We start from the raw sequence: 138,247 nt of genomic DNA, 5'->3' as shown, positions 1-138,247 counted from the left end.
GAGGTCTCGCCCTCTAAAAGGGGTTTGGTACATCACGTGTTACAGGCCATCTGATTGGCTCTTCTGGGGAGTCAAGACCAGTGTCTATTGTATTGGCTGGTTGATTAGTTAATTGTTTGGCTCTACTTGGGAGAGAGACCAGTGTCTATTGTATTGGCTGGTTGATTAGTTAATTGTTTGGCTCTACTTGGGAGAGAGACCAGTGTCTATTGTATTGGCTGGTTGATTAGTTAATTGATTGGTATATCTCCCCCAGGTGTGTAACAACCAGGGCCACTGCCACTGTAATGACGGCTGGGGACCTCCTAACTGTGCCAAGTCAGGGAGAGGGGGCAGTGTGGACAGCGGGCCTGCACAGATAGGTAATCTTCACTGCACACCTTTCCTCTGTCTACCTGCCTGTCATTATAGACAGGTACTGTTCACTGCACACCTTTCCTCTGTCTACCTGCCTGTCATTTATAGACAGGTACTGTTCACTGCACACCTTTCCTCTGTCTACCTGCCTGTCATTATAGACAGGTACTGTTCACTGCACACCTTTCCTGTCTCTACCTGCCTGTCATTATAGACAGGTACTGTTCACTGCACACCTTTCCTGTCTCTACCTGCCTGTCATTATAGACAGGTACTGTTCACTGCACACCTTTCCTGTCTCTACCTGCCTGTCATTATAGACAGGTACTGTTCACTGCACACCTTTCCTGTCTCTACCTGCCTGTCATTATAGACAGGTACTGTTCACTGCACACCTTTCCTGTCTCTACCTGCCTGTCATTATAGACAGGTACTGTTCACTGCACACCTTTCCTGTCTCTACCTGCCTGTCATTATAGACAGGTACTGTTCACTGCACACCTTTCCTGTCTCTACCTGCCTGTCATTATAGGCAGGTACTGTTCACTGCACACCTTTCCTGTCTCTACCTGCCTGTCATTATAGACAGGTACTGTTCACTGCACACCTTTCCTGTCTCTACCTGCCTGTCATTATAGACAGGTACTGTTCACTGCACACCTTTCCTCTGTCTACCTGCCTGTCATTATAGACAGGTACTGTTCACTGCACACCTTTCCTCTGTCTACCTGCCTGTCATTATAGACAGGTACTGTTCACTGCACACCTTTCCTGTCTCTACCTGCCTGTCATTATAGACAGGTACTGTTCACTGCACACCTTTCCTGTCTCTACCTGCCTGTCATTATAGACAGGTACTGTTCACTGCACACCTTTCCTGTCTCTACCTGCCTGTCATTATAGACAGGTACTGTTCACTGCACACCTTTCCTGTCTCTACCTGCCTGTCATTATAGACAGGTACTGTTCACTGCACACCTTTCCTGTCTCTACCTGCCTGTCATTATAGGCAGGTACTGTTCACTGCACACCTTTCCTGTCTCTACCTGCCTGTCATTATAGACAGGTACTGTTCACTGCACACCTTTCCTGTCTCTACCTGCCTGTCATTATAGACAGGTACTGTTCACTGCACACCTTTCCTGTCTCTACCTGCCTGTCATTATAGACAGGTACTGTTCACTGCACACCTTTCCTGTCATTATAGACAGGTACTGTTCACTGCACACCTTTCCTGTCTCTACCTGCCTGTCATTATAGACAGGTACTGTTCACTGCACACCTTTCCTGTCTCTACCTGCCTGTCATTATAGACAGGTACTGTTCACTGCACACCTTTCCTGTCTCTACCTGCCTGTCATTATAGACAGGTACTGTTCACTGCACACCTTTCCTGTCTCTACCTGCCTGTCATTATAGACAGGTACTGTTCACTGCACACCTTTCCTGTCTCTACCTGCCTGTCATTATAGGCAGGTACTGTTCACTGCACACCTTTCCTGTCTCTACCTGCCTGTCATTATAGACAGGTACTGTTCACTGCACACCTTTCCTGTCTCTACCTGCCTGTCATTATAGACAGGTACTGTTCACTGCACACCTTTCCTGTCTCTACCTGCCTGTCATTATAGACAGGTACTGTTCACTGCACACCTTTCCTGTCTCTACCTGCCTGTCATTATAGACAGGTACTGTTCACTGCACACCTTTCCTGTCTCTACCTGCCTGTCATTATAGACGGGTACTATTCACTGCACACCTTTCCTGTCTCTACCTGCCTGTCATTATAGACAGGTACTGTTCACTGCACACCTTTCCTGTCATTATAGACAGGTACTGTTCACTGCACACCTTTCCTGTCTCTACCTGCCTGTCATTATAGACAGGTACTGTTCACTGCACACCTTTCCTGTCTCTACCTGCCTGTCATTATAGACAGGTACTGTTCACTGCACACCTTTCCTGTCTCTACCTGCCTGTCATTATAGACGGGTACTATTCACTGCACACCTTTCCTGTCTCTACCTGCCTGTCATTATAGACAGGTACTGTTCACTGCACACCTTTCCTGTCATTATAGACAGGTACTGTTCACTGCACACCTTTCCTGTCTCTACCTGCCTGTCATTATAGACAGGTACTGTTCACTGCACACCTTTCCTGTCTCTACCTGCCTGTCATTATAGACAGGTACTGTTCACTGCACACCTTTCCTGTCTCTACCTGCCTGTCATTATAGACAGGTACTGTTCACTGCACACCTTTCCTCCCTCTACCTGCCTGTCATTATAGACGGGTACTATTCACTGCACACCTTTCCTGTCTCTACCTGCCTGTCATTATAGACAGGTACTGTTCACTGCACACCTTTCCTGTCTCTACCTGCCTGTCATTATAGACAGGTACTGTTCACTGCACACCTTTCCTGTCATTATAGACAGGTACTGTTCACTGCACACCTTTCCTGTCTCTACCTGCCTGTCATTATAGACGGGTACTGTTCACTGCACACCTTTCCTGTCTCTACCTGCCTGTCATTATAGACAGGTACTGTTCACTGCACACCTTTCCTCTGTCTACCTGCCTGTCATTATAGACAGGTACTGTTCACTGCACACCTTTCCTGTTTCTACCTGCCTGTCATTATAGACAGGTACTGTTCACTGCACATCTTTCCTGTCTCTACCTGCCTGTCATTATAGACAGGTACTGTTCACTGCACACCTTTCCTGTCTCTACCTGCCTGTCATTATAGACAGGTACTGTTCACTGCACACCTTTCCTGTCTCTACCTGCCTGTCATTATAGACAGGTACTGTTCACTGCACACCTTTCCTCTGTCTACCTGCCTGTCATTATAGACAGGTACTGTTCACTGCACACCTTTCCTGTCTCTACCTGCCTGTCATTATAGACAGGTACTGTTCACTGCACACCTTTCCTGTCTCTACCTGCCTGTCATTATAGACAGGTACTGTTCACTGCACACCTTTCCTGTCTCTACCTGCCTGTCATTATAGACAGGTACTGTTCACTGCGCACCTTTCCTGTCTCTACCTGCCTGTCATTATAGACAGGTACTGTTCACTGCACACCTTTCCTGTCATTATAGACAGGTACTGTTCACTGCACACCTTTCCTCTGTCTACCTGCCTGTCATTATAGACAGGTACTGTTCACTGCACACCTTTCCTCCCTCTACCTGCCTATCATTATAGACAGGTGCTGTTCACTGCACACCTGTCCTCCCTCTACCTGCCTGTCATTATAGACAGGTGCTGTGCACTGCACACCTTTCCTGTCTCTACCTGCCTGTCATTATAGACAGGTGCTGTTCACTCCCTGAGGGACGGCCTGCTGACCTTCACTAATAACTATCACTCTGCTGCTCCCAGATTATTCCCTGAGGGACGGCCTGCTGACCTTCACTAATAACTATCACTCTGCTGCTCCCAGATTATTCCCTGAGGGACGGCCTGCTGATCTTCTTCCTGCTGGTGGTTCCCATCCTGGTGCTGCTGGTGTTAGTACTGCTCTATGTGTTCAGAAGGGATACCCTGGAAAGATGCCTCAAAGGACCACGCTCCAGACGCTCTAGGTAAACACTGTCTATCACCACGCTCTAGGTAAACACTGTCTATCACCACGCTCTAGGTAAACACTGTCTATCACCACACTCCAGACGCTCTAGGTAAACACTGTCTATCACCACGCTCCAGACGCTCTAGGTAAACACTGTCTATCACCACGCTCCAGACGCTCTAGGTAAACACTGTCTATCACCACGCTCCAGACACTCTAGGTAAGCACTGTCTATCACCATGCTCCAGACGCTCTAGGTAAACACTATCACCACGCTCCAGACGCTCTAGGTAAACACTGTCTATCACCACGCTCCAGGCGCTCTAGGTAAACACTGTCTATCACCACGCTCCAGACGCTCTAGGTAAACACTGTCTATCACCACGCTCCAGACGCTCTAGGTAAACACTGTCCATCACCACGCTCCAGACGCTCTAGGTAAACACTGTCTATCACCACGCTCCAGACGCTCTAGGTAAACACTGTCTATCACCACGCTCCAGACGCTCTAGGTAAACACTGTCTATCACCACGCTCCAGACGCTCTAGGTAAACACTGTCTATCACCACACTCCAGACGCTCCAGGTAAACCCAGTCGTGGATATCAACAGTCTTTCACCACGGTTCCATCCACAGTTTGTAAGTCATAAACATGTTTTTTAAATGATCCTGACGGCTGTGATGGAAACAAAACGTGGAAACATTGAAGTTGACATTTTTATTCGGTACACGAATACTTGAGCGAAGCAGTACATTTTGTGTGCTCTGTCATCACGCACTGGTTTCTATCAGCAAAAAGTATATTATATATATATATATATATATATATATCTGGAAACACCACTGTTGGGGAAAATGCATATTTTCGTAATGCGGATTCTAGAGTATTCCTCTGAAATTCTATGGCTAATTGGATGGACACCTAGCTATGGACACTTACAGTTGAAGTTGGAAGTTTATATACACCTTAGCCAAATGACATTTAAACTCAGTTTTTCACAATTCCTGACATTTAATCCTAGTAAAAATTCCCTGTCTTAGGTCAATTAGGATCACCACTTTATTTTAAGAATGTGAAATGTCAGAATAATAGTAGAGAGAATTATATATTTCAGCTTCTATTTCTTTCATCACAATCCCAGTGGGTCAGAAGTTTACATTCACTCAATTAGTATTTGGTAGCATTGCCTTTAAATTGTTTAACTCCGGTCAAATGTTTCGGGTAGCCTTCCACAAGCTTCCCACAATAAGTTGGGTGAATTTTGGCCCATTCCCCCTGACAGAGCTCGTGTAACTGAGTCAGGTTTGTAGGCCTCCTTACTCGCACACGCTTTTTCAGTTCTGCCCACAATTTTTCTATGGGATTGAGGTCAGGGCTTTGTGATGGCCACTCCAATACCTTGACTTTTTTGTCCTTAAGCCGTTTTGTGACAACTTTGGAAGTATGCTTGGGGTCATTGTCCATTTGGAAGACCCATTTGCGACCAAGCTTTAACTTCCTGACTGATGTCTTGAAATGTTGCTTCAATATATCCACATAATTTCCCTCCCTCACGAAGCCATCTATTTTGTGAAGTGCACCAGTCCCTCCTGCAGCAAAGCACCCCCACAACATGATGCTGCTACCCCCGTGCTTCACGGTTGGGATGGTGTTCTTCGGCTTGCAAGACTCCCCCTTTTTCCTCCAAACATAACGATGGTCATTATGGCCAAACAGTTATATTTTCGTTTCATCAGACCAGAGTACATTTCTCCAAAAAGTACGATCTTTGTCCCCATGTGCAGTACGATCTTTGTTCCCATGTGTAGTTGCAAACCGTAGTCTGGCTTTATGGCGGTTTTGGAGCAGCGGCTTCTTCCTTGCTGAGCGGCCTTTCAGGTTATGTTGATATAGGACTCATCAGAAGCTTCTAAAGCCGTGACATCATTTTCTGGAATTTCCCAAGCTGTTTCCCAAACTAAGAAATTAGTGGAGTGGTTGATAAATGAGTTTTAATGACTCCAACCCAAGTGTATGTAAACTTCACACTTCAACTGTAGCTTATGGACACCTAGATTATGAGTAAACCAACAAAATGTCAATAAAGATTCTTGTCTCTGTAAATTGGGTTCATCTCATCACAAAACTGTACAAACCTAGATGGTGGCACTTCTTTGATTAGTTTAACAGGTTGTGTGACAGAAATAGAAATTGTATGAGATTAAAAGCATATAGTATGTAAAACTGGGTGACTTTCTCTGGGTCACAGGTGTTGCATTTCACATGATGATTTCTAATGTCCGCAGGTCAGGAAACACAGCGAATGGCAATGCCCCGAAACAACCAACTACACAACCTCCAGCAACACAGGCCCCACCCCCTCAGGTAAACTGTTTTTTCCCCCAGCAACACAGGCCCCGCCGCCTCGGGTCAAACTGTTCCCCCAGCAACACAGGCCCCAACCCCTCGGGTATACTGTTCCCCCAGCAACACAGGCCCCACCCCCTTGGGTCAAACTGTTCCCCCAGCAACACAGGCCCCACCCCCTCGGGTCAAACTGTTCCCCCAGCAACACAGGCCCCACCCCCTCGGGTCAAACTGTTCCCCCAGCAACACAGGCCCCACCCCCTCGGGTCAAACTGTTCCCCCAGCAACACAGGCCCCACCCCCTCGGGTCAAACTGTTCCCCCAGCAACACAGGCCCCACCCCCTCGGGTCAAACTGTTACCCCAGCAACACAGGCCCCACCCCCTCGGGTATACTGTTCCCCCAGCAACACAGGCCCCACCCCCTCAGGTAAACAGTTCCACTACATGTACAGTGGGATCTGATATTGACACCCTTGATAAAAAATGAGTAAAAATGATTCAAATACTCATCTATTAAAAAAATTGAAATTATAATATTTCATACATCATTCTCAAAGGTACGTCTTAGACCATTCCTCCATACAGATCCTTCATATCCTTTGTCTGTGCTTGTGGACTGCCCTCCTCAATTCAAACCACAGGATTTCAATGGATTTCAAGTCCGGAGACTGAGATGGCCATTAATAAATGTAGATTATGAATGTTGCATTGGAACCGGTGCTTTGGTCAGATGAGAATACAGGCCACGTCCACTCAGTGGTGGATTGGGTGTGTCTGAGTTTACAGGCCACGTCCACCCAGTGGTGTCTGAGAATACAGGCCACGTCCACCCAGTGGTGTGGTTCAGTGTGTCTGAGAATACAGGCCACGTCCACCCAGTGGTGTGGTTCAGTGTGTCTGAGAATACAGGCCACGTCCACCCAGTGTTGGCTTCAGTGTGTCTGAGAATACAGGCCACGTCCACCCAGTGTTGGCTTCAGTGTGTCTGAGAATACAGGCCACGTCCACCCAGTGTTGGCTTCAGTGTGTCTGAGAATACAGGCCACGTCCACCCAGTGGTGTGGTTCAGTGTGTCTGAGAATACAGGCCACGTCCACCCAGTGGTGGGGTCTGAGAATACAGGCCACGTCCACCCAGTGGTGGGGTCTGAGAATACAGGCCACGTACACCCAGTGGTGGATTCAGTGTGTCTGAGAATACAGGCCACGTCCACCCAGTGGTGGGTTCAGTGTGTCTGAGAATACAGGCCACGTCCACCCAGTGGTGGGGTCTGAGAATACAGGCCACGTACACCCAGTGGTGGATTCAGTGTGTCTGAGAATACAGGCCACGTCCACCCAGTGGTGGCTTCAGTGTGTCTGAGAATACATGAGCAGAAAAGAACCCCCAACCTACTGTATAATATGGTGGTGAATCTTTAATGTTGTGGGGCTGTTCTACTTCTGCTGGTCCTGGAGGCCTTGTTAAGGTCAACGGCATCATGGACCTTACCCAGTTCCAGGACATTTTAGCCAACAACCTGGTTGACTGTGAGGAGGCTGAAACTTGACCACAAGTGGCTCTTCCAGCAATACAATATCCCCAAGCACACATCAAAATCCACTAAGAAATTGTTATTTTGCTACATAATTCACATTTTGCATCGCCATCTGTCTCTGGACTTGAAATCCATTGAAAACCTGTGGTTTGAATTGAGGAGGGTAGTATACAAGAGCAGACAGAGGATATCAAGGATCTGTGGTTTGAATTGAGGAGGGTAGTATACAAGAGCAGACAGAGGATATCAAGGATCTGTGGTTTGAATTGAGGAGGGTAGTATACAAGAGCAGACAGAGGATATCAAGGATCTGTATGGAGGCCTGGGTTTAAGATCCCTCCTAAAGCATTTTTGGTTAAGGGCTTGTCAGTCAGCATTTCACTGTAAGGTCCTGTTGTATTTTTTTGGTGCATGTGACAAATGTGTTCTCAAACTCATAAAACATTCTAGAAAAAGGCTGTGCTGTTATCCTCGCAAAGTGAGGTATTGGAAACAGGGGTGTCCATTTTTACCCTACCTTTTTGAGAAAAAAATGTTTTTTTTGCGTACAATATAGCTCAATATTTTAATGGTTTATTTTATAGTAATTGTTTGCTCATTTTTGTTAAGGGGGTAAATCATTTCAGACCCTGCTATGTCTTTATTGAGGGGTTAAATCATTTCAGACCCTACTATGTCTAAAATGGGACAGGATCCAGAACTGACCAGGTTTTTCCATCAACTGCCATCATGGTCAAAGTTAGCAGGGAAATCATATTTTTTGAAGGGATGAAACCTAAAACACGTCTGGTTGGACCTCTAGCCTGGTCATGGGAGTGGGCTATACAACCAGATCTAGCCTGGTCATGGGAGTGGGCTATACAACCAGATCTAGCCTGGTCATGGGAGTGGGCTATACAACCAGATCTAGCCTGGTCATGGGAGTGGGCTATACAACCAGATCTAGCCTGGTCATGGGAGTAGGCTATACAACACAAACAGATCTAGCCTGGTCATGGGAGTGGGCTATACAACACAAACAGACCTAGCCTGGTCATGGGAGTGGGCTATACAACACAAACAGATCTAGCCTGGTCATGGGAGTGGGCTATACAACCAGATCTAGCCTGGTCATGGGAGTGGGCTATACAACCAGATCTAGCCTGGTCATGGGAGTGGGCTATACAACCAGATCTAGCCTGGTCATGGGAGTGGGCTATACAACCAGATCTAGCCTGGTCATGGGAGTGGGCTATACAACACAAACAGATCTAGCCTGGTCATGGGAGTGGGCTATACAACACAACACAGATCTAGCCTGGTCATGGGAGTAGGCTATACAACACAAACAGATCTAGCCTGGTCATGGGAGTAGGCTATACAACACAAACAGATCTAGCCTGGTCATGGGAGTGGGCTATACAACCAGATCTAGCCTGGTCATGGGAGTGGGCTATACAACCAGATCTAGCCTGGTCATGGGAGTGGGCTATACAACCAGATCTAGCCTGGTCATGGGAGTGGGCTATACAACCAGATCTAGCCTGGTCATGGGAGTGGGCTATACAACCAGATCTAGCCTGGTCATGGGAGTGGGCTATACAACCAGATCTAGCCTGGTCATGGGAGTGGGCTATACAACCAGATCTAGCCTGGTCATGGGAGTAGGCTATACAACCAGATCTAGCCTGGTCATGGGAGTGGGCTATACAACACATATCTAGCCTGGTCATGGGAGTGGGCTATACAACACAAACAGACCTAGCCTGGTCATGGGAGTGGGCTATACAACGAGATCTAGCCTGGTCATGGGAGTGGGCTATACAACACAAACAGTCCTAGCCTGGTCATGGGAATGGGCTATACAACACATATCTAGCCTGGTCATGGGAGTAGGCTATACAACCAGATCTAGCCTGGTCATGGGAGTAGGCTATACAACCAGATCTAGCCTGGTCATGGGAGTGGGCTATACAACCAGATCTAGCCTGGTCATGGGAGTGGGCTATACAACCAGATCTAGCCTGGTCATGGGAGTGGGCTATACAACACATATCTAGCCTGGTCATGGGAGTGGGCTATACAACACAAACAGACCTAGCCTGGTCATGGGAGTGGGCTATACAACGAGATCTAGCCTGGTCATGGGAGTGGGCTATACAACACAAACAGATCTAGGACCTTTTCCAGTATGTGACTTATTAATCAGTTTACATGTTGTAGTAATTCTGCTCTCTTCATCTGTTTCCAGCCAATGCCTACATATCCACCATCCTCTACCTCAGGACCCAGGTATTAATGCTTTATCGTAGCATATTGGGGGGGGGAAGAGTGTCCATATTACAAACGCCTTAGTTGTATGTTTTATTTTTTAATGTTGATTTTAGTTTTAATATGCCACTTAGGTATGGAGAAAACAACAATTGGAACCAACCTCCTGCCTCCCAGCCACCTCTCCCCCAGCAAGGCCCAGGTGTTCCCAAACCCATCCCTCCCAAGCATTAACCCTGACAGAAACACCCCTTCGAACATAATGGGGGGCTCTTCCCTCATTCGTCATTGTAAATTTCATATTTGTATTTTACTCACATTTGTATGATCGTTTGTGGATATCTAAATAATAATAATAATTTAAAAAACGTTTTATTGCAGGAACATGATTTGGTGACAGGGACTTTTTAAGATATTACTTTTTACATTATTACTACGGAAATGAAGGTAACACATTTTGTAATAAAAAATATACATATTGTTGATATTGTTAAGTTCCAGAAAGGCTCCATTTATTTTATGAGCGGTTTACAAGATTTTTTTTAATATTTAAAAGTTACTCATAATAAAAATGTGATAAAATATTTTCCTGCCTTATTTTCCATTGTTTTATTAGGCCAATCTTTCATTCCGAGGTACAGTAGAATATTACCAGAGGTACAGTAGAATATTACCAGAGTTTCTAAACCCAGAGGTACAGTAGAATATTACCAGAGTTTCTAAACCCAGAGGTGCAGTAGAATATTACCAGAGGTACAGTAGAATATTACCAGAGGTACAGTAGAATATTACCAGAGGTACAGTAGAATATTACCAGAGGTACAGTAGAATATTACCAGAGGTACAGTAGAATATTACCAGAGTTTCTAAACCCAGAGGTACAGTAGAATATTACCAGAGTTTCTAAACCCAGAGGTACAGTAGAATATTACCAGAGTTTCTAAACCCAGAGGTACAGTAGAATATTACCAGAGTTTCTAAACCCAGAGGTACAGTAGAATATTACCAGAGTTTCTAAACCCAGAGGTACAGTAGAATATTACCAGAGTTTCTAAACCCAGAGGTACAGTAGAATATTACCAGAGTTTCTAAACCCAGAGGTACAGTAGAATATTACCAGAGTTTCTAAACACTGAGGTACAGTAGAATATTACCAGAGGTACAGTAGAATATTACCAGAGGTACAGTAGAATATTACCAGAGGTACAGTAGAATATTACCAGAGGTACAGTAGAATATTACCAGAGGTACAGTAGAATATTACCAGAGGTACAGTAGAATATTACCAGAGGTACAGTAGAATATTACCAGAGTTTCTAAACCCAGAGGTACAGTAGAATATTACCAGAGGTACAGTAGAATATTACCAGAGGTGCAGTAGAATATTACCAGAGGTGCAGTAGAATATTACCAGAGGTACAGTAGAATATTACCAGAGTTTCTAAACCCAGAGGTACAGTAGAATATTACCAGAGTTTCTAAACCCAGAGGTACAGTAGAATATTACCAGAGTTTCTAAACCCAGAGGTACAGTAGAATATTACCATGGTTTCTAAACCCAGAGGTACAGTAGAATATTACCAGAGTTTCTAAACCCAGAGGTACAGTAGAATATTACCAGAGTTTCTAAACCCAGAGGTACAGTAGAATATTACCAGAGTTTCTAAACCCAGAGGTACAGTAGAATATTACCAGAGTTTCTAAACCCAGAGGTACAGTAGAATATTACCAGAGTTTCTAAACCCAGAGGTACAGTAGAATATTACCAGAGGTACAGTAGAATATTACCAGAGTTTCTAAACCCAGAGGTACAGTAGAATATTACCAGAGTTTCTAAACCCAGAGGTGCAGTAGAATATTACCAGAGGTACAGTAGAATATTACCAGAGGTACAGTAGAATATTACCAGAGGTACAGTAGAATATTACCAGAGGTACAGTAGAATATTACCAGAGTTTCTAAACCCAGAGGTACAGTAGAATATTACCAGAGTTTCTAAACCCAGAGGTACAGTAGAATATTACCAGAGTTTCTAAACCCAGAGGTACAGTAGAATATTACCAGAGGTACAGTAGAATATTACCAGAGTTTCTAAACCCAGAGGTACAGTAGAATATTACCAGAGTTTCTAAACCCAGAGGTGCAGTAGAATATTACCAGAGGTACAGTAGAATATTACCAGAGGTACAGTAGAATATTACCAGAGGTACAGTAGAATATTACCAGAGGTACAGTAGAATATTACCAGAGTTTCTAAACCCAGAGGTACAGTAGAATATTACCAGAGTTTCTAAACCCAGAGGTACAGTAGAATATTACCAGAGTTTCTAAACCCAGAGGTACAGTAGAATATTACCAGAGTTTCTAAACACTGAGGTACAGTAGAATATTACCAGAGGTACAGTAGAATATTACCAGAGGTACAGTAGAATATTACCAGAGGTACAGTAGAATATTACCAGAGGTACAGTAGAATATTACCAGAGGTACAGTAGAATATTACCAGAGTTTCTAAACCCAGAGGTACAGTAGAATATTACCAGAGGTACAGTAGAATATTACCAGAGGTGCAGTAGAATATTACCAGAGGTGCAGTAGAATATTACCAGAGGTACAGTAGAATATTACCAGAGTTTCTAAACCCAGAGGTACAGTAGAATATTACCAGAGTTTCTAAACCCAGAGGTACAGTAGAATATTACCAGAGTTTCTAAACCCAGAGGTACAGTAGAATATTACCATGGTTTCTAAACCCAGAGGTACAGTAGAATATTACCAGAGTTTCTAAACCCAGAGGTACAGTAGAATATTACCAGAGTTTCTAAACCCAGAGGTACAGTAGAATATTACCAGAGTTTCTAAACCCAGAGGTACAGTAGAATATTACCAGAGTTTCTAAACCCAGAGGTACAGTAGAATATTACCAGAGGTACAGTAGAATATTACCAGAGTTTCTAAACCCAGAGGTACAGTAGAATATTACCAGAGTTTCTAAACCCAGAGGTGCAGTAGAATATTACCAGAGGTACAGTAGAATATTACCAGAGTTTCTAAACCCAGAGGTACAGTAGAATATTACCAGAGTTTCTAAACCCAGAGGTACAGTAGAATATTACCAGAGTTTCTAAACCCAGAGGTACAGTAGAATATTACCAGAGTTTCTAAACCCAGAGGTACAGTAGAATATTACCAGAGTTTCTAAACCCAGAGGTACAGTAGAATATTACCAGAGTTTCTAAACCCAGAGGTACAGTAGAATATTACCAGAGTTTCTAAACCCAGAGGTACAGTAGAATATTACCAGAGTTTCTAAACCCAGAGGTACAGTAGAATATTACCAGAGTTTCTAAACCCAGAGGTACAGTAGAATATTACCAGAGTTTCTAAACCCAGAGGTACAGTAGAATATTACCAGAGTTTCTAAACCCAGAGGTACAGTAGAATATTACCAGAGTTTCTAAACCCAGAGGCGCAACATCGTGAGATTTCTAGTAATGCTTGTGAAACAGACCATGCCGGAGTTTAAAAAGTCAAATCAAATTATTTCTGACTTACTTTGTAGACAGCAGGTGTAGACTAACAGTGGAAATCAGTAGAAAATATAACATGGCTGTATGTATGTATTTATGTATGTATGTATATATATATATATATAACACAAACAGACCTATACACACACACTGCATTTGGAAAGTATTCAGACCCCTTGACTTTCTCCACTTTTCTTTTACATTACAGCCTCATTCTAAAATAACTACTATAAAATCCTCAATCTACACACAACATCCCATAATGACAAAGCGAAAACAGGTTTAGAAGTTTTTGCTCATTTCTAAAAGATAAAAAAAGATACTGTTTTCAGACCCTTTGCTATGAGACTACTATTGAGCTCAGGTGCATCCTGTTTCCATTGATCGTCTTTGAAATGTTTCTACAGCTTGACTGGAGTCCACCTGTGGTAAATTCAATTGATTGGAAAATATTTGGGAAGGCACACACCTGTCTATATAAAGGTCCCACAGTTGACATGTCAGAGCAAAAACCAAGACATGAGGTTGAAGGAATTGTCAGCAGAGCTCCGAGACAGGATTGTGTCGAGGCACAGATCTGGGGAAGGGTACCCAACAATTTACCCAACCCACTTGTAGTTTGCCAAAAGTCATCTAAAGACTCTCAGACCATGAGAAACAAGATTCTCTAGTAGGATGAAACCAAGATTAAACTCGTTGGCCTGAATGCCAAGCATCACGTCTGGAGGAAACCTGGCACCATCCCTACGGTGAAGCATGGTGGTAGCAGCATGCTGTGGGGATTTTTTTCAGTGGCAGGGACTGGGTGATGTGCCAAGCTTGTAGCGTCCTACCCAAGAAGACTCGAGGCTGTAATCACTGCCAAAGGTGTAGTAAAGGGTCTGAATACTTCTGTGGTATTCTAACCAGGGGTCAAAGTTCAATTCATTTCTTCCAGGTACAGGACATTCTATATGTTCACACTTACACCAACCTGTGTTATGGGCTGAGTCATAGCATTTCATATAGAACACAGAGATCCTATTAATTCAATAGGATCTCTGTGGGCAGGGCGATTTTAAAGATTTGTCATTTAACTTAAAAAAAAAATGTATGACCTTTTTTTTATTGTGGCATAAACACAACCAGTCATGTTGTTCTTTTCATCTGATTGTCAAACATTCTCTACTAGACGACCCACTGACGTTCGTTCTCTCACAAACACATTTCAAGCCTCCAAACAGTGGTGAATGGAAAGAGATATGGGTTACACAATCACCCAAAGAAGTGTAATGCCATTTGGCTGGGCTATTGTCATTAGGCCAGAATGTATGTGTCCACTGCTGTCCTCGCGCATCTCTGTATCTGCCACTCATCTCTGCCTTGGAAAATGTTTGTGTTCTCATTGAACCACATGGCATTTTGGAGCGTAGTCTACACCACCCGGTTTTCATTTCTCAGGCCTCTTACATGCGGTAATGATTGTTTTTTAAATGGAGTAATAGCCAACAACAACTGCCTGCCCTCCAGGACACCTACAGCACCCGATGTCACAGGAAGGCCAAAAAGATCATCAAGGACAACAACCACCCGAGCCACTGCTTGTTCACCCCGCTGTCATGCAGAAGGCGAGGTCAGTACAGGTGCATCAAAGATGGTCACTTTAATAATGGAACACTGGTCACTTTAATAATGGAACACTGGTCACTTTAATAATGGAACACTGGTCCCTTTAATAATGGAACACTGGTCCCTTTAATAATGGAACACTGGTCACTTTAATAATGGAACACTGGTCACTTTAATAATGGAACACTGGTCCCTTTAATAATGGAACACTAGTCACTTTAATAATGGAACACTGGTCACTTTAATAATGGAACACTGGTCACTTTAATAATGGAACACTGGTCACTTTAATAATGGAACACTGGTCACTTTAATAATGGAACACTGGTCACTTTAATAATGGAACACTGGTCACTTTAATAATGGAACACTGGTCACTTTAATAATGGAACACTGGTCACTTTAATAATGGAACACTGGTCCCTTTAATAATGGAACACTGGTCAGTTTAATAATGGAACACTGGCCCCTTTAATAATGGAACACTGGTCACTTTAATAATGGAACACTGGCCCCTTTAATAATGGAACACTGGTCACTTTAATAATGGAACACTGGTCACTTTAATAATGGAACACTGGTCACTTTAATAATGGAACACTGGTCACTTTAATAATGGAACACTGGTCACTTTAATAATGGAACACTGGTCACTTTAATAATGGAACACTGGTCACTTTAATAATGGAACACTGGTCACTTTAATAATGGAACACTGGTCACTTTAATAATGGAACACTGGTCACTTTAATAATGGAACACTGGTCACTTTAATAATGGAACACTGGTCACTTTAATAATGGAACACTGGTCACTTTAATAATGTAACACTGGTCACTTTAATAATGGAACACTGGTCACTTTAATAATGGAACACTGGTCACTTTAATAATGGAACACTGGTCACTTTAATAATGTTTACATACTGCTTTACTCATCTCATATGTATATACTGTATTCTATTCTACTGTATCTTAGTCAATGCCACTCCAACATTGCTCGTCTTAATATTGATATATTTCTTAATTACATACATCTTACTTTTAGATGTGTGTTTTGTTGTGAATTGTTAGAGACTACTGCACTGTTGGAGTTAGAAACACAAGCATTTCGCTACACCCGCAATAACATCTGCTGAATATGTGTCTGTGACCAATAACATCTGGTGAATATGTGACCAATAACATCTGCTGAATATGTATATGTGACCAATAACATCTGCTGAATATGTGACCAATAACATCTGCTGAATATGTGACCAATAACATCTGCTGAATATGTGTATGTGACCAATAACATCTGCTGAATATGTATATGTGACCAATAACATCTGCTGAATATGTGACCAATAGCATTTGATTTGATTTTTTAAACTTTTGTCGAAAGAGTGGCTTTGAGACGGCGTGCACATGCGCAGTTCGACACGAGAGGACCCTTAGACCCGATGACGTGTTTGTACGCGTTAGTTTACCTAGTATGAACGGGGACTTCTGTTGGAGAATCAGTTTGAGCCGGTCTTTGATACTGTCCTGTCTTTGGTATTACTCTGAACATGCCATTGGTTTTGGTAGAACCTCCAGCACCACAGGTGGCAGCACTGGGCCAGAAACTAGTACACTTACCAAAACAAAACCACCATCGAAGTACTGGATTATGACGTGGACTTGTTATGGGTCAGGAAGAGGACATTCCTCAACAAATAATAGTTTAATAACGTTACAAAGGTGACAAATCGTTCCGTCGATGGATCTAAATGAAGATAGTGTTAATTTGCGATGTGCACCCGGATATGCTTGTGTGTTCTCTGCGGTTTACCTGCAGCAGGAAAGTCGACGCTTGCACAGGCGGTCAACTCTCACTCTGTCCAACGAGGCTGGAGGTCCGCTGTCATTTCTTACGACGACCTGATACCCGGTGACGCTTTCAATGTGAAGGAAGTCGAGGATGAGGAGGATATTCCGCGATCGCAGACGGTACATTACAAGTCTAAGTCCTGTTTATATCAATGTAGACTACTGAGAACTGTAAATTCTCAACTACCCACCTGGGATTTTTTTGTGCCGAAATTCAATCAAATCTGCATTATTGAATTACACTGCCTGTAAAGCAACTGCAATTAGACAACATTTTACCAGAGGAATCAAAAGGGAGTTCATTTCCATATAAATGCGTCATAGGTTTGATTGATACTGTAATGAAACGGCAAGGAGCAGGTCTCGAACCCTCGGGTCCGGCGCCCTATCGACTGTGCCGCAAAAGCATGCTCGATTTCCAGCGCTAATAAACCCAGGGTCATTACAATATGATATACTATTTGAAATAGGCAACAGAGTTTGTCATGAATGTATTCCTCGTGTCACTGTGCCACAACCCCCATGTCTTTCAGCAGACTAAATGGAAATTAAAGAACAGGGTTTGTCATGAATGTATTCCTCATGTCATTGTGCCACAACCCCCATGTCTTTCAGCAGAGTAAATGGAAATTAAAGAACAGGGTTTGTCACATGTATTCCTCATGTCACTGTGCCACAACCCCCATGTCTCAGCAGACTGAATGGAAATGTCACAGACAAGCGGTGCTGCGGTGTGTTGAACAGTTCCTACAGAGTCCCACAGAGCAGCTACCACCAATCATCTACCAGATCAACAGGGATGCCCGGAGTCGTCTCCTTCACGCCGCTCAGGTCTGCGGGACACCGGCGGGCTCTTCTCAGGTCTGCGGGACACCGGTGGGCTCTTCTCAGGTCTGCGGGACACCGGCGGGCTCTTCTCAGGTCTGCGGGACACCGGCGGGCTCTTCTCAGGTCTGCGGGACACCGGTGGGCTCTTCTCCGTTCTGCGGGACACCGGCGGGCTCTTCTCAGGTCTGCGGGACACCGGTGGGCTCTTCTCAGGTCTGCGGGACACCGGAGGGCTCTTCTCAGGCTTACCCATCACCTTCAGATCGACCACCGCCGCCACTCTTCATTCTGCTGGACGACAACTTCTACTATCCAAGCATGAGATACGAGGTGTACCAACTGGCCAGAAAACGTATGTTAAATCTGAAACCCCGTCGTACTGCACCGTCAGAAACATTGTGAAATGTCTTGATAATATTTTATTTAAAGCTGTTTGAAGCCCGGTGTACAAAACTGAAAGTACAATATGCAAAAATAAGTATGGGAAGCATAGAAATTGCACACCTAGAACAGACCTACCGCGTTCTAAGACTCGCTTTCAATGAAAATGACAGATCTATAAGTCACATTTCTATGTGCATTTGGTCTGGTCGCCCAAAAAGTTACAAATTACCAAACAAATGTACCAAACGAAACAAGGACGACTTTTAAATATGTCCACAGAAAACAAAAACACATTTACAGGAACAACTGTGCAGATAAAGTTTGTTAACAGAATAAAACTGAGGGAGATTTGACCATAATTCTGTTACCAAACTTTTGCATCTGCACAGTTTTTCCAGTAAATGTTTTTTTTTAAATTTATTTTTATTTATTTACTATGTAAATTGTTCAAACAAGTTGTTGTGCATAGAATTGTATGTATGGTTTGTTAAACTTTGAAATCAATGTTTTTTTTTTGTTTAGCATAAGTCTTCGTGTTAAATCAGAGTCTCGGCGTAATTCCGTTTCCGTGGAAACAGTTAGTAAATCATAGATATCGTTTGCCTACGATGACATTTTTCTCTTTGAAAACAGACTCTGTGGGATTCTGTCAGGTGTACGTCCACTGTCCCGTGGAGTCGTGTGTCAGGAGAAACCAGCTGAGGCCCCAGCCGTTACCCAGTGATGTTATAGTAGAGATGGCCAAGCGCATGGAGCCTCCAAACCCTCAGAGAAACCCATGGGAGCAGAACAGTGTCACTCTGGACAGCGAACACCACTTCACCATAGAATACATGTGAGTGAGTCTAGGGAAGTGTCCCCTTACACCAGCAATCAAATCAAATGTATTTATAAAGCCCTTCGCACATCGGCTGATATCTCAAAGTGCTGTACAGAAACCCAGCCTAAAACCCCAAACAGCAAGCAATGCAGGTGTAGAAGCACGGTGGCTAGGAAAAACTCCCTAGAAAGGCCAGAACCTAGGAAGAAAACTAGAGAGGAACCAGGCTATGAGGGGTGGCCAGTCCTCTTCTGGCTGTGCCGGGTGGAGATTATAACAGAACATGGCCAAGATGTTCAAATGTTCATAAATGACCAGCATGGTCCAATAATAATAAGGCAGAACAGTTGAAACTGGAGCAGCAGCACGGCCAGGTGGACTGGGGACAGCAAGGAGTCATCATGTCAGGTAGTCCTGAGGCATGGTCCTAGGGCTCAGGTCCTCCGAGAGAGAGAAAGAAAGAGAGAAAGAGAGAGAATTAGAGAGAGCACACTTAAATTCACACAGGACACCGGAAAGGACAGGAGAAATACTCCAGATATAACAGACTGACCCTAGCCCCCCGACACATAAACTACTGCAGCATAAATACTGGAGGCTGAGACAGGAGGGGTCGGGAGACACGGTGGCCCCGTCCGATCCAAGCAATCAGACAGGAAATGGGACGTTAATCAAATGTTACTGTTTATGTATATTAACCTTGTGTTTCACCGTCTCCTTCAGCCAAAGGTTGGTGAAGGTGATCTCTACTGCGTTGGAGAACCCACTGAGTCCAGTCCAGGACAACGCTGAGCAGAAGGTATGTTCTGTTAGTTCATGGAACCCACTGAGTCCAGTCCAGGACAACGCTGAGCAGAAGGTATGTTCTGTTAGTTCATGGAACCCACTGAGTCCAGTCCAGGACAACGCTGAGCAGAAGGTATGTTCTGTTAGTTCATGGAACCCACTGAGTCCAGTCCAGGACAACGCTGAGCAGAAGGCATGTTCTGTTAGTTCATGGAACCCACTGAGTCCAGTCCAGGACAACGCTGAGCAGAAGGCATGTTCTGTCAGTTCATGGAACCCACTGAGTCCAGTCCAGGACAACGCTGAGCAGAAGGCATGTTCTGTTAGTTCATGGAACCCACTGAGTCCAGTCCAGGACAACGCTGAGCAGAAGGTATGTTCTGTTAGTTCATGGAACCCACTGAGTCCAGTCCAGGACAACGCTGAGCAGAAGGTATGTTCTGTTAGTTCATGGGACCCACTGAGTCTAGTAGGAGCCAGAGCAGCTTACAGTATGGTGATGAGCATTTTGACCATGTTAACGTGACCTCTGCTGTATTCTATATTCTGTAGGAGGCTGACCCTCAGAGCTGTGGTGTATTCTATATTCTGTAGGAGGCAGACCCTCAGAGCTGTGGTGTATTCTGTAGGAGGCTGACCCTCAGAGCTGTGGTGTATTCTATATTCTGTAGGAGGCTGACCGTCAGAGCTGTGGTGTATTCTATATTCTGTAGGAGGCTGACCGTCAGAGCTGTGGTGTATTCTATATTCTGTAGGAGGCAGACCCTCAGAGCTGTGGTGTATTCTATATTCTGTAGGAGGCAGACCCTCAGAGCTGTGGTGTATTCTATATTCTGTAGGAGGCAGACCCTCAGAGCTGTGGTGTATTCTATATTCTGTAGGAGGCAGACCGTCAGAGCTGTGTGTCCAGTGTGGTCCACCAGGCTGACCAGGCCTGCAGACGCCTGGTCTCACAGGCCATGCAGGAGGCCAGAGGTCAGTAATTCATCCTTACTGTGATCCTTAAAGCCCACACACACACTGATAGAGTTTGCCGGCTGAGAGTACTTAGCAACTCTGAACGGAATGCCAGGCGTAATTTGCAAGCGGAAAATGTTGTCAGCCGTACGACCCACCGGCAGTCGGTCCCTAAAACCCGCCGTGCCGAACGAACGCCAAACAAAGGGAATATGAACATGGAGCACGTGGACATTCTGAGGTGTTTACTCTCCCCTTTGAAAGGTAGACTCAGTGAGATGACGTTGCACGAAATAAACACAAAATCCGCTCATCTCAAAATCTTGTTTCAACGTCATCTGGCTGAGTCTACCTTTTAAAGAAAAAAAACATAATCAAGAGTTAATAGTGGCAAGGCATGTAGTAGCCTAGTGGTTAGAGTGTAGAGGCGGCAGGGTAGCCTAGTGGTTAGAGTGTAGAGGCGGCAGGGTAGCCTAGTGGTTAGAGTGTAGAGGCGGCAGGGTAGCCTAGTGGTTAGAGTGTAGAGGCGGCAGGGTAGCCTAGTGGTTAGAGTGTAGAGGCGGCAGGGTAGCCTAGTGGTTAGAGCGTAGAGGTGGCAGGGTAGCCTATTGGTTAGAGTGTAGAGGTGGCAGAGTAGCCTAGTGGTTAGAGTGTAGAGGTGGCAGGGTAGCCTAGTGGTTAGAGCGTAGAGGCGGCAGGGTAGCCTATTGGTTAGAGCGTTGGACTAGCAACCGGAAGGTTGCGAGTTCAAACCCCCGAGCTGACAAGGTACAAATCTGTCGTTCTGCCCCTGAACAGGCAGTTAACCCACTGTTCCAAGGCCGTCATTGTAAATAAGAATTTGTTCTTAACTGACTTGCCTAGTTAAATAAAGGTAAAATAAAAATAAACAGAGAGAATGAATGATTGTGTGTTTATATTGTAGGTTTCTAAGTAGAACGTTTCTTGACTCACTACCTCCACCTTCCTTCTATATACGCTCACCAGTAAATCACAACTCTTCATCCTCCTATGTTCAGAACATCAACTTCCCCCCGAGAGGATGAGGTCTCTGGCAGCCGACTTCAATGAATCCAAAACCAGATTTCTCCAGGACCTGCGGAGACAAGTTCTCCACGGCCTTCCCTCAACCCTGGGAGAGGGCGTGGAGGTGGAGCGGGTTGTGAACAGAGCTGTGGACGTCTTCAACAGAGAGAAACAGGAAATCATCGCAAGATACCTTCCTCCTTATGACAGAATAAAATGACACAGAAAATGAGGGATAGATGATCGCCGTTATGTAACTTTCATTGATTCTATGTAAATAGTCATACATATTGACGTTAGTAATTACATTTATATATTTTTCTGACAAAACGTCCAACCTGTTAGGTGCATATACAGGGTGGAACCTAGCAAGGTGGAAATGTGGAGGCTAACTTAGCCGTAGCACTGGGTGGAACCTAGCAAGGTGGAAATGTGGAGGCTAACTTAGCCGTAGCACTGGGTGGAACATAGCAAGGTAGAAATGTGGAAGCTAACTTAGCCGTAGCACTGGGTGGAACCTAGCAAGGTGGAAATGTGGAGGCTAACTTAGCCGTAGCACTGGGTGGAACATAGCAAGGTGGAAATGTGGAGGCTAACTTAGCCGTAGCACTGGGTGGAACATAGCAAGGTAGAAATGTGGAGGCTAACTTAGCCGTAGCACTGGGTGGAACATAGCAAGGTGGAACCTAGCAAGGTGGAGGCTAACTTAGCCGTAGCACTGGGTGGAACATAGCAAGGTGGAAATGTGGAGGCTAACTTAGCCGTAGCACTGGGTGGAACCTAGCAAGGTGGAAATGTGGAGGCTAACTTAGCCGTAGCACTGGGTGGAACATAGCAAGGTGGAAATGTGGAGGCTAACTTAGCCGTAGCACTGGGTGGAACCTAGCAAGGTGGAAATGTGGAGGCTAACTTAGCCGTAGCACTGGGTGGAACATAGCAAGGTGGAACCTAGCAAGGTGGAAATGTGGAGCTTAACTTAGCCGTAGCACTGGGTGGAACCTAGCAAGATAGAAATGTGGAGGCTAACTTAGCCGTAGCACTGGGTGGAACATAGCAAGGTGGAACCTAGCAAGGTAGAAATGTGGAGGCTAACTTGGCCGTAGCACTGGGTGGAACATAGCAAGGTGGAACCTAGCAAGGTGGAAATGTGGAGGCTAACTTGGCCGTAGCACTGGGTGGAACATAGCAAGGTGGAACCTAGCAAGGTGGAAATGTGGAGGCTAACTTAGCCGTAGCACTGTGAGTGATCAAGATCCAGCTAGCATAATGGTGAACACTTGAAGATCATTTTTTTTTACTGTTCCGTCAAACACAATTTGAAAGGATCAAATGTTCATCTACTTTAGCCGAACAGCCGGGGGACATTTTAAGAGCGAGACCGTACTGACTGACATCACGAAACATTAAAATGTAGATGTGTTTAAACCGAGTGTTGATACTTCATGTGGCGTTGCGCTGTCATGGGACACTTCCTGATTGTGATGTCATCGTCCAATGAAAAACAAAATGGTCCAAAAAATGCAAATACAATTCCCATTGAGATGATATCTCCTGTGTTTTCATGGGAAAGGACACCTACCTTTCTATTTAAAGCTCTTTGGAAACCACATTCTACAGTGAATAAGAGGTGTTATTTCCTGGGGACAGAAAAGGCATAACAGGAATGAATGACCCGGTCTGTGAGAGCCAGAAATCTTGCTTGTTTGTAGGTGACCAAATACTTATTTTCCACTATAATTTGCAAATAAATTCATTAAAAATCCTACAATGTGATTTTCTGGATTTTTTTTCTCATTTTTGTCTGTCATAGTTGAAGTGTACCTACGATGAAAATTACAGGCCTCTCTCATCTTTTTGTGGGAGAACTTACTTTTTTTGCCCCACTGTATATGGTTTTATAGAGGGCTGTTTGACAACATGTAGTAAGTACAATGTCCATGTATATGGTTTTTGCATGATGGTCTCAAGTTAGGCGAAGGGAGGGAGGCCTCCTTAACGCTCAACAAGATAAATCCTCTTCAGCACCACGGACAGCTCCAGCAAATATTCACCTATTTCATGATTTCTTATTTTGTTGAAATATAAACTATAGAAGAGTCCCTGTCAATTTGAATATTTTACTTCCTGGAAAGGCAACCTTCCCTTCAGGAAACATATCACACAACTATACCATGTCATCAAATAGTCTCTACGTGACCTCTATACCCCTCTCTACGTGACCTCTATAACCCTCTCTACGTGACCTCTATACCCCTCTCTACGTGACCTCTATAACCCTCTCTACGTGACCTCTATACCCCTCTCTACGTGACCTCTATACCCCTCTCTACGTGACCTCTATAACCCTCTCTACGTGACCTCTATACCCCTCTCTACGTGACCTCTATACCCCTCTCTACGTGAACTCTATACCCCTCTCTACGTGACCTCTATACCCCTCTCTACGTGACCTCTATACCCCTCTCTACGTGACCTCTATAACCCTCTCTACGTGACCTCTATAACCCTCTCTACGTGACCTCTATACCCCTCTCTACGTGACCTCTATACCCCTCTCTACGTGACCTCTATACCCCTCTCTACGTGACCTCTATACCCCTCTCTACGTGACCTCTATACCCCTCTGAAATCAGAAAGTCCGTTGTTCTAACTTCTTAATAACCAAATAATAAAAAGTCCTGTATTTACAACAATATGATATAAATAATAAACTCAGTTTTCTTAGTAATGGTAATAATGTAATATATTACAGGCCTATATGATATAAATAATAAACTCAGTCCTCTTAGTAATGGTAATAATGTAATATATTACAGGCCTATATGATATAAATAATAAACTCAGTCCTCTTAGTAATGGTAATAATGTAATATATTACAGGCCTATATGATATAAATAATAAACTCAGTCGTCTTAGTAATGGTAATAATGTAATATATTACAGTTACTGTAACAAATTACAATAACACAAAAGGCCTTTTCAAGGTGTTAACATTTGACTAAAATTATACACTGAACAAAAATATAAACACAATATGTAAAGTGAAGGTCCCATGTTTCATGAGCTGAAATAAAGGAACCCCCCCCCCCCTCCCAAAGAAGTCATTAAAAAACCAAAATCCCAGAAATGTTCCATACACACAAAAAACATATTTCTCTCAAATGTTGTGCCCAAATTTGTTTACATCGCTGTTAGTGAGCTTTTCCCCTTTGCCAAGATAATCCATCCACCTGACACAGATGTGGCATTTGAGAATTTGACAGTTCGTCCAACCAGCCTCACAACCCCAGTGTGTAACCACGCCAACCCAGGACCTCCACATCCAGCTTCTTCCCCTGTGGGATTTGAGACCAGCCACCCAGACTGTTGATTAAACTGTGGGTTTGCACAACCATAGATATTTTACACAGGCTGTTAGAAACCGTCTCAGGGAAGCTCATCTGCTCGTCGTCCTCACCAGGGTCTTGACCTGACTGCAGTTCTGCATCGTAATCGACTCCAGTGGGCAAATGCTCACATTCAATGGCCACTGGCACTACGGAGAAGTGTTCTCTTCACGGATGAATCCCTGGTTTCAACTGTACCGGGCAGATGGCAGATCGTGTGTTTGGCATCGTGTGGGCAAGCGGTTTGCTGATGTCAATGTCGTGAACAGAGTGCCCCATGGTGACGGTGGTGGGGTTATAGTATGGGCAGGCATAAACTACAGACAACGAACACAATTACATTTTATCGATGGCAATTTGAATACACAGAGATACTGTGATGAGATCCTGAGGCCCGTTGTCGTACCATTCGTCCACCGCCATCACCTCATGTTTCAGCATGATAATGCACGGCCCCATGTCGCAAGGATCTGCACACAATTCCTGGAAGCTGAAAATGTCCCAGTTCTTCCATGGCCTGCATTCTCCCCAGACATGTCACTCAATGAGCATGTTTGGGATGCTCTGGATCGACGTGTACGACAGCGTGGTTCCAGGTCCCGCCCAATATCCAGCAACTTCACACAGCCATTTGAAGAGGAGTGGGACAACAACATTCCACAGGCCACAATCAACAGCCTGATCAACTCTATGTGAAGGAGATGTGTCGCGCTGCATGAGGCAAATGGTTTGTCACACCAGATACTGACTGGTTTTCTAATCCACTCCCCTGTTCTGTTTGTTTGTTTGTATGTCTGTATTCCCAGTCATGTAGTATATCTGTGACCAACAGACTGTATTATCAGTCATGTAGTATATCTGTGACCAACATACACATATCTGTATTCCCAGTCATGTAGTATATCTGTGACCAACATACACATATCTGTATTCCCAGTCATGTAGTGTATCTGTGACCAACATACACATATCTGTATTCCCAGTCATGTAGTATATCTGTGACCAACATACACATATCTGTATTCCCAGTCATGTAGTGTATCTGTGACCAACATACACATATCTGTATTCCCAGTCATGTAGTATATCTGTGACCAACATACACATATCTGTATTCCCAGTCATGTAGTATATCTGTGACCAACATACACATATCTGTATTCCCAGTCATGTAGTGTATCTGTGACCAACAGACACATATCTGTATTCCCAGTCATGTATAAATCCATAGATTAGGGCCTAATGAATGTATTTACATTGACTGATTTCCTTTATATGAACTGGAACTCTTTGAATCTTTTACATTTTTGCATTTGAAATTCATATTTTTCTTCAGTGTAAATCAGAATCTACATATTTCCACCCTGTGGTGTTTCATATCATAACATGACTTTCTCCATAGTCCAATATAGATCATTGATTGGGAGCCAATCCTACACATCCTAGATCACTGCATAGAAAACACCACTCCAATACGGGGACCATTAGACACTGCTACATCAATCTATGTTTCCAGAAAACAAACAGGAAATCCTTTTTAACATACAATATGAAAAACAAACTCCAGGCTCTGATCTGTGCAAATCATTTCAATACTCAGGGAGGGGTGGTGTTACGTTACTGTCTGTAAGGACCACAGTCATTTCAATACTCAGGAAGGGGTGGTGTTACGTTACTGTCTGTAAGGACCACAGTCATTTCAACACTCAGGAAGGGGTGGTGTTACGTTACTGTCTGTAAGGACCACAGTCATTTCAACACTCAGGAAGGGGTGGTGTTACGTTACTGTCTGTAAGGACCACAGTCATTTCAACACTCAGGAAGGGGTGGTGTTACGTTACTGTCTGTAAGGACCACAGTCATTTCCATACTCAGGAAGGGGTGGTGTTACGTTACTGTCTGTAAGGACCACAGTCATTTCAATACTCAGGAAGGGGTGGTGTTACGTTACTGTCTGTAAGGACCACAGTCATTTCCATACTCAGGAAGGGGTGGTGTTACGTTACTGTCTGTAAGGACCACAGTCATTTCAATACTCAGGGAGGGGTGGTGTTACGTTACTGTCTGTAAGGACCACAGTCATTTCCATACTCAGGAAGGGGTGGTGTTACGTTACTGTCTGTAAGGACCACAGTCATTTCAATACTCAGGAAGGGGTGGTGTTACGTTACTGTCTGTAAGGACCACAGTCATTTCCATACTCAGGAAGGGGTGGTGTTACGTTACTGTCTGTAAGGACCACAGTAATTTCCATACTCAGGAAGGGGTGGTGTTACGTTACTGTCTGTAAGGACCACAGTCATTTCAACACTCAGGAAGGGGTGGTGTTACGTTACTGTCTGTAAGGACCACAGTCATTTCAACACTCAGGAAGGGGTGGTGTTACGTTACTGTCTGTAAGGACCACAGTCATTTCAACACTCAGGAAGGGGTGGTGTTACGTTACTGTCTGTAAGGACCACAGTCATTTCAATACTCAGGGAGGGGTGGTGTTACGTTACTGTCTGTAAGGACCACAGTCATTTCAATACTCAGGGAGGGGTGGTGTTACGTTACTGTCTGTAAGGACCACAGCCATTTCAATACTCAGGGAGGGGTGGTGTTACGTTACTGTCTGTAAGGACCACAGTCATTTCAATACTCAGGAAGGGGTGGTGTTACGTTACTGTCTGTAAGGACCACAGCCATTTCAATACTCAGGGAGGGGTGGTGTTACGTTACTGTCTGTAAGGACCACAGTCATTTCAATACTCAGGGAGGGGTGGTGTTACGTTACTGTCTGTAAGGACCACAGTCATTTCAATACTCAGGGAGGGGTGGTGTTACGTTACTGTCTGTAAGGACCACAGTCATTTCCATACTCAGGAAGGGGTGGTGTTACGTTACTGTCTGTAAGGACCACAGTCATTTCCATACTCAGGAAGGGGTGGTGTTACGTTACTGTCTGTAAGGACCACAGTCATTTCCATACTCAGGAAGGGGTGGTGTTACGTTACTGTCTGTAAGGACCACAGTCATTTCCATACTCAGGAAGGGGTGGTGTTACGTTACTGTCTGTAAGGACCACAGTCATTTCCATACTCAGGAAGGGGTGGTGTTACGTTACTGTCTGTAAGGACCACAGTCATTTCCATACTCAGGAAGGGGTGGTGTTACGTTACTGTCTGTAAGGACCACAGTCATTTCCATACTCAGGAAGGGGTGGTGTTACGTTACTGTCTGTAAGGACCACAGTCATTTCCATACTCAGGAAGGGGTGGTGTTACGTTACTGTCTGTAAGGACCACAGTCATTTCAATACTCAGGGAGGGGTGGTGTTACGTTACTGTCTGTAAGGACCACAGTCATTTCAATACTCAGGAAGGGGTGGTGTTACGTTACTGTCTGTAAGGACCACAGTCATTTCAATACTCAGGAAGGGGTGGTGTTACGTTACTGTCTGTAAGGACCACAGTCATTTCAATACTCAGGGAGGGGTGGTGTTACGTTACTGTCTGTAAGGACCACAGTCATTTCAATACTCAGGAAGGGGTGGTGTTACGTTACTGTCTGTAAGGACCACAGTCATTTCAATACTCAGGAAGGGGTGGTGTTACGTTACTGTCTGTAAGGACCACAGTCATTTCAATACTCAGGGAGGGGTGGTGTTACGTTACTGTCTGTAAGGACCACAGTCATTTCAATACTCAGGGAGGGGTGGTGTTACGTTACTGTCTGTAAGGACCACAGTCATTTCAATACTCAGGGAGGGGTGGTGTTACGTTACTGTCTGTAAGGACCACAGTCATTTCCATACTCAGGAAGGGGTGGTGTTACGTTACTGTCTGTAAGGACCACAGTCATTTCAATACTCAGGAAGGGGTGGTGTTACGTTACTGTCTGTAAGGACCACAGTCATTTCCATACTCAGGAAGGGGTGGTGTTACGTTACTGTCTGTAAGGACCACAGTCATTTCAATACTCAGGAAGGGGTGGTGTTACGTTACTGTCTGTAAGGACCACAGTCATTTCAATACTCAGGAAGGGGTGGTGTTACGTTACTGTCTGTAAGGACCACAGTCATTTCAATACTCAGGGAGGGGTGGTGTTACGTTACTGTCTGTAAGGACCACAGTCATTTCAATACTCAGGGAGGGGTGGTGTTACGTTACTGTCTGTAAGGACCACAGTCATTTCAATACTCAGGAAGGGGTGGTGTTACGTTACTGTCTGTAAGGACCACAGTCATTTCAATACTCAGGGAGGGGTGGTGTTACGTTACTGTCTGTAAGGACCACAGTCATTTCCATACTCAGGAAGGGGTGGTGTTACGTTACTGTCTGTAAGGACCACAGTCATTTCAATACTCAGGAAGGGGTGGTGTTACGTTACTGTCTGTAAGGACCACAGTCATTTCCATACTCAGGAAGGGGTGGTGTTACGTTACTGTCTGTAAGGACCACAGTCATTTCAATACTCAGGAAGGGGTGGTGTTACGTTACTGTCTGTAAGGACCACAGTCATTTCAATACTCAGGAAGGGGTGGTGTTACGTTACTGTCTGTAAGGACCACAGTCATTTCAATACTCAGGGAGGGGTGGTGTTACGTTACTGTCTGTAAGGACCACAGTCATTTCCATACTCAGGAAGGGGTGGTGTTACGTTACTGTCTGTAAGGACCACAGTCATTTCAATACTCAGGAAGGGGTGGTGTTACGTTACTGTCTGTAAAGACCACAGTCATTTCCATACTCAGGAAGGGGTGGTGTTACGTTACTGTCTGTAAGGACCACAGTCATTTCCATACTCAGGGAGGGGTGGTGTTACGTTACTGTCTGTAAGGACCACAGTCATTTCAATACTCAGGGAGGGGTGGTGTTACATTACTGTCTGTAAGGACCACAGTCATTTCAATACTCAGGAAGGGGTGGTGTTACGTTACTGTCTGTAAGGACCACAGTCATTTCCATACTCAGGAAGGGGTGGTGTTACGTTACTGTCTGTAAGGACCACAGTCATTTCAATACTCAGGAAGGGGTGGTGTTACGTTACTGTCTGTAAGGACCACAGTCATTTCCATACTCAGGAAGGGGTGGTGTTACGTTACTGTCTGTAAGGACCACAGTCATTTCCATACTCAGGGAGGGGTGGTGTTACGTTACTGTCTGTAAGGACCACAGTCATTTCAATACTCAGGGAGGGGTGGTGTTACGTTACTGTCTGTAAGGACCACAGTCATTTCAATACTCAGGAAGGGGTGGTGTTACGTTACTGTCTGTAAGGACCACAGTCATTTCCATACTCAGGAAGGGGTGGTGTTACGTTACTGTCTGTAAGGACCACAGTCATTTCAATACTCAGGAAGGGGTGGTGTTACGTTACTGTCTGTAAGGACCACAGTCATTTCCATACTCAGGAAGGGGTGGTGTTACGTTACTGTCTGTAAGGACCACAGTCATTTCCAACACTGCTACAACTGTTATGTGAAATACTTTGAAATACTTTTTAAAAACAGGTTCAGAGGAATACTTTGGCCTTCTGATGAAGTACGATTTATCCAAGTCCGAATGATTTGTCTCCAACGCAAATTGCATTTAAGCTACAGATCATTGTTAATTTAGGAGGTGTTAGCTAAAGAGCACCAGTTAATATGAATCAGTAAGGCTAGCTGAAGGTAAGAAATTATGTGATTGGCAGCAACAGAGGATGTCTGAATGTGGAACAGAGAACACATGGAATCAACCGGAATGTGGAACAGAGAACACATGGAATCAATCTGAATGTGGAACAGAGAACACATGGAATCAATCGGAATGTGGACCAGAGAACACATGGAATCAATCTGAATGTGGAACAGAGAACACATGGAATCAATCTGAATGAGGAACAGAGAACACATGGAATCAACCGGAATGTGGAACAGAGAACACATGGAATCAATCTGAATGTGGAACAGAGAACACATGGAATCAACCGGAATGTGGAACCGAGCAGAGTAAATTACAGAGTGAAATGATGTCTAAGCTGAAAGCATCAATATGCACAGATGTCATTCACTTCAAGCCGTTGATATAATGTTACGTTTTTACACTCACCACAAAGTGAGACACTACTATACACAATGTATAATAAAGCCTGTCTGTTTGTCATTGTTGAGCACCTATTTGGACCAATGGGCTTGTACTTGCTTCATGCCTTACCTCCTCACACCAGTTACACAACACTGTATATAGACTTTTTCTACTGTGTTATTGACTGTACGTTTGTTTATTCCGTGTGTAACTCTGTGTTGTTGTTTGTGTCGCACTGCTTTGCTTTATCTTGGCCAGGTCGCCAGTTGTAAATGAGAACTTGTTCTCAACTGGTCTACCTGGTTAAATAAAGGTGAAATAAAAGATAAGGCCAAAACTGTTTAAACTCTAGTCACAGCAACCAGATACCTTGCTAATCGCTATTTAAACTATAAGTTTAGTAACATCCCCAATATTTATGTAACTAATTCAGAGTCGGGCTCTCGTGTGGCGCAGCGGTCTAAGGCACTGCATCTCAGTGCAAGAGACGTCAACAGTCCCTGGTTCAAATCCAGGCTTTATAACATCTGGCCATGATTGGGGAGTCCCATAGGGAGGCACACAATTGGCTCTGCGTCGTCAAGGTTTGGCCCTGGGGGTAGGCTGTCATTGTAAATAATAATTTGTTCTTAACTGACTTGCCTCGTTAAATAAAAGGATACATTTAAATAATAAGAAGTTGACTTTCTTTAAATTCTCAGACGGCACCGAGGAGGACACGTGATAAATGTCTCCAACCTCCAGATTGCTTTCTTTAAATTCTCAGACGGCACCGAGGAGGACACGTGATAAATGTCTCCATTTATAGAAACACCAATTCCTAATTTCAAAGTAACACTCACTCTCTAAGTTATATCATAAAAATAAAAAAAACTATACAATAAAATCTAGATCAGAATCGCTGTGATCCCTGATTATCATAAACACGGGAATAAGTTAATGTTCTCTGTGAGGCGCCAAACATCGTTCAAATTCATCTCTCGGGTTACTGTGGAAGTCAGTCACAGCGTGTGCTGCCCGCGAGCGAAGTGGCAGGCAAAGTCATACTTGTTCCTGCACTTACAGCCGCAGATATTACACTGCAAGGGGTTCTCGTAGCCGTGGCAACCCATGTGAATGGTATACATGATGTTGTCAGAGAAGTAGGTGTCGCAGTGCTGGCAGCTGTGCAGCATCTGTGGGTCTGGGTGCTGTGTGCTACCGAGCAGGGCAGGGGTACTGGGCTGGCTGTTACTAATGCTAGCTGAGCTGGTGCGTGTGTGTGCACTGTGCTCACTGCTGGGTTCTGGGTCCACAGGGCTGGGGCTGTAGTTCCTGCTATGGCCTGCAGGCGGTTGGAGGTCCTCGGGGCTGGTTGGGGAGGAGGTTTGGTGGTGGTGGTGGTGGTAGTGGTGGTGGTGGGCACCACTTTGACTGGTGGACAAAGATACTGACACTGCAATCGGTGCACCAGAGGCCTGCTGGATGAGGAACGGCTTGACGTCGTTACAGGACAGTCTGTCAGGAGACACAGGGGTCTGGTCCACTGGGGGGAGGTTGGACAACTGGCCTGCCAGCGTAGACAGCTGGTTCAGAGGATTATTGTCCACCATCATGTCACTGTTGACATCCCTGCTGGCTCCTCCTCCTCCAGTCCCATGGTCCTTCACGTCGCTCTCGTACACCTCGTGGTTCAGGTAGTCTGGTTTCCCCACCACCATGGAGGGAGGGCTGAAGTTGATGAGGAGGTGTCTGCTGTAGCCTCCCAGGCCCAGGGAGCTGCCACTCTTCTTCTGTAGGACGTTCAGCATCTTCTTGTTGGACAGGAAGGCGGGCAGCCCCGCCCCCTTCATGGGTAAAAGCTTGTGGCGGCGCCGGCGGTGGTGGGACAGGTTACTGCGGTCGCTGCAACGGAAGGAGCAGAGGTCACACTTGTAGGGCTTCTCTCCCGTGTGGGAGCGCATGTGGGCCTCAAGGTGGCGCTCGTAGGCAGAGGCGAAGGGGCACAGCTGGCAGCGGTGAGGCTTCTCTCCTGTTAAATCAACAAAGAGGGAATGTTTAGGTTTATTTGAACATCTTGGCACAACTCCAACATCCATTAAAATGTAACGTCACACAATATAAATACAAGTTTAAAAAAAAAAATAAATAAAATAAAGATCCTAACTATATGGGCGGACTGACCATCTGGCATGTTGGGCAAATGCCAGATGGGCTGGTCCATTTTTACCTGTGTGAATTCTGATGTGCTCTATCAGGCGAGCGGTGCCTTTACTGGCGTAGCTGCAGTAGCTACACTTGAGCTTGCCGTCGAAGGTTCTCTGGAAGCCGTCAACCAGCAGCCCAGAGCTGTCGTCCAGAGAGACTTCCACCGACCCATTGTGATGATCACTGTCTGGGATAGCTGCTACTACCGGGAGAGGAGACGACAACACACAGAATTAAATAGATACTTTACAGTCAAATTTTTTCACCCGGAAATTGATACCTCTAAACAATAGCTAAGCCTCACTGACACACAAAAAAGTCTAGGTCTGTAGCTCAAATCACATCTAGAATTTATCCGGAAGCAGGATTTGTAAAATCACATTTTTACATTGATCTATTTTTCCGGTGACAAAATATATATTCTGGCAAGTTAATCTAGTCAGAAACCATTTGTGGCGCAGTCCTGTTTATGTCTGGTGCTCGAAAGATATGAGAGGATCACTTGATCTTTGTTACGTTAATATCTCCACAATATGGTATGTAAATGTAACAGTATAACTTCAGACAAACCCCTCGCCCCATACCCGGGCGCGAACCAGGGACCCTCTGCACACATCAACAACAGTCACCCACGAAGCATCGTTACCCATCACTCCACAAAAGCCGCGGCCCTTGCAGAGCAAAGGGGAACCACTACTTCAAGGTCTCAGAGCAAGTGACGTCACCGATCGAACCACTATTTAGCGCGAACCACCACCGCTAACGAAGCTAGCCGTTTCACATCCGTTACATAAACAGAATAACCACTCATTGTTCCTCCAGAGGACCCCTTTCAGATGACGGACCATCGCCACTAAATAAACACGTTCAAATCCACCTTTTAGGTTTTCCTCCGTAGCGCTGTGCCCTGTTCCACTGGTTTCACTTCCCAAAGAAAAATTAGGGATATGGCTTATTTTTTGGGCCGATATATATATATATTATATTATATATATATTATATATATTATATATATATTATATATATAATATATATATATATATATATACATATACATACATCATAAGTTAAAAGTAAATTACTCTGATAGTGTTCATAACAGTCTCACCAGCTTGGAGGTGGTCGGGCTCTATCTCCCCACCGACAGAGCCTGAGATCATGTTGACATGGTGCGTTTGCTGTGTCAGGTACTCTTGAAAGTCCTTTATGAAATCCAGAGGTTTTAGATCATCATCCATTTGGCAAGATGGGGTGTTTTATGATGACTTCTGATCACTCCCCCCGAAACCTGTAAAATAAGGCAATAATATGTTTTAAAAACCTTTATTTAACTAAGCAAGCCAGTTAAAGAACAAATTCTTATTTACAATGATGGCCTACCGGGGAACAGTGGGGTTAACAAGTGCCTTGTTCTGGGGCAGAACGACAGATTTGTACCTTGTCAGCTCGGGGATTCGATCTTGCAACCTTTCGGTTACTGGCACAACGCTCCAACCACTAGGCTACCTGCTTGAAGATTTAACATAATGAACCACATGATCATCACATTGTTACAATACCACTGCATGTATGCCATAACCTATAGCCCGATATTGGACTAAATGAGCCTAACGTTACTCCATAGTCCAAAGAATTTAGATGTTCTGTTTAAGGGGCGGCTGGGTAGCCTAGTGCGTTGGGCTTATAACCGGAAGGTTGCAAGTTCAAATCCCCTAACTGACTGTCGTTCTGCCCCTGAACAGACAGTTAACCGACTGTTCCTAGGCTGTCATTGAAAATACGATTTTTTTTCTTAAAGGTTTAATTAAAATAAGGGCGAAATGGCTCTGGATGCCAAAACAGCCAAAGACTCCCATCTAAACGTGAATCGATTGCGGTACGGTTCTTCAAATATAAATTGCTCGACTTTTGATAACACAACAAAATGATTTCACAAATGCTAAATAAACATTGTATGTTGTATGTACAGTGTTTTAACCGCTGCAGCCGACAGTATTTTTCAGTGAAAACAGTTTGTGGCATCGGTCTTCCGTTTAGACACAGGTTAGATGCAGTAACGTGTAAATATGGCCGTGTGGGAATCTAACCCAATAAAGGCGTGTCAGTTTAACAACTAATTTAATTTTTCGCCCGATATTAAAGATACGGTTATTATGATTCCAGCAAGCTATGCGTTTAATGTTCAGACCGGCCGTCGCGGCTCTTATTAATAAAACGCCCCCCCTTTACAGAAAACGCCTTCATCCAATGACTCTTTCAATGTAATGGAACTGAGAGTCATGATCAAAGACGAGCCATAACCATGAACCATTATGTGGGCAGTCAGTCACGATGATAAGTATGTTGTCACCCCCAAACATCTCATAACAGTGGCAACATGACACGCAGCATGTTGACACACCGCCCATAACTCCACTACTGCCGGCGTTGCTCGTTAACGTTAGTTAATATCACGTTAGTAATGTGAGCTAGACATTTTACTTACCAGCTGGTCGTCAATCACAGCACCGTTTAAAAAAAAAATATACACGACAACTTACGCTTTCCCATCCGTTCTTATGTTAATTCTAAGACCGATGTCAAGATGGACATTTCAAACACGATCTAGACAATCAAAATATATGTGATGACAAGTTAATGTTATCTGGTTGTGCTAAAACAAAGAGAGAGAGAGAGAGAGAGAGCAGGGAGCTCTATGTGTTATAGTAGCTATGCAACAGTAAAATGACTCCCATTTCAGAAGCACAGAGCCGACTGTCAGTGAAAAGCTCCTAGTTGGAAATACAACAGCAGAAAGAGAAAGGGTTTGCCTAGAGAAACATGTTTATTTGATTAAAGATACCCTGCGTATATAAAATTGAAGACATGAGTAAAAGCTGATCACGTTCTACCAAAGTGAAAGATGCGAAAACCGTTCCACGGTCGCTGTTTCACCCGGTCAATAGGAAAGTGAACACACTCAGATGTAAACAAGAGAAAAACATGGCTTCGCCCTTGATCAGGTGCTTCTCAAAGGTGAGACGAATAAGTAATGCAAAAGCGGTTTCTTCGTTCACATTGTTGTTTTTAGGATAGGTTGTCTTTGTGTAGTCATACTTCATTAGAAATACGAACTTAGCTAGTGAGTGTTTTTTTTGTAACTTTAAATTACCCCATTTCGAAACCTGCTATCACACAACGCGTTGGCTAGTTAGCTGCATGATAATAAAAATGACATAACGTTAGCTAGTTAGTTACCGCCTGCGTCAGTTACACCACAAGTTACTCATGAAGAAATGTCCTGCCTGTGTCACTGCTTTTTATCTTGCCGTATATAGCCACCACTCTCTCATATTCACTCATGCTGGAGAATGGATATATGTTTGTTGCCTGACGACTCAAACTGAATTGTTCCACTGCTCTATTGTCGCTTGCTACGGTCACTATTTAACATTTTAGAAGTGCTCAGAAAGTGATTTTTTTGTTTTAACCTGAGTGCCAAAACATTCCAAGAGCTGAAGATGCTCAAAGTTGACCTATTCTGCATACCCCACTTTACCATGACACATCCGTGTCTTCACTACTGGAAACAAATAAACGGTTGAGTTTGATATCATAAAAGCTTACAAACAGGGTTGTCAAACGTTCTCTGATGTCTGGACCTCCAACTATATTCGTATATGTTGTAGCCCTACTTGTGCCCACCATTGGTTGAGACAACATGATCTTGAATACAGGGTGGGTATAATGTTTTGGCGGATAAATGTACTACAATGGGAATCAAATTGGAAAAATACTACTTAAAAATGAATGAATGCTTTTGTAGATTATTTATATTTAAGGTAAATAAAAAATATACATTTTTTTTAAAAATGTCAATTTTTATTTTATTTTTTATTGACAACCCTGTTTTTAAGCTTTTATGAAATCAAACTCAACTGTTTTTATTTTTTCTGGTGATGAAGACATGGATGTCTCATGGTATGGTGGGGTATGCAAAATAGGTCACATTTCTCTTGAATGTTTTTTGCATTCATGTGCAAAAAGTCACTTTCTGAGCACTTCTACGACGGGCAAATATGTGTGAAAGGTTTGGTACAAATCAAAGGGGGTGCTGTCAAAAAGGGATTGAATTCAAATGGATTTAATCAAATGGATGGCTGACCGAACAAGGAGTTTGGATAGCCGGGCAAATCTTTTTTGGGGGGATTGAGTAGAGTGGCAACTTTTTGCCTAGACACTCAAAGTTGTATCGTGTCATCCATCAGCGAAAATGTAACTGTGTTATTTCAGGTTGGTAGGCAGGTGTCCCGACCATGGAGTGTGTGCCAACATGGGCTGCGGAACAGATCCACCCAACCAGACATGTCTGCAGAGCAGGCTGCTGCTCTGGGGGTCTCCTACCCTCCACTACAGACATATTCTGAGGAGGAGGGGATGATGAGGGATGCTGGTGAGTTGGAGCATGCCGGATATACAGGCAGAGCAACAAAGTATATATATATATCACACACAGTACCAGTCAAAAGTTGACACCTACTCATTCAAGTTTTTTAAAAACATTTTTACTATTTTCTATATTGCAGAATAATAGTGAAGACATCAAAACTATTAAATAACACATATGGAATCATGTAGTAAGCAAAAAAGTGTTAAACAAATCAAATAATGTTATTATTTTACATTCTTAAGACAAAAAGGACAGATTTCCACCAGTCTAATATCCATTGCTCGTGTTTCTTGCCCCAAGCAAGTCTCTTTTTACTGGTGTCCTTTAGTGGATTTTTTTGCAGCAATTCGACCATGAAGGCCTGATTCACGCAGTCTCCTCTGAACAGTTGATGTTGAGATGTGTCTGTTACTTGAATTCTGAAGCATTTATTTGGGCTGCAATCTGAGGCTGGTAACTCTAATGAACTTATCCTCCACAGCAGAGGTAACTCTGGGTCTTCATTTCCTGTGGCTGCCCTCATGAGAGTCAGTTTTCATCACAGCACTTGATGGTTTTTGCGACTGCACTTGAAGAAACTTTAAAAGTTCTTGAAATTTTCCAGATTGACTGGTCTTCATGTCTTAAAGTAATGATGGACTGTCATTTATCTTTGCTTATTTGAGTTGTTCTTGACATAATATGGACTTGGTCTTTTACCAAATAGGGTTATCTTCTGAATACCACCTACCATGTCACAATACAACTGATTGGCCCAAACGTATTAAGAAGGAAAGAAATTCCACAAATAAACTTTTAACAAGGCACACCTGTTAATTGAAATGCATTCCAGGTGACTACCTCATCAAGCTGGTTGAGAGAATGCCAAGAGTGTGCAAAGCTGTCATCAAGGTAAAGGTTGGCTACTAAAATCTAAAATATATTTATCATTATTTCATAGTTGTGATGTCTTCACTATTATTCTATAATGTAGAAAATAGTTAAAATAAAGAAAAACCCTGGAATGAGTAAGTGTGTCCAAACTTTTGACTGGTATTGTGTGTGTGATTATATAGCACTAAAACCAACCAATAAGATTTAATAAACAGACTGGACCATGCTATGGATTGGTCTAATTTGTCATGAATTTGGTTTTATGTAAGTTCAATTAATCAAGTCACATTGCATTTCATTTTAATGTCCCACATTTGAACAGTGAACAAGTTTGCACAGGAGCGTCTTGCCCCGTTCGTGTCGAAGATGGACGAAAACTCTCTCATGGACCCGGAAGTGATAAAGTCACTCTTTGAACAGGGGGTATGTGTTTCTCTGCTTTACATCCTATGGTCATTAGGCTCAGGGCATTTCCATGTAAAAGGACCCATTTAGAACCAATGTGAAGCTCATAGGGGCATTTCCATGTAAAAGGACCCATTTAGAACCAAATTGAAGCTCATAGGGGCATTTCCATGTAAAAGGACCCATTTAGAACCAACGTGAAGCTCATAGGGGCATTTCCATGTAAAAGGACCCATTTAGAACCAAATTGAAGCTCATAGGGGCATTTCCATGTAAAAGGACCCATTTAGAACCAACGTGAAGCTCATAGGGGCATTTCCATGTAAAAGGACCCATTTAGAACCAACGTGAAGCTCATAGGGGCATTTCCATGTAAAAGGACCCATTTAGAACCAACGTGAAGCTCATAGGGGCATTTCCATGTAAAAGGACCCATTTGAACCAACTTGAAGTGGGGGTAAAATTTCAAGCTAAGTGCAGTTATCCTCTCAAGGTGAGGTCATTTTGACCCCTTCCTTTAAAAAAAATAAAAAATAATAATCAACTATTGCTAGTTAAACAAAATTGCATTTTCAATTAGTATAAACAAATATAATTGACGCTTATTTATTTTTTAGCATACAGCTCAGTGTTTGAATGATTTATTTTATACAGTCATTTAAGCTCCTCTTTATCAAGGGTTTCAATCATTTCGGACCCTACTGTGTGTTTTAAGATATTTTCAATTCTCTCTTCATGAGGATAATGAATGTTTACACAAATAACAAGTAAAGGTAGTTGGTGTTTATACTAATATACACTTTGTTCATTAATGATTAATTGATTTAAAACGTGTTAATTCTGTTACCAAATCGGTAATGGAATTACAAAAAAAACAAGTAACAGAATTACTGCAATTGAATTGGCTACAATGGCAAATCATAGTAGTCACAAACCACGGTTGAGTCACCTGCTACTGTCCTCCCTTCCACTGACATACTGTTATGTTCAGCTCATAGGCCAATCTGGACAGCCCCCCCCCCCAGTGTGTCACCTCTCCCAGCTCGTACTGACACCTACTCTCTTTCCATTTACTGTTACAAGCCACCTCACCCACTGAAATGTTGTCAGTCCGCCCTGTCCTTGATTTCAACGTCCACAGATGTAGATTTTTTTTGGGGTCCGGAGCGGCTTTGATTTGGCCCAGACATAGACGTCTCTGATTGGTTCCGATCACAGTAGAGTAGAGCACAGTATAATGTACTGCACTGAACATATCTACTGTACTGAACTACACTGTGCTGTACTGTGATGTGAAACATAGACATCTCTGATTTGGTTCAGATTTGGTCTGGTCCGGACCAACCACATTTGGTCTTGTTTGGGGGCGGAGCTCATTAGAATACTAGCCAGTGTGTAGAATAATACTCAGATATGTAAAGCAGGATATTACCCAGGATACATCACCATGAAGATAATTATATTCATATCCATAATTATGCATTTCTGTAGAATACTGATCAGGGACCCATGATGTAGTTCCGTCACCGTAATTCTGTTACCTGATGGAAATCAACTTCGTGTAGTTCAATAACCATAATATATATTTTTGAAGTCGAGGTGTCATGTCTGCAGAAAGACTGGGATATCAGCAGACATCTTGGAATCTTCATTCTCAAGACACTGAGTGTACAATATGTGCAATGACAGACTAATCAGGTGAAAGCTATGATCACTTATTGATGTCACTTGTTAAATCCACTTCAATCAGTGTAGATGAAGGGGAGGAGACGGGTTAAAGAAGGATTGTTAGACCTTGAGACATGGATTGTGTATGTGTGACCATTCAGAGGGTGAATGTGCAAGACTAAAGATTGAAGTGCCTTTGAACAGGGTATGGTAGTAGGTGCCAGGCGCACCGGTTGGTGTCAAGAACTGCAACGCTGCTGGGTTTTCCACACTCAACAGTTTCCTGTGTGTATCAAGATTGGTCCACCACACCAAAGGACATCCAGCCAACTTGACACAACTGTGGGAAGCATTGGAGTCAACATGGGCCAGCATCCCTGTGGAACGCTTTCAATACCTTAGAGTCCCTGCCCTGATGAATTGAGGCTGTTCTGAGGGGCAAAAGGGGGTGCAACTCAATATTAGGAAGGTGTTCCTAATGTTTTGTACACTCAGTGTATATTTAGAGTTTTTGTAAAGCTTTCTCACATAAGAAACTGAGGGAGATTTTACCGAAATTCTGTTACCAAACTTTGCATCGGCGCAGTTCTTCTAGGGAATTTATTTTTGTCAAATGTTCAAAGGGAAATTATTAAAATTAGTCCTTGTGCATGGAGTTGGTTTGTTTAAACTTTTTAAATAAATGTTTTTTTTGTTTAGTAATATTTGGAAGTCGCAGCATAATTCTGTTACCGTGGAATAGACCTAACCTACCTCCGTCATGTTCATTAGACACTGCCCTGTTGTCAAAAAGGACACTGCCCTGTTGTCCAAAAAGGACACTGCCCTGTTGTCCAAAAAGGACACTACCCTGTTGTCCAAAAGGACACTGCCCTGTTGTCCAAAAAGGACACTACCCTGTTGTCAAAAAGGACACCGCCCTGTTGTCCAAAAGGACACGTTAAAGTATGTCCTGAACACCACCCTGTTATATGTACCTGAGTATTCCCCATGAATTTGTCAGATGATTCATTGTCACTTCCCAGCTGATGGGCATAGAGATCGACCCAGAGTACGGAGGCACCGGCTCCACGTTCTTCTCCTCCATCCTGGTCATTGAGGAGCTGGCCAAAGTGGACGCCTCCGTGGCCGTGCTGTGTGACATCCAGAACACCCTCATCAACACGCTGTTTACCAAGCTGGGGACCGCAGCCCAGAAAGAGCGCTATCTCAGCCGGCTGTCAACAGACATGGTGAGTGACTTTAACAGGTTGCGTGTCGTATTGATTTTATTAAACGGGTTTCTAGCCGAGAGGAAATATGTGGCCTATGTGTTTTGATTTAAGGGTAGTGAGAAGTAGTGTGTTTTGATTTAAGGGTAGTGAGAGGTAGTGTGTATTGATTTAAGGGTAGTGAGAGGTAGTGTGTATCTATGTGTTTTGATTTAAGGGTAGTGAGAGGTAGTGTGTTTTGATTCAAGGGTAGTGAGAGGTAGTGTGTTTTGATTTAAGGGTAGTGAGAAGTAGTGCATCTGTGTTTTGATTTAAGGGTAGTGAGAGGTAGTGTGTTTTGATTTAAGGGTAGTGAGAGGTAGTGTGTTTTGATTTAAGGGTAGTGAGAGGTAGTGCATCTGTGTTTTGATTTAAGGATAGTGAGAGGTAGTGCATCTGTGTTTTGATTTAAGGGTAGTGAGAAGTAGTGTGTTTTGATTTAAGGGTAGTGAGAGGTAGTGTGTATCTATGTGTTTTGATTTAAGGGTAGTGAGAGGTAGTGTGTTTTGATTTAAGGGTAGTGAGAGGTAGTGTGTTTTGATTTAAGGGTAGTGTGTATCTATGTGTTTTGATTTAAGGGTAGTGAGAGGTAGTGTGTTTTGATTTAAGGGTAGTGAGAGGTAGTGTGTTTTGATTTAAGGGTAGTGAGAGGTAGTGTGTATCTATGTGTTTTGATTTAAGGGTAGTGAGAGGTAGTGTGTTTTGATTTAAGGGTAGTGAGAAGTAGTGTGTTTTGATTTAAGGGTAGTGAGAGGTAGTGTGTTTTGATTTAAGGGTAGTGAGAGGTAGTGTGTTTTGATTTAAGGGTAGTGAGAGGTAGTGTGTTTTGATTTAAGGGTAGTGAGAGGTAGTGTGTTTTGATTTAAGGGTAGTGAGAGGTAGTGTGTTTTGATTTAAGGGTAGTGAGAGGTAGTGTGTTTTGATTTAAGGGTAGTGAGAGGTAGTGTGTTTTGATTTAAGGGTAGTGAGAGGTAGTGTGTTTTGATTTAAGGGTAGTGAGAGGTAGTGTGTTTTGATTTAAGGGTAGTGAGAGGTAGTGTGTTTTGATTTAAGGGTAGTGAGAAGTAGTGCATCTGCGTTTTGATTTAAGGCTGTACTAGTAAGTTTAAATAAAGCTTCTGATCATGTAGCTAACGTCTCTTTATTATAGCCAGTAGAGGGAGCTACTGGTTCACAAGACATTTAACAGACCTAAAACGCCTTCAGAAAATATCCACTTCACTTTACAGCCTGAATTTAAAATGGATTCAATTGGGATTTTTTTTAATGCATCATGTTATGGGTATGCTTGTAATCGTTAAGTACTGGGGAGTTTTTCAGGATAAAAAAATAAATAAACTGAATAGAGCTAAGTACAGGTAAAGTCCTAGAGGAAAACTTGCTTCATTCTTCACTCTGTTGTTTCTTCTTCGTGTTGTATCTCGGTCCATATTTTACAGCTGTTTCTTCTTCGTGTTGTATCTTGGACCATATTTTACAGCTGTTTCTTCTTCGTGTTGTATCTTGGACCATATTTTACAGCTGTTTCTTCTTCGTGTTGTATCTTGGACCATATTTTACAGCTGTTTCTTCTTCTTCGTGTTGTATCTTGGACCATATTTTACAGCTGTTTCTTCTTCTTCGTGTTGTATCTTGGACCATATTTTACAGCTGAGGTTTCTATATTGTGCCTACGATTGGTTGAGACACAACAGGATCTTGAATACAGGGTGGATATAATGTTTTGGCTGATAAATGGTACTAATATCTGTAATCCTCCATAGGAAACCTATTGAAATCATAGAAATATACATCATAGAATAGACATGACCATTTTAAGTTGTCATTCAATGGCAGCCATATTTGGCGTAGTAATTAGAAGTTAATATTTCAATAACATTTAAATGTCAATGGTGTACCAGCGAAATTGCAGTGGTCTGAAGGATATGTATATTCTATAATTTATTGTCCTGTAGTTCCAGACCTGTCCATGTAATGATGCTAACACCTTGTTGTCCTGTAGTCCCAGACCTGTCCATGTAATGATGCTGACACCTTGTTGTCCTGTACTGTAGTTCCAGACCTGTCCATGTAATGATGCTGATACCTTGTTGTCCTGTAGGTTGGTAGTTCCAGACCTGTCCATGTAATGATGCTGATACCTTGTTGTCCTGTAGTTCCAGACCTGTCCATGTAATGATGCTGATACCTTGTTGTCCTGTAGTTCCAGACCTGCCCATGTAATGATGCTGACACCTTGTTGTCCTGTACTGTAGTTCCAGACCTGTCCATGTAATGATGCTAACACCTTGTTGTCCTGTAGTTCCAGACTTGTCCATGTAATGATGCTGACACCTTGTTGTCCTGTACTGTTGTTCCAGACCTGTCCATGTAATGATGCTGATACCTTGTTGTCCTGTACTGTTGTTCCAGACCTATCCATGTAATGATGCTAACACCTTGTTGTCCTGTAGTTCCAGACCTGTCCATGTAATGATGCTGACACCTTGTTGTTCTGTACTGTAGTTCCAGACCTGTCCATGTAATGATGCTGACACCTTGTTGTCCTGTACTGTTGTTCCAGACCTGTCCATGTAATGATGCTGACACCTTGTCCTGTACTGTAGTTCCAGACCTGTCCATGTAATGATGCTGACACCTTGTTGTCCTGTACTGTTGTTCCAGACCTGTCCATGTAATGATGCTGACACCTTGTCCTGTACTGTAGTTCCAGACCTGTCCATGTAATGATGCTGACACCTTGTTGTCCTGTACTGTTGTTCCAGACCTGTCCATGTAATGATGCTGACACCTTGTCCTGTACTGTAGTTCCAGACCTGTCCATGTAATGATGCTGACACCTTGTTGTCCTGTACTGTAGTTCCAGACCTGTCCATGTAATGATGCTAACACCTTGTTGTCCTGTCCTGTAGATCCAGACCTATCCATGTAATGATGCTAACACCTTGTTGTCCTGTACTGTAGTTCCAGACCTGGTCATGTAATGATGCTGATACCTTGTTGTCCTGTACTGCAGTTCCAGACCTGTCCATGTAATGATGCTGACACCTTGTTGTCCTGTAGTTCCAGACCTGTCCATGTAATGATGCTGACACCTTGTTGTCCTGTACTGTAGTTCCAGACCTGTCCATGTAATGATGCTGATACCTTGTTGTCCTGTACTGTTGTTCCAGACCTGTCCATGTAATGATACCTTGTTGTCCTGTACTGTAGTTCCAGACCTGTCCATGTAATGATGCTGACACCTTGTTGTCCTGTACTGTAGTTCCAGACCTGTCCATGTAATGATGCTAACACCTTGTTGTTCTGTACTGTAGTTCCAGACCTGTCCATGTAATGATGCTGACACCTTGTTGTTCTGTACTGTAGTTCCAGACCTGTCCATGTAATGATGCTGACACCTTGTTGTCCTGTACATCCAGACCTGTCCATTTAATGATGCTGACACCTTGTTGTCCTGTAGTTCCAGACCTGTCCATGTAATGATGCTGACACCTTGTTGTCCTGTACTGTACTTCCAGACCTGTCCATGTAATGATGCTGATACCTTGTTGTCCTGTACTGTAGTTCCAGACCTGTCCATGTAGTGATGCTGACACCTTGTTGTTCTGTACTGTAGTTCCAGACCTGTCCATGTAATGATGCTGACACCTTGTTGTCCTGTACATCCAGACCTGTCCATGTAATGATGCTGACACCTTGTTGTCCTGTAGTTCCAGACCTGTCCATGTAATGATGCTGACACCTTGTTGTCCTGTACTTCCAGACCTGTCCATGTAATGATGCTGATACCTTGTTGTCCTGTACTGTAGTTCCAGACCTGTCCATGTAATGATGCTGACACCTTGTTGTCCTGTAGTTCCAGACCTGTCCATGTAATGATGCTGATACCTTGTTGTCCTGTACTGTAGTTCCAGACTTGTCCATGTAATGATGCTGACACCGTGTTGTCCTGTACTGTAGTTCCAGACCTGTCCATGTAATGATGCTGACACCTTGTTGTCCTGTAGTTCCAGACCTGTCCATGTAATGCTGCTGATACCTTGTTGTCCTGTACTGTAGTTCCAGACCTATCCATGTAATGATGCTAACACCTTGTTGTCCTGTACTGTAGTTCCAGACCTGGTCATGTAATGATGCTGATACCTTGTTGTCCTGTACTGTAGTTCCAGACCTATCCATGTAATGATGCTGACACCTTGTTTTCCTGTACTGTAGTTCCAGACCTGTCCATGTAATGATGCTGATACCTTGTTGTCCTGTAGTTCCAGACCTATCCATGTAATGATGCTGACACCTTGTTGTCATGTCCTGTAGATCCAGACCTGTCCATGTAATGATGCTGATACCTTGTTGTCCTGTAGTTCCAGACCTGTCCATGTAATGATGCTGATACCTTGTTGTCCTGTAGTTCCAGACCTGTCCATGTAATGATGCTGACACCTTGTTGTCCTGTAGGTTGGTAGTTCCAGACCTGTCCATGTAATGATGCTAACACCTTGTTGTCCTGTAGATCCAGACCTGTCCATGTAATGATGCTGATACCTTGTTGTCCTGTAGTTCCAGACCTGTCCATGTAATGATGCTGATACCTTGTTGTCCTGTCCTGTAGGTTGGTAGTTCCAGACCTGTCCATGTAATGATACCTTGTTGTCCTGTACTGTAGGTTGGTAGTTTCTGCCTGTCAGAAGCAGAGTCGGGTAGCGATGCCTTCTCTCTGAAGACGCGTGCTGACAAACATGGAGACTATTACGTCATCAACGGTTCCAAGATGTGGATCAGCAACGCAGAGCAAGCCGGGGTGTTTCTGGTGATGGCCAACGTGGACCCGTCTGCTGTGAGTTCAACCCCACGCAGTCAACAACCCACGCAGTCACCGAACCACGCAGTCACCGAACCACGCAGACACCGAACCACGCAGTCACCAACCCACGCAGTCACCAAACAAACCCACGCAGTCACCAAACAAACCCACGCAGTCACCAACCAAACCCACGCAGTCACCAACCCAACCCACGCAGTCACCGAACCACGCAGTCACCAACCCAACCCACGCAGTCACCAACCCAACCCACGCAGTCACCAAACAAACCCACGCAGTCACCAACCCAACCCACGCAGTCACCAACCCAACCCACGCAGTCACCAACCCACGCAGTCACAAAACAAACACACGCAGTCACCGACCCACGCAGTCACCAGCCCACGCAGTCACCAGCCCACGCAGTCACCAGCCCACGCAGTCCCCAACCAAACCCACGCAGTCACCAACCAAACCCACGCAGTCACCAACCCACGCAGTCACCAACCCACGCAGTCACCAACCCAACCCATGCAGTCACCAACCCAACCCACGCAGTCACCAACCCACGCAGTCACCAACCCACGCAGTCACCAACCCAAACCCACGCAGTCACCAACCCACGTAGTCACCAACCCAAACCCACGCAGTCACCAACCCACGCAGTCACCGAACAAACCCACACAGTCACCAACCCAAACCCACGCAGTCACCGACCACACAGTCACCAACCCACACAGTCATCAACCAAACCCACGCAGTCACCACCCACTTAGTCACCAACTAAACCCACGCAGTCACCAACTAAACCCACGCAGTCACCAACTAAACCCACGCAGTCACCAACCCACACAGTCACCAAACAAACGCACGCAGGTACCAACCCACGCAGTCACAAACCCACGCAGTCACCGACCCACGCAGTCACCGACCAAACCCACACAGTCACCAACCAAACCCACGCAGTCACCAACCAAACCCACGCAGTCACCAACCAAACCCACGCAGTCACCAACCAAACCCACGCAGTCACCGAACAAACCCACGCAGTCACCAACCCACGCAGTCACCAAACAAACCCACGCAGTCCCCAACCAAACCCACGCAGTCCCCAACCAAACCCACGCAGTCCCCAACCAAACCCACGCAGTCCCCAACCAAACCCACGCAGTCCCCAACCAAACCCACGCAGTCCCCAACCAAACCCACGCAGTCCCCAACCAAACCCACGCAGTCACCAACCAAACCCACGCAGTCACCAAACAAACCCACGCAGTCACCAAACAAACCCACGCAGTCACCAAATCAACCCACACAGTCACCAAACAAACCCACACAGTCACCAAACAAACCCACGCAGTCACCAACCCACGCAGTCACCAAACAAACCCACGCAGTCACCAAACAAACCCACGCAGTCACCAAATAAACCCACGCAGTCACCAAACAAACCCACGCAGTCACCAAACAAACCCACGCAGTCACCAACCAAACCCACGCAGTCACCAACCAAACCCACGCAGTCACCAAACAAACCCACGCAGTCACCAACCAAACCCACGCAGTCACCAACCAAACCCACGCAGTCACCAACCAAACCCACGCAGTCACCAACCAAACCCACGCAGTCACCAACCAAACCCACGCAGTCACCAAACAAACCCACGCAGTCACCAAATCAACCCACGCAGTCACCAAACAAACCCACGCAGTCACCAACCCGCGCAGTCACCAACCCACGCAGTAACCGAACAAACCCACGCAGTCACCAACCCACGCAGTCACCAAACAAACCCACGCAGTCACCAAACAAACCCACGCAGTCACCAAACAAACCCACGCAGTCACCAACCAAACCCACGCAGTCACCAACCAAACCCACGCAGTCACCAAATAAACCCACGCAGTCACCAAACAAACCCACGCAATCACCAACCCACGCAGTCACCAACCAAACCCACGCAGTCACCATCCAAACCCACGCAGTCACCAACCAAACCCACACAGTCACCAGCCAAACCCACGCAGTCACCAACCAAACCCACGCAGTCACCATCCAAACCCACGCAGTCACCAACCAAACCCACACAGTCACCAGCCAAACCCACGCAGTCACCAACCAAACCCACGCAGTCACCAACCAAACCCACGCAGTCACCATCCAAACCCACGCAGTCACCAAATAAACCCACGCAGTCACCAACCAAACCCACACAGTCACCAACCAAACCCACGCAGTCACCAACCAAACTCACGCAGTCACCAACCAAACCCACGCAGTCACCAAACAAACCCACGCAGTCACCAACCCACGCAGTCACCAACCAAACCCACGCAGTCACCATCCAAACCCACGCAGTCACCAACCAAACCCACACAGTCACCAACCAAACCCACGCAGTCACCAACCAAACCCACGCAGTCACCAACCAAACTCACGCAGTCACCAAACAAACTCACGCTGTCACCAAACAACAGGGTCTAGTTCATTCGGGTCTTGTCTTAGTGTTTGTCTTCAGACTGTAGAGGAGTTTCTCCTTAGTGTTTGTCTTCAGACTGTGGAGGAGTTTCTCCTTAGTGTTTGTCTTGTCTTCAGGCTGTAGAGGAGTTTCTCCTTAGTGTTTGTCTTGTCTTCAGACTGTGGAGGAGTTTCTCCTTAGTGTTTGTCTTGTCTTCAGACTGTAGAGGAGTTTCTCCTTAGTGTTTGTCTTGTCTTCAGGCTGTAGAGGAGTTTCTCCTTAGTGTTTGTCTTGTCTTCAGACTGTAGAGGAGTTTCTCCTTAGTGTTTGTCTTCAGACTGTAGAGGAGTTTCTCCTTAGTGTTTGATATGTCCTGTTGAGTGGTAGCGCCTAGGAAACAGCTACTTCCTGGTTTACACGCTGTTGGAACCTGTGTATGTGACCAATAAAGTTTGATTTTGTATCCAGCAGTAAATGACAGTAAACTTCCTCTTTTGTCCACAGGGCCACCGAGGTATCACCTGCTTCATCGTGGACAGAGACACCGAGGGGCTTCAGATCGGCAGGAAGGAGAACAAACTGGGTCTGAGAGCTTCTTCAACCTGTCCTCTCAACCTGGACAACATCAAGGTAGGTAGGATCTTCAACCTGTCCTCTTAACCTGGACAACATCAAGGTAGGTAGGCTCTTCAACCTGTCCTCTTAACCTGGACAACATCAAGGTAGGTAGGCTCTTCAACCTGTCCTCTCAACCTGGACAACATCATGGTAGGTAGGCTCTTCAACCTGTCCTCTTAACCTGGACAACATCAAGGTAGGTAGGCTCTTCAACCTGTCCTCTCAACCTGGACAACATCAAGGTAGGTAGACTCTTCAACCTGGACAACATCAAGGTAGGTAGGCTCTTCAACCTGTCCTCTCAACCTGGACAACATCAAGGTGGGTAGGCTCTTCAACCTGGACAACATCAAGGTAGGTAGGCTCTTCAACCTGGACAACATCAAGGTAGGTAGGCTCTTCAACCTGGACAACATCAAGGTAGGTAGGCTCTTCAACCTGGACAACATCAAGGTAGGTAGGCTCTTCAACCTGGACAACATCAAGGTAGGTAGGCTTGTCAACCTGGACAACATCAAGGCACACATTCTATATATGAACAAATATAGACCGTAACAACAACCAACAATGAAAAGGTGAATCTGATATGCATCAACCTGTCCATCAGATCAGAAGCATGTTGATTGAATGGTAATGTAATGTGTGTGTATAATAATGAATAATAATAATAATAATAATAATAATAATAATAATAATAATGAACCTTCTAGCTGCGTATATGAAATGTGTCTGTACTCTCTAGAAGTGGCCATTTTTAGAGTATCCGTATTTTAGATTCTGTCTATATATTTTGTCGGGCTGACCCCATTTAGTCGACTGGTCCATTGATTGGTCCATAGGCTGTTGGTCGACCAGAGATTTCTTTGGTTTTGTTGAAGGTTCCTGAGAAGAACGTCTTGGGTCAGATCGGCCACGGATACAAGTACGCCATCGGCATGCTGAACGAAGGCAGGATTGGGATCGCCGCTCAGATGCTGGGCCTGGCTCAGGGTTGCTTCGACCAGGCCGTTCCCTACACCAGACAGAGGGTTCAGTTTGGCAAACGCATCTTCGACTTCCAGGTTAAAAAACATATTCATTTAAAAAAACATTTTTATACATTTCCTGGTCATGGGATGAATGTTTCTCCACTTGTAGGTGTTGCTGCTGTGACCAGTGTGTGGCTTACTGACTTCTATCAAACTCATCTTTGTGATTCATTTTAAAAACCTCCATTATTCTCCATCTTGAACAATAATCGAGGTCATTTAGCAGATACTTTAAAAAAATAAAATAATCCAAAACGACTCAGTCATGGCTGCATACGTTTTAGCCTGGTTGGCCCCAGCGGGAATCGAACCCACAGCCCTGGCATTGCAAGGGCTGTGGGTTCCTGAGCCACACAGAACCAGTGTTGTATTGGAAGGAAACTCCAGCACACTAGTGATCATGATGCTTATATAATGTGTTACAGCACCACATCTAAAGGGTGTTCTGTAATGTTTTACAGCACCACATCTAAAGGGTGTTCTGTAATGTGTTTACAGCACCACATCTAAAGGGTGTTCTGTAATGTGTTTACAGCACCACATCTAAAGGGTGTTCTGTAATGTGTTACAGCACCACATCTAAAGGGTGCTCTGTAATGTGTTACAGCACCACATCTAAAGGGTGTTCTGTAATGTGTTACAGCACCACATCTAAAGGGTGTTCTGTAATGTGTTACAGCACCACATCTAAAGGGTGTTCTGTAATGTGTTACAGCACCACATCTAAAGGGTGTTCTGTAATGTGTTACAGCACCACATCTAAAGGGTGTTCTGTAATGTGTTACAGCACCACATCTAAAGGGTGTTCTGTAATGTGTTACAGCACCACATCTAAAGGGTGTTCTGTAATGTGTTACAGCACCACATCTAAAGGGTGCTCTGTAATGTGTTACAGCACCACATCTAAAGGGTGTTCTGTAATGTGTTACAGGCCATGCAGCACCACATCTAAAGGGTGTTCTGTAATGTGTTACAGCACCACATCTAAAGGGTGTTCTGTAATGTGTTTACAGCACCACATCTAAAGGGTGTTCTGTAATGTGTTACAGCACCACATCTAAAGGGTGTTCTGTAATGTGTTACAGCACCACATCTAAAGGGTGTTCTGTAATGTGTTACAGCACCACATCTAAAGGGTGTTCTGTAATGTGTTACAGCACCACATCTAAAGGGTGTTCTGTAATGTGTTACAGGCCATACAGCACCACATCTAAAGGGTGTTCTGTAATGTGTTACAGCACCACATCTAAAGGGTGTTCTGTAATGTGTTTACAGCACCACATCTAAAGGGTGTTCTGTAATGTGTTACAGCACCACATCTAAAGGGTGTTCTGTAATGTGTTACAGCACCACATCTAAAGGGTGTTCTGTAATGTGTTACAGCACCACATCTAAAGGGTGTTCTGTAATGTGTTACAGCACCACATCTAAAGGGTGTTCTGTAATGTGTTACAGGCCATGCAGCACCACATCTAAAGGGTGTTCTGTAATGTGTTACAGCACCACATCTAAAGGGTGTTCTGTAATGTGCTACAGCACCACATCTAAAGGGTGTTCTGTAATGTGTTACAGCATCACATCTAAAGGGTGTTCTGTAATGTGTTACAGCACCACATCTAAAGGGTGTTCTGTAATGTGTTACAGGCCATACAGCACCACATCTAAAGGGTGTTCTGTAATGTGTTACAGCACCACATCTAAAGGGTGTTCTGTAATGTGTTACAGGCCATACAGCATCACATCTAAAGTGTGTTCTGTAATGTGTTACAGCACCACATCTAAAGGGTGTTCTGTAATGTGTTACAGGCCATACAGCACCACATCTAAAGGGTGTTCTGTAATGTGTTACAGCACCACATCTAAAGGGTGTTCTGTAATGTGTTACAGCACCACATCTAAAGGGTGTTCTGTAATGTGTTTCAGGCCATGCAGCACCACATCTAAAGGGTGTTCTGTAATGTGTTACAGCACCACATCTAAAGGGTGTTCTGTAATGTGTTACAGCACCACATCTAAAGGGTGTTCTGTAATGTGTTACAGCACCACATCTAAAGTGTGTTCTGTAATGTGTTACAGCACCACATCTAAAGGGTGTTCTGTAATGTGTTACAGCACCACATCTAAAGGGTGTTCTGTAATGTGTTACAGCACCACATCTAAAGGGTGTTCTGTAATGTGTTACAGCACCACATCTAAAGGGTGTTCTGTAATGTGTTACAGCACCACATCTAAAGGGTGTTCTGTAATGTGTTACAGCACCACATCTAAAGGGTGTTCTGTAATGTGTTACAGCACCACATCTAAAGGGTGTTCTGTAATGTGTTACAGCACCACATCTAAAGGGTGTTCTGTAATGTGTTACAGCACCACATCTAAAGGGTGTTCTGTAATGTGTTACAGCACCACATCTAAAGGGTGTTCTGTAATGTGTTACAGCACCACATCTAAAGGGTGTTCTGTAATGTGTTACAGCACCACATCTAAAGGGTGTTCTGTAATGTGTTACAGCACCACATCTAAAGGGTGTTCTGTAATGTGTTACAGCACCACATCTAAAGGGTGCTCTGTAATGTGTTACAGGCCATGCAGCACCACATCTAAAGGGTGTTCTGTAAGGGTGTTCTGTAATGTGTTACAGCACCACATCTAAAGGGTGTTCTGTAATGTGTTACAGCACCACATCTAAAGGGTGTTCTGTAATGTGTTACAGCACCACATCTAAAGGGTGTTCTGTAATGTGTTACAGCACCACATCTAAAGGGTGTTCTGTAATGTGTTACAGCACCACATCTAAAGGGTGTTCTGTAATGTGTTACAGCACCACATCTAAAGGGTGTTCTGTAATGTGTTACAGGCCATGCAGCACCACATCTAAAGGGTGTTCTGTAATGTGTTACAGCACCACATCTAAAGGGTGTTCTGTAATGTGTTACAGCACCACATCTAAAGTGTGTTCTGTAATGTGTTACAGCACCACATCTAAAGGGTGTTCTGTAATGTGCTACAGCACCACATCTAAAGGGTGTTCTGTAATGTGTTACAGCACCACATCTAAAGGGTGTTCTGTAATGTGTTACAGCACCACATCTAAAGGGTGTTCTGTAATGTGTTACAGCACCACATCTAAAGGGTGTTCTGTAATGTGTTACAGCACCACATCTAAAGGGTGTTCTGTAATGTGCTACAGCACCACATCTAAAGGGTGTTCTGTAATGTGTTACAGCACCACATCTAAAGTGTGTTCTGTAATGTGTTACAGCACCACATCTAAAGGGTGTTCTGTAATGTGTTACAGCACCACATCTAAAGTGTGTTCTGTAATGTGTTACAGCACCACATCTAAAGGGTGTTCTGTAATGTGTCACAGCACCACATCTAAAGGGTGTTCTGTAATGTGTTACAGCACCACATCTAAAGGGTGTTCTGTAATGTGTTACAGCACCACATCTAAAGGGTGTTCTGTAATGTGTCACAGCACCACATCTAAAGGGTGTTCTGTAATGTGTCACAGCACCACATCTAAAGGGTGTTCTGTAATGTGTTACAGCACCACATCTAAAGGGTGTTCTGTAATGTGTTACAGCACCACATCTAAAGGGTGTTCTGTAATGTGTTACAGGCCATGCAGCACCACATCTAAAGGGTGTTCTGTAATGTGTTACAGCACCACATCTAAAGGGTGTTCTGTAATGTGTTTACAGCACCACATCTAAAGGGTGTTCTGTAATGTGTTACAGCACCACATCTAAAGGGTGTTCTGTAATGTGTTTACAGCACCACATCTAAAGGGTGTTCTGTAATGTGTTACAGCACCACATCTAAAGGGTGTTCTGTAATGTGTTACAGCACCACATCTAAAGGGTGTTCTGTAATGTGTTACAGCACCACATCTAAAGGGTGTTCTGTAATGTGTTACAGCACCACATCTAAAGGGTGTTCTGTAATGTGTTACAGCACCACATCTAAAGGGTGTTCTGTAATGTGTTACAGCACCACATCTAAAGGGTGTTCTGTAATGTGTTACAGCACCACATCTAAAGGGTGTTCTGTAATGTGTTACAGCACCACATCTAAAGGGTGTTCTGTAATGTGTTACAGCACCACATCTAAAGGGTGTTCTGTAATGTGTTACAGCACCACATCTAAAGGGTGTTCTGTAATGTGTTACAGCACCACATCTAAAGGGTGTTCTGTAATGTGTTACAGGCCATGCAGCACCACATCTAAAGGGTGTTCTGTAATGTGTAACAGCACCACATCTAAAGGGTGTTCTGTAATGTGTAACAGGCCATGCAGCACCAGATCGCCCATGTAGCCACCCAGATAGAGGCTGCCAGGCTGCTTACCTACAACGCTGCCCGGCTGAAGGAGGCAGGAAGACCTTTCATCAAGGAGGCCTGCATGGCCAAGTACTTCACCTCAGAGGTGAGCTGAATGTAGAGACCAAGGCCCACGTTCATACAGCGTCTCAGAGTGCTGATCTACGATCATATAATCACTGGACTGGTCCTGTATCTGTGCCCTGCTCGGAGAGGGGTACCGCCCTGATCGGAGAGGGGTCCCGCCCTGCTCGGAGAGGGTTACCGCCCTGCTCGGAGAGGGTTACCGCCCTGCTCGGAGAGGGTTACCGCCCTGCTCGGAGAGGGTTACCGCCCTGCTCGGAGAGGGGTCCCGCCCTGCTCGGAGAGGGGTCCCGCCCAGCTCCGAGAGGGGTCCCCGCCCTGCTCCGAGAGGGGTCCCCGCCCTGCTCCGAGAGGGGTCCCCGCCCTGCTCCGAGAGGGGTCCCCGCCCTGCTCCGAGAGGGGTCCCCGCCCTGCTCCGAGAGGGGTCCCTTCCTGCTCTTCTAATAGAGGGAATGAACAGTGCAAATCCAAACTACTTCATTCAACAGCATCACAGTATTTGTGTTGATTGTTCCTTGTTCTTTTCTGCATAAATTAGGTGGCAACGTTGACCACTTCAAAATGCATCGAGTGGATGGGAGGGGTAGGCTTCACCAAAGACTACCCTGTTGAGAAGTACTACAGAGATTGTAAAATAGGTAAGTTTCTATGGCTAGTTCCAAAGCTTTTCCTGTACTGTTGCTATGCAACCCGGTGGGTAGCATGACTCTGTGGGCTGGTGTTTAGGAACGTCATAACTACAGTTAGCAAGCTAGTTATTGGGCCACAGCAAGGTGGAGTGGGGAGGGGGGGATGGTGTTTAGGAACGTCATGACTACAGTTAGCTAGCTAGTTATTGGGCCACAGCAAGGTGGAGTGGGCAGGGGGGGGGATGGTGTTTAGGAACGTCATAACTACAGTTAGCTAGCTAGTTATTGGGCCACAGCAAGGTGGGAGTGGGCAGGGGGGGGTGGTGTTTAGGAACGTCATAACTACAGTTAGCTAGCTAGTTATTGGGCCACAGCAAGGTGGAGTGGGGAGGGGGGGGGTGGTGTTTAGGAACGTCATAACTACAGTTAGCTAGCTAGTTATTGGGCCACAGCAAGGTGGAGTGGGGAGGAGGGGGGGGGGATGGTGTTTAGGAACGTCATAACTACAGTTAGCTAGCTAGTTATTGGGCCACAGCAAGGTGGAGTGGGGAGGAGGGGGGGGGGATGGTGTTTAGGAACGTCATAACTACAGTTAGCTAGCTAGTTATTGGGCCACAGCAAGGTGGAGTGGGGAGGGGGGGGGTGGTGTTTAGGAACGTCATAACTACAGTTAGCAAGCTAGTTATTGGGCCACAGCAAGGTGGAGTGGGGAGGGGGGGGGTGGTGTTTAGGAACGTCATAACTACAGTTAGCTAGCTAGTTATTGGGCCACAGCAAGGTGGAGTGGGGAGGAGGGGGGGGGATGGTGTTTAGGAACGTCATAACTACAGTTAGCTAGCTAGTTATTGGGCCACAGCAAGGTGGAGTGGGGAGGGGGGGGGTGGTGTTTAGGAACGTCATAACTACAGTTAGCTAGCTAGTTATTGGGCCACAGCAAGGTGGAGTGGGCAGGGAGGGGGGGGGGATGCTGGGCTACACAGAAGGCAATCTGATCCTCGAGGAATTCCTCTGTCTGGTCTGACCTTGGTGTGCTAGGAGAGAGGGGGGTGCTAGGAGAGAGGGGGGTGCTAGGAGAGAGGAGGGTGCTAGGAGAGAGGGGGGTGCTAGGAGAGAGGGGGGTGCTAGGAGAGAGGGGGGTGCTAGGAGAGAGGGGGGTGCTAGGAGAGAGGGGGGGGTGCTAGGAGAGAGGGGGGTGCTAGGAGAGAGGGGGGTGCTAGGAGAGAGGGGGGTGTGCTAGGAGAGAGGGGGGTGGGTGCTAGGAGAGAGGGGGGTGGGTGCTAGGAGAGAGGGGGGTGCTAGGAGAGAGGGGGGTGCTAGGAGAGAGGGGGGTGGGTGCTAGGAGAGAGGGGGGTGTGTGCTAGGAGAGAGGGAGGGTGTGTGCTAGGAGAGAGGGGGGTGCTAGGAGAGAGGGGGGTGCTAGGAGAGAGGGGGGTGCTAGGAGAGAGGGGGGTGGGTGCTAGGAGAGAGGGGGGTGGGTGCTAGGAGAGAGGGGGGTGGGTGCTAGGAGAGAGGGGGGTGGGTGCTAGGAGAGAGGGGGGTGGGTGCTAGGAGAGAGGGGGGTGCTAGGAGAGGGAGGGTGTGTGCTAGGAGAGAGGGGGGTGCTAGGAGAGAGGAGGGTGCTAGGAGAGAGGGGGTTGCTAGGAGAGAGGGGGGTGCTAGGAGAGAGGGGGGTGCTAGGAGAGAGGGGGGTGCTAGGAGAGAGGGGGGTGCTAGGAGAGAGGGGGGTGTGCTAGGAGAGAGGGGGGTGGGTGCTAGGAGAGAGGGGGGTGCTAGGAGAGAGGGGGGTGGGTGCTAGGAGAGAGGGGGGTGCTAGGAGAGGGAGGGTGTGTGCTAGGAGAGAGGGGGGTGCTAGGAGAGAGGAGGGTGTGTGCTAGGAGAGAGGGGGGTGCTAGGAGAGAGGGGGGTGCTAGGAGAGAGGGGGGTGCTAGGAGAGAGGGGGGTGCTAGGAGAGAGGGGGGTGGGTGCTAGGAGAGAGGGGGGTGCTAGGAGAGAGGGGTGTGCTAGGAGAGAGGGGGGTGGGTGCTAGGAGAGAGGGGGGTGCTAGGAGAGAGGGGGGTGGGTGCTAGGAGAGAGGGGGGTGGGTGCTAGGAGAGAGGGGGGTGGGTGCTAGGAGAGAGGGGGGTGCTAGGAGAGGGAGGGTGTGTGCTAGGAGAGAGGGGGGTGCTAGGAGAGAGGAGGGTGCTAGGAGAGAGGGGGGTGCTAGGAGAGAGGGGGGTGCTAGGAGAGAGGGGGGTGCTAGGAGAGAGGGGGGTGCTAGGAGAGAGGGGGGTGCTAGGAGAGAGGAGGGTGCTAGGAGAGAGGGGGGTGCTAGGAGAGAGGGGGGTGCTAGGAGAGAGGGGGGTGGGTGCTAGGAGAGAGGGGGGTGGGTGCTAGGAGAGAGGGGGGTGGGTGCTAGGAGAGAGGGGGGTGGGTGCTAGGAGAGAGGGGGGTGCTAGGAGAGAGGGGGGTGGGTGCTAGGAGAGAGGGGGGTGCTAGGAGAGGGAGGGTGTGTGCTAGGAGAGAGGGGGGTGCTAGGAGAGGGAGGGTGTGTGCTAGGAGAGAGGGGGGTGCTAGGAGAGAGGGGGGTGCTAGGAGAGAGGGGGGTGCTAGGAGAGAGGGGGGTGGGTGCTAGGAGAGAGGGGGGTGCTAGGAGAGAGGGGTGTGCTAGGAGAGAGGGGGGTGGGTGCTAGGAGAGAGGGGGGTGGGTGCTAGGAGAGAGGGGGGTGCTAGGAGAGAGGGGGGTGGGTGTTAGGAGAGAGGGGGGTGCTAGGAGAGGGAGGGTGTGTGCTAGGAGAGAGGGGGGTGCTAGGAGAGGGAGGGTGTGTGCTAGGAGAGAGGGGGGTGCTAGGAGAGAGGGGGGTGCTAGGAGAGAGGGGGGTGCTAGGAGAGAGGGGGGTGCTAGGAGAGAGGGGGGTGCTAGGAGAGAGGGGGGTGGGTGCTAGGAGAGAGGGGGGTGCTAGGAGAGAGGGGTGTGCTAGGAGAGAGGGGGGTGGGTGCTAGGAGAGAGGGGGGTGGGTGCTAGGAGAGAGGGGGGTGGGTGCTAGGAGAGAGGGGGGTGCTAGGAGAGGGAGGGTGTGTGCTAGGAGAGAGGGGGGTGCTAGGAGAGAGGAGGGTGCTAGGAGAGAGGGGGGTGCTAGGAGAGAGGGGGGTGCTAGGAGAGAGGGGGGTGCTAGGAGAGAGGGGGGTGCTAGGAGAGAGGGGGGTGGGTGCTAGGAGAGAGGGGGGTGCTAGGAGAGGGAGGGTGTGTGCTAGGAGAGAGGGGGGTGCTAGGAGAGAGGGGGGTGCTAGGAGAGAGGGGGGTGCTAGGAGAGGGAGGGTGTGTGCTAGGAGAGAGGGGGGTGCTAGGAGAGAGGGGGGTGCTAGGAGAGAGGGGGGTGCTAGGAGAGAGGGGGGTGCTAGGAGAGAGGGGGGTGCTAGGAGAGAGGGGGGTGCTAGGAGAGAGGGGGGTGGGTGCTAGGAGAGGGGGGGTGTGTGCTAGGAGAGGGGGGTGCTAGGAGAGGGAGGGTGTGTGCTAGGAGAGAGGGGGGTGCTAGGAGAGAGGGGGGTGCTAGGAGAGAGGGGGGTGCTAGGAGAGAGGGGGGTGCTAGGAGAGAGGGGGGTGGGTGCTAGGAGAGAGGGGGGTGCTAGGAGAGGGAGGGTGTGTGCTAGGAGAGAGGGGGGTGCTAGGAGAGAGGGGGGTGCTAGGAGAGAGGGGGGTGGGTGCTAGGAGAGAGTGGGTGTGTTCTGGGAGAGGGGGGTGGGTGCTAGGAGAGAGTGGGTGTGTTCTGGGAGAGGGGGGTGGGTGCTAGGAGAGAGTGGGTGTGTTCTGGGAGAGAGGGGGTGGGTGCTAGGAGAGAGTGGGTGTGTTCTGGGAGAGAGGGGGTGGGTGCTAGGAGAGAGTGGGTGTGTTCTGGGAGAGAGGGGGTGTGTCCAAAATAAGAGGACAGGGCCCTGTGGCGTCCTAGGTAAGAGGACGGGGCCCTGTGGCGTCCTAGGTAGTCCTAGGTAGAGGACGGGGCCCTGTGGCGTAGGTAGAGGACGGGGCCCTGTGGCGTCATAGGTAGAGGACGGGGCCCTGTGGCGTCCTAGGTAAGAGGACGGGGCCCTGTGGCGTCCTAGGTAGAGGACGGGGCCCTGTGGCGTCCTAGGTAGAGGACGGGGCCCTGTGGCGTCCTAGGTAGAGGACGGGGCCCTGTGGCGTCCTAGGTAAGAGGACGGGGCCCTGTGGCGTCCTAGGTAAGAGGACGGGGCCCTGTGGCGTCCTAGGTAAGAGGACGGGGCCCTGTGGCGTCCTAGGTAAGAGGACGGGGCCCTGTGGCGTCCTAGGTAAGAGGACGGGGCCCTGTGTGGCGTCCTAGGTAAGAGGACGGGGCCCTGTGTGGCGTCCAAGGTAAGAGGACGGGGCCCTGTGTGGCGTCCTAGGTAAGAGGACGGGGCCCTGTGTGGCGTCCTAGGTAAGAGGACGGGGCCCTGTGTGGCGTCCTAGGTAAGAGGACGGGGCCCTGTGTGGCGTCCTAGGTAAGAGGACGGGGCCCTGTGTGGCGTCCTAGGTAAGAGGACGGGGCCCTGTGTGGCGTCCTAGGTAAGAGGACGGGGCCCTGTGTGGCGTCCTAGGTAAGAGGACGGGGCCCTGTGTGGCGTCCTAGGTAAGAGGACGGGGCGCTATTTCAGACACACCCCCTCAACCAGGGTACGGTCCAGGAAGCTCTTACGACACAGTGACACTTTGCTTTCATCGGTTGGTTCTACTTTGACTGTTGATGGCAGACATTTTGGCAGATCCAGGCGCAGTTCGACAGACTGAGTGAAATGTTTCTCTTTGGTCCAGTACTGATTTAAGGAAAACTCTCTCTTTTAATTCTTGGTGGAAGTTATGGACATTAACGTGTGATAACATGTCGTCTGTAACGTTCTATTCCTGTATTGGTGTAATGGTCATTAAAGCTGTTTCTCCGTCTTTGTATCTACACAGGTACCATTTATGAGGGCACAACCAACATCCAGCTGTCCACCATGGCCAAGTTTATAGACAAGGAGTATGATCACTGACCTCCTGACCTGGTCTGGCTGTTTCCTCATCGTGTAGACTGATCTCCTGACCTGGTCTGGCTGTTTCCTCATCGTGTAGACTGATCTCCTGACCTGACCTCCTGCCCTGGTCTGGCTGTTTCTTCATCGTGTAGACTGACCTCCTGACCTGGTCTCCTGTCCTGGTCTGGCTGTTTCCTCATCGTGTAGACTGACCTCCTGACCTGGTCTCCTGCTCTGGTCTGGCTGTTTCCTCATCGTGTAGACTGACCTCCTGACCTGGTCTCCTGTCCTGGTCTGGCTGTTTCCTCATCGTGTAGACTGACCTCCTGACCTGGTCTCCTGTCCTGGTCTGGCTGTTTCCTCATCGTGTAGACTGACCTCCTGACCTGGTCTCCTGCTCTGGTCTGGCTGTTCCCTCATCATGTAGACTGACCTCCTGACCTGGTCTCCTGCCCTGGTTTGGCTGTTTCCTCATCGTGTAGACTGACCTCCTGACCTGGTCTCCTGACCTGATCTGGCTGTTTCCTCATCGTGTAGACTGACCTCCTGACCTGGTCTCCTGACCTGATCTGGCTGTTTCCTCATCGTGTAGACTGATCTCCTGACCTGGTCTCCTGACCTGGTCTCCTGACCGTATCCTCAGCATGGAGACTGACCCGACCTCCTGACCTGATCTCCTGACCGTATCCTCAGCATGGAGCCTGACCTCCTGACCTGGTCTCCTGACCGTATCCTCAGCATGGAGACTGACCCGACCTCCTGACCTGGTCTCCTGTCCTGGTCTGGCTGTTTCCTCATCGTGTAGACTGACCTCCTGACCTGGTCTCCTGCTCTGGTCTGGCTGTTCCCTCATCATGTAGACTGACCTCCTGACCTGGTCTCCTGCCCTGGTTTGGCTGTTTCCTCATCGTGTAGACTGACCTCCTGACCTGGTCTCCTGACCTGATCTGGCTGTTTCCTCATCGTGTAGACTGACCTCCTGACCTGGTCTCCTGACCTGATCTGGCTGTTTCCTCATCGTGTAGACTGATCTCCTGACCTGGTCTCCTGACCTGGTCTCCTGACCGTATCCTCAGCATGGAGACTGACCCAACCTCCTGACCTGATCTCCTGACCGTATCCTCAGCATGGAGCCTGACCTCCTGACCTGGTCTCCTGACCGTATCCTCAGCATGGAGACTGACCCGACCTCCTGACCTGATCTCCTGACCGTATCCTCAGCATGGAGCCTGACCTCCTGACCTGATCTCCTGACCGTATCCTCAGCATGTAGACTGACCCGACCTCCTGACCTGATCTCCTGACCGTATCCTCAGCATGTAGACTGACCTCCTGACCTGGTCTCCTGACCTGATCTGGCTGTTTCCTCATCGTGTAGACTGACCTCCTGACCTGGTCTCCTGACCTGGTCTGGCTGTTTCCTCATCGTGTAGACTGATCTCCTGACCTGGTCTCCTGCCCTGGTCTGGCTGTTTCCTCATCGTGTAGACTGACCTCCTGACCCGACCTCCTGACCGTCATACACTCCTCTTTGTGACCAACTGGATTTTATCACTCGTTGTTGAACTGGTGTGGGATTTAGGGCTCTATTCAATCTGAATGGTTGGAAGTTCAGCGTTTTACAGCATGATATGAAAATTTTAAAGGCCATGCGCCCGGGTTAGTGGAGACCGTAAACAATCTGTACCACTTCAGCCAGCCAGACTGAATAGAGCCCTTAGTGTCAGACATTACTGTAGAGGTCATGTGTGAACCACTGCTGACTATATAGTACTAGAGGATGCTCCATAATCATGTTCACTTCGTCAATGTATCTGATGCTTTCCACTATGGATGGATTAATGGTTACTGGTTCCAGACCTGTAGATAGATAGTGTAACATAGCTCTGGTGTGTTGGTACAACTGTTTCCAGACCTGTTGATAGATGGTGTAACATATCTCTAGTGTGTTGGTACAACTGTTTCCAGACCTGTTGATAGATGGTGTAACATATCTCTAGTGTGTTGGTACAACTGTTTCCAGACCTGTTGATAGATGGTGTAACATATCTCTGGTGTGTTGGTATTGTTAAGTGTGTTCACCTGTTTTCCCCTACTTCCATGGCTCTTCCAGAATGTTCCACCTCAGTACCTTGTGTTTTTTTTTTTACAAACTAATAAGAATACATCATGCTAATTCAACAGTATTGGTATGATTATTTACTCATCTGACTTTAAATAGTCTCGTATCAAATCAGTGCCTTTCATCCCAGCAAAGTTTGTTGTTTATTTTAAGATATAATTTAATACCTGCGTTAGATGAAGTCCTTCTATGGTTGTGTCGTCTGTTGGGTGGTTTTGGCTCTACTGTTGTCACGGTAACCATGTTTACTTCGGTGGAGTAGATCCATCCTGTCTTTCAGCACCTTTATTTTAAAGATATATCTGGGGGGAATTAGTTTCACACAACTAGAAGAGATTGTCTACGTTTTTTACTATTCATCAACTTCTTTGACAATACTAATAAATATTGAATAAGTGTTTTTAAGGATCTTGTCTCCTCTTATTTCAGCTAAGGTATTCTTGCGAAGCTATCCTTCTAAATCTCGTTTAGCTAAAGTACCAAAGCCCAACTCCTAGCAAGTCTGTTTTTCAGCCACTAGATGGCAGACATTTCCTTGTTTTTCTGAGTCTGAGAGGTGAGGTTTGTTACAGTAAAAGCCACAGACCGTAACCTCCAAAGAGCAGTAAATTAAAACAACTTCTAATAGCCTTGTCAGCCCTAATGTTATTTTATTGCAATTGAATTACGCTCAGGTTTCAGACTGACGAGAACTCATTAAATAATTCACTCTCTCAGGAGCAGTTTGTCAGATAGATAAGATTGATTAGATTTCCGTACGAGACCCGGTCTTGTCCATACAATACAAGGGATATTGTTCTCTCCCCAGACAGCATAGTTAGTACACACACAACATGGTGGACCTATATCAGCTGTCTGCCAGTAATTATATCTGTTCGACAGAGCAAATTAACATTCATCACTGACTAAGTTGATTCTGTAAGATTCAGTCGAGCTACTTGACTTTGTCTTCAGTCTAGCGTCTCCTGTCAAGCTACATGACTTGGGGGCGTCTCCTGTCTAGCTACATGACTTGGGGGGTGTCTCCTGTCTAGCTACATGACTTGGGGGCGTCTCCTGTCTAGCTACATGACTTGGGGGCGTCTCCTGTCTAGCTACATGACTTGGGGGCGTCTCCTGTCTAGCTACATGACTTGGGGGCGTCTCCTGTCAAGCTACATGACTTGGGGTCTCCTGTCTAGCTACATGACTTGGGGGCGTCTCCAGTCTAGCTACATGACTTGGCTGCGTCTCCTCCTGTCTAGCTACATGACTTGGCTGCGTCTCCAGTCTAGCTACATGACTTGGTGTCTCCTGTCTAGCTACATAACTTGGGGGCGTCTCCTGTCTAGCTACATGACTTGGGGGAGTCTCCTGTCTAGCTACATGACTTGGGGGCGTCTCCTGTCTAGCTACATGACTTGGGGGCGTCTCCTGTCTAGCTACATGACTTGGGGGCATCTCCTGTCTAGCTACATGACTTGGCGTCTCCTGTCTAGCTACATGACTTGGGGTCTCCTGTCTAGCTACATGACTTGGGGGCGTCTCCAGTCTAGCTACATGACTTGGTGTCTCCTCCTGTCTAGCTACATGACTTGGCTGCGTCTCCAGTCTAGCTACATGACTTGGCTGTGTCTCCAGTCTAGCTACATGACGATGTCTCCTGTCTAGCTACATTACTTGGCTGTGTCTCCAGTCTAGCTACATGACTTGGTGTCTCCTGTCTAGCTACATGACTTGGTGTCTCCTGTCTAGCTACATGACTTGGCGGCGTCTCTAGTCTAGCTACATGACTTGGTGTCTCCTGTCTAGCTATATGACTTGGTGTCTCCTGTCTAGCTACATGACTTGGCGGCGTCTCCAGTCTAGCTACATGACTTGGCGGCATCTCCAGTCTAGCTACATGACTTGGCGGCATCTCCAGTCTAGCTACATGACTTGGCGGCATCTCCAGTCTAGCTACATGACTTGGTGTCTCCTGTCTAGCTACATGACTTGGCGGCATCTCCAGTCTAGCTACATGACTTGGCGGCCTCTCCAGTCTAGCTACATGACTTGGCTGTGTCTCCAGTCTAGCTACATGACTTGGTGTCTCCTGTCTAGCTACATGACTTGGTGTCTCCTGTCTAGCTACATGACTTGGTGGCCTCTCCAGTCTAGCTACATGACTTGGCTGTGTCTCCAGTCTAGCTACATGACTTGGTGTCTCCTGTCTAGCTACATGACTTGGTGTCTCCTGTCTAGCTACATGACTTGGTGTCTCCTGTCTAGCTACATGACTTGGCGGCGTCTCTAGTCTAGCTATATGACTTGGTGTCTCCTGTCTAGCTACATGACTTGGCGGCGTCTCCAGTCTAGCTACATGACTTGGCGGCATCTCCAGTCTAGCTACATGACTTGGCGGCATCTCCAGTCTAGCTACATGACTTGGCGGCATCTCCAGTCTAGCTACATGACTTGGTGTCTCCTGTCTAGCTACATGACTTGGCGGCATCTCCAGTCTAGCTACATGACTTGGCGGCCTCTCCAGTCTAGCTACATGACTTGGGATTGGGTAAAGGTTGAGGGAGATAATATAGTTGTTTTCGATTTAATGTAATGGCCATAAACTAAGATAAATATGTATGTGTAATGTATTAATGAATTCATTATAAATCTCCACCTCAGAGCAACACAAATCTTCCCATGCAGCATCATACCACAGAGGATGGAGATGAAAACCTACTGTGTATATATAAGCCTACTGTATATACACTGCTCAAAAAAATCAAGGGAACACTTAAACAACACAATGTAACTCCAAGTCAATCACACTTCTGTGAAATCAAACTGTCCACTTAGGAAGCAACTCTGATTGACAATAAATTTAACATGCTGTTGTGCAAATGGAATAGACAACAGGTGGAAATTATAGGCAATTAGCAAGACACCCCCAATAAAGGAGTGGTTCTGCAGGTGGGGACCACAGACCACTTCTCAGTTCCTATGCTTCCTGGCTGATGTTTTGGTCACTTTTGAATGCTGGCGGTGCTTTCACTCTAGTGGTAGCATGAGACGGAGTCTACAACCCACACAAGTGGCTCAGGTAGTGCAGCTCATCCAGGATGGCACATCAATGCGAGCTGTGGCAAGAAGGTTTGCTGTGTCTGTCAGCGTAGTGTCCAGAGCATGGAGGCGCTACCAGGAGACAGGCCAGTACATCAGGAGACGTGGAGGAGGCCGTAGGAGGGCAACAACCCAGCAGCAGGACTGCTACCTCCGCCTTTGTGCAAGGAGGAGCAGGAGAAGCACTGCCAGAGCCCTACAAAATGACCTCCAGCAGACCACAAATTTGCATGTGTCTGCTCAGACTCCATGAGGGTGGTATGAGGGCCCGACGTCCACAGGTGGGGGTTGTGCTTACAGCCCAACACCGTGCAGGACGTTTGGCATTTGCCAGAGAACACCAAGATTGGCAAATTCGCCACTGGTGCCCTGTGCTCTTCACAGATGAAAGCAAGTTCACACTGAGCACATGTGACAGACGTGACCGAGTCTGGAGACGCCGTGGAGAACGTTCTGCTGCCTGCAACATCCTCCAGCATGACCGGTTTGGCGGTGGGTCAGTCATGGTGTGGGGTGGGATTTCTTTGGGGGGCCGCACAGACCTTCATGTGCTCGCCAGAGGTAGCCTGACTGCCATTAGGTACCGAGATGAGATCCTCACGCCCAATTTTTCAGTTTTTGATTTGTTAAAAACGTTTGAAATATCCAATAAATGTCGTTCCACTTCATGATTGTGTCCCACTTGTTGTTGATTCTTCACAAAAAAATACAGTTTTATATCTTTATGTTTGAAGCCTGAAATGTGGCAAAAGGTCGCAAAGTTCAAGGGGGCCGAATACTTTCGCAAGGCACTGTATATAAACCTACTGTATATATATATATATAAACCTAATGTATGTATATATATGTCTCCTGACCCCTCCTGTCTCAGCCTCCAGTATTTATGCTGCAGTAGTTTATGTGTCGGGGGGCTAGGGTCAGTTTGTTATATCTGGAGTACTTCTCCTGTCCTATTCGGTGTCCTGTGTGAATCTAAGTGTGCGTTCTCTAATTCTCTCCTTCTCTCTCTCGGAGGACCTGAGCCCTAGGACCATGCCCCAGGACTACCTGACATGATGACTCCTTGCTGTCCCCAGTCCACCTGGCCGTGCTGCTGCTCCAGTTTCAACTGACCTTAGCCCCAGGACTACCTGACATGATGACTCCTTGCTGTCCCCAGTCCACCTGACCATGCTGCTGCTCCAGTTTCAACTGTTCTGCCTTATTATTATTCAACCATGCTGGTCATTTATGAACATTTGAACATCTTGGCCATGTTCTGTTATAATCTCCACCCGGCACAGCCAGAAGAGGACTGGCCACCCCACATAGCCTGGTTCCTCTCTAGGTTTCTTCCTAGGTTTTGGCCTTTCTAGGGAGTTTTTCCTAGCCACCGTGCTTCTACACCTGCATTGCTTGCTGTTTGGGGTTTTAGGCTGGGTCTCTGTACAGCACTTTGAGATATCAGCTGATGTACGAAGGGCTATATAAATAAATTTGATTTGATATATACAGTCTCTCTGAGGATCTTCTCCTAATGACTTCCTCCGGATGTCAGGAACATGATCCACTTCGTCTAATTGAGATGTGAAGATGCTGAATTAAAAAGCTTGAGTCTACAAACTGATTAGTAGAAGATGTTTTGTATTATTTTAGCAACGTGTACAAATCATCATTATTACCATTTATTTAAAAGGGTGTAAACAAATGTCATTTTAAGATGCTTGACATCTTTAAACCCTACAATTTGAGAAGGGAGCATCTCCTGTATCACCAGAAGGTACTGTACAACGGCTCTTCAGAGAAGGGAGGGGGTCATTCCACTTCCTGGATAAATGTTGCTATAGTAACAGTCTGTCTTCACAACCCTCTTTACTATGGAGAGGTGGTGAGGAAGGACTTTGGGATGTATCATTTTTAGTTCTGTCTGCCCTATATTTGCCTTGAGATATCCCATCTTAACAAGACAGGGGATTAGAATGAGAGAGAAATTACCATATTATTATTTTAAATAAAATAAATTAGCATATTGTTCTTTTCATTCTCACCACCATTCGTTTCCTAGTTACTGTTGCCTGCCAGTCCTCTAATGAATGTAATTGCTGCCTTTTGATGAAAGTGCTTTTATCTGGATCACATTTTCCATGAACAAACAGCTCTTCCCATCCTCTTCTCCCACCCCCCTCCCTCTCTAACAGGACTATGAGATCTGTCATTACGCGGGGCGGGGGGGGGGGGGACGACACGTAGCTGTTCACAACAAGTGTCGTCCTTGAGACTCGGAGCCAACCTCTCAAGGTCAACGGACAGATGATGTATCCTGTGTAGGTTGTACAAAAATCCACTTCTGTTGATTTTAGGTCTACATGCACGTCTGTATATGTTTGTTTTTATATCACCCCTACGTGGACAAGACCAAGTTCAAATCCTTTTGATGTTAAAACTCGTTCAGATCCTCTTAACATTGTCACATTAAAAACCATCTCACCAAACTATTTGTTTGAGAACTTAACAAATATATATATATATATATATATATCTACTAAACACACCTTCAGATATCAGCAGGTCCCAGTACATGTTAAGTTAATGATAAGAATTTGTTTGGCCACCTGCACAGATGGAGGGGATGTATGGCTGACCTTTTGACCTCACAGATTAGCGCGTGACGGTCTCTTCCAGATGTGTTGTCACTGGTTAAAACAGACACTGGAGCCTTGATTGGCCCGATGGTAACACACTGGAGCAGTGATTGGCCCGATGGTAACACACGGGAGCAGTGATTGGCCCGATGGTAACACACTGGAGCAGTGATTGGCTGATTGGCCCGATGGTAACACACTGGAGCAGTGAGTGGCCCGATGGTAACACACTGGAGCAGTGATTGGCTGATTGGCCCGATGGTAACACACTGGAGCAGTGAGTGGCCCGATGGTAACACACTGGAGCAGTGATTGGCTGATTGGCCCGATGGTAACACACTGGAGCCGTGATTGGCCCGATGGTAACACACTGGAGCAGTGAGTGGCCCGATGGTAATACACTGGAGCAGTGATTGGCTGATTGGCCCGATGGTAACACACTGGAGCAGTGAGCGGCCCAATGGTAACACACTGGAGCAGTGATTGGCTGATTGGCCAGATGGTAACACACTGGCTTATTCTATCAGTTAAAGTTGCTTATGATTCACCAATCCTATAATAGATGTAATTTCAAATGCTTCCCACTGTGTTCCAACAGCATCATTGACTCCACCCCCTTTAACCCTTTCCTTTCTTGTACCTCACCTTGCAACCCCCTATCCTTCTCCCTGCTTGTATCAGCACTTGTAAACCAGTGTCCCCATGGAAACCCAATTTCTCCTTGCTTCCCTCTCCTTCCTGCTATATGATTGTGACTAACATGTCGGTCCTCTCACACGGACCAATAAACTATTGTGTAATATGAGGTTTTGAACTCAATTAGATTTTAATGTTTGAAAAAGATGGTTCACAGGGCAGAGTGTTGTCCCCCTAACACATGGTTCACAGGGCAGAGTGTTGTCCCCCTGACACATGGTTCATAGGGCAGAGTGTTGTCCCCCTGACACATGGTTCACAGGGCAGAGTGTTGTCCCCCTGACACATGGTTCATAGGGCAGAGTGTTGTCCCCCTGACACATGGTTCACAGGGCAGAGTGTTGTCCCCCTGACAAGGCAGAGTGTTGTCCCCCTGACAGGGCAGAGTGTTGTCCCCCTGACACATGGTTCACATGGCAGAGTGTTGTCCCCCTGACAGGGCAGAGTGTTGTCCCCCTGACAAGGCAGAGTGTTGTCCCCCTATCAAGGCAGAGTGTTGTCCCCCTATCAAGGCAGAGTGTTGTCCCCCTGACAAGGCAGAGTGTTGTCCCCCTGACAGGGCAGAGTGTTGTCCCCCTGACACATGGTTCACAGGGCAGAGTGTTGTCCCCCTGACACATGGTTCACAGGGCAGAGTGTTGTCCCCCTGACACATGGTTCACAGGGCAGAGTGTTGTCCCCCTGACACATGGTTCACAGGGCAGAGTGTTGTCCCCCTGACAGGGCAGAGTGTTGTCCCCCTGCCACATGGTTCATAGGGCAGAGTGTTGTCCCCCTGACAGGGCAGAGTGTTGTCCCCCTGACAGGGCAGAGTGTTGTCCCCCTGACACATGGTTCACAGGACAGAGTGTTGTCCCCCTGCCACATGGTTCACAGGGCAGAGTGTTGTCCCCTTGACAGGGCAGAGTGTTGTCCCCCTGCCACATGGTTCATAGGGCAGAGTGTTGTCCCCCTGACAGGGCAGAGTGTTGTCCCCCTGACAAGGCAGAGTGTTGTCCCCCTGACAGGGCAGAGTGTTGTCCCCCTGACAGTGCAGAGTGTTGTCTTCACCCTGACAGGGCAGAGTGCAGTCCCCCTGACAGGGCAGAGTGCTGTCCCCCTGACAGGGCAGAGTGCTGTCCCCCTGACACATGGTTCACAGGGCAGAGTGTTGTCCCCCTATCAAGGCAGAGTGTTGTCCCCCTGACAAGGCAGAGTGTTGTCCCCCTGACAGGGCAGAGTGTTGTCCCCCTGACACATGGTTCACAGGGCAGAGTGTTGTCCCCCTGACACATGGTTCACAGGGCAGAGTGTTGTCCCCCTGACACATGGTTCACAGGGCAGAGTGTTGTCCCCCTGCCACATGGTTCACAGGGCAGAGTGTTGTCCCCCTGACAGGGCAGAGTGTTGTCCCCATGCCACATGGTTCATAGGGCAGAGTGTTGTCCCCCTGACAGGGCAGAGTGTTGTCCCCCTGACACATGGTTCACAGGACAGAGTGTTGTCCCCCTGCCACATGGTTCACAGGGCAGAGTGTTGTCCCCCTGATAGGGCAGAGTGTTGTCCCCCTGCCACATGGTTCATAGGGCAGAGTGTTGTCCCCCTGACAGGGCAGAGTGTTGTCCCTCTGACAAGGCAGAGTGTTGTCCCCCTGACAGGGCAGAGTGTTGTCCCCCTGACAGGGCAGAGTGTTGTCCCCCTGACAGTGCAGAGTGTTGTCCTCCCCCTGACAGGGCAGAGTGCTGTCCCCCTGACAGGGCAGAGTGCTGTCCCCCTGACAGGGCAGAGTGCTGTCCCCCTGACACATGGTTCACAGGGCAGAGTGTTGGCTAATGATTGGGCTAATGATTGGGCTAATGATTGCCTACAGGACTTCCTCTCTGCAAATCAGATTATATTCTGAGTGAAAAGTCTGTTGTTGGATGACGTAGTATACACAAGTATTTCAGTCTGTTTGTTCATACCAGACGTTTGGCTTCATTAAAGTGGGATAAAACTCACTAAACAAATCACTGGTTCATAAATGTATTTCCATATCTGATATAAATCATTTATATTTGACTTGAAAGATAAATAAAACACTTTTTTTTTTGCTGGAATATAAAAATGTGAACCTCATTGTCATCATTCAGACAGCATGTGGCACCAACAGGTGATAATGCAGGTAAAAACACCCCATTTAGTGTTTAATTAACTGTCAGCATCTAGTAAAACAGCCCCCCATTCACCCATCAACAATGACTTAACAGTTTCACCCTATTCATGTTGTACATGCACTGCTAATGAGTAGACATGTCATTTGAACCAATTAAGAAATGTGTTTACTTATTAAATGCCTGTTTGACAGTAAGTAATTGTTAGTAACGTCTGAGTGCATTACCCATCTACTTCCATTTTGCTTTCTAATTGGACTTCATGGCCGAAAACACGCCCATCCCATTCAGCCTGGAGCGGGGGTCACACAGTCTGGGTGGACTTGTCGGTCAGTGCAAAAATAGATCCTTGGGACGTTCCTACCCTCAACCCTATACTTATGCCCAACCCTAACCATTTTAAATGTCAATGGGGGATGTCCCAAGGATCCCGCCTAGCAGGCCTACCCTACCTACTACCCTGCTCCTGTCCCCTCCCTCCCTTCCTCTGCACTTCTCTTCTCCCCCGTAGGCCTACCCTACCTATTCTCGTCCTCCTGTCCCCTCCCTTCCACTGCTCTCCAGTTTCATCTCAAATCCCATTTGCCATTGTAGCCTACATGCCCAATCGCCCAGGACTTGCGCGCATTTAACCGTTTTATGTAATCGTTAGTAGAATGCGGTGCAAGTCTGACGCATTGATCATTGTGCCATTTATCATTGCTGCGATCATTCCAGGACAGACCTGCCTCAAGATTTATGCTACATTTTACATTTAAATTCGAGTCATTTAGCAGATGCTCTTATCCAGAGAGATTTACAATTTCGCACTTTTAAAAAAAAATATATTTTTCTTTATTCTCTAAGCATTAAAAAAAATAGGCCTATGTTTTACTGAAACGCCACGTTTGGGGAACCGGAATAAAGCAACAATATCTTCAACTATTTCTCTTGACGTTTGTTTACAGTGAGTCATTCAAATGGACAATAAACATTCACAAGCGAAGGCAGAGACGGCACAGGAGACCCGTCCGCCCGCTAAAGACTCACCTTTCTCTATCAAGAACCTGCTCAACTTCGACAGTAAACCTTCCAACCCGAAGACGCTGCTTGCCACCACCAAAGGACTATTGGAAGGAGGTTTCTCTCTCTCCCGGATCGGTGATTTAACTTTTCCTAGTTTTGACATCCCAGCCCAGAGATTTGGATTACCGGCGCACTATTTGGAACGACCGTCGGCGTGGTGGTATCCCTACGCGCTTGGCACATCGGGACACCATCTCTACAGGACCGGAGGTAGATTACTACCATACATTCAATCGGTTCTGATGATACATTTAGCTCATTAGAATACCTCAAATAATGTTTCGGTTATAACGGATTAAATAAGACTACAACATATTTTTAAATAAATTATGATGCTATAATACTTGCTATTCGCAATACTCCTCAGTTGGAATAATAGTCAGACTAATGATTAGTAAATGTTTAAAAATATATATATATATTTCACCTTTACTTAACCAGGTAGGTTAGTTGAGAACAAGTTCTCATTTACAACTGCGACCTGGCCAAGATAAAGCAAAGCAGTTCGACACATACAACGACACAGAGTTACACATGGATGTATAGGTGAACTATGTCTAAAGTAACCTTCAAATTGTCATGAATCTTCAGTCGAATATTGCAAAATGTCCCACAACAATTAAGCCTACTGCCTCAATTTGACTCACCAGGCGATTCGGGTCCTTTTAAGAACATTTACTTGGATGAATATAATCAAATTATTAACTATAGTGGTTAAAAAAAAATAAAAAAAAATTATGTTTATTTTATGGTTGCATTAATGTTTTCAATGAATGGTAAACTTTGTCGTTTATTTCGTTTAGGGTTTGAGAAGGCCATCGTGAGAGACACACCGTCAACAGGCGGGGACCGAGACACACCGGAGCTGCTGCGAAAATCACCCGACCAAGACGACCAAGAGGACGACAAAAACAACGACAAAAACATAAGTACTGATAATGTCGTTCTGGAGGAGAGTGATGGGGATGAACCAAAGAAGGAAGTAGAGTTGGTGGATGACTGGAGGAAAATTAAAGACGAGAACTCGGATAAAAAAACGTGTCGGAAAAAGAAAACGCGGACAGTCTTTTCAAGGAGTCAGGTATTTCGGTTGGAGTCAACGTTCGATATGAAACGGTACCTCAGTAGCTCGGAACGGGCAGGCCTGGCGGCATCCCTACACCTCACAGAGACCCAGGTGAAAATCTGGTTCCAGAACAGAAGGAACAAGTGGAAACGACAGTTGGCGGCGGAACTCGAAGCGGCCAATCTGAGCCACGCCGCGGCCCAGAGGATAGTCCGCGTTCCCATATTGTACCACGAGAACACCGGCTCAGAAACGGGCCGCGCTGGGAACGTGTCAGTCAGTCAGTCTCTACTAACATTCCCTCATCAAATGTACTATTCACATCCACTAGTCACATCCGTGCCGCTGCTGAGACCAGTTTGAGAGACTCGTTTATTGTGTTGATATTTCTGTATTGTAATTTATGTATTACAAACATTATTAGGCCTATTTTTATTTATTTTTAATCTATGATAATAGTTGTTGTTGGTTAAAAGGCTTTGTATATTGTACAGGTCTATTATGACAAACGTTGTATTTATTATAATTATTATTATAATTATTTGTATTCCCGTGTCCAAAACTGAAATATTTCCTCCTAATCAAATAATTTCATATTAAATTGTTGTGCGTCCAAAGTAATCTGAACATTTGGTATTGATATTGCTTTAATTTAACTGATGGGTTTTATATGTTTTTAAACAGGGTGGAAACGTATAGGTCTGTGTCTCCCATGTAGCCTACGACATTTTACAATGAATTACATCGATGTTTTGTGTGAGATTAAAACAAATCCTAAGTAAAGTTAATATTTCATCATGTATAGCCGTTTATGTGTAATAGTTATATAGTTCTACTGTTGGCTTCACGTACACGATATAATGGCTCACAGCTGAAAAATAACTACTACTTTGACCTATATCGTTTCATAACGCAAGACAGAGAGGACAAATCATATGTTCTTTAAGTATGGAAAATCATAGGCTATACGTCTCACAATGTTATCGCAAACTTTTACTTGCTGTTAACGCGAAATGTAATTTTTTTTTCAAATTCCGTGAAAAGAGTTTCACACAAATGGCCAAAACATGGAGATTTGTTTATTTTTTTTTTACATTGCTGAATAAATCGTGAAATACGTTCCCGACTACACCGAGTGTATTTAGAAACATGCGTGTTTTCATCTATACCTTTAATAAAACGTGGGACGTTGAATGTATGTTTCGTATCAAACACAGTATGTCCAGTCCTTGCATTAGATTACATTTTAGAGTTAAACATAGCGCTCTTTTGGGGAAACATTTTATGTGTCATTCATTTTAAGGGATTTGGAATTCATCAAGACAATTTGAAGGCTTTAACTTACAGACAACAAAAGCATAGCACGCATTTAATGAATAAAATAATATAATATAATAGATTTTTAGCTAATTATATTTCTCTATTGTCAGTGGATGACTCGTCCCAGAGATATCCTACTGGGCACATACGTCTATTCCTCGTTGGTTCAACGTAATTTCGTTGAAATGGCGTGGAAACAACGTTGATTCAGCCAGTGTGCTCAGTGGGATATGACTCTGGACCAAACAATAAATGATGTCAACATTACTGATATCAAAACACATATTTCAATAATTTATTGAATTTGGCCCATAGGCTATATATAGATAGGACTAAAGATGAAGAGATGTCTTCACAAAATAAATTCCATTTAATTTATTCTGGTATTTTCAAGAACAGAATGGTGAAATCGCCAAAGGCCAATTTTCAGACAGAAACTGGCCTTTCCGAATCCGTCTGAGAGGATTAAGGCTTGGTTTCACATCTCTGTAAGGAATAAGTACAACGAAATCAGTTCACTAATTTGTAACAAACAATAATTGATCTCCAATTAGTGGCTATAATACAGCACGGAATAGTGGCAATTCAAAATATGGAGTATGCTATTTACACAGAGAGATGCCAAAGACCTTGCCTTCTTAGAGAAGCTGTGGTCCTTAGCAGCTAGGCCAGGGTGTCCATTATTTTCATTCCACTCAAGCAGACCTAACACACACACTCCGGTCTCTCTCTTTTGGAAAGTACATCATCTTTGTTTTCTTTTTGACTTTTGTAAAATGTGTCTACAACATTTGATCTTGAAGGGCATTTTCATTTGGAATATTCAAATATTGACTGTGGAACTTTGGGTAACTTTGGGTAAACGTCAGGTGTGCATAGCATTAATTTGTTGCAGACTGAGTTGGGTTGGGGAGCGCTTTGGTGCGTGTGTCTCTCTCCAGCACGGTTTAAAATGACCGGGTCTCTTCCCAGCTTGTGATTGGTCCATGAGAATCCTACCTACGCGCAAACAAAGTAACTGAACGTTGTATGGGAGTGATGGTACTCGGGGAATTCAGACATAACTTTGCAGAAGGAGAACCAACCCGCATCTGAAAAAATATCCAACGGGTTCCACATTTATTGCCTGAATGTTAAAGGTTCTAAATGTTTATCAGAATGAAGACATCTGAAGACAGTGGCAGTAAAGTATCATTTACCTCAGTTTCCAATTTTACTATTCAGTCAATTCTTGGAACTGTGCCCGAGGACGAGCACAAGGACAGTTGTAATTCTAGTTCCGACGCGGGGCTGCTGCAGAGACAACGCATGCGCTCCGTGTCTTCAGAAGGATTCAGCGGCGGGGAGGATTCTACAGACTTCTACCCTTTACCCGGAGGAAATAAACCACGCAATGACCTCAACGATCTCACACTTTCTTGTCTAAGTAAGTGAAAATGCTTTCTCAATTGTGTTTTATTTTTTGGGGTAGCCTACTTGATTGTTATTCTGATAACAATGATACATTATATTAAACCTATAACCATTATTATTACCATTGCACGATGTAAGATATGATGATAAAGAATGACAGGCTACAGCAATTGTTTTATGTCTTTGTTTAGTAGAAGTCTAATTCGAGATTTTTCGGCTACTGATGAAAAAAATATTATTTTAAACTTCTTGATCGAAGAAGAAAAAAGTGACTTGATTGATTTTTAAATGATGCTGTGTTTTTAACACAATAACAAGATAGTCACGTTTTTTTTTTTTTTAAATAAACATTTGGATTGATTACCGTGTTTGCATTATTTTAGGTGACAAAAACAGACTTATTCTGGGGCAAGAGATGGTGAAGAGACATCAACTTTTTCATGATTATAAAGAAGGTGACCAGAGATACTACAACCGAACATCAGCTGCTATTTCAGAAGAAAAGGGTCATATTGACGACGACGTAACATCCAACTCGTCCAGAAAGAAGTCTCGGACCGTATTCTCGCGGAGTCAGGTTTACCAACTGGAATCGACGTTTGACCTGAAACGTTACCTTAGCAGTACAGAACGAGCTAGTCTCGCCTCCAGTCTCCAGTTGACAGAGATACAGGTGAAAACTTGGTTCCAGAATCGGAGGAACAAGTGGAAACGTCTGCTCTCTGCGGAGATAGAAGCGGCGAACATGGCTCACGCGTCAACCGCAAAAACTCTGGTTGGGATGCCGTTCTTCTTCAAAGAGAATTTCCGGCTACGGATTCCTGTCCCTGGATCAATGACTTTCCCTACACCTCTATGTTATCCCGGGAGCAACATGCAAGCTTTACATTTGTACAATTTTTATAATAAAATTGAATAGAATGATTGCCAGATAGCATTTTTGTAGTCTAATTTATTAAATTACAAACTATTTATATTGCCATTATTAGGCTGTGCCATAGGCCTATTTTATTACAACACACCGAATCATAAATAACCTTACAAAACAATGTCTACATATCCTTCCGCTGCCTCCCAGTGTATTTTCTTCTCTCGATTCTTAGAAGAAAAAAAAACGTTCTGGATCGAAACAAAAAGGTTTATATTGCTTCATATACTGTATGGCACCCCCGCAGGGGTTCTTCTTCACTTAACCAACATTGGTTCCATATAGAGAACCCTTGGGTTCCATATAGTGTTCTATATGGGATTCCATACAGGGTTTTGTAACCAATTTCGGTTCTATATAGAACCTTAATCGGGGCCATATATGAAGCAAGCACATATATCCCTTTATGGTTCTATCCAGAACCTATTTTCCTCAAATAAGGTTATACCGGTAGGTCACGTCATTCAGTCCCGTCCTATCAGGAAACAATACAGTTTTTATGAGTTACACATTTCATAACAAAAGTCGCAAACGTGAGAAAATGTTACATTGAAAATGTGTGTGTGGGCCATTTCATGCTGGATGATTTACTTGACGCACGAAAAATGTCACGAGCGGGCAGACGCAAACATGAAATGCCGGTAAATTTGTATAAATGCCGACAGAAAATGTGTTAATTCATTCGACATGGTGGAATCTTTTTGTGTCGGTAAAATGAATTATGATGAGAAATAGCGGTGGAAATGCCTTTAATGCGCAAATATTGATATAATAAACATTGTATCGATGTGAACTTGGGAGTCACGCAATATGCAGTGTGGTCCTCCCATTTTGACTCAGGAAAGCATGCAGTTTATGAGGCTGCAGATTAAATACATTATGATGAACTTCACAGGATGGTGAATGTGCAAGGTGATTCGCTTGATGCTCCTTCACATTAAATATCCTCAGGCAAAAAGTCAGTTTGGTGGAAACACTTATCTGATGAGAAAATGCGCATATAGTTCGTTTTAAATAAAACGTCACAATACGTTCGATTTGGCTGTTAGGGGGCCAAGGGGCCCCCCAGCTCCGCTAAAATCATTGACAACCACGTGCCATTTTCAAGGGATTGTGAAATACATGTTATATCTATTTGGTTTTAATATCATCACCTATTGAGGATAGTCAGAACTGCACACTTCCCGATTATTCCATACAAAACAATTGCGCACATTTAGCTCTATCATACAACAAGTAACTGCATGCTTTTCGCGATCAGTAAACATCAATGATCGTGTCATTTAAGATAGGTGAAGGCACATATCCATTTGACATGTAGCGAGCAAACAACATCATTCAACTTTCTTCATCAGAGATTAGGCTTTTGTAAAAAGCTTAACATCGACAAGTCCTCGTCCTGGTAAAGTTGTCGGACTCCTGTCATTACCAATATAGATGGAAAGCAAATCAAACAATATTAGGATATAGCCATCTAGTTTATTCCCTGAAAGTTCGCTTGTTAACTCCCGTTCTGCCAGTCATTCTATTAAAGGTCCCCAAAGCACACACATCCCTGGGTCGCTCCTCTATTCAGTTCGCTGCAGCTCACGACTGGAACGAGCTGCAACACGCACTCAAACTGGACCGTTTTATCTCCATCTCTTCATTCAAAGACTCAATCATGAACACTCTTACTGACAGTTGTGGCTGCTTCACGTGATGCATTGTTGTCTCTACCTTCTTGCCCTTTGTGCTGTTGTCTGTGCCCAATAATGTTTGTACCCTGTTTTGTGCTGCTACCTTGTTGTGCTGCTACCATGTTGTGTTGCTACGATGTTGTGCTGCTACCATGTTGTGCTGCTACCATGCTGTTGTCATGTGTTGCTGCCATGTTGTTGTAATGTTGTGTTGCTACCATGTTGTTGTAATGTTGTGTTGCTACCATGCTGGTGTCATGTGTTGCTGCCATGCTATATTGTTGTCTTAGGTCTCTCTTTAAGTAGTGTTGTCTCTCTTGTCATGATGTGTGTTTTGTCCTATATTTTAATTACATTTATTTTTAATCCCAGCCCGGTCCTGCAGGAGGCCTTTTGTCTTTTGGTAGGTCTTCATTGTAAATAAGAATTTGTTCTTAACTGACTTTCCTAGTTAAATAAATATTAAATAAAATAAAACAAATTGACATGATCTGTTATTAGCTAGCTAGCCAATTTGATGTGATCCATCAATCAATCAATGCAGCCTGTCTGTCAGCAAAAATCCTAATGAAACACTAAACAATATTGAATTGGGGATCATGTTAGCTGACTTCGCTAGGTTGGCCTACATTGGGGATCCTGTTAGCTGACTTCGCTAGGTAGACCTACATTGGGGATCATGTTAGCTGACTTCGCTAGGTTGGTCTACATTGGGGATCATGTTAGCTGACTTCGCTAGGTTGGCCTACATTGAGGATCATGTTAGCTGACTTCGCTAGGTTGGCCTACATTGGGGATCATGTTAGCTGACTTCGCTAGGTTGGCCGACATTGGGGATCATGTTAGCTGACTTCGCTAGGTTGGCCTACATTGGGGATCATGTTAGCTGACTTCGCTAGGTTGGCCTACATTGGGATCCTGTTAGCTGACTTCGCTAGGTTGGCCTACATTGGGCATCCTGTTAGCTGACTTCGCTAGGTTGGCCTACATTGGGGATCCTGTTAGCTGACTTCGCTAGGTTGGCCTACATTGGGGATCATGTTAGCTGACTTCGCTAGGTAGGCCTCCATTGGGGATCATGTTAGCTGACTTCGCTAGGTAGGCCTACATTGGGGATCATGTTAGCTGACTTCGCTAGGTAGGCCTCCATTGGGGATCATGTTAGCTGACTTCGCTAGGTAGGCCTACATTGGGGATCATGTTAGCTGACTTCGCTAGGTTGGCCTACATTGGGCATCCTGTTAGCTGACTTCGCTAGGTTGGCCTACATTGGGGATCCTGTTAGCTGACTTCGCTAGGTTGGCCTACATTGGGGATCATGTTAGCTGACTTCGCTAGGTAGGCCTCCATTGGGGATCATGTTAGCTGACTTCGCTAGGTAGGCCTACATTGGGGATCATGTTAGCTGACTTCGCTAGGTAGGCCTCCATTGGGGATCATGTTAGCTGACTTCGCTAGGTTGGCCTACATTGGGCATCCTGTTAGCTGACTTCGCTAGGTTGGCCTACATTGGGGATCCTGTTAGCTGACTTCGCTAGGTTGGCCTACATTGGGGATCATGTTAGCTGACTTCGCTAGGTAGGCCTCCATTGGGGATCATGTTAGCTGACTTCGCTAGGTAGGCCTACATTGGGGATCATGTTAGCTGACTTCGCTAGGTAGGCCTCCATTGGGGATCATGTTAGCTGACTTCGCTAGGTAGGCCTACATTGGGGATCATGTTAGCTGACTTCGCTAGGTAGGCCTACATTGGTTGGAGAGAAAAAATTATGTTCTGGTTAGGCGGTACATTACCGTGTTCTGGTTAGAAGGTACATTACCGTGTTCTGGTTAGGCAGTACATTACCGTGTTCTGGTTAGACAGTACATTACCGTGTTCTGGTTAGGCGGTACATTACCGTGTTCTGGTTAGGCGGTACATTACCGTGTTCTGGTTAGGCGGTACATTACCGTGTTCCGGTTAGACGGTACATTACCGTGTTCTGGTTAGACGGTACATTACCGTGTTCTGGTTAGAAGGTACATTACCGTGTTCTGGTTAGATGGTACATTACCGTGTTCTGGTTAGACAGTACATTACCGTGCTCTGGTTAGAAGGTACATTACCATGTTCTGGTTAGGCGGTGCATTACCGTGTTATGGTTAGATGGTACATTACTGTGTTCTGGTTAGGCGGTACATTGCCGTGTTCTGGTTAGATGGTACATTACTGTGTTCTGGTTATGCGGTACATTACCGTGTTCTGGTTATGCGGTGCATTACCGTGTTCTGGTTAGGCGGTACATTACCGTGTTCTGGTTATGCGGTACATTACCGTGTTCTGGTTATGCGGTACATTACCGTGTTCTGGTTAGGCGGTACATTACCGTGTGAGGCTGGCTTGTTGGCAGCATATAGCAGCACGGTTTGATTGTGGGTCAAGAATCCAGCACAGCTAGTTTGTATGAAGGTCTAGATATTACATTTGTAAATAGTAATATGCTCTAAAACGCTCTGGTGACAAAACAAACTTTGCTGCCCTGTTTCCAATCGTCCACATGGCTGGGAGAACCTATTCAAGTAGGTAAATATATTTGGAAAATGTACAAACAAAACAATGTATTATTAGCTAACTAGCTACAGTGCAGGCTTACTCAAACGAGCTGCTAACATGGCTAGCTAACTATCTAGGCAACTTTACATACTGTATAGATAGCTAGCTAAGTGAATTAAATATCACCAGCTACCTGACTTCCTATTCGCTAGCTATCTTGATGCATTTGTCACTGTAAAAAAAAAATCTCTCTAAATGCATTTGTAGGTAGCTAGCTAACAGCTATAGAGGAGGATGGCAGGATACCAGCCCCAAATGTCAAAGTGAGAGAGTAGGCTATTCTGGATAGGGCAGGTACTTTTGTCTAGTTCCTGTCCCTTGGAAGTGAGGACGGAGATAATAGTAACATAATATTAAAGTGCGGTCTAATTTGAGTATAATGAAGTCTGTATCTCCTGAGGTTTTCTGTCCTCAGATAACAGAGAGCTGAGTGAAGGCTACCTGTGTCCTGCGTAACTTCATGAGGATGGACACGAGGACCAGGAGGGGATCTGCAGCTCGCCGTCGTGTGCCAGAGGAGAAGTCTGCTGCTCTGCAGGATGTTTCAAGGATGGGGGTCCAACAACGCAGCAAGAGAGGCAATCCATGTGTGGGAGATTTTCAATCTCCTACTTCTTCGAAGAGGGTGCTGTTCCCTGGCAACACAATAGACTACACTATGCACAACCAAAGGCTCTTTAAAGAGCCATTCACATTGCAATAAGAGTTTTCTTCCATTTACTTAACTATGTCAAATGCAGTTATTCAATTCCCAGTTTCTCTCCCTTTGATTTCTACTTCTCAGGTAAGGTTGTGATGTCTGTAAAACAGAACAGGCTATTTTAAGTCACCCATATTGAAACTATGTAGAACAATTAGACCCCCTATAACCCACACACTCATGTATCAATCTGATTGATGGATTGTGTTGAGCAGTGAGCAGACTCAGGTGTATAACTGTGGCTCCTTCCACCTTCAAAGAACATACAAGAGGGCCAACCATGGAGAATAGGAAGACACTTCATTATTTCTATAACTACACTATATTGTTTGTCCTTGTGTGTCTGTACATGTTTTGAAGTACTCTGCAGCCCCTTCGTGTGGTGTGGACACCAGGTGAGGCCACACACACAGATTACTGTTGAACACTGTCACTTTAACTACCTTATTTTCTCAATAACAGTCTCTCTCCTTCACTTCATCCTTCTTTTCCTTAAATCCTCTAGGTTATATCAGCTGTGTCGGTGAACCCCTCGCGCATCTGAACTGGCTGACAGAGAGGGCACAGCATGATCAGAGGTGAGAGGTCACTTGGTCAGGACAACAGGGAAGTATTATGAAAGAGATGCTTTTACATTGAAATACAGATAGAGATGTAGTAGTCCCAGAGTTAATGATCCAAGGTCAGTTTATATTATACAGGAAGTATTATTAAAGAGATGCAGTAGTCCCAGAGTTAATGATCCCAGGTCAGTTTATATTATACAGGAAGTATTATTAAAGAGATGCAGTAGTCCCAGAGTTAATGATCCCAGGTCAGTTTATATTATACAGGAAGTATTATTAAAGAGATGCAGTAGTCCCAGAGTTAATGATCCCAGGTCAGTTTATATTATACAGGAAGTATTATTAAAGAGATGCAGTAGTCCCAGAGTTAATGATCCCAGGTCAGTTTATATTATACAGGAAGTATTATTAAAGAGATGCAGTAGTCCCAGAGTTAATGATCCCAGGTCAGTTTATATTATACAGGAAGTATTATTAAAGAGATGCAGTAGTCCCAGAGTTAATGATCCCAGGTCAGTTTATATTATACAGGAAGTATTATTAAAGAGATGCAGTAGTCCCAGAGTTAATGATCCCAGGTCAGTTTATATTATACAGGAAGTATTATTAAAGAGATGCAGTAGTCCCAGAGTTAATGATCCCAGGTCAGTTTATATTATACAGGAAGTATTATTAAAGAGATGCAGTAGTCCCAGAGTTAATGATCCCAGGTCAGTTTATATTATACAGGAAGTATTATTAAAGAGATGCAGTAGTCCCAGAGTTAATGATCCCAGGTCAGTTTATATTATACAGGAAGTATTATTAAAGAGATGCATGTATGTATTTCATCTCCTGATGATTATGATGACTGACCGTGTCAGAATAAAAAATATATATAAAAGGAAAAAAGGCTGAAACATGCTAATTCCATCTGTCTCTCGTCTGCAGGTATGATTTGATGTGAGAGAGGATGCCAACCCCCAGTCCCGTCATCGCCATCTCTCCCGCTCTTAAGATAACCTCCGGGCCGACGAGAGACACTATTATGTCATTGTGATAAACTGAGAGAATATTAGGGTAGCACCGTGATTCATTAATCATGTGCTGCCTTCCCTGCTCCTATGTTCTTACCTCTTTCCCTTCCTGTCTTTTACACCTCTCTCTCGACACCTCCTCTTTCCCTTTCTGTCTTTAACACCTCTCTCTCCTCCTCCTCTTTCCCTTCCTGTCTTTTACACCTCTCTCTCCTCCTCCTCTTTCCCTTCCTGTCTTTTACACCTCTCTCTCCTCCTCCTCTTTCCCTTCCTGTCTTTTACACCTCTCTCTCGACACCTCCTCTTTCCCTTTCTGTCTTTAACACCTCTCTCTCCTCCTCCTCTTTCCCTTCCTGTCTTTTACACCTCTCTCTCCTCCTCCTCTTTCCCTTCCTGTCTTTTACACCTCTCTCTCCTCCTCCTCTTTCCCTTCCAGTCTTTTACACCTCTCTCTCCTCCTCCTCTTTCCCTTCCTGTCTTTTACACCTCTCTCTCCTCCTCCTCTTTCCCTTCCTGTCTTTTACACCTCTCTCTCCTCCTCCTCTTTCCCTTCCTGTCTTTTACACCTCTCTCTCCTCCTCCTCTTTCCCTTCCTGTCTTTTACACCTCTCTCTCCTCCTCCTCTTTCCCTTCCTGTCTTTTACACCTCTCTCTCCTCCTCCTCTTTCCCTTCCTGTCTTTTACACCTCTCTCTCGACACCTCCTCTTTCCCTTTCTGTCTTTAACACCTCTCTCTCCTCCTCCTCTTTCCCTTCCTGTCTTTTACACCTCTCTCTCCTCCTCCTCTTTCCCTTCCTGTCTTTTACACCTCTCTCTCCTCCTCCTCTTTCCCTTCCTGTCTTTTACACCTCTCTCTCCTCCTCCTCTTTCCCTTCCTGTCTTTTACACCTCTCTCTCCTCCTCCTCTTTCCCTTCCTGTCTTTTACACCTCTCTCTCCTCCTCCTCTTTCCCTTCCTGTCTTTTACACCTCTCTCTCTCCTCCTCCTCTTTCCCTTCCTGTCTTTTACACCTCTCTCTCGACACCTCCTCTTTCTTCCTCTGTTGTTATAACGCACAACAGATGTGCATTGAAGTAAAGATTGAACTTATATTTATAATATAATATTCCAATTATAATATTTATAATGCATGTATTTATAACACTTGGAAAATGAACTTCTTTCAATAAAGCGTTTCACATTCTCTACTGGTTGAAATTAAGTCTGGTTTGATGAAATAGTCCACCTGTCCTGTGTTTATCAGATCATTGCAGATGAAGGGATTTAGATAAGGAGATGAACTGGTTTTAGAGTATTTACATGACGCATAAGAAGTGTAGTGTACTGTTTTAAAAATATATATTTCTGTATATATGAATTACAAATCAGCCTTTAACTAGTTAAATCCTGTTTCTAGTCCATTAGTTACAATGTGTAACCACTGATGTCCCAGGACCAGGATTGGTAAACACTGTTGAAGTGTATGATTGTAATACATACATGCAGACACAGCGTCATTCAAAGACAGGAATTTGATACTCCTGGTATTGGATATGACTGAAAAACCATCTCAAAGACATTCATACCTGAACTGCACATTTATTTGCCAAGGTAGAGTACATAATCAGTGAATATATTAAATGTACAGGCTACACTGTGGGGATCTCATGCATGGTAATAACTACAGTACATGATCAGTGAATATATTAAATGTTCAGGCTACAATGTGGGGATCTCATGCACGGTAATAACGACATGTATATACGACTTGGATCCTTGGCACAAAGTTATTATATAGGTTTCATTAATGTCATTCAGACTGTTTTGAAGATGATACAACTGGCTATGATAGCTGAGGTTCATAGCTAGGTTCTGAACTAATATGTATACCAAACATTTTAAGGTCCATATGTGGCCGATGTGAAATGGCTAGCTAGTTAGCGGTGGTGCGTGCTAATAGTGTTTCAGTTGGTGACGTCACTCGCTCAGAGATTTTGTGGCGCGTTGGGTAACGATGCTTTGTGACTGTGGTTGATGTGTGCAGAGGGTCCCTGGTTCGAGCCCAGGTTGAGGAGAAGGACGGAAGCTATACTGTTACACAGATCGGCTACACATCCAGGTATTGTTATCCTCCACTGCACAATAAGCAAGAAAATAGTTAGCTAGCTACGTTATTTCATCTATCTGCATTGCATGGCAAAAGTAAGCAAGGCAAGCTTACAAAATTGTACACTCAATTTGCAGTAAATTCTTCAGCTAGCTAGATTCTTTACATCCACTGTTTCACAAGACGACAGCCTGGTTTACTGGTTGTTTCAGGTGTCCCTAAAACATGAAACAACCAGAATTATAATTTCATACTCTTGTCACAACACCCATAAAGCTAGCTAGCTAATGTTAGCTAGTCAGCTAGCTTGCTAAATCACGATTTTTGTAAATTAAATTAACTAACATATTCCTCTCAACTGGACATTTTTTTGCATGATTCTTTATGACATTATAATCACATTTACTTCCATCTTAGTATTTTTGTCAGCCATCTTTGCTGAAGAAAGTCTCCAGCCTTGGGCATAGCTTCAAATTTGTCATGGGAGCCACTCGATATGATTGGTCATTGCCCAGCGGTCACGCTGGTGATTTGCATACATTTGGGTAAAGTTGATATTTTTCACCGCCTCCCACGCCATGTTCGCACCGCCCGAAGAACCCCGCCCCCTTCCATTGAAAATGAATGGGAAGCGGTGTTTCACCGCGCCGCGTCTTGTGCTAGTGTACACGGGGCATGAAGTACCATGGCAAATGCGCCATTCTGCTGCTAGACAGACAGAGCCCACAAAACATGGGAAATTAACCAAAACCACTCACACTTGTCATATTTGTTCAGGTTCATTTTATATCTCTCAAATATTAAATGAATGGCGCCCAATATTGAGATATATCGTGAGGCTACCCTACATATCTGAAATTACATGATTATTAATGTTTACTGGTCGTGAAAAGCAAGCAGTTACTTGCTGTATAACTTTAAAGATTAGAACAACATTTGCGCAATGGAATAATTTGACATTTTGTAGGCCTGACTATGTTCTTCAAGAGGTGATGATATTACAACCAAATAGTTACAATTTATTTAACAATTCTTCTAAAAACGACAACAGAGTTGTCAAACTAGTTTTTAAGATACTGTCATTTGAAGTATGTCCCATATCACATGACCCATGTACTCGACAACGGAGTTGTCAAACGTTTTTTTTAGATACTGTCATTTGAAGTATGTCCCATATCACATGACCCATGTACTCGACAACGGAAGAGAACTTTCAAAGAATCACGAGCCAGGCGGGAAAGTTGGTTATTCGTTCTGACCAATCAATTCACTCGTGTAGCAACGCCGCTGCGGAGTGTCTACAGCGGAGAGGGACGAGGAAGCGAACATATTAGTCTATAAGATAAACGAGTTATTTTTCTTCTTCCAATTTTATACCCAAGGAGATACTTCAGCGTAAACCAAGAACGGTGAGTTAAAAAAAATCTAATTGATTGACAAAATAATCTAGCTAACGCATTATCAATCTATAGCTAGCTTGCAAACGGCTAGTCGGTGAGAGCTTTCACCATCCACGCTTGCTAGTTAGCTAGTAGCTAACGTTAGCCAATGTTACCCGATAGAAAACAGCTGATTAGTTCATGTTAGCCAATGTTACCCGATAGAAAACAGCTGATTAGCTAACGTTAGCCAATGTGCAAGTAGTTGAGACCAAGTTGGCTAGCTTCTGCGGATCAACTAGCTAGCCAGTTATGTATACTAGCTAGTTAATTACATTAGCTAGCCTACCTACCCTCCCAACTAGCTTGCTAACTTGCTATATTTTCAGCACACCCAATTCATGTTCTTGAATTTCCAGGACTGTAACGTTCTTGTGTATCAAACTTTACATGTCATGTTGCGTTACATGTTGGCAGGTTTGTTTATTTCGCCAACACAAGTATGTCAGCTTAGCTAGCAAGATAAGCATCATACCTGGTCATGTTATGGTTTTCAAGAGATCCATCCCGGCTTTCTCCATCTACTTCAGGGGTGAACTACTCTACAGGAAAGCTCCCTACCCTCCTACAGAATCCCAGTATGGCCTAATAGCTTTGGTATCTGTTCTCTCCCTGCAGATGACTGGTTCGAACGAGTACAAACTGAACCAGGGACCAGAGGACAGTATCTCTGCTGTGAAGTTCAGCCCCAGTACAGGCCAGTTCCTTCTAGTGTCCTCTTGGGACTGTACTGTCCGGCTCTACGATGTGGCAGGAAACTCCATGAGGATCAAGTATTCTCACCTGGCACCTGTGCTGGATTGTGCTTTCTATGTAAACAAGTTTTTAATTTGTCATAAGCGTTTCCATAGTAATCAGTTACTCCATTTTAAATGCAGAGTTGGCTACTTTGCCACACACAGACACATGTATAACGGATGTTAAACTGCTAGCTTAGTTAGCGGTGGTGGGCGCTACTAGCATTTCAATCGGGTGACGTCACTCGCTCTGAGACCTTGAAGTAGTGGTTCCCTTTGCTCTGCAAGGGTTGTGGCTTTTGTGGAGCGATGGGTAACGATGCTTCGTGGGTGACTGTTGTTGATGTGTGCAGAGGCTACCTGGTTCGAGGGCGGGGCGAGGGGACGGACTAAAGTTATACTGTTACACACACACACACCAAGAAGAAAAAACATGACAATATTGTTAAAAGTACATTTCTACAAACAAAGTTACAATGTAGTCAAAATGGTGTCTCCCTCCCCCCCGGTCAAGGAACACGTTTGAGTCAGATATCTCTTCTCTTGTAGGACCCTACACATGCCTGGAGCGGAGGCTTGGACACGCAGTTGAAAACCCACGACTTGAATACAGATCAAGGTGTGCCTGTCAATATATCACCACTGAATTGTGTGCTTCCTGTTATTATTAAATGAACAGTTTTTTTTTTTTTTTTACGGTCCATATTTTTCTCCCTTGTGTGTAGATACAATAGTTGGGACACACGACGCCCCCATTCGCTGTGTGGAATACTGTCCAGAGGTCAACGTCATGGTAACAGGTAGCTGGGATAGGTCAGTCAGGCTGTGGGACCCCAGGACCCCCTGCAACGCTGGCACCTTCACACAACCTGAAAAGGTGGAGCTATCAAAACTCTGTATGAAACATTCCTGGGATTTTATATGTCTGTTCATAAAGACCAAAGCAGACATTGACCTCATTTTCAATTCTGATTTTAAAGTTTAAAAAATGAATAGTCTGTTTTTGTTGAGAATGGGACATACTTACAGGCATATGGACGTTGAGAGAGAAATTGATTGTGATACACACATTTTAAGATTGTTCTCATGTCTTTTGTCTCTTTTAACAAAGGTGTACACCCTCTCTGTGGCTGGTGACCGGCTGATAGTGGGGACAGCAGGGAGGAGGGTGTTGGTCTGGGACCTGAGGAATATGGGCTACGTCCAGCAGAGGAGAGAGTCCAGTCTGAAATACCAGACACGAGCCATCAGGGCCTTCCCTAACAAACAGGTAAACCTCTAGACTAGCTCAGTACCAGACACGAGCCATCAGGGCCTTCCCGAACAAACAGGTAAACCTCTAGACTAGCTCAGTACCAGACACGAACCATCAGGGCTCAGGTAAACCTCTAGACTAGCTCAGAACCAGACACGAGCCATTGGGGCCTTCCCTAACAGGTAAACCTCTAGACTAGCTCAGTACCAGACATTAGCCATCAGGGCCTTCCCTAACAAACAGGTAAACCTCTAGACTAGCTCAGTACCAGACATTAGCCATCGGGGCCTTCCCTAACAGGTAAACCTCTAGACTAGCTCAGTACCAGACATTAGCCATCAGGGCCTTCCCTAACAGGTAAACCTCTAGACTAGCTCAGTACCAGACATTAGCCATCGGGGCCTTCCCTAACAGGTAAACCTCTAGACTAGCTCAGTACCAGACATTAGCCATCAGGGCCTTCCCTAACAGGTAAACCTCTAGACTAGCTCAGTACCAGACATTAGCCATCGGGGCTCAGGTAAACCTCTAGACTAGCTCAGGAGCCATCAGGGCCTTCCCTAACAAACAGGTAAACCTCTAGTCTAGCTCAGGAGCCATCAGGGCCTTCCCTAACAAACAGGTAAACCTCTAGACTAGCTCAGTACTTCTCTAACCTCTCATTGGGACCCCCCCCCCCCCCCCCCCCCCATGACCTTGGCATTGCTAAGTGTCACACTCTAACCAGCTGAGCCCGACAGGACCACACATCGTTGTCTGTCTGGTGTGACCAGGTGTTTGTTTGTTTTTGAAGGGCCTATGTGACCAGGTGTTTATTGTCTGTTTTTGAAGGGCTACGTCCTGAGCTCCATAGAAGGACGTGTTGCTGTGGAGTACCTGGACCCCAGCCAGGAAATGCAGAAGAAGAAGTACGCCTTCAAGTGCCACCGGCTGAAGGAGAACGGCATAGAACAGGTCTATCCCGTCAACGCCATCTCCTTCCACGGTGTCCACAACACCTTCGCCACAGGTGGGATACTTTCTATTGGCACTAATAAAACTCAGCAGTCGTTCGTCATGAAGACTGCTTTTCAAATGATCAACTACAATAAAAAACAAGAACAATTATTGATCCAGAAAAAAAATAAAAAACAAGAACAATTATTGATCCAGAAAAAAAATAAAAAACAAGAACAATTATTGATCCAGAAAAAAAATAAAAAACAAGAACAATTATTGATCCAGATTTTTTTTTTTTAAACAAGAACAATTATTGATCCAGAATAAATGTTTTAAAAAAGAACGTTATTTTATCCAGAATAAATAAAAAATAAAAACAATGATCCATGAGCTTGGTTTTATTTCCTGTTTTATGGTCTATTATCATGTGACCTTTTTGGATTCATATCGCCGTGGTTACACTCAAGAGAACACTTGATGAATGATTAGCCTCCAGATTATAATCTTATAAAACTCGTAACTCCTCTGTAGATACATTTCCATTTTCGTTCCTCCGGTTGACCTTGAAAATCTCTCTCTCTCTCTCGTCCTTCGACCAGGTGGCTCAGACGGCTTTGTGAACATCTGGGACCCTTTCAACAAGAAGCGTCTGTGTCAGTTTCACCGCTACCCCACGTCTATCGCCTCCCTGGCCTTCAGTAACGACGGCTCCACGCTGGCCATCGCCTCCTCTTACATGCAAGAGCAGGGAGACATCAGCCACCCGGAGGACACCATCTTCATCCGTCAGGTCACAGACGCAGAGACGAAGCCCAAGTGAGTTCGGGACAAGTCCTCCTGTCTGATTCACACGGATGGGGCCCGGTCTGATTCTGAAACCGTGCTGCCTCGGGTAGTTTCTTTTCACGTTGTCTTCTTTCGGCACTGTTAGCTACAGCAACCACGATACAGGATTTACTTCATGGTGGATCCAGGCCAGCCCAGTACGGCTCGGCTCGGTTCGGCCCTATAGTGTGAAGCAGAACATCTGGTCCACATCCCGGTGGTCTTGTCTGGACTGCAACGCCACACTGCCCCTCACACTTTTTTTGGTACATATGAATGGCAGCATTGACCAGGGAGCAGGCAGCTGGTATTTATCTGGCCATCTAGCTCTCGCTCTCTTTAGCTCTCTCCAACTTTTTCAATATCCCCGTAGTTGACAGACCGATGAGGACTTGACAAAAATGGCTGCCTCCTGATCTGTATGTGGATGTGTGGCTCCAGGAGAGTCCTGAAGACAGCTGAATGGCTCCATCTATACAAAACAACCTTCGCTGACCTTTGTTCATCTGCCTATATTTGTTGGATTTAAAGTTTATTTTAATTTTTTTTTACTGTTCCCATTTATTTGTACTTTAAAAATGAAACGTGAAGCTTTATTAACAAATGTAAAAGGACTCCCCATGTGTTTTCAGTTGTATCTAGCCCCGCCCCTCTCATAAACTGGTGAAATTAGGTTGTATCTAGCCCCGCCCCTCTAATAAACTGGTGAAATTAGGTTGTTGTGTCTAGCCCCGCCCCTCTAATAAACGGGTGAAATTAGGTTGTCTAGCCCCGCCCATCTCATAAACTGGTGAAATTAGGTTGTGTCTAGCCCCGCCCCTCTAATAAACTGGTGAAATTAGGTTGTCTAGCCCCACCCATCTCATAAACTGGTTAAATTAGGTTGTGTCTAGCCCCGCCCATCTCATAAACTGGTGAAATTAGGTTGTTGTGTCTAGCCCCGCCCATCTCATAAACAGGTGAAATTAGGTTGTTGTGTCTAGCCCCGCCCATCTCATAAACTGGTGAAATTAGGTTGTTGTGTCTAGCCCCCGCCCATCTCATAAACTGGTGAAATTAGGTTGTGTCTAGCCCCGCCCATCTCATAAACTGGTGAAATTAGGTTGTTGTGTCTAGCCCCGCCCATCTCATAAACTGGTGAAATTAGGTTGTTGTGTCTAGCCCCCGCCCCTCTAATAAACTGGTGAAATTAGGTTGTTGTGTCTAGCCTCGCCCCTCTAATAAACTGGTGAAATTAGGTTGTATCTAGCCCCGCCCCTCTAATAAACTAGTGAAATTCGGTTGTATCTAGCCCCGCCCCTCTTATTGCATCACTCTTCTCAGACCAATTGAAAAGGAATAAGGTTTTTTTTCTGTAATGACATGACTATTGATTTGTCTAAAGAGTCGAATAAAGACAAAAATCAAATTTGTTGCGGTAATGCATTTTCCAATAATCAATGAAGACATGTTAATGACTCCAGAGATCCTGCTCCAGCAGGGGAATTGATGTCAGAGCGGAGAATTACGGTTTCCACGTCCCTCCTCCTGTGATGAGATGCAGTACTATGGGACCCACTACTTCACATGGGTCGCTCACCAGCAGTTGGCAGAGCATAAAGACAGGAAACTCTCAGGACCCTGTTTCTCTCTCTCTGTTTCTCTCTCTCTCTCTCTGTTTCTCTCTCTCTCTCTCTCTGTTTCTCTCTCTCTCTGTTTCTCTCTCTCTGTTTCTCTCTCTCTCTGTTTCTCTCTCTCTGTTTCTCTCTCTCTGTTTCTCTCTCTCTGTTTCTCTCTCTCTGTTTCTCTCTCTCTCTTTCTCTCTCTCTGTTTCTCTCTCTCTCTCTCTCTGTTTCTCTCTCTCTGTTTCTCTCTCTGTTTCTCTCTGTTTCTCTCTCTCTGTTTCTCTCTTTCTGTTTCTCTCTCTCTCTCTGTTTCTCTCTCTCTCTGTTTCTCTCTCTCTCTCTGTTTCTCTCTCTCTCTCTGTTTCTCTCTGTTTCTCTCTCTCTCTCTGTTTCTCTCTCTGTTTCTCTCTCTCTGTTTCTCTCTTTCTGTTTCTCTCTCTCTCTGTTTCTCTCTCTCTCTGTTTCTCTCTGTTTCTCTCTTTCTGTTTCTCTCTCTCTCTCCGTTTCTCTCTTTCTGTTTCTCTCTCCCTCTCTCTCTGTTTCTCTCTCTCTCTTAAAGTGAATTACAGAAACCCTTAACAAGGTTTCAGCCCTGTCCCGCTCCGTATCATAACAGATGGGGTCGACCATTCATTCATAGATTACAAAGCTGAATTGAACCAGAAGCTGCTGTTTTTTTTCCTTCTTCCCAGTTGTCTGGTTTCTATCAATAGTGAAGGAGGCAGTTGAGGGGAATCTCTTAAGGGACTTCAGTACCAAGTAACCTCCTCCATTTTGATATTCTCTTCCAGTCTGCCTAATTGATTTGATTCTAAGAAGAGGGGCTGTGTGTTTATACCCAGGTCTTTTATTGATTTGATTCTAAGACGGGGCTGTGTGTTTATACCCAGGTCTTCTATTGATTTGATTCTAAGAAGAGGGGCTGTGTGTTTATACCCAGGTCTTCTATTGATTTGATTCTAAGAAGAGGGGCTGTGTGTTTATACCCAGGTCTTTTATTGATTTGATTCTAAGGGGCTGTGTGTTTATACCCAGGTCTTTTATTGATTTGATTCTAAGAAGAGGGGCTGTGTGTTTATACCCAGGTCTTCTATTGATTTGATTCTAAGACGGGGCTGTGTGTTTATACCCAGGTCTTTAATTGATTTGATTCTAAGACGGGGCTGTGTGTTTATACCCAGGTCTTTAATTGATTTGATTCTAAGAAGAGGGGCTGTGTGTTTATACCCAGGTCTTTTATTGATTTGATTCTAAGGGTTGTGTGTTTATACCCAGGTCTTCTATTGATTTGATTCTAAGACGGGGCTGTGTGTTTATACCCAGGTCTTTTATTGATTTGATTCTAAGAAGAGGGGCTGTGTGTTTATACCCAGGTCTTTAATTGATTTGATTCTAAGAAGAGGGGCTGTGTGTTTATACCCAGGTCTTTAATTGATTTGATTCTAAGAAGAGGGGCTGTGTGTTTATACCCAGGTCTTCTATTGATTTGATTCTAAGAAGAGGGGCTGTGTGTTTATACCCAGGTCTTCTATTGATTTGATTCTAAGAAGAGGGGCTGTGTGTTTATACCCAGGTCTTCTATTGATTTGATTCTAAGAAGAGGGGCTGTGTGTTTATACCCAGGTCTTTAATTTGACCGCATTAGGACAGGGAACAGAAAGGAAGTGACTTTCCCAAGTGGAGTGTGACGGTGGAGTTGGTTACTCTCTCCACAGCGGTCCATTTGAATGGCTTCTTCTCAAGTTGACTATTACCCCCCCCTCCCCCATAGGTGGGGAAATGAATGACACGCTTCACCTTTTTAACAACACACTAACGTTGGAAGATATTATTCTGGGTCTGTTCCCCCCCCCTCTAAAGTCTCCACGTCTCTCTGAAGTCTGTTTAACTTCTGAAGATGATATTCTGGACAGAATATCTCAATGGATCCCTCATTTTACATGCTGTCCTGGTTTTACTGTCTGTTTTCTCCTGATTTCCTTTTAAATCTATTTGTCTTCATTCTTTTACAAGTTGTTATTAGTTGTTATCCTGTCTCCTTTTTGTAGGCATTCTTCTTCTTGTGTTTTATTCAAGCCAACTGTTTGAGGTTTCTCTTTTCTTCCCATAAAGTCATTAACCATTTACCAGATGTAGATGGAAAACATTATAATGGTGGTATTTATCATTCTGTGGAACTCAGCTGCCGTTGCATTGAAGCAAAAAAAAACAGTTTTGAAATAAAATAATAAAAATAGAAAATGTTGTTCTCCTGCTGTAATTGAAAATGTTTCCCTCTGAGGGGGGGGAGTTCTTCAAGACCAGGGTAAGGTGTGTTTAGGGGGGGAGTTCTTCAAGACCAGGGTAAGGTGTGTTTAGGGGGGGGAGTTCTTCAAGACCAGGGTAAGGTGTGTTTAGGGGGGGAGTTCTTCAAGACCAGGGTAAGGTGTGTTTAGGGGGGGAGTTCTTCAAGACCAGGGTAAGGTGTGTTTAGGGGGGGAGTTCTTCAAGACCAGGGTAAGGTGTGTTTAGGGGGGGGGGGGTTCTTCAAGACCAGGGTAAGGTGTGTTTAGGGGGGGGGGGGGTTCTTCAAGACCAGGGTAAGGTGTGTTTAGGGGGGGGGAGTTCTTCAAGACCAGGGTAAGGTGTGTTTAGGGGGGAGTTCTTCAAGACCAGGGTAAGGTGTGTTTAGGGGGGGAGTTCTTCAAGACCAGGGTAAGGTGTGTTTAGGGGGGGAGTTCTTCAAGACCAGGGTAAGGTGTGTTTAGGGGGGGGGGGGGTTCTTCAAGACCAGGGTAAGGTGTGTTTAGGGGGGGGGGGGGGGGTTCTTCAAGACCAGGGTAAGGTGTGTTTAGGGGGGGGAGTTCTTCAAGACCAGGGTAAGGTGTGTTTAGGGGGGGGGAGTTCTTCAAGACCAGGGTAAGGTGTGTTTAGGGGGGGGGGAGTTCTTCAAGACCAGGGTAAGGTGTGTTTAGGGGGGGAGTTCTTCAAGACCAGGGTAAGGTGTGTTTGGGGGGGGGAGTTCTTCAAGACCAGGGTAAGGTGTGTTTAGGGGGGGGGGAGTTCTTCAAGACCAGGGGAAGGTGTGTTTAGGGGGGGAGTTCTTCAAGACCAGGGTAAGGTGTGTTTAGGGGGGGAGTTCTTCAAGACCAGGGTAAGGTGTGTTTAGGGGGGGGAGTTCTTAAAGACTGAGGTAAGGTGTGTTTAGGGGGGGAGTTCTTCAAGACCAGGGTAAGGTGTGTTTAGGGGGGGAGTTCTTCAAGACCAGGGTAAGGTGTGTTTAGAGGGGGGGAGTTCTTCAAGACCAGGGTAAGGTGTGTTTAGGGGGGGAGTTCTTCAAGACCAGGGTAAGGTGTGTTTAGGGGGGGGGGGAGTTCAAGACCAGGGTAAGGTGTGTTTAGGGGGGGAGTTCTTAAAGACCAGGGTAAGGTGTGTTTAGGGGGGGAGTTCTTCAAGACCAGGGTAAGATGTGTTTAGGGGGGAGTTCTTCAAGACCAGGGTAAGGTGTGTTTAGGTGGGGGAGTTCTTCAAGACCAGGGTAAGGTGTGTTTAGGGGGGGAGTTCTTAAAGACCAGGGTAAGGTGTTTAGGGGGGGAGTTCTTAAAGACCAGGGTAAGGTGTGTTTAGGGGGGGGGGGAGTTCTTCAAGACCAGGGTAAGGTGTGTTTAGGGGGGGAGTTCTTCAAGACCAGGGTAAGGTGTGTTTAGGGGGGGAGTTCTTAAAGACCAGGGTAAGGTGTGTTTAGGGGGGGAGTTCTTAAAGACCAGGGTAAGGTGTGTTTAGGGGGGGAGTTCTTAAAGACCAGGGTAAGGTGTGTTTAGGGGGGGAGTTCTTCAAGACCAGGGTAAGGTGTGTTTAGGGGGGAGTTCTTCAAGACCAGAGTAAGGTGTGTTTAGGGGGGAGTTCTTCAAGACCAGGGTAAGGTGTGTTTAGGGGGGGAGTTCTTAAAGACCAGGGTAAGGTGTGTTTAGGGGGGGAGTTCTTCAAGACCAGGGTAAGGTGTGTTTAGGGGGGGAGTTCTTCAAGACCAGGGTAAGGTGTGTTTAGGGGGGGAGTTCTTAAAGACCAGGGTAAGGTGTGTTTAGGGGGGTAGTTCTTCAAGACCAGGGTAAGGTGTGTTTAGGGGGGGGGGAGTTCTTCAAGACCAGGGTAAGGTGTGTTTAGGGGGGGGGTTCTTCAAGACCAGGGTAAGGTGTGTTTATGGGGGGAGTTCTTCAAGACCAGGGTAAGGTGTGTTTAGGGGGGGGGAGTTCTTCAAGACCAGGGTAAGGTGTGTTTAGGGGGGGGGAGTTCTTCAAGACCAGGGGAAGGTGTGTTTAGGGGGGGAGTTCTTCAAGACCAGGGTAAGGTGTGTTTAGGGGGGGAGTTCTTCAAGACCAGGGTAAGGTGTGTTTAGGGGGGGGAGTTCTTAAAGACTGAGGTAAGGTGTGTTTAGGGGGGGAGTTCTTCAAGACCAGGGTAAGGTGTGTTTAGGGGGGGAGTTCTTCAAGACCAGGGTAACGTGTGTTTAGAGGGGGGGAGTTCTTCAAGACCAGGGTAAGGTGTGTTTAGGGGGGGAGTTCTTCAAGACCAGGGTAAGGTGTGTTTAGGGGGGGGGGGAGTTCAAGACCAGGGTAAGGTGTGTTTAGGGGGGGAGTTCTTCAAGACCAGGGTAAGGTGTGTTTAGGGGGGGAGTTCTTCAAGACCAGGGTAAGGTGTGTTTAGGGGGGGGGGAGTTCTTCAAGACCAGGGTAAGGTGTGTTTAGGGGGGGAGTTCTTCAAGACCAGGGTAAGGTGTGTTTAGGGGGGGGAGTTCTTCAAGACCAGGGTAAGGTGTGTTTAGGGGGGGGGAGTTCTTCAAGACCAGGGTAAGGTGTGTTTAGGGGGGGGGAGTTCTTCAAGACCAGGGTAAGGTGTGTTTAGGGGGGGGAGTTCTTCAAGACCAGGGTAAGGTGTGTTTAGGGGGGGGAGTTCTTCAAGACCAGGGTAAGGTGTGTTTAGGAGTTCTTCAAGACCAGGGTAAGGTGTGTTTAGGGGGGAGTTCTTCAAGACCAGGGTAAGGTGTGTTTAGGGGGGGGAGTTCTTCAAGACCAGGGTATGGTGTGTTTAGGGGGGGGAGTTCTTCAAGACCAGGGTAAGGTGTGTTTAGGGGGGGAGTTCTTCAAGACCAGGGTAAGGTGTGTTTAGGGGGGGAGTTCTTCAAGACCAGGGTAAGGTGTGTTTAGGGGGGGAGTTCTTCAAGACCAGGGTAAGGTGTGTTTAGGGGGGGAGTTCTTCAAGACCAGGGTAAGGTGTGTTTAGGGGGGGGGAGTTCTTCAAGACCAGGGTAAGGTGTGTTTAGGGGGGGAGTTCTTCAAGACCAGGGTAAGGTGTGTTTAGGGGGGGAGTTCTTAAAGACCAGGGTAAGGTGTGTTTAGGGGGGGAGTTCTTCAAGACCAGGGTAAGGTGTGTTTAGGGGGGGAGTTCTTCAAGACCACGGTAAGGTGTGTTTAGAGGGGGAGTTCTTCAAGACCAGGGTAAGGTGTGTTTAGGGGGGGAGTTCTTCAAGACCAGGGTAAGGTGTGTTTAGGGGGGAGTTCTTAAAGACCAGGGTAAGGTGTGTTTAGGGGGGAGTTCTTCAAGACCAGGGTAAGGTGTGTTTAGGGGGGGAGTTCTTCAAGACCAGGGTAAGGTGTGTTTAGGGGGGGAGTTCTTCAAGACCAGGGTAAGGTGTGTTTAGGGGGGGAGTTCTTAAAGACCAGGGTAAGGTGTGTTTAGGGGGGGGAGTTCTTCAAGACCAGGGTAAGGTGTGTTTAGGGGGGAGTTCTTCAAGACCAGGGTAAGGTGTGTTTAGGGGGGGAGTTCTTCAAGACCAGGGTACGGTGTGTTTAGGGGGGGAGTTCTTCAAGACCAGGGTAAGGTGTGTTTAGGGGGGAGTTCTTCAAGACCAGGGTAAGGTGTGTTTAGGGGGGGGAGTTCTTCAAGACCAGGTTAAGGTGTGTTTAGGGGGGGAGTTCTTCAAGACCAGGGTACGGTGTGTTTAGGGGGGGGGGGTTCTTCAAGACCAGGGTAAGGTGTGTTTAGGGGGGGGAGTTCTTAAAGACCAGGGTAAGGTGTGTTTAGGGGGGGGGGGTTCTTCAAGACCAGGGTAAGGTGTGTTTAGGGGGGGGAGTTCTTCAAGACCAGGGTACGGTGTGTTTAGGGGGGAGTTCTTCAAGACCAGGGTACGGTGTGTTTAGGGGGGGAGTTCTTCAAGACCAGGGTAAGGTGTGTTTAGGGGGGGAGTTCTTCAAGACCAGGGTAAGGTGTGTTTAGGGGGGGAGTTCTTAAAGACTGAGGTAAGGTGTGTTTAGGGGGGGGAGTTCTTCAAGACCAGGGTAAGGTGTGTTTAGGGGGGAGTTCTTCAAGACCAGGGTAAGGTGTATTTAGGGGGGGAGTTCTTAAAGACTGAGGTAAGGTGTGTTTAGGGGGGGGAGTTCTTCAAGACCAGGGTAAGGTGTGTTTAGGGGGGGAGTTCTTAAAGACTGAGGTAAGGTGTGTTTAGGGGGGGGAGTTCTTCAAGACCAGGGTAAGGTGTGTTTAGGGGGGGAGTTCTTAAAGACTGAGGTAAGGTGTGTTTAGGGGGGGAGTTCTTAAAGACTGAGGTAAGGTGTGTTTAGGGGGGGGAGTTCTTCAAGACCAGGGTAAGGTGTGTTTAGGGGGGGAGTTCTTCAAGACCAGGGTAAGGTGTGTTTAGGGGGGGAGTTCTTCAAGACCAGGGTAAGGTGTGTTTAGGGGGGGAGTTCTTCAAGACCAGGGTAAGGTGTGTTTAGGGGGGGAGTTCTTCAAGACCAGGGTAAGGTGTGTTTAGGGGGGAGTTCTTCAAGACCAGGGTAAGGTGTGTTTAGGGGGGGAGTTCTTCAAGACCAGGGTAAGGTGTGTTTAGGAGTTCTTCAAGACCAGGGTAAGGTGTGTTTAGGGGGGGAGTTCTTCAAGACCAGGGTAAGGTGTGTTTAGGGGGGGAGTTCTTCAAGACCACGGTAAGGTGTGTTTAGAGGGGGAGTTCTTCAAGACCAGGGTAAGGTGTGTTTAGGGGGGGAGTTCTTCAAGACCAGGGTAAGGTGTGTTTAGGGGGGAGTTCTTAAAGACCAGGGTAAGGTGTGTTTAGGGGGGAGTTCTTCAAGACCAGGGTAAGGTGTGTTTAGGGGGGGAGTTCTTAAAGACCAGGGTAAGGTGTGTTTAAGGGGGGAGTTCTTCAAGACCAGGGTAAGGTGTGTTTAGGGGGGGAGTTCTTAAAGACCAGGGTAAGGTGTGTTTAGGGGGGGGAGTTCTTCAAGACCAGGGTAAGGTGTGTTTAGGGGGGAGTTCTTCAAGACCAGGGTAAGGTGTGTTTAGGGGGGGAGTTCTTCAAGACCAGGGTAAGGTGTGTTTAGGGGGGGAGTTCTTCAAGACCAGGGTAAGGTGTGTTTAGGGGGGGAGTTCTTCAAGACCAGGGTAAGGTGTGTTTAGGGGGGGAGTTCTTCAAGACCAGGGTAAGGTGTGTTTAGGGGGGGAGTTCTTCAAGACCAGGGTAAGGTGTGTTTAGGGGGGGAGTTCTTCAAGACCAGGGTAAGGTGTGTTTAGGGGGGGAGTTCTTCAAGACCAGGGTAAGGTGTGTTTAGGGGGGAGTTATTCAAGACCAGGGTAAGGTGTGTTTAGGGGGGGAGTTCTTCAAAACCAGGGTAAGGTGTGTTTAGGAGTTCTTCAAGACCAGGGTAAGGTGTGTTTAGGGGGGGAGTTCTTCAAGACCAGGGTAAGGTGTGTTTAGGGGGGGAGTTCTTCAAGACCAGGGTAAGGTGTGTTTAGGGGGGAGTTCTTCAAGACCAGGGTAAGGTGTGTTTAGGGGGGAGTTCTTCAAAACCAGGGTAAGGTGTGTTTAGGAGTTCTTCAAGACCAGGGTAAGGTGTGTTTAGGGGGGGAGTTCTTCAAGACCAGGGTAAGGTGTGTTTAGGGGGGGAGTTCTTCAAGACCAGGGTAAGGTGTGTTTAGGGGGGGAGTTCTTCAAGACCAGGGTAAGGTGTGTTTAGGGGGGGAGTTCTTCAAGACCAGGGTAAGGTGTGTTTAGGGGGGAGTTCTTCAAGACCAGGGTAAGGTGTGTTTAGAGGGGGAGTTCTTCAAGACCAGGGTAAGGTGTGTTTAGGGGGGGAGTTCTTCAAGACCACGGTAAGGTGTGTTTAGAGGGGGAGTTCTTCAAGACCAGGGTAAGGTGTGTTTAGGGGGGGAGTTCTTCAAGACCAGGGTAAGGTGTGTTTAGGGGGGAGTTCTTAAAGACCAGGGTAAGGTGTGTTTAGGGGGGAGTTCTTCAAGACCAGGGTAAGGTGTGTTTAGGGGGGGAGTTCTTCAAGACCAGGGTAAGGTGTGTTTAGGGGGGGAGTTCTTCAAGACCAGGGTAAGGTGTGTTTAGGGGGGGAGTTCTTAAAGACCAGGGTAAGGTGTGTTTAGGGGGGGGAGTTCTTCAAGACCAGGGTAAGGTGTGTTTAGGGGGGAGTTCTTCAAGACCAGGGTAAGGTGTGTTTAGGGGGGGAGTTCTTCAAGACCAGGGTACGGTGTGTTTAGGGGGGGAGTTCTTCAAGACCAGGGTAAGGTGTGTTTAGGGGGGGAGTTCTTCAAGACCAGGGTAAGGTGTGTTTAGGGGGGGGAGTTCTTCAAGACCAGGTTAAGGTGTGTTTAGGGGGGGAGTTCTTCAAGACCAGGGTACGGTGTGTTTAGGGGGGGGGGGTTCTTCAAGACCAGGGTAAGGTGTGTTTAGGGGGGGAGTTCTTAAAGACCAGGGTAAGGTGTGTTTAGGGGGGGGGGGGTTCTTCAAGACCAGGGTAAGGTGTGTTTAGGGGGGGGAGTTCTTCAAGACCAGGGTACGGTGTGTTTAGGGGGGAGTTCTTCAAGACCAGGGTACGGTGTGTTTAGGGGGGGAGTTCTTCAAGACCAGGGTAAGGTGTGTTTAGGGGGGGAGTTCTTCAAGACCAGGGTAAGGTGTGTTTAGGGGGGGAGTTCTTAAAGACTGAGGTAAGGTGTGTTTAGGGGGGGGAGTTCTTCAAGACCAGGGTAAGGTGTGTTTAGGGGGGAGTTCTTCAAGACCAGGGTAAGGTGTATTTAGGGGGGGAGTTCTTAAAGACTGAGGTAAGGTGTGTTTAGGGGGGGGAGTTCTTCAAGACCAGGGTAAGGTGTGTTTAGGGGGGGAGTTCTTAAAGACTGAGGTAAGGTGTGTTTAGGGGGGGGGAGTTCTTCAAGACCAGGGTAAGGTGTGTTTAGGGGGGGAGTTCTTAAAGACTGAGGTAAGGTGTGTTTAGGGGGGGAGTTCTTAAAGACTGAGGTAAGGTGTGTTTAGGGGGGGGAGTTCTTCAAGACCAGGGTAAGGTGTGTTTAGGGGGGGAGTTCTTCAAGACCAGGGTAAGGTGTGTTTAGGGGGGGAGTTCTTCAAGACCAGGGTAAGGTGTGTTTAGGGGGGGAGTTCTTCAAGACCAGGGTAAGGTGTGTTTAGGGGGGGAGTTCTTCAAGACCAGGGTAAGGTGTGTTTAGGGGGGAGTTCTTCAAGACCAGGGTAAGGTGTGTTTAGGGGGGGAGTTCTTCAAGACCAGGGTAAGGTGTGTTTAGGAGTTCTTCAAGACCAGGGTAAGGTGTGTTTAGGGGGGGAGTTCTTCAAGACCAGGGTAAGGTGTGTTTAGGGGGGGAGTTCTTCAAGACCACGGTAAGGTGTGTTTAGAGGGGGAGTTCTTCAAGACCAGGGTAAGGTGTGTTTAGGGGGGGAGTTCTTCAAGACCAGGGTAAGGTGTGTTTAGGGGGGGAGTTCTTAAAGACCAGGGTAAGGTGTGTTTAGGGGGGAGTTCTTCAAGACCAGGGTAAGGTGTGTTTAGGGGGGGAGTTCTTAAAGACCAGGGTAAGGTGTGTTTAAGGGGGGAGTTCTTCAAGACCAGGGTAAGGTGTGTTTAGGGGGGGAGTTCTTAAAGACCAGGGTAAGGTGTGTTTAGGGGGGGGAGTTCTTCAAGACCAGGGTAAGGTGTGTTTAGGGGGGAGTTCTTCAAGACCAGGGTAAGGTGTGTTTAGGGGGGGAGTTCTTCAAGACCAGGGTAAGGTGTGTTTAGGGGGGGAGTTCTTCAAGACCAGGGTAAGGTGTGTTTAGGGGGGGAGTTCTTCAAGACCAGGGTAAGGTGTGTTTAGGGGGGGAGTTCTTCAAGACCAGGGTAAGGTGTGTTTAGGGGGGGAGTTCTTCAAGACCAGGGTAAGGTGTGTTTAGGGGGGGAGTTCTTCAAGACCAGGGTAAGGTGTGTTTAGGGGGGGAGTTCTTCAAGACCAGGGTAAGGTGTGTTTAGGGGGGAGTTATTCAAGACCAGGGTAAGGTGTGTTTAGGGGGGGAGTTCTTCAAAACCAGGGTAAGGTGTGTTTAGGAGTTCTTCAAGACCAGGGTAAGGTGTGTTTAGGGGGGGAGTTCTTCAAGACCAGGGTAAGGTGTGTTTAGGGGGGGAGTTCTTCAAGACCAGGGTAAGGTGTGTTTAGGGGGGAGTTCTTCAAGACCAGGGTAAGGTGTGTTTAGGGGGGAGTTCTTCAAAACCAGGGTAAGGTGTGTTTAGGAGTTCTTCAAGACCAGGGTAAGGTGTGTTTAGGGGGGGAGTTCTTCAAGACCAGGGTAAGGTGTGTTTAGGGGGGGAGTTCTTCAAGACCAGGGTAAGGTGTGTTTAGGGGGGGAGTTCTTCAAGACCAGGGTAAGGTGTGTTTAGGGGGGGAGTTCTTCAAGACCAGGGTAAGGTGTGTTTAGGGGGGAGTTCTTCAAGACCAGGGTAAGGTGTGTTTAGGGGGGGGAGTTCTTCAAGACCAGGGTAAGGTGTGTTTAGGAGTTCTTCAAGACCAGGGTAAGGTGTGTTTAGGGGGGGAGTTCTTCAAGACCAGGGTAAGGTGTGTTTAGGGGGGGAGTTCTTCAAGACCAGGGTAAGGTGTGTTTAGGGGGGGAGTTATTCAAGACCAGGGTAAGGTGTGTTTAGGGGGGGAGTTCTTCAAGACCAGGGTAAGGTGTGTTTAGGGGGGGAGTTCTTCAAGACCAGGGTAAGGTGTGTTTAGGGGGGGAGTTCTTCAAGACCAGGGTAAGGTGTGTTCAGGGGGGGAGTTCTTCAAGACCAGGGTACGGTGTGTTTAGGGGGGGGAGTTCTTCAAGACCAGGGTAAGGTGTGTTTAGGGGGGGAGTTCTTAAAGACCAGGGTAAGGTGTGTTTAGGGGGGGGGGGTTCTTCAAGACCAGGGTAAGGTGTGTTTAGGGGGGGGAGTTCTTCAAGACCAGGGTAAGGTGTGTTTAGGGGGGGGAGTTCTTCAAGACCAGGGTACGGTGTGTTTAGGGGGGGAGTTCTTCAAGACCAGGGTAAGGTGTGTTTAGGGGGGGAGTTCTTCAAGACCAGGGTAAGGTGTGTTTAGGGGGGGGAGTTCTTCAAGACCAGGTTAAGGTGTGTTTAGGGGGGGAGTTATTCAAGACCAGGGTACGGTGTGTTTAGGGGGGGGGGGTTCTTCAAGACCAGGGTAAGGTGTGTTTAGGGGGGGGGAGTTCTTAAAGACCAGGGTAAGGTGTGTTTAGGGGGGGGGTTCTTCAAGACCAGGGTAAGGTGTGTTTAGGGGGGGGGAGTTCTTCAAGACCAGGGTACGGTGTGTTTAGGGGGGAGTTCTTCAAGACCAGGGTAAGGTGTGTTTAGGGGGGGAGTTATTCAAGACCAGGGTAAGGTGTGTTTAGGGGGGGAGTTCTTCAAGACCAGGGTAAGGTGTGTTTAGGGGGGGAGTTCTTCAAGACCAGGGTAAGGTGTGTTTAGGGGGGGAGTTCTTCAAGACCAGGGTAAGGTGTGTTTAGGGGGGGAGTTCTTCAAGACCAGGGTACGGTGTGTTTAGGGGGGGGAGTTCTTCAAGACCAGGGTAAGGTGTGTTTAGGGGGGGAGTTCTTAAAGACCAGGGTAAGGTGTGTTTAGGGGGGGGGGGGTTCTTCAAGACCAGGGTAAGGTGTGTTTAGGGGGGGGAGTTCTTCAAGACCAGGGTAAGGTGTGTTTAGGGGGGGGAGTTCTTCAAGACCAGGGTACGGTGTGTTTAGGGGGGGAGTTCTTCAAGACCAGGGTAAGGTGTGTTTAGGGGGGGAGTTCTTCAAGACCAGGGTAAGGTGTGTTTAGGGGGGGGAGTTCTTCAAGACCAGGTTAAGGTGTGTTTAGGGGGGGAGTTATTCAAGACCAGGGTACGGTGTGTTTAGGGGGGGGGGGTTCTTCAAGACCAGGGTAAGGTGTGTTTAGGGGGGGGGAGTTCTTAAAGACCAGGGTAAGGTGTGTTTAGGGGGGGGGGGGTTCTTCAAGACCAGGGTAAGGTGTGTTTAGGGGGGGGGAGTTCTTCAAGACCAGGGTACGGTGTGTTTAGGGGGGAGTTCTTCAAGACCAGGGTACGGTGTGTTTAGGGGGGGAGTTCTTCAAGACCAGGGTAAGGTGTGTTTAGGGGGGGAGTTCTTCAAGACCAGGGTAAGGTGTGTTTAGGGGGGGAGTTCTTAAAGACTGAGGTAAGGTGTGTTTAGGGGGGGAGTTCTTCAAGACCAGGGTAAGGTGTGTTTAGGGGGGAGTTCTTCAAGACCAGGGTAAGGTGTATTTAGGGGGGGAGTTCTTAAAGACTGAGGTAAGGTGTGTTTAGGGGGGGGAGTTCTTCAAGACCAGGGTAAGGTGTGTTTAGTGGGGGAGTTCTTAAAGACTGAGGTAAGGTGTGTTTAGGGGGGGGAGTTCTTCAAGACCAGGGTAAGGTGTGTTTAGGGGGGAGTTCTTCAAGACCAGGGTAAGGTGTGTTTAGGGGGGGAGTTCTTCAAGACCAGGGTAAGGTGTGTTTAGGGGGGGAGTTCTTCAAGACCAGGGTAAGGTGTGTTTAGGGGGGGAGTTCTTCAAGACCAGGGTAAGGTGTGTTTAGGGGGGGAGTTCTTCAAGACCAGGGTAAGGTGTGTTTAGGGGGGGAGTTCTTCAAGACCAGGGTAAGGTGTGTTTAGGGGGGGAGTTCTTCAAGACCAGGGTAAGGTGTGTTTAGGGGGGAGTTCTTCAAGACCAGGGTAAGGTGTGTTTAGGGGGGGGAGTTCTTCAAGACCAGGGTAAGGTGTGTTTAGGAGTTCTTCAAGACCAGGGTAAGGTGTGTTTAGGGGGGGAGTTCTTCAAGACCAGGGTAAGGTGTGTTTAGGGGGGGAGTTCTTCAAGACCAGGGTAAGGTGTGTTTAGGGGGGGAGTTATTCAAGACCAGGGTAAGGTGTGTTTAGGGGGGGAGTTCTTCAAGACCAGGGTAAGGTGTGTTTAGGGGGGGAGTTCTTCAAGACCAGGGTAAGGTGTGTTTAGGGGGGGAGTTCTTCAAGACCAGGGTAAGGTGTGTTTAGGGGGGGAGTTCTTCAAGACCAGGGTACGGTGTGTTTAGGGGGGGGAGTTCTTCAAGACCAGGGTAAGGTGTGTTTAGGGGGGGAGTTCTTAAAGACCAGGGTAAGGTGTGTTTAGGGGGGGGGGGTTCTTCAAGACCAGGGTAAGGTGTGTTTAGGGGGGGGAGTTCTTCAAGACCAGGGTAAGGTGTGTTTAGGGGGGGGAGTTCTTCAAGACCAGGGTACGGTGTGTTTAGGGGGGGAGTTCTTCAAGACCAGGGTAAGGTGTGTTTAGGGGGGGGGAGTTCTTCAAGACCAGGGTACGGTGTGTTTAGGGGGGAGTTCTTCAAGACCAGGGTAAGGTGTGTTTAGGGGGGGAGTTATTCAAGACCAGGGTAAGGTGTGTTTAGGGGGGGAGTTCTTCAAGACCAGGGTAAGGTGTGTTTAGGGGGGGAGTTCTTCAAGACCAGGGTAAGGTGTGTTTAGGGGGGGAGTTCTTCAAGACCAGGGTACGGTGTGTTTAGGGGGGGGAGTTCTTCAAGACCAGGGTAAGGTGTGTTTAGGGGGGGAGTTCTTAAAGACCAGGGTAAGGTGTGTTTAGGGGGGGGGGGTTCTTCAAGACCAGGGTAAGGTGTGTTTAGGGGGGGGAGTTCTTCAAGACCAGGGTAAGGTGTGTTTAGGGGGGGGAGTTCTTCAAGACCAGGGTACGGTGTGTTTAGGGGGGAGTTCTTCAAGACCAGGGTAAGGTGTGTTTAGGGGGGGAGTTCTTCAAGACCAGGGTAAGGTGTGTTTAGGGGGGGGAGTTCTTCAAGACCAGGTTAAGGTGTGTTTAGGGGGGGAGTTATTCAAGACCAGGGTACGGTGTGTTTAGGGGGGGGGGTTCTTCAAGACCAGGGTAAGGTGTGTTTAGGGGGGGGGAGTTCTTAAAGACCAGGGTAAGGTGTGTTTAGGGGGGGGGTTCTTCAAGACCAGGGTAAGGTGTGTTTAGGGGGGGGGAGTTCTTCAAGACCAGGGTACGGTGTGTTTAGGGGGGAGTTCTTCAAGACCAGGGTACGGTGTGTTTAGGGGGGGAGTTCTTCAAGACCAGGGTAAGGTGTGTTTAGGGGGGGAGTTCTTCAAGACCAGGGTAAGGTGTGTTTAGGGGGGGAGTTCTTAAAGACTGAGGTAAGGTGTGTTTAGGGGGGGGAGTTCTTCAAGACCAGGGTAAGGTGTGTTTAGGGGGGAGTTCTTCAAGACCAGGGTAAGGTGTATTTAGGGGGGGAGTTCTTAAAGACTGAGGTAAGGTGTGTTTAGGGGGGGGAGTTCTTCAAGACCAGGGTAAGGTGTGTTTAGGGGGGGAGTTCTTAAAGACTGAGGTAAGGTGTGTTTAGGGGGGGGGAGTTCTTCAAGACCAGGGTAAGGTGTGTTTAGGGGGGGAGTTCTTAAAGACTGAGGTAAGGTGTGTTTAGGGGGGGAGTTCTTAAAGCATGAGGTAAGGTGTGTTTAGGTTGGGGAGTTCTTCAAGACCAGGGTAAGGTGTGTTTAGGGGGGGAGTTCTTCAAGACCAGGGTAAGGTGTGTTTAGGGGGGGAGTTCTTCAAGACCAGGGTAAGGTGTGTTTAGGGGGGGAGTTCTTCAAGACCAGGGTAAGGTGTGTTTAGCGGGGGAGTTCTTCAAGACCAGGGTAAGGTGTGTTTAGGGGGGAGTTCTTCAAGACCAGGGTAAGGTGTGTTTAGGGGGGGAGTTCTTCAAGACCAGGGTAAGGTGTGTTTAGGAGTTCTTCAAGACCAGGGTAAGGTGTGTTTAGGGGGGGAGTTCTTCAAGACCAGGGTAAGGTGTGTTTAGGGGGGGAGTTCTTCAAGACCACGGTAAGGTGTGTTTAGAGGGGGAGTTCTTCAAGACCAGGGTAAGGTGTGTTTAGGGGGGGAGTTCTTCAAGACCAGGGTAAGGTGTGTTTAGGAGTTCTTCAAGACCAGGGTAAGGTGTGTTTAGGGGGGGAGTTCTTCAAGACCAGGGTAAGGTGTGTTTAGGGGGGGAGTTCTTCAAGACCAGGGTAAGGTGTGTTTAGCGGGGGAGTTCTTCAAGACCAGGGTAAGGTGTGTTTAGGGGGGAGTTCTTCAAGACCAGGGTAAGGTGTGTTTAGGGGGGGAGTTCTTCAAGACCAGGGTAAGGTGTGTTTAGGAGTTCTTCAAGACCAGGGTAAGGTGTGTTTAGGGGGGGAGTTCTTAAAGACCAGGGTAAGGTGTGTTTAGGGGGGAGTTCTTCAAGACCAGGGTAAGGTGTGTTTAGGGGGGGAGTTCTTAAAGACCAGGGTAAGGTGTGTTTAGGTGGGGGAGTTCTTCAAGACCAGGGTATGGTGTGTTTAGGGGGGGGAGTTCTTCAATACCAGGGTAAGGTGTGTTTAGGTGGGGGGGAGTTCTTAAAGACCAGGGTAAGGTGTGTTTAGGGGGGGGGGGTTCTTCAAGACCAGGGTAAGGTGTGTTTAGGGGGGGGGGAGTTCTTCAAGACCAGGGTACGGTGTGTTTAGGGGGGAGTTCTTCAAGACCAGGGTACGGTGTGTTTAGGGGGGGAGTTCTTCAAGACCAGGGTAAGGTGTGTTTAGGGGGGGAGTTCTTCAAGACCAGGGTAAGGTGTTTTTAGGGGGGGAGTTCTTAAAGACTGAGGTAAGGTGTGTTTAGGGGGGGGAGTTCTTCAAGACCAGGGTAAGGTGTGTTTAGGGGGGAGTTCTTCAAGACCAGGGTAAGGTGTATTTAGGGGGGGAGTTCTTAAAGACTGAGGTAAGGTGTGTTTAGGGGGGGGAGTTCTTCAAGACCAGGGTAAGGTGTGTTTAGGGGGGGAGTTCTTAAAGACTGAGGTAAGGTGTGTTTAGGGGGGGGAGTTCTTCAAGACCAGGGTAAGGTGTGTTTAGGGGGGGAGTTCTTAAAGACTGAGGTAAGGTGTGTTTAGGGGGGGAGTTCTTAAAGACTGAGGTAAGGTGTGTTTAGGGGGGGGAGTTCTTCAAGACCAGGGTAAGTTGTGTTTAGGGGGGGAGTTCTTCAAGACCAGGGTAAGGTGTGTTTAGGGGGGGAGTTCTTCAAGACCAGGGTAAGGTGTGTTTAGGGGGGGAGTTCTTCAAGACCAGGGTAAGGTGTGTTTAGGGGGGGAGTTCTTCAAGACCAGGGTAAGGTGTGTTTAGGGGGGAGTTCTTCAAGACCAGGGTAAGGTGTGTTTAGGGGGGGAGTTCTTCAAGACCAGGGTAAGGTGTGTTTAGGAGTTCTTCAAGACCAGGGTAAGGTGTGTTTAGGGGGGGAGTTCTTCAAGACCAGGGTAAGGTGTGTTTAGGGGGGGAGTTCTTCAAGACCACGGTAAGGTGTGTTTAGAGGGGGAGTTCTTCAAGACCAGGGTAAGGTGTGTTTAGGGGGGGAGTTCTTCAAGACCAGGGTAAGGTGTGTTTAGGGGGGGAGTTCTTAAAGACCAGGGTAAGGTGTGTTTAGGGGGGAGTTCTTCAAGACCAGGGTAAGGTGTGTTTAGGGGGGGAGTTCTTAAAGACCAGGGTAAGGTGTGTTTAGGGGGGGAGTTCTTCAAGACCAGGGTAAGGTGTGTTTAGGGGGGGAGTTCTTAAAGACCAGGGTAAGGTGTGTTTAGGGGGGGGAGTTCTTCAAGACCAGGGTAAGGTGTGTTTAGGGGGGAGTTCTTCAAGACCAGGGTAAGGTGTGTTTAGGGGGGGAGTTCTTCAAGACCAGGGTAAGGTGTGTTTAGGGGGGGAGTTCTTCAAGACCAGGGTAAGGTGTGTTTAGGGGGGGAGTTCTTCAAGACCAGGGTAAGGTGTGTTTAGGGGGGGAGTTCTTCAAGACCAGGGTAAGGTGTGTTTAGGGGGGGAGTTCTTCAAGACCAGGGTAAGGTGTGTTTAGGGGGGGAGTTCTTCAAGACCAGGGTAAGGTGTGTTTAGGGGGGGAGTTCTTCAAGACCAGGGTAAGGTGTGTTTAGGGGGGAGTTCTTCAAGACCAGGGTAAGGTGTGTTTAGGGGGGGAGTTCTTCAAGACCAGGGTAAGGTGTGTTTAGGAGTTCTTCAAGACCAGGGTAAGGTGTGTTTAGGGGGGGAGTTCTTCAAGACCAGGGTAAGGTGTGTTTAGGGGGGGAGTTCTTCAAGACCAGGGTAAGGTGTGTTTAGGGGGGGAGTTATTCAAGACCAGGGTAAGGTGTGTTTAGGTGGGGAGTTCTTCAAGACCAGGGTAAGGTGTGTTTAGGGGGGGAGTTCTTCAAGACCAGGGTAAGGTGTGTTTAGGGGGGGAGTTCTTCAAGACCAGGGTAAGGTGTGTTTAGGGGGGGAGTTCTTCAAGACCAGGGTACGGTGTGTTTAGGGGGGGGAGTTCTTCAAGACCAGGGTAAGGTGTGTTTAGGGGGGGAGTTCTTAAAGACCAGGGTAAGGTGTGTTTAGGGGGGGGAGTTCTTCAAGACCAGGGTAAGGTGTGTTTAGGGGGGGGGAGTTCTTCAAGACCAGGGTACGGTGTGTTTAGGGGGGGAGTTCTTCAAGACCAGGGTAAGGTGTGTTTAGGGGGGGAGTTCTTCAAGACCAGGGTAAGGTGTGTTTAGGGGGGGGGGGGTTCTTCAAGACCAGGGTAAGGTGTGTTTAGGGGGGGAGTTCTTCAAGACCAGGGTACGGTGTGTTTAGGGGGGGGGGTTCTTCAAGACCAGGGTAAGGTGTGTTTAGGGGGGGGGAGTTCTTAAAGACCAGGGTAAGGTGTGTTTAGGGGGGGGGTTCTTCAAGACCAGGGTAAGGTGTGTTTAGGGGGGGGGAGTTCTTCAAGACCAGGGTACGGTGTGTTTAGGGGGGGAGTTCTTCAAGACCAGGGTACGGTGTGTTTAGGGGGGAGTTCTTCAAGACCAGGGTAAGGTGTGTTTAGGGGGGGGAGTTCTTCAAGACCAGGGTAAGGTGTGTTTAGGGGGGGGGAGTTCTTCAAGACCAGGGTAAGGTGTGTTTAGGGGGGGAGTTCTTCAAGACCAGGGTAAGGTGTGTTTAGGGGGGAGTTCTTCAAGACCAGGGTAAGGTGTGTTTAGGGGGGGGAGTTCTTCAAGACCAGGGTAAGGTGTGTTTAGGAGTTCTTCAAGACCAGGGTAAGGTGTGTTTAGGGGGGGAGTTCTTCAAGACCAGGGTAAGGTGTGTTTAGGGGGGGAGTTCTTCAAGACCAGGGTAAGGTGTGTTTAGGGGGGGGAGTTCTTCAAGACCAGGTTAAGGTGTGTTTAGGGGGGGAGTTATTCAAGACCAGGGTACGGTGTGTTTAGGGGGGGGGGGTTCTTCAAGACCAGGGTAAGGTGTGTTTAGGGGGGGGGAGTTCTTAAAGACCAGGGTAAGGTGTGTTTAGGGGGGGGGGTTCTTCAAGACCAGGGTAAGGTGTGTTTAGGGGGGGGGAGTTCTTCAAGACCAGGGTACGGTGTGTTTAGGGGGGAGTTCTTCAAGACCAGGGTACGGTGTGTTTAGGGGGGGAGTTCTTCAAGACCAGGGTAAGGTGTGTTTAGGGGGGGAGTTCTTCAAGACCAGGGTAAGGTGTGTTTAGGGGGGGAGTTCTTAAAGACTGAGGTAAGGTGTGTTTAGGGGGGGGAGTTCTTCAAGACCAGGGTAAGGTGTGTTTAGGGGGGAGTTCTTCAAGACCAGGGTAAGGTGTATTTAGGGGGGGAGTTCTTAAAGACTGAGGTAAGGTGTGTTTAGGGGGGGGAGTTCTTCAAGACCAGGGTAAGGTGTGTTTAGGGGGGAGTTCTTCAAGACCAGGGTAAGGTGTGTTTAGGGGGGGGAGTTCTTCAAGACCAGGGTAAGGTGTGTTTAGGAGTTCTTCAAGACCAGGGTAAGGTGTGTTTAGGGGGGGAGTTCTTCAAGACCAGGGTAAGGTGTGTTTAGGGGGGGAGTTCTTCAAGACCAGGGTAAGGTGTGTTTAGGGGGGGGAGTTCTTCAAGACCAGGTTAAGGTGTGTTTAGGGGGGGAGTTATTCAAGACCAGGGTACGGTGTGTTTAGGGGGGGGGGGTTCTTCAAGACCAGGGTAAGGTGTGTTTAGGGGGGGGGAGTTCTTAAAGACCAGGGTAAGGTGTGTTTAGGGGGGGGGGTTCTTCAAGACCAGGGTAAGGTGTGTTTAGGGGGGGGGGGTTCTTCAAGACCAGGGTACGGTGTGTTTAGGGGGGAGTTCTTCAAGACCAGGGTACGGTGTGTTTAGGGGGGGAGTTCTTCAAGACCAGGGTAAGGTGTGTTTAGGGGTGGAGTTCTTCAAGACCAGGGTAAGGTGTGTTTAGGGGGGGAGTTCTTAAAGACTGAGGTAAGGTGTGTTTAGGGGGGGGAGTTCTTCAAGACCAGGGTAAGGTGTGTTTAGGGGGGAGTTCTTCAAGACCAGGGTAAGGTGTATTTAGGGGGGGAGTTCTTAAAGACTAAGGTAAGGTGTGTTTAGGGGGGGGAGTTCTTCAAGACCAGGGTAAGGCGTGTTTAGGGGGGGAGTTCTTAAAGACTGAGGTAAGGTGTGTTTAGGGGGGGGAGTTCTTCAAGACCAGGGTAAGGTGTGTTTAGGGGGGGAGTTCTTAAAGACTGAGGTAAGGTGTGTTTAGGGGGGGAGTTCTTAAAGACTGAGGTAAGGTGTGTTTAGGGGGGGGAGTTCTTCAAGACCAGGGTAAGGTGTGTTTAGGGGGGGAGTTCTTCAAGACCAGGGTAAGGTGTGTTTAGGGGGGGAGTTCTTCAAGACCAGGGTAAGGTGTGTTTAGGGGGGGAGTTCTTCAAGACCAGGGTAAGGTGTGTTTAGCGGGGGAGTTCTTCAAGACCAGGGTAAGGTGTGTTTAGGGGGGAGTTCTTCAAGACCAGGGTAAGGTGTGTTTAGGGGGGGAGTTCTTCAAGACCAGGGTAAGGTGTGTTTAGGAGTTCTTCAAGACCAGGGTAAGGTGTGTTTAGGGGGGGAGTTCTTCAAGACCAGGGTAAGGTGTGTTTAGGGGGGGAGTTCTTCAAGACCAGGGTAAGGTGTGTTTAGGGGGGGGAGTTCTTCAAGACCAGGTTAAGGTGTGTTTAGGGGGGGAGTTATTCAAGACCAGGGTACGGTGTGTTTAGGGGGGGGGGGTTCTTCAAGACCAGGGTAAGGTGTGTTTAGGGGGGGGAAGTTCTTAAAGACCAGGGTAAGGTGTGTTTAGGGGGGGGGGTTCTTCAAGACCAGGGTAAGGTGTGTTTAGGGGGGGGGAGTTATTCAAGACCAGGGTACGGTGTGTTTAGGGGGGAGTTCTTCAAGACCAGGGTACGGTGTGTTTAGGGGGGGAGTTCTTCAAGACCAGGGTAAGGTGTGTTTAGGGGGGGAGTTCTTCAAGACCAGGGTAAGGTGTGTTTAGGGGGGGAGTTCTTAAAGACTGAGGTAAGGTGTGTTTAGGGGGGGGAGTTCTTCAAGACCAGGGTAAGGTGTGTTTAGGGGGGAGTTCTTCAAGACCAGGGTAAGGTGTATTTAGGGGGGAGTTCTTAAAGACTGAGGTAAGGTGTGTTTAGGGGGGGGAGTTCTTCAAGACCAGGGTAAGGTGTGTTTAGGGGGGGAGTTCTTAAAGACTGAGGTAAGGTGTGTTTAGGGGGGGGAGTTCTTCAAGACCAGGGTAAGGTGTGTTTAGGGGGGGAGTTCTTAAAGACTGAGGTAAGGTGTGTTTAGGGGGGGAGTTCTTAAAGACTGAGGTAAGGTGTGTTTAGGGGGGGGAGTTCTTCAAGACCAGGGTAAGGTGTGTTTAGGGGGGGAGTTCTTCAAGACCAGGGTAAGGTGTGTTTAGGGGGGGAGTTCTTCAAGACCAGGGTAAGGTGTGTTTAGGGGGGGAGTTCTTCAAGACCAGGGTAAGGTGTGTTTAGCGGGGGAGTTCTTCAAGACCAGGGTAAGGTGTGTTTAGGGGGGAGTTCTTCAAGACCAGGGTAAGGTGTGTTTAGGGGGGGAGTTCTTCAAGACCAGGGTAAGGTGTGTTTAGGAGTTCTTCAAGACCAGGGTAAGGTGTGTTTAGGGGGGGAGTTCTTCAAGACCAGGGTAAGGTGTGTTTAGGGGGGGAGTTCTTCAAGACCACGGTAAGGTGTGTTTAGAGGGGGAGTTCTTCAAGACCAGGGTAAGGTGTGTTTAGGGGGGGAGTTCTTCAAGACCAGGGTAAGGTGTGTTTAGGGGGGGAGTTCTTAAAGACCAGGGTAAGGTGTGTTTAGGGGGGAGTTCTTCAAGACCAGGGTAAGGTGTGTTTAGGGGGGGAGTTCTTAAAGACCAGGGTAAGGTGTGTTTAGGGGGGGGAGTTCTTCAAGACCAGGGTAAGGTGTGTTTAGGGGGGGGAGTTCTTCAAGACCAGGGTAAGGTGTGTTTAGGGGGGGGGGAGTTCTTAAAGACCAGGGTAAGGTGTGTTTAGGGGGGGGGGTTCTTCAAGACCAGGGTAAGGTGTGTTTAGGGGGGGGGGAGTTCTTCAAGACCAGGGTACGGTGTGTTTAGGGGGGAGTTCTTCAAGACCAGGGTACGGTGTGTTTAGGGGGGGAGTTCTTCAAGACCAGGGTAAGGTGTGTTTAGGGGGGGAGTTCTTCAAGACCAGGGTAAGGTGTGTTTAGGGGGGGAGTTCTTAAAGACTGAGGTAAGGTGTGTTTAGGGGGGGGAGTTCTTCAAGACCAGGGTAAGCTGTGTTTAGGGGGGAGTTCTTCAAGACCAGGGTAAGGTGTATTTAGGGGGGGAGTTCTTAAAGACTGAGGTAAGGTGTGTTTAGGGGGGGGAGTTCTTCAAGACCAGGGTAAGGTGTGTTTAGGGGGGGAGTTCTTAAAGACTGAGGTAAGGTGTGTTTAGGGGGGGGAGTTCTTCAAGACCAGGGTAAGGTGTGTTTAGGGGGGGAGTTCTTAAAGACTGAGGTAAGGTGTGTTTAGGGGGGGAGTTCTTAAAGACTGAGGTAAGGTGTGTTTAGGGGGGGGAGTTCTTCAAGACCAGGGTAAGGTGTGTTTAGGGGGGGAGTTCTTCAAGACCAGGGTAAGGTGTGTTTAGGGGGGGAGTTCTTCAAGACCAGGGTAAGGTGTGTTTAGGGGGGGAGTTCTTCAAGACCAGGGTAAGGTGTGTTTAGGGGGGGAGTTCTTCAAGACCAGGGTAAGGTGTGTTTAGGGGGGAGTTCTTCAAGACCAGGGTAAGGTGTGTTTAGGGGGGGAGTTCTTCAAGACCAGGGTAAGGTGTGTTTAGGAGTTCTTCAAGACCAGGGTAAGGTGTGTTTAGGGGGGGAGTTCTTCAAGACCAGGGTAAGGTGTGTTTAGGGGGGGAGTTCTTCAAGACCACGGTAAGGTGTGTTTAGAGGGGGAGTTCTTCAAGACCAGGGTAAGGTGTGTTTAGGGGGGGAGTTCTTCAAGACCAGGGTAAGGTGTGTTTAGGGGGGGAGTTCTTAAAGACCAGGGTAAGGTGTGTTTAGGGGGGAGTTCTTCAAGACCAGGGTAAGGTGTGTTTAGGGGGGGAGTTCTTAAAGACCAGGGTAAGGTGTGTTTAGGGGGGGAGTTCTTCAAGACCAGGGTAAGGTGTGTTTAGGGGGGGAGTTCTTAAAGACCAGGGTAAGGTGTGTTTAGGGGGGGGAGTTCTTCAAGACCAGGGTAAGGTGTGTTTAGGGGGGAGTTCTTCAAGACCAGGGTAAGGTGTGTTTAGGGGGGGAGTTCTTCAAGACCAGGGTAAGGTGTGTTTAGGGGGGGAGTTCTTCAAGACCAGGGTAAGGTGTGTTTAGGGGGGGAGTTCTTCAAGACCAGGATAAGGTGTGTTTAGGGGGGGAGTTCTTCAAGACCAGGGTAAGGTGTGTTTAGGGGGGGAGTTCTTCAAGACCAGGGTAAGGTGTGTTTAGGGGGGGAGTTCTTCAAGACCAGGGTAAGGTGTGTTTAGGGGGGGAGTTCTTCAAGACCAGGGTAAGGTGTGTTTAGGGGGGAGTTCTTCAAGACCAGGGTAAGGTGTGTTTAGGGGGGGAGTTCTTCAAGACCAGGGTAAGGAGTGTTTAGGAGTTCTTCAAGACCAGGGTAAGGTGTGTTTAGGGGGGGAGTTCTTCAAGACCAGGGTAAGGTGTGTTTAGGGGGGGAGTTCTTCAAGACCAGGGTAAGGTGTGTTTAGGGGGGGAGTTATTCAAGACCAGGGTAAGGTGTGTTTAGGTGGGGAGTTCTTCAAGACCAGGGTAAGGTGTGTTTAGGGGGGGAGTTCTTCAAGACCAGGGTAAGGTGTGTTTAGGGGGGGAGTTCTTCAAGACCAGGGTAAGGTGTGTTTAGGGGGGGAGTTCTTCAAGACCAGGGTACGGTGTGTTTAGGGGGGGGAATTCTTCAAGACCAGGGTAAGGTGTGTTTAGGGGGGGGAGTTCTTAAAGACCAGGGTAAGGTGTGTTTAGGGGGGGGAGTTCTTCAAGACCAGGGTAAGGTGTGTTTAGGGGGGGGGAGTTCTTCAAGACCAGGGTACGGTGTGTTTAGGGGGGGAGTTCTTCAAGACCAGGGTAAGGTGTGTTTAGGGGGGGAGTTCTTCAAGACCAGGGTAAGGTGTGTTTAGGGGGGGGGGTTCTTCAAGACCAGGGTAAGGTGTGTTTAGGGGGGGAGTTCTTCAAGACCAGGGTACGGTGTGTTTAGGGGGGGGGGTTCTTCAAGACCAGGGTAAGGTGTGTTTAGGGGGGGGGAGTTCTTAAAGACCAGGGTAAGGTGTGTTTAGGGGGGGGTTCTTCAAGACCAGGGTAAGGTGTGTTTAGGCGGGGGGAGTTCTTCAAGACCAGGGTACGGTGTGTTTAGGGGGGGAGTTCTTCAAGACCAGGGTACGGTGTGTTTAGGGGGGAGTTCTTCAAGACCAGGGTAAGGTGTGTTTAGGGGGGGGAGTTCTTCAAGACCAGGGTAAGGTGTGTTTAGGGGGGGGGGAGTTCTTCAAGACCAGGGTAAGGTGTGTTTAGGGGGGGAGTTCTTCAAGACCAGGGTAAGGTGTGTTTAGGGGGGAGTTCTTCAAGACCAGGGTAAGGTGTGTTTAGGGGGGCGAGTTCTTCAAGACCAGGGTAAGGTGTGTTGAGGAGTTCTTCAAGACCAGGGTAAGGTGTGTTTAGGGGGGGAGTTCTTCAAGACCAGGGTAAGGTGTGTTTAGGGGGGGAGTTCTTCAAGACCAGGGTAAGGTGTGTTTAGGGGGGGAGTTATTCAAGACCAGGGTAAGGTGTGTTTAGGGGGGGAGTTCTTCAAGACCAGGGTAAGGTGTGTTTAGGGGGGGAGTTCTTCAAGACCAGGGTAAGGTGTGTTTAGGGGGGGAGTTCTTCAAGACCAGGGTAAGGTGTGTTTAGGGGGGGAGTTCTTCAAGACCAGGGTACGGTGTGTTTAGGGGGGGGAGTTCTTCAAGACCAGGGTAAGGTGTGTTTAGGGGGGGAGTTCTTAAAGAACAGGGTACGGTGTGTTTAGGGGGGGAGTTCTTCAAGACCAGGGTAAGGTGTGTTTAGGGGGGGAGTTCTTCAAGACCAGGGTAAGGTGTGTTTAGGGGGGGGAGTTCTTCAAGACCAGGTTAAGGTGTGTTTAGGGGGGGAGTTCTTCAAGACCAGGGTACGGTGTGTTTAGGGGGGGGGGGTTCTTCAAGACCAGGGTAAGGTGTGTTTAGGGGGGGGGGAGTTCTTAAAGACCAGGGTAAGGTGTGTTTAGGGGGGGGGTTCTTCAAGACCAGGGTAAGGTGTGTTTAGGGGGGGGGAGTTCTTCAAGACCAGGGTACGGTGTGTTTAGGGGGGAGTTCTTCAAGACCAGGGTAAGGTGTGTTTAGGGGGGGGGTTCTTCAAGACCAGGGTAAGGTGTGTTTAGGGGGGGGGGAGTTCTTCAAGACCAGGGTACGGTGTGTTTAGGGGGGGAGTTCTTCAAGACCAGGGTACGGTGTGTTTAGGGGGGGAGTTCTTCAAGACCAGGGTAAGGTGTGTTTAGGGGGGGAGTTCTTCAAGACCAGGGTAAGGTGTGTTTAGGGGGGGAGTTCTTAAAGACTGAGGTAAGGTGTGTTTAGGGGGGGGAGTTCTTCAAGACCAGGGTAAGGTGTGTTTAGGGGGGAGTTCTTCAAGACCAGGGTAAGGTGTGTTTAGGGGGGGAGTTCTTAAAGACTGAGGTAAGGTGTGTTTAGGGGGGGGAGTTCTTCAAGACCAGGGTAAGGTGTGTTTAGGGGGGGAGTTCTTAAAGACTGAGGTAAGGTGTGTTTAGGGGGGGAGTTCTTAAAGACTGAGGTAAGGTGTGTTTAGGGGGGGGAGTTATTCAAGACCAGGGTAAGGTGTGTTTAGGGGGGGAGTTCTTCAAGACCAGGGTAAGGTGTGTTTAGGGGGGGAGTTCTTCAAGACCAGGGTAAGGTGTGTTTAGGGGGGGAGTTCTTCAAGACCAGGGTAAGGTGTGTTTAGGGGGGGAGTTCTTCAAGACCAGGGTAAGGTGTGTTTAGGGGGGGAGTTCTTCAAGACCAGGGTAAGGTGTGTTTAGGGGGGAGTTCTTCAAGACCAGGGTAAGGTGTGTTTAGGGGGGGAGTTCTTCAAGACCAGGGTAAGGTGTGTTTAGGAGTTCTTCAAGACCAGGGTAAGGTGTGTTTAGGGGGGGAGTTCTTCAAGACCAGGGTAAGGTGTGTTTAGGGGGGGAGTTCTTCAAGACCAGGGTAAGGTGTGTTTAGGGGGGGAGTTATTCAAGACCAGGGTAAAGTGTGTTTAGGGGGGGAGTTCTTCAAGACCAGGGTAAGGTGTGTTTAGGGGGGGAGTTCTTCAAGACCAGGGTAAGGTGTGTTTAGGGGGGAGTTCTTCAAGACCAGGGTAAGGTGTGTTTAGGGGGGGAGTTCTTCAAGACCAGGGTACGGTGTGTTTAGCGGGGGGAGTTCTTCAAGACCAGGGTAAGGTGTGTTTAGGGGGGGGAGTTCTTAAAGACCAGGGTAAGGTGTGTTTAGGGGGGGGGGTTCTTCAAGACCAGGGTAAGGTGTGTTTAGGGGGGGGGAGTTCTTCAAGACCAGGGTACGGTGTGTTTAGGGGGGGGGAGTTCTTCAAGACCAGGGTACGGTGTGTTTAGGGGAGGAGTTCTTCAAGACCAGGGTAAGGTGTGTTTAGGGGGGGAGTTCTTCAAGACCAGGGTAAGGTGTGTTTAGGGGGGGGGAGTTCTTCAAGACCAGGGTAAGGTGTGTTTAGGGGGGGAGTTCTTCAAGACCAGGGTACGGTGTGTTTAGGGGGGGGGGTTCTTCAAGACCAGGGTAAGGTGTGTTTAGGGGGGGGGAGTTCTTAAAGACCAGGGTAAGGTGTGTTTAGGGGGGGGGGGGTTCTTCAAGACCAGGGTAAGGTGTGTTTAGGGGGGGGAGTTCTTCAAGACCAGGGTAAGGTGTGTTTAGGGGGGGGAGTTCTTCAAGACCAGGGTACGGTGTGTTTAGGGGGGAGTTCTTCAAGACCAGGGTAAGGTGTGTTTAGGGGGGGAGTTCTTCAAGACCAGGGTAAGGTGTGTTTAGGGGGGGAGTTCTTAAAGACTGAGGTAAGGTGTGTTTAGGGGGGGGAGTTCTTCAAGACCAGGGTAAGGTGTGTTTAGGGGGGAGTTCTTCAAAACCAGGGTAAGGTGTGTTTAGGGGGGGAGTTCTTAAAGACTGAGGTAAGGTGTGTTTAGGGGGGGGAGTTCTTCAAGACCAGGGTAAGGTGTGTTTAGGGGGGGAGTTCTTAAAGACTGAGGTAAGGTGTGTTTAGGGGGGGGGGAGTTCTTCAAGACCAGGGTAAGGTGTGTTTAGGGGGGGAGTTCTTAAAGACTGAGGTAAGGTGTGTTTAGGGGGGGAGTTCTTAAAGACTGAGGTAAGGTGTGTTTAGGGGGGGGGGTTCTTCAAGACCAGGGTAAGGTGTGTTTAGGGGGGGAGTTCTTCAAGACCAGGGTAAGGTGTGTTTAGGGGGGGGAGTTCTTCAAGACCAGGGTAAGGTGTGTTTAGGGGGGGAGTTCTTAAAGACCAGGGTAAGGTGTGTTTAGGGGGGGGAGTTCTTCAAGACCAGGGTAAGGTGTGTTTAGGGGGGGAGTTCTTAAAGACCAGGGTAAGGTGTGTTTAGGGGGGGAGTTCTTAAAGACTGAGGTAAGGTGTGTTTAGGGGGGGGAGTTCTTAAAGACTGAGGTAAGGTGTGTTTAGGGGGGGGAGTTCTTCAAGACCAGGGTAAGGTGTGTTTAGGGGGGGAGTTCTTAAAGACTGAGGTAAGGTGTGTTTAGGGGGGGGAGTTCTTCAAGACCAGGGTAAGGTGTGTTTAGGGGGGGGGAGTTCTTAAAGACTGAGGTAAGGTGTGTTTAGGGGGGGAGTTCTTAAAGACTGAGGTAAGCTGTGTTTAGGGGGGGGAGTTCTTCAAGACCAGGGTAAGGTTTGTTTAGGGGGGGAGTTCTTAAAGACTGAGGTAAGGTGTGTTTAGGGGGGGGGGGGGGGGGTTCTTCAAGACCAGGGTAATGTGTGTTTAGGTGGGGAGTTCTTCAAGACCAGGGTAAGGTGTGTTTAGGGGGGGGAGTTCTTCAAGACCAGGGTAAGGTGTGTTTAGGGGGGGAGTTCTTCAAGACCAGGGTAAGGTGTGTTTAGGGGGGGAGTTCTTAAAGACTGAGGTAAGGTGTGTTTAGGGGGGGGAGTTCTTCAAGACCAGGGTAAGGTGTGTTTAGGGGGGGAGTTCTTAAAGACTGAGGTAAGGTGTGTTTAGGGGGGGGAGTTCTTCAAGACCAGGGTAAGGTGTGTTTAGGGGGGGAGTTCTTAAAGACTGAGGTAAGGTGTGTTTAGGGGGGGAGTTCTTAAAGACTGAGGTAAGGTGTGTTTAGGGGGGGGGAGTTCTTCAAGACCAGGGTAAGGTGTGTTTAGGGGGGGAGTTCTTAAAGACTGAGGTAAGGTGTGTTTAGGGGGGGGAGTTCTTCAAGACCAGGGTAATGTGTGTTTAGGGGGGGAGTTCTTAAAGACTGAGGTACGGTGTGTTTAGGGGGGGAGTTCTTAAAGACTGAGGTAAGGTGTGTTTAGGAGTTCTTCAAGACCAGGGTAAGGTGTGTTTAGGGGGGGAGTTCTTAAAGACTGAGGTAAGGTGTGTTTAGGGGGGGGAGTTCTTCAAGACCAGGGTAAGGTGTGTTTAGGGGGGGAGTTCTTAAAGACTGAGGTAAGGTGTGTTTAGGGGGGGGAGTTCTTCAAGACCAGGGTAAGGTGTGTTTAGGGGGGGGGAGTTCTTAAAGACTGAGGTAAGGTGTGTTTAGGGGGGGAGTTCTTAAAGACTGAGGTAAGGTGTGTTTAGGGGGGGGGAGTTCTTCAAGACCAGGGTAAGGTTTGTTTAGGGGGGGAGTTCTTAAAGACTGAGGTAAGGTGTGTTTAGGGGGGGGGAGTTCTTCAAGACCAGGGTAAGGTGTGTTTAGGGGGGGAGTTCTTAAAGACTGAGGTAAGGTGTGTTTAGGGGGGGGGGGTTCTTCAAGACCAGGGTAAGGTGTGTTTAGGGGGGGAGTTCTTCAAGACCAGGGTAAGGTGTGTTTAGGGGGGGGAGTTCTTCAAGACCAGGGTAAGGTGTGTTTAGGGGGGGAGTTCTTAAAGACCAGGGTAAGGTGTGTTTAGGGGGGGAGTTCTTAAAGACTGAGGTAAGGTGTGTTTAGGGGGGGGAGTTCTTAAAGACTGAGGTAAGGTGTGTTTAGGGGGGGGAGTTCTTCAAGACCAGGGTAAGGTGTGTTTAGGGGGGGAGTTCTTAAAGACTGAGGTAAGGTGTGTTTAGGGGGGGAGTTCTTCAAGACCAGGGTAAGGTGTGTTTAGGGGGGGGGAGTTCTTAAAGACTGAGGTAAGGTGTGTTTAGGGGGGGAGTTCTTAAAGACTGAGGTAAGCTGTGTTTAGGGGGGGGAGTTCTTCAAGACCAGGGTAAGGTTTGTTTAGGGGGGGAGTTCTTAAAGACTGAGGTAAGGTGTGTTTAGGGGGGGGGGGGGGGGTTCTTCAAGACCAGGGTAATGTGTGTTTAGGTGGGGAGTTCTTCAAGACCAGGGTAAGGTGTGTTTAGGGGGGGGAGTTCTTCAAGACCAGGGTAAGGTGTGTTTAGGGGGGGAGTTCTTCAAGACCAGGGTAAGGTGTGTTTAGGGGGGGAGTTCTTAAAGACTGAGGTAAGGTGTGTTTAGGGGGGGGAGTTCTTCAAGACCAGGGTAAGGTGTGTTTAGGGGGGGAGTTCTTAAAGACTGAGGTAAGGTGTGTTTAGGGGGGGGAGTTCTTCAAGACCAGGGTAAGGTGTGTTTAGGGGGGGAGTTCTTAAAGACTGAGGTAAGGTGTGTTTAGGGGGGGAGTTCTTAAAGACTGAGGTAAGGTGTGTTTAGGGGGGGGGAGTTCTTCAAGACCAGGGTAAGGTGTGTTTAGGGGGGGAGTTCTTAAAGACTGAGGTAAGGTGTGTTTAGGGGGGGGAGTTCTTCAAGACCAGGGTAATGTGTGTTTAGGGGGGGAGTTCTTAAAGACTGAGGTACGGTGTGTTTAGGGGGGGAGTTCTTAAAGACTGAGGTAAGGTGTGTTTAGGAGTTCTTCAAGACCAGGGTAAGGTGTGTTTAGGGGGGGAGTTCTTAAAGACTGAGGTAAGGTGTGTTTAGGGGGGGGAGTTCTTCAAGACCAGGGTAAGGTGTGTTTAGGGGGGGAGTTCTTAAAGACTGAGGTAAGGTGTGTTTAGGGGGGGGAGTTCTTAAAGACTGAGGTAAGGTGTGTTTAGGAGTTCTTCAAGACCAGGGTAAGGTGTGTTTAGGGGGGGAGTTCTTAAAGACTGAGGTAAGGTGTGTTTAGGGGGGAGTTCTTCAAGACCAGGGTAAGGTGTGTTTAGGGGGGGAGTTCTTAAAGACCAGGGTAAGGTGTGTTTAGGGGTGGGAGTTCTTCAAGACCAGGGTAAGGTGTGTTTAGGGGGGGAGTTCTTCAAGACCAGGGTAAGGTGTGTTTAGGGAGGGAGTTCTTCAAGACCAGGGTAAGGTGTGTTTAGGGGGGGAGTTCTTAAAGACTGAGGTAAGATGTGTTTAGGGGGGGGAGTTCTTAAAGACTGAGGTAAAGTGTGTTTAGGGGGGGGAGTTCTTCAAGACCAGGGTAAGGTGTGTTTAGGGGGGGAGTTCTTAAAGACTGAGGTAAGGTGTGTTTAGGGGGGGGAGTTCTTCAAGACCAGGGTAAGGTGTGTTTAGGGGGGAGTTCTTCAAGACCAGGGTAAGGTGTGTTTAGGGGGGGAGTTCTTAAAGACTGAGGTAAGGTGTGTTTAGGGGGGGGAGTTCTTCAAGACCAGGGTAAGGTGTGTTTAGGGGGGGAGTTCTTAAAGACTGAGGTAAGGTGTGTTTAGGGGGGGGGAGTTCTTCAAGACCAGGGTAAGGTGTGTTTAGGGGGGGAGTTCTTAAAGACTGAGGTAAGGTGTGTTTAGGGGGGGAGTTCTTAAAGACTGAGGTAAGGTGTGTTTAGGGGGGGGAGTTCTTCAAGACCAGGGTAAGGTGTGTTTAGGGGGGGAGTTCTTAAAGACTGAGGTAAGGTGTGTTTAGGGGGGGGGAGTTCTTCAAGACCAGGGTAAGGTGTGTTTAGGGGGGGAGTTCTTAAAGACTGAGGTACGGTGTGTTTAGGGGGGGAGTTCTTAAAGACTGAGGTAAGGTGTGTTTAGGAGTTATTCAAGACCAGGGTAAGGTGTGTTTAGGGGGGGAGTTCTTAAAGACTGAGGTAAGGTGTGTTTAGGGGGGGAGTTCTTCAAGACCAGGGTAAGGTGTGTTTAGGGGGGGAGTTCTTAAAGACTGAGGTAAGGTGTGTTTAGGGGGGGGAGTTCTTAAAGACTGAGGTAAGGTGTGTTTAGGAGTTCTTCAAGACCAGGGTAAGGTGTGTTTAGGGGGGGGAGTTCTTAAAGACTGAGGTAAGGTGTGTTTAGGGGGGGAGTTCTTCAAGACCAGGGTAAGGTGTGTTTAGGGGGGGAGTTCTTAAAGACCAGGGTAAGGTGTGTTTAGGGGTGGGAGTTCTTCAAGACCAGGGTAAGGTGTGTTTAGGGGGGGAGTTCTTCAAGACCAGGGTAAGGTGTGTTTAGGGGGGGAGTTCTTCAAGACCAGGGTAAGGTGTGTTTAGGGGGGGAGTTCTTCAAGACCAGGGTAAGGTGTGTTTAGGGGGGGAGTTCTTCAAGACCAGGGTAAGGTGTGTTTAGGGGGGGAGTTCTTAAAGACCAGGGTAAGGTGTGTTTAGGGAGGGGAGTTCTTCAAGACCAGGGTAAGGTGTGTTTAGGGGGGGAGTTCTTCAAGACCAGGGTAAGGTGTGTTTAGGGGGGGAGTTCTTCAAGACCAGGGTAAGGTGTGTTTAGGGGGGGAGTTCTTCAAGACCAGGGTAAGGTGTGTTTAGGGGGGGAGTTCTTCAAGACCAGGGTAAGGTGTGTTTAGGGGGGGTTCTTAAAGACCAGGGTAAGGTGTGTTTGGGGGGGGGGAGTTCTTCAAGACCAGGGTAAGGTGTGTTTAGGGGGGGAGTTCTTAAAGACCAGGGTAAGGTGTGTTTAGGGGGGGAGTTCTTCAAGACCAGGGTAAGGTGTGTTTAGGGGGGAGTTCTTCAAGACCAGGGTAAGGTGTGTTTAGGGGGGGAGTTCTTCAAGACCAGAGTAAGGTGTGTTTAGGGGGGGAGTTCTTCAAGACCAGGGTAAGGTGTGTTTAGGGGGGGAGTTCTTAAAGACCAGGGTAAGGTGTGTTTAGGGAGGGGAGTTCTTCAAGACCAGGGTAAGGTGTGTTTAGGTGGGGAGTTCTTCAAGACCAGGGTAAGGTGTGTTTAGGGGGGGAGTTCTTCAAGACCAGGGTAAGGTGTGTTTAGGGGGGGGGGTTCTTAAAGACCAGGGTAAGGTGTGTTTAGGGGCGGGGGAGTTCTTCAAGACCAGGGTAAGGTGTGTTTAGGGGGGGAGTTCTTCAAGACCAGGGTAAGGTGTGTTTAGGGGGGGAGTTCTTAAAGACCAGGGTAAGGTGTGTTTAGGGGGGGAGTTCTTCAAGACCAGGGTAAGGTGTGTTTAGGGGGGGAGTTCTTCAAGACCAGGGTAAGGTGTGTTTAGGGGGGGAGTTCTTCAAGACCAGGGTAAGGTGTGTTTAGGGGGGGAGTTCTTCAAGACCAGGGTAAGGTGTGTTTAGGGGGGGAGTTCTTCAAGACCAGGGTAAGGTGTGTTTAGGGGGGGAGTTCTTCAAGACCAGGGTAAGGTGTGTTTAGGGGGGGAGTTCTTCAAGACCAGGGTAAGGTGTGTTTAGGGGGGAGTTCTTAAAGACTGAGGTAAGGTGTGTTTAGGGGGGGGAGTTCTTCAAGACCAGGGTAAGGTGTGTTTAGGGGGGGAGTTCTTAAAGACCAGGGTAAGGTGTGTTTAGGGGGGGAGTTCTTCAAGACCAGGGTAAGGTGTGTTTAGGGGGGGAGTTCTTCAAGACCAGGGTAAGGTGTGTTTAGGGGGGGAGTTCTTCAAGACCAGGGTAAGGTGTGTTTAGGGGGTTAGTTCGTCAAGACCAGGGTAAGGTGTGTTTAGGGGGGGAGTTCTTCAAGACCAGGGTAAGGTGTGTTTAGGGGGTTAGTTCGTCAAGACCAGGGTAAGGTGTGTTTAGGGGGGGAGTTCTTCAAGACCAGGGTAAGGTGTGTTATGGGGGGGAGTTCTTCAAGACCAGGGTAAGGTGTGTTTAGGGGGGGAGTTCTTCAAGACCAGGGTAAGGTGTGTTTAGGGGGGGGAGTTCTTCAAGACCAGGGTATGGTGTGTTTAGGGGGGGGAGTTCTTAAAGACCAGGGTAAGGTGTGTTTAGGGGGGGGGAGTTCTTCAAGACCAGGGTAAGGTGTGTTTAGGGGGGGGGAGTTCTTCAAGACCAGGGTAAGGTGTGTTTAGGGGGGGGAGTTCTTAAAGACTGAGGTAAGGTGTGTTTAGGGGGGGAGTTCTTCAAGACCAGGGTAAGGTGTGTTTAGGGGGGGAGTTCTTAAAGACCAGGGTAAGGTGTGTTTAGGGGTGGGAGTTCTTCAAGACCAGGGTAAGGTGTGTTTAGGGGGGGAGTTCTTCAAGACCAGGGTAAGGTGTGTTTAGGGGGGGAGTTCTTCAAGACCAGGGTAAGGTGTGTTTAGGGGGGGAGTTCTTCAAGACCAGGGTAAGGTGTGTTTAGGGGGGGAGTTCTTCAAGACCAGGGTAAGGTGTGTTTAGGGGGGGAGTTCTTAAAGACCAGGGTAAGGTGTGTTTAGGGAGGGGAGTTCTTCAAGACCAGGGTAAGGTGTGTTTAGGGGGGGAGTTCTTCAAGACCAGGGTAAGGTGTGTTTAGGGGGGGAGTTCTTCAAGACCAGGGTAAGGTGTGTTTAGGGGGGGGTTTTAAAGACCAGGGTAAGGTGTGTTTGGGGGGGGGGGAGTTCTTCAAGACCAGGGTAAGGTGTGTTTAGGGGGGGAGTTCTTCAAGACCAGGGTAAGGTGTGTTTAGGGGGGGAGTTCTTAAAGACCAGGGTAAGGTGTGTTTAGGGGGGGAGTTCTTCAAGACCAGGGTAAGGTGTGTTTAGGGGGGGAGTTCTTCAAGACCAGAGTAAGGTGTGTTTAGGGGGGGAGTTCTTCAAGACCAGGGTAAGGTGTGTTTAGGGGGGGAGTTCTTCAAGACCAGGGTAAGGTGTGTTTAGGGGGGGAGTTCTTAAAGACCAGGGTAAGGTGTGTTTAGGGAGGGGAGTTCTTCAAGACCAGGGTAAGGTGTGTTTAGGTGGGGAGTTCTTCAAGACCAGGGTAAGGTGTGTTTAGGGGGGGGAGTTCTTCAAGACCAGGGTAAGGTGTGTTTAGGGGGGGGGGTTCTTAAAGACCAGGGTAAGGTGTGTTTAGGGGCGGGGGAGTTCTTCAAGACCAGGGTAAGGTGTGTTTAGGGGGGGAGTTCTTCAAGACCAGGGTAAGGTGTGTTTAGGGGTGGAGTTCTTAAAGACCAGGGTAAGGTGTGTTTAGGGGGGGAGTTCTTCAAGACCAGGGTAAGGTGTGTTTAGGGGGGGAGTTCTTCAAGACCAGGGTAAGGTGTGTTTAGGGGGGGAGTTCTTCAAGACCAGGGTAAGGTGTGTTTAGGGGGGGAGTTCTTCAAGACCAGGGTAAGGTGTGTTTAGGGGGGGAGTTCTTCAAGACCAGGGTAAGGTGTGTTTAGGGGGGGAGTTCTTCAAGACCAGGGTAAGGTGTGTTTAGGGGGGAGTTCTTAAAGACTGAGGTAAGGTGTGTTTAGGGGGGGGAGTTCTTCAAGACCAGGGTAAGGTGTGTTTAGGGGGGGGGGTTCTTCAAGACCAGGGTAAGGTGTGTTTAGGGGGGGAGTTCTTAAAGACTGAGGTAAGGTGTGTTTAGGGGGGGAGTTCTTCAAGACCAGGGTAAGGTGTGTTTAGGGGGGGAGTTCTTCAAGACCAGGGTAAGGTGTGTTTAGGGGGTTAGTTCTTCAAGACCAGGGTAAGGTGTGTTTAGGGGGGGAGTTCTTCAAGACCAGGGTAAGGTGTGTTATGGGGGGGAGTTCTTCAAGACCAGGGTAAGGTGTGTTTAGGGGGGGAGTTCTTCAAGACCAGGGTAAGGTGTGTTTAGGGGGGGGAGTTCTTCAAGACCAGGGTATGGTGTGTTTAGGGGGGGAGTTCTTAAAGACCAGGGTAAGGTGTGTTTAGGGGGGGGGGAGTTCTTCAAGACCAGGGTAAGGTGTGTTTAGGGGGGGGGGGGTTCTTCAAGACCAGGGTAAGGTGTGTTTAGGGGGGGAGTTCTTCAAGACCAGGGTAAGGTGTGTTTAGGGGGGGAGTTCTTAAAGACCAGGGTAAGGTGTGTTTAGGGGGGGAGTTCTTCAAGACCAGGGTAAGGTGTGTTTAGGGGGGGAGTTCTTCAAGACCAGGGTAAGGTGTGTTTAGGGGGGGAGTTCTTCAAGACCAGGGTAAGGTGTGTTTAGGGGGGGAGTTCTTCAAGACCAGGGTAAGGTGTGTTTAGGGGGGGAGTTCTTCAAGACCAGGGTAAGGTGTGTTTAGGGGGGGAGTTCTTCAAGACCGGGTAAGGTGTGTTTAGGGGGGGAGTTCTTCAAGACCAGGGTAAGGTGTGTTTAGGGGGGGAGTTCTTAAAGACTGAGGTAAGGTGTGTTTAGGGGGGGGAGTTCTTCAAGACCAGGGTAAGGTGTGTTTAGGGGGGGAGTTCTTCAAGACCAGGGTAAGGTGTGTTTAGGGGGGGAGTTCTTAAAGACTGAGGTAAGGTGTGTTTAGGGGGGGAGTTCTTCAAGACCAGGGTAAGGTGTGTTTAGGGGGGGAGTTCTTCAAGACCAGGGTAAGGTGTGTTTAGGGGGGGAGTTCTTCAAGACCAGGGTAAGGTGTGTTTAGGGGGGGAGTTCTTCAAGACCAGGGTAAGGTGTGTTTAGGGGGGGAGTTCTTCAAGACCAGGGTAAGGTGTGTTTAGGGGGGGAGTTCTTCAAGACCAGGGTAAGGTGTGTTTAGGGGGGGGAGTTCTTCAAGACCAGGGTAAGGTGTGTTTAGGGGGGGGGAGTTCTTCAAGACCAGGGTAAGGTGTGTTTAGGGGGGGAGTTCTTCAAGACCAGGGTAAGGTGTGTTTAGGGGGGGAGTTCTTAAAGACCAGGGTAAGGTGTGTTTAGGGGGGGAGTTCTTCAAGACCAGGGTAAGGTGTGTTTAGGGGGGGAGTTCTTCAAGACCAGGGTAAGGTGTGTTTAGGGGGGGAGTTCTTCAAGACCAGGGTAAGGTGTGTTTAGGGGGGGAGTTCTTCAAGACCAGGGTAAGGTGTGTTTAGGGGGGGAGTTCTTCAAGACCAGGGTAAGGTGTGTTTAGGGGGGGAGTTCTTCAAGACCAGGGTAAGGTGTGTTTAGGGGGGGGGGGTTCTTAAAGACCAGGGTAAGGTGTGTTTAGGGGGGGAGTTCTTCAAGACCAGGGTAAGGTGTGTTTAGGGGGGGAGTTCTTAAAGACTAGGGTAAGGTGTGTTTAGGGGGGGAGTTCTTCAAGACCAGGGTAAGGTGTGTTTAGGGGGGGAGTTCTTCAAGACCAGGGTAAGGTGTGTTTAGGGGGGGAGTTCTTCAAGACCAGGGTAAGGTGTGTTTAGGGGGGGAGTTCTTCAAGACCAGGGTAAGGTGTGTTTAGGGGGGGAGTTCTTCAAGACCAGGGTAAGGTGTGTTTAGGGGGGGAGTTCTTCAAGACCAGGGTAAGGTGTGTTTAGGGGGGGAGTTCTTCAAGACCAGGGTAAGGTGTGTTTAGGGGGGGAGTTCTTCAAGACCAGGGTAAGGTGTGTTTAGGGGGGGAGTTCTTCAAGACCAGGGTAAGGTGTGTTTAGAGGGGGAGTTCTTCAAGACCAGGGTAAGGTGTGTTTAGGGGGGGGAGTTCTTCAAGACCAGGGTAAGGTGTGTTTAGGGGGGGAGTTCTTCAAGACCAGGGTAAGGTGTGTTTAGGGGGGGGGTTCTTAAAGACCAGGGTAAGGTGTGTTTAGGGGCGGGGGAGTTCTTCAAGACCAGGGTAAGGTGTGTTTAGGGGGGGAGTTCTTCAAGACCAGGGTAAGGTGTGTTTAGGGGGGGAGTTCTTAAAGACCAGGGTAAGGTGTGTTTAGGGGGGGAGTTCTTCAAGACCAGGGTAAGGTGTGTTTAGGGGGGGAGTTCTTCAAGACCAGGGTAAGGTGTGTTTAGGGGGGGAGTTCTTCAAGACCAGGGTAAGGTTTGTTTAGGGGGGGAGTTCTTCAAGACCAGGGTAAGGTGTGTTTAGGGGGGGAGTTCTTAAAGACTGAGGTAAGGTGTGTTTAGGGGGGGGAGTTCTTCAAGACCAGGGTAAGGTGTGTTTAGGGGGGGAGTTCTTCAAGACCAGGGTAAGGTGTGTTTAGGGGGGGAGTTCTTAAAGACTGAGGTAAGGTGTGTTTAGGGGGGGAGTTCTTCAAGACCAGGGTAAGGTGTGTTTAGGGGGGGAGTTCTTCAAGACCAGGGTAAGGTGTGTTTAGGGGGGGAGTTCTTCAAGACCAGGGTAAGGTGTGTTTAGGGGGGGAGTTCTTCAAGACCAGGGTAAGGTGTGTTTAGGGGGGGAGTTCTTCAAGACCAGGGTAAGGTGTGTTTGGGGGGGGAGTTCTTCAAAACCAGGGTATGGTGTGTTTAGGGGGGGGGTTCTTAAAGACCAGGGTAAGGTGTGTTTAGGGGGGGGGAGTTCTTCAAGACCAGGGTAAGGTGTGTTTAGAGGGGGAGTTCTTCAAGACCAGGGTAAGGTGTGTTTAGGGGGGAGTTCTTAAAGACCAGGGTAAGGTGTGTTTAGGGGGGGAGTTCCTCAAGACCAGGGTAAGGTGTGTTTAGGGGGGGAGTTCTTCAAGACCAGGGTAAGGTGTGTTTAGGGGGGGGGAGTTCTTCAAGACCAGGGTAAGGTGTGTTTAGGGGGGGAGTTCTTCAAGACCAGGGTAAGGTGTGTTTAGGGGGGGAGTTCTTAAAGACCAGGGTAAGGTGTGTTTAGGGGGGGAGTTCTTCAAGACCAGGGTAAGGTGTGTTTAGGGGAGGAGTTCTTCAAGACCAGGGTAAGGTGTGTTTAGGGTTGGAGTTCTTCAAGACCAGGGTAAGGTGTGTTTAGGGGGGGGGAGTTCTTCAAGACCAGGGTAAGGTGTGTTTAGGGGGGGAGTTCTTCAAGACCAGGGTACGGTGTGTTTAGGGGGGGAGTTCTTAAAGACCAGGGTAAGGTGTGTTTAGGGGGGGAGTTCTTCAAGACCAGGGTAAGGTGTGTTTAGGGGGGGAGTTCTTAAAGACCAGGGTAAGGTGTGTTTAGGGGGGGAGTTCTTCAAGACCAGGGTAAGGTGTGTTTAGGGGGGGAGTTCTTCAAGACCAGGGTAAGGTGTGTTTAGGGGGGGGAGTTCTTCAAGACCAGGGTAAGGTGTGTTTAGGGGGGGAGTTCTTCAAGACCAGGGTAAGGTGTGTTTGGGGGGGAGTTCTTCAAGACCAGGGTAAGGTGTGTTTAGGGGGGGAGTTCTTCAAGACCAGGGTAAGGTGTGTTTAGGGGGGGAGTTCTTCAAGACCAGGGTAAGGTGTGTTTAGGGGGGGAGTTCTTCAAGACCAGGGTAAGGTGTGTTTAGAGGGGGAGTTCTTCAAGACCAGGGTAAGGTGTGTTTAGGGGGGGAGTTCTTCAAGACCAGGGTAAGGTGTGTTTAGGGGGGGAGTTCTTCAAGACCAGGGTAAGGTGTGTTTAGGGGGGGGGTTCTTAAAGACCAGGGTAAGGTGTGTTTAGGGGCGGGGGAGTTCTTCAAGACCAGGGTAAGGTGTGTTTAGGGGGGGAGTTCTTCAAGACCAGGGTAAGGTGTGTTTAGGGGGGGAGTTCTTAAAGACCAGGGTAAGGTGTGTTTAGGGGGGGAGTTCTTCAAGACCAGGGTAAGGTGTGTTTAGGGGGGGAGTTCTTCAAGACCAGGGTAAGGTGTGTTTAGGGGGGGAGTTCTTCAAGACCAGGGTAAGGTGTGTTTAGGGGGGGAGTTCTTCAAGACCAGGGTAAGGTGTGTTTAGGGGGGGAGTTCTTCAAGACCAGGGTAAGGTGTGTTTAGGGGGGGAGTTTTTCAAGACCAGGGTAAGGTGTGTTTAGGGGGGGAGTTATTCAAGACCAGGGTAAGGTGTGTTTAGGGGGGGAGTTCTTCAAGACCAGGGTAAGGTGTGTTTAGGGGGGGAGTTCTTAAAGACTGAGGTAAGGTGTGTTTAGGGGGGGGAGTTCTTCAAGACCAGGGTAAGGTGTGTTTAGGGGGGAGTTCTTCAAGACCAGGGTAAGGTGTGTTTAGGGGGGGAGTTCTTCAAGACCAGGGTAAGGTGTGTTTAGGGGGGGAGTTCTTCAAGACCAGGGTAAGGTGTGTTTAGGGGGGGAGTTCTTCAAGACCAGGGTAAGGTGTGTTTAGGGGGGGAGTTCTTCAAGACCAGGGTAAGGTGTGTTTAGGGGGGGGGAGTTCTTCAAGACCAGGGTATGGTGTGTTTAGGGGGGGGAGTTCTTAAAGACCAGGGTAAGGTGTGTTTAGGGGGGGGGAGTTCTTCAAGACCAGGGTAAGGTGTGTTTAGAGGGGGAGTTCTTCAAGACCAGGGTAAGGTGTGTTTAGGGGGGAGTTCTTAAAGACCAGGGTAAGGTGTGTTTAGGGGGGGAGTTCTTCAAGACCAGGGTAAGGTGTGTTTAGGGGGGGGAGTTCTTCAAGACCAGGGTAAGGTGTGTTTAGGGGGGGGAGTTCTTCAAGACCAGGGTAAGGTGTGTTTGGGGGGGAGTTCTTCAAGACCAGGGTAAGGTGTGTTTAGGGGGGGAGTTCTTAAAGACCAGGGTAAGGTGTGTTTAGGGGGGGAGTTCTTCAAGACCAGGGTAAGGTGTGTTTAGGGGGGGAGTTCTTCAAGACCAGGGTAAGGTGTGTTTAGGGGGGGAGTTCTTCAAGACCAGGGTAAGGTGTGTTTAGGGGGGGAGTTCTTCAAGACCAGGGTAAGGTGTGTTTAGGGGGGGAGTTCTTCAAGACCAGGGTAAGGTGTGTTTAGGGGGGGAGTTCTTCAAGACCAGGGTAAGGTGTGTTTAGGGGGGGGTTCTTAAAGACCAGGGTAAGGTGTGTTTAGGGGGGGAGTTCTTCAAGACCAGGGTAAGGTGTGTTTAGGGGGGGAGTTCTTAAAGACTAGGTTAAGGTGTGTTTAGGGGGGGAGTTCTTCAAGACCAGGGTAAGGTGTGTTTAGGGGGGGAGTTCTTCAAGACCAGGGTAAGGTGTGTTTAGGGGGGGGGAGTTCTTCAAGACCAGGGTAAGGTGTGTTTAGGGGGGGAGTTCTTCAAGACCAGGGTAAGGTGTGTTTAGGGGGGGAGTTCTTCAAGACCAGGGTAAGGTGTGTTTAGGGGGGGAGTTCTTCAAGACCAGGGTAAGGTGTGTTTAGGGGGGGAGTTCTTCAAGACCAGGGTAAGGTGTGTTTAGGGGGGGAGTTCTTCAAGACCAGGGTAAGGTGTGTTTAGAGGGAGGAGTTCTTAAAGACTGAGGTAAGGTGTGTTTAGGGGGGGGAGTTCTTCAAGACCAGGGTAAGGTGTGTTTAGGAGTTCTTCAAGACCAGGGTTAAGGTGTGTTTAGAGGGGGAGTTCTTCAAGACCAGGGTAAGGTGTGTTTAGGGGGGGAGTTCTTCAAGACCAGGGTAAGGTGTGTTTAGGGGGGGAGTTCTTCAAGACCAGGGTAAGGTGTGTTTAGGGGGGGAGTTCTTCAAGACCAGGGTAAGGTGTGTTTAGGGGGGGAGTTCTTCAAGACCAGGGTAAGGTGTGTTTAGGGGGGGAGTTCTTCAAGACCAGGGTAAGGTGTGTTTAGGGGGGGAGTTCTTCAAGACCAGGGTAAGGTGTGTTTAGGGGGGGGGGTTCTTAAAGACCAGGGTAAGGTGTGTTTAGGGGGGGAGTTCTTCAAGACCAGGGTAAGGTGTGTTTAGGGGGGGAGTTCTTAAAGACTAGGGTAAGGTGTGTTTAGGGGGGGGGAGTTCTTCAAGACCAGGGTAAGGTGTGTTTAGGGGGGGAGTTCTTCAAGACCAGGGTAAGGTGTGTTTAGGGGGGGAGTTCTTAAAGACTGAGGTAAGGTGTGTTTAGGGGGGGAGTTCTTCAAGACCAGGGTAAGGTGTGTTTAGGGGGGAGTTCTTCAAGACCAGGGTAAGGTGTGTTTAGGGGGGGAGTTCTTCAAGACCAGGGTAAGGTGTGTTTAGGGGGGGAGTTCTTCAAGACCAGGGTAAGGTGTGTTTAGGGGGGGAGTTCTTCAAGACCAGGGTAAGGTGTGTTTAGGGGGGGGAGTTCTTCAAGACCAGGGTAAGGTGTGTTTAGGGGGGGGGAGTTCTTCAAGACCAGGGTATGGTGTGTTTAGGGGGGGGAGTTCTTAAAGACCAGGGTAAGGTGTGTTTAGGGGGGGGGAGTTCTTCAAGACCAGGGTAAGGTGTGTTTAGAGGGGGAGTTCTTCAAGACCAGGGTAAGGTGTGTTTAGGGGGGAGTTCTTAAAGACCAGGGTAAGGTGTGTTTAGGGGGGGAGTTCTTCAAGACCAGGGTAAGGTGTGTTTAGGGGGGGGAGTTCTTCAAGACCAGGGTAAGGTGTGTTTAGGGGGGGGAGTTCTTCAAGACCAGGGTAAGGTGTGTTTGGGGGGGAGTTCTTCAAGACCAGGGTAAGGTGTGTTTAGGGGGGGAGTTCTTAAAGACCAGGGTAAGGTGTGTTTAGGGGGGGAGTTCTTCAAGACCAGGGTAAGGTGTGTTTAGGGGGGGAGTTCTTCAAGACCAGGGTAAGGTGTGTTTAGGGGGGGAGTTCTTCAAGACCAGGGTAAGGTGTGTTTAGGGGGGGAGTTCTTCAAGACCAGGGTAAGGTGTGTTTAGGGGGGGAGTTCTTAAAGACCAGGGTAAGGTGTGTTTAGGGGGGGAGTTCTTCAAGACCAGGGTAAGGTGTGTTTAGGGGGGGAGTTCTTAAAGACTAGGTTAAGGTGTGTTTAGGGGGGGAGTTCTTCAAGACCAGGGTAAGGTGTGTTTAGGGGGGGAGTTCTTCAAGACCAGGGTAAGGTGTGTTTAGGGGGGGGAGTTCTTCAAGACCAGGGTGAGGTGTGTTTAGGGGGGGGAGTTCTTCAAGACCAGGGTAAGGTGTGTTTAGGGGGGGAGTTCTTCAAGACCAGGGTAAGGTGTGTTTAGGGGGGGAGTTCTTCAAGACCAGGGTAAGGTGTGTTTAGGGGGGGAGTTCTTCAAGACCAGGGTAAGGTGTGTTTAGGGGGGGAGTTCTTCAAGACCAGGGTAAGGTGTGTTTAGGGGGGGAGTTCTTCAAGACCAGGGTAAGGTGTGTTTAGAGGGAGGAGTTCTTCAAGACCAGGGTAAGGTGTGTTTAGGGGGGGAGTTCTTCAAGACCAGGGTAAGGTGTGTTTAGGGGGGGAGTTCTTCAAGACCAGGGTAAGGTGTGTTTAGGGGGGGAGTTCTTCAAGACCAGGGTAAGGTGTGTTTAGGGGGGGAGTTCTTCAAGACCAGGGTAAGGTGTGTTTAGAGGGGGAGTTCTTCAAGACCAGGGTAAGGTGTGTTTAGGGGGGGAGTTCTTCAAGACCAGGGTAAGGTGTGTTTAGGGGGGGGGGGGGTTCTTAAAGACCAGGGTAAGGTGTGTTTAGGGGGGGAGTTCTTCAAGACCAGGGTAAGGTGTGTTTAGGGGGGGAGTTCTTAAAGACTAGGGTAAGGTGTGTTTAGGGGGGGAGTTCTTCAAGACCAGGGTAAGGTGTGTTTAGGGGGGGAGTTCTTCAAGACCAGGGTAAGGTGTGTTTAGGGGGGGAGTTCTTCAAGACCAGGGTAAGGTGTGTTTAGGGGGGGGAGTTCTTCAAGACCAGGGTAAGGTGTGTTTAGGGGGGGAGTTCTTCAAGACCAGGGTAAGGTGTGTTTAGGGGGGGGAGTTCTTCAAGACCAGGGTAAGGTGTGTTTAGGGGGGGAGTTCTTCAAGACCAGGGTAAGGTGTGTTTAGGGGGGGAGTTCTTCAAGAACAGGGTAAGGTGTGTTTAGAGGGGGAGTTCTTCAAGACCAGGGTAAGGTGTGTTTAGGGGGGGAGTTCTTCAAGACCAGGGTAAGGTGTGTTTAGGGTGGGTGTTCTTCAAGACCAGGGTAAGGTGTGTTTAGGGGGGGGGGGGGGGTTCTTCAAGACCAGGGTAATGTGTGTTTAGGGGGGGAGTTCTTCAAGACCAGGGTAAGGTGTGTTTAGGGGGGAGTTCTTCAAGACCAGGGTAAGGTGTGTTTAGCGGGGAGTTCTTCAAGACCAGGGTAAGGTGTGTTTAGGGGGGGGGAGTTCTTCAAGACCAGGGTAAGGTGTGTTTAGGGGGGGGGAGTTCTTCAAGACCAGGGTAAGGTGTGTTTAGGGGGGGGAGTTCTTCAAGACCAGGGTAAGGTGTGTTTAGGGGGGGAGTTCTTAAAGACTGAGGTAAGGTGTGTTTAGGGGGGGGAGTTCTTCAAGACCAGGGTAAGGTGTGTTTAGGGGGGGGAGTTCTTCAAGACCAGGGTAAGGTGTGTTTAGGGGGGGAGTTCTTAAAGACTGAGGTAAGGTGTGTTTAGGGGGGGAGTTCTTCAAGACCAGGGTAAGGTGTGTTTAGGGGGGGAGTTCTTCAAGACCAGGGTAAGGTGTGTTTAGGGGGGGGAGTTCTTCAAGACCAGGGTATGGTGTGTTTAGGGGGGGGAGTTCTTAAAGACCAGGGTAAGGTGTGTTTAGGGGGGGGGGGTTCTTCAAGACCAGGGTAAGGTGTGTTTAGAGGGGGAGTTCTTCAAGACCAGGGTAAGGTGTGTTTAGGGGGGAGTTCTTAAAGACCAGGGTAAGGTGTGTTTAGGGGGGGAGTTCTTCAAGACCAGGGTAAGGTGTGTTTAGGGGGGGGATTTCTTCAAGACCAGGGTAAGGTGTGTTTAGGGGGGGGAGTTCTTCAAGACCAGGGTAAGGTGTGTTTAGGGGGGGAGTTCTTCAAGACCAGGGTAAGGTGTGTTTAGGGGGGGAGTTCTTAAAGACCAGGGTAAGGTGTGTTTAGGGGGGGAGTTCTTCAAGACCAGGGTAAGGTGTGTTTAGGGGGGGAGTTCTTCAAGACCAGGGTAAGGTGTGTTTAGGGGGGGAGTTCTTCAAGACCAGGGTAAGGTGTGTTTAGGGGGGGAGTTCTTCAAGACCAGGGTAAGGTGTGTTTAGGGGGGGAGTTCTTCAAGACCAGGGTAAGGTGTGTTTAGGGGGGGAGTTCTTCAAGACCAGGGTAAGGTGTGTTTAGGGGGGGGGGTTCTTAAAGACCAGGGTAAGGTGTGTTTAGGGGGGGAGTTCTTCAAGACCAGGGTAAGGTGTGTTTAGGGGGGGAGTTCTTAAAGACTAGGGTAAGGTGTGTTTAGGGGGGGAGTTCTTCAAGACCAGGGTAAGGTGTGTTTAGGGGGGGAGTTCTTCAAGACCAGGGTAAGGTGTGTTTAGGGGGGGGAGTTCTTCAAGACCAGGGTAAGGTGTGTTTAGGGGGGGAGTTCTTCAAGACCAGGGTAAGGTGTGTTTAGGGGGGGAGTTCTTCAAGACCAGGGTAAGGTGTGTTTAGGGGGGGAGTTCTTCAAGACCAGGGTAAGGTGTGTTTAGGGGGGGAGTTCTTCAAGACCAGGGTAAGGTGTGTTTAGGGGGGGGAGTTCTTCAAGACCAGGGTAAGGTGTGTTTAGGGGGGGAGTTCTTCAAGACCAGGGTAAGGTGTGTTTAGAGGGAGGAGTTCTTAAAGACTGAGGTAAGGTGTGTTTAGGGGGGGGAGTTCTTCAAGACCAGGGTAAGGTGTGTTTAGGAGTTCTTCAAGACCAGGGTTAAGGTGTGTTTAGAGGGGGAGTTCTTCAAGACCAGGGTAAGGTGTGTTTAGGGGGGGAGTTCTTCAAGACCAGGGTAAGGTGTGTTTAGGGGGGGAGTTCTTCAAGACCAGGGTAAGGTGTGTTTAGGGGGGGAGTTCTTCAAGACCAGGGTAAGGTGTGTTTAGGGGGGGAGTTCTTCAAGACCAGGGTAAGGTGTGTTTAGGGGGGGAGTTCTTCAAGACCAGGGTAAGGTGTGTTTAGGGGGGGAGTTCTTCAAGACCAGGGTAAGGTGTGTTTAGGGGGGGAGTTCTTCAAGACCAGGGTAAGGTGTGTTTAGGGGGGGAGTTCTTCAAGACCAGGGTAAGGTGTGTTTAGGGGGGGAGTTCTTCAAGACCAGGGTAAGGTGTGTTTAGGGGGGGAGTTCTTCAAGACCAGGGTAAGGTGTGTTTAGGGGGGGGGGTTCTTAAAGACCAGGGTAAGGTGTGTTTAGGGGGGGAGTTCTTCAAGACCAGGGTAAGGTGTGTTTAGGGGGGGAGTTCTTAAAGACTAGGGTAAGGTGTGTTTAGGGGGGGAGTTCTTCAAGACCAGGGTAAGGTGTGTTTAGGGGGGGAGTTCTTCAAGACCAGGGTAAGGTGTGTTTAGGGGGGGGAGTTCTTCAAGACCAGGGTAAGGTGTGTTTAGGGGGGGAGTTCTTCAAGACCAGGGTAAGGTGTGTTTAGGGGGGGAGTTCTTCAAGACCAGGGTAAGGTGTGTTTAGGGGGGGAGTTCTTCAAGACCAGGGTAAGGTGTGTTTAGGGGGGGAGTTCTTCAAGACCAGGGTAAGGTGTGTTTAGGGGGGGGAGTTCTTCAAGACCAGGGTAAGGTGTGTTTAGGGGGGGAGTTCTTCAAGACCAGGGTAAGGTGTGTTTAGAGGGAGGAGTTCTTAAAGACTGAGGTAAGGTGTGTTTAGGGGGGGGAGTTCTTCAAGACCAGGGTAAGGTGTGTTTAGGAGTTCTTCAAGACCAGGGTTAAGGT

General features: G+C 47.3%; 7 protein-coding genes across 58 annotated transcripts in view; 6 read left to right on the top strand and 1 right to left on the bottom strand.

Annotated features, from left to right (window-relative positions):
- Positions 1–10,660, top strand: part of adam9b (ADAM metallopeptidase domain 9b) — a 39,963-nt gene extending 29,303 nt beyond the window's left edge. For 2 of the 3 annotated variants that reach the window (XM_090217865.1, XM_090217866.1), the window contains 5 exons: positions 257–362; positions 3,814–3,955; positions 6,227–6,305; positions 10,057–10,097; positions 10,211–10,660. In XM_090217865.1, the coding sequence (XP_090073991.1) occupies positions 257–362; positions 3,814–3,955; positions 6,227–6,305; positions 10,057–10,097; positions 10,211–10,310 (468 nt within the window). In that variant the 3' untranslated portion in view covers positions 10,311–10,660. Of the gene's footprint in view, positions 1–256; positions 363–3,752; positions 3,956–6,226; positions 6,306–10,056; positions 10,098–10,210 lie in introns of all 3 variants that reach the window. The other variant, XR_016491185.1, reaches the window with a different exon arrangement.
- A 6,009-nt stretch (positions 10,661–16,669) lies between these two features.
- On the top strand, positions 16,670–23,411 carry pstk (phosphoseryl-tRNA kinase). Of its 28 annotated transcripts, none has more exons than XM_090217849.1 (9): positions 16,861–17,187; positions 17,761–17,898; positions 18,079–18,108; positions 18,139–18,247; positions 18,913–19,114; positions 19,823–20,318; positions 20,767–20,860; positions 21,862–22,911; positions 22,993–23,411. In XM_090217849.1, exons 1-8 carry the CDS (start codon positions 16,990–16,992, stop codon positions 22,086–22,088), a joined length of 1,494 nt encoding a protein of 497 aa, XP_090073975.1. In that variant the 5' UTR covers positions 16,861–16,989; the 3' UTR covers positions 22,089–22,911; positions 22,993–23,411. The 28 variants fall into 28 exon arrangements, with proteins under 28 accessions (XP_090073987.1, XP_090073972.1, XP_090073967.1 ...); XM_090217848.1 differs by lacking the exon at positions 18,079–18,108 and adding an exon at positions 17,929–17,988; XM_090217861.1 differs by lacking the exon at positions 18,079–18,108 and having other exon boundaries at positions 16,670–17,187; positions 17,764–17,988; positions 19,823–19,898.
- An 8,563-nt stretch (positions 23,412–31,974) lies between these two features.
- On the bottom strand, positions 31,975–36,226 carry LOC110533014 (zinc finger protein Pegasus). 6 transcript variants are annotated; one of them, XM_036988999.2, is made up of 4 exons: positions 34,930–36,226; positions 34,601–34,780; positions 33,515–33,694; positions 31,975–33,316 (listed from the first exon to the last, which is right to left on the bottom strand). In XM_036988999.2, the coding sequence occupies exons 2-4, from the start codon at positions 34,728–34,730 to the stop codon at positions 32,307–32,309; spliced, it is 1,320 nt and encodes a 439-aa protein (XP_036844894.2). In that variant the 5' UTR covers positions 34,731–34,780; positions 34,930–36,226; the 3' UTR covers positions 31,975–32,306. The 6 variants fall into 6 exon arrangements, with proteins under 6 accessions (XP_036844894.2, XP_021472824.3, XP_090073961.1 ...); XM_021617149.3 differs by having other exon boundaries at positions 35,978–36,226; XM_090217835.1 differs by having other exon boundaries at positions 33,515–33,691; positions 35,978–36,226.
- acadsb (acyl-CoA dehydrogenase short/branched chain) lies at positions 36,219–63,566 on the top strand. Of its 2 annotated transcripts, XR_016491184.1 has the most exons (11): positions 36,219–36,507; positions 37,765–37,924; positions 39,117–39,217; positions 41,893–42,099; positions 46,784–46,954; positions 49,882–50,007; positions 50,874–51,056; positions 55,311–55,448; positions 55,965–56,064; positions 60,986–61,113; positions 61,156–63,566. XR_016491184.1 is itself a non-coding variant. In XM_090217836.1 (10 exons), the coding sequence occupies exons 1-10, from the start codon at positions 36,475–36,477 to the stop codon at positions 61,060–61,062; spliced, it is 1,296 nt and encodes a 431-aa protein (XP_090073962.1). In that variant the 5' UTR covers positions 36,219–36,474; the 3' UTR covers positions 61,063–63,566. The 2 variants fall into 2 exon arrangements, 1 of the variants encoding a protein (XP_090073962.1); XM_090217836.1 differs by having other exon boundaries at positions 60,986–63,566.
- Positions 63,567–70,985: 7,419 nt separating this feature from the next.
- hmx3b (H6 family homeobox 3b) lies at positions 70,986–75,028 on the top strand. Its single transcript, XM_036973487.2, has 2 exons — positions 70,986–72,974; positions 73,568–75,028. Exons 1-2 carry the CDS (start codon positions 72,659–72,661, stop codon positions 74,191–74,193), a joined length of 942 nt encoding a protein of 313 aa, XP_036829382.2. The 5' UTR covers positions 70,986–72,658; the 3' UTR covers positions 74,194–75,028.
- Positions 75,023–77,493, top strand: LOC110514051 (homeobox protein HMX2). The gene is made up of 2 exons (XM_090217832.1): positions 75,023–76,576; positions 76,947–77,493. The coding sequence occupies exons 1-2, from the start codon at positions 76,297–76,299 to the stop codon at positions 77,480–77,482; spliced, it is 816 nt and encodes a 271-aa protein (XP_090073958.1). The 5' UTR covers positions 75,023–76,296; the 3' UTR covers positions 77,483–77,493.
- Positions 77,494–85,672: 8,179 nt separating this feature from the next.
- bub3 (BUB3 mitotic checkpoint protein) lies at positions 85,673–95,171 on the top strand. Of its 17 annotated transcripts, none has more exons than XR_016491232.1 (9): positions 85,673–87,540; positions 88,189–88,383; positions 88,857–88,926; positions 89,033–89,184; positions 89,419–89,577; positions 90,394–90,571; positions 91,101–92,041; positions 92,127–92,171; positions 92,209–95,171. XR_016491232.1 is itself a non-coding variant. In XM_036988933.2 (7 exons), exons 2-7 carry the CDS (start codon positions 88,189–88,191, stop codon positions 91,319–91,321), a joined length of 975 nt encoding a protein of 324 aa, XP_036844828.1. In that variant the 5' UTR covers positions 85,673–87,540; the 3' UTR covers positions 91,322–95,171. The 17 variants fall into 17 exon arrangements, 1 of the variants encoding a protein (XP_036844828.1); XR_016491233.1 differs by having other exon boundaries at positions 92,087–92,168; positions 92,565–95,171; XR_016491231.1 differs by having other exon boundaries at positions 91,101–92,089; positions 92,127–92,168.
- The last annotated feature ends 43,076 nt before the right edge of the window (positions 95,172–138,247 follow it).

This window comes from Oncorhynchus mykiss, chromosome 23 (genome assembly GCF_057628025.1).
Source record: "Oncorhynchus mykiss isolate SJ-2025 chromosome 23, ASM5762802v1, whole genome shotgun sequence".
Classification (NCBI taxonomy): Eukaryota; Metazoa; Chordata; class Actinopteri; order Salmoniformes; family Salmonidae; genus Oncorhynchus; species Oncorhynchus mykiss.
This window is presented reverse-complemented; position numbering and strand designations above follow the sequence as displayed.

What these genes read in the sequence shown, in the direction of transcription:
- pstk (XM_090217837.1), top strand. Translation starts at nt 16,990, where the DNA reads ATGTGCACCCGGATATGCTTGTGTGTTCTCTGCGGTTTACCTGCAGCA. An exon ending in GTACCAACTGGCCAGAAAAC is followed by an intron (nt 18,248 to 18,912) that starts GTATGTTAAATC and finishes CTTTGAAAACAG; the next exon opens with ACTCTGTGGGATTCTGTCAG. An exon ending in GGCCATGCAGGAGGCCAGAG is followed by an intron (nt 20,861 to 21,861) that starts GTCAGTAATTCA and finishes TCCTATGTTCAG; the next exon opens with AACATCAACTTCCCCCCGAG.
- LOC110533014 (XM_036988999.2), bottom strand. Translation starts at nt 34,730, where the DNA reads ATGGATGATGATCTAAAACCTCTGGATTTCATAAAGGACTTTCAAGAG. An exon ending in GCCCGACCACCTCCAAGCTG is followed by an intron (nt 33,695 to 34,600) that starts GTGAGACTGTTA and finishes CTCTCCCGGTAG; the next exon opens with TAGCAGCTATCCCAGACAGT. An exon ending in GCACATCAGAATTCACACAG is followed by an intron (nt 33,317 to 33,514) that starts GTAAAAATGGAC and finishes TTGATTTAACAG; the next exon opens with GAGAGAAGCCTCACCGCTGC.
- acadsb (XM_090217836.1), top strand. Translation starts at nt 36,475, where the DNA reads ATGGCTTCGCCCTTGATCAGGTGCTTCTCAAAG. An exon ending in AACGCATCTTCGACTTCCAG is followed by an intron (nt 51,057 to 55,310) that starts GTTAAAAAACAT and finishes AATGTGTAACAG; the next exon opens with GCCATGCAGCACCAGATCGC. An exon ending in CTACAGAGATTGTAAAATAG is followed by an intron (nt 56,065 to 60,985) that starts GTAAGTTTCTAT and finishes GTATCTACACAG; the next exon opens with GTACCATTTATGAGGGCACA.
- hmx3b (XM_036973487.2), top strand. Translation starts at nt 72,659, where the DNA reads ATGGACAATAAACATTCACAAGCGAAGGCAGAGACGGCACAGGAGACC. An exon ending in CCATCTCTACAGGACCGGAG is followed by an intron (nt 72,975 to 73,567) that starts GTAGATTACTAC and finishes TATTTCGTTTAG; the next exon opens with GGTTTGAGAAGGCCATCGTG.
- LOC110514051 (XM_090217832.1), top strand. Translation starts at nt 76,297, where the DNA reads ATGTTTATCAGAATGAAGACATCTGAAGACAGTGGCAGTAAAGTATCA. An exon ending in TCTCACACTTTCTTGTCTAA is followed by an intron (nt 76,577 to 76,946) that starts GTAAGTGAAAAT and finishes GCATTATTTTAG; the next exon opens with GTGACAAAAACAGACTTATT.
- bub3 (XM_036988933.2), top strand. Translation starts at nt 88,189, where the DNA reads ATGACTGGTTCGAACGAGTACAAACTGAACCAGGGACCAGAGGACAGT. An exon ending in TGCTGGATTGTGCTTTCTAT is followed by an intron (nt 88,384 to 88,856) that starts GTAAACAAGTTT and finishes CTTCTCTTGTAG; the next exon opens with GACCCTACACATGCCTGGAG. An exon ending in GGGCCTTCCCTAACAAACAG is followed by an intron (nt 89,578 to 90,393) that starts GTAAACCTCTAG and finishes CTGTTTTTGAAG; the next exon opens with GGCTACGTCCTGAGCTCCAT.